The sequence below is a fragment of the Sebastes umbrosus genome, chromosome 14, assembly GCF_015220745.1.
Source record: "Sebastes umbrosus isolate fSebUmb1 chromosome 14, fSebUmb1.pri, whole genome shotgun sequence".
Taxonomy (NCBI): domain Eukaryota; kingdom Metazoa; phylum Chordata; class Actinopteri; order Perciformes; family Sebastidae; genus Sebastes; species Sebastes umbrosus.
In genome coordinates, this window is record NC_051282.1 from 12,985,943 (window position 1) to 13,113,071 (window position 127,129).

At 42.3% G+C, this 127,129-nt stretch overlaps 7 protein-coding genes across 16 annotated transcripts in view; 2 read left to right on the forward strand and 5 right to left on the reverse strand.

Moving 5' to 3' along the window:
- Positions 1–1,863: 1,863 nt before the first annotated feature.
- On the forward strand, positions 1,864–11,643 carry si:ch211-106h11.3 (CCN family member 1). The gene is made up of 5 exons (XM_037791027.1): positions 1,864–2,093; positions 3,997–4,210; positions 4,847–5,287; positions 5,766–5,944; positions 9,072–11,643. Exons 1-5 carry the CDS (start codon positions 2,043–2,045, stop codon positions 9,375–9,377), a joined length of 1,191 nt encoding a protein of 396 aa, XP_037646955.1. The 5' UTR covers positions 1,864–2,042; the 3' UTR covers positions 9,378–11,643.
- A 1,263-nt stretch (positions 11,644–12,906) lies between these two features.
- Positions 12,907–22,792, reverse strand: ddx39ab (DEAD (Asp-Glu-Ala-Asp) box polypeptide 39Ab). 3 transcript variants are annotated; one of them, XM_037791024.1, is made up of 10 exons: positions 22,637–22,792; positions 21,177–21,393; positions 19,894–20,021; positions 16,609–16,885; positions 16,372–16,490; positions 16,063–16,194; positions 14,877–14,986; positions 14,526–14,670; positions 13,914–14,061; positions 12,907–13,528 (listed from the first exon to the last, which is right to left on the reverse strand). In XM_037791024.1, the coding sequence occupies exons 2-10, from the start codon at positions 21,382–21,384 to the stop codon at positions 13,512–13,514; spliced, it is 1,284 nt and encodes a 427-aa protein (XP_037646952.1). In that variant the 5' UTR covers positions 21,385–21,393; positions 22,637–22,792; the 3' UTR covers positions 12,907–13,511. The 3 variants fall into 3 exon arrangements, with proteins under 3 accessions (XP_037646952.1, XP_037646953.1, XP_037646954.1); XM_037791025.1 differs by having other exon boundaries at positions 21,177–21,389; positions 22,637–22,763; XM_037791026.1 differs by lacking the exon at positions 22,637–22,792 and adding an exon at positions 22,418–22,436.
- A 1,432-nt stretch (positions 22,793–24,224) lies between these two features.
- On the reverse strand, positions 24,225–31,610 carry si:ch211-106h11.1 (volume-regulated anion channel subunit LRRC8D). Its single transcript, XM_037791016.1, has 6 exons — positions 31,380–31,610; positions 30,431–30,805; positions 29,043–29,627; positions 28,665–28,915; positions 26,721–27,098; positions 24,225–26,156 (listed from the first exon to the last, which is right to left on the reverse strand). Exons 2-6 carry the CDS (start codon positions 30,776–30,778, stop codon positions 25,034–25,036), a joined length of 2,685 nt encoding a protein of 894 aa, XP_037646944.1. The 5' UTR covers positions 30,779–30,805; positions 31,380–31,610; the 3' UTR covers positions 24,225–25,033.
- Positions 31,611–41,777: 10,167 nt separating this feature from the next.
- On the forward strand, positions 41,778–46,601 carry LOC119500975 (zinc finger protein Gfi-1b-like). 2 transcript variants are annotated; one of them, XM_037791028.1, is made up of 6 exons: positions 41,778–42,107; positions 42,893–43,180; positions 43,980–44,149; positions 45,806–45,949; positions 46,038–46,203; positions 46,281–46,601. In XM_037791028.1, exons 1-6 carry the CDS (start codon positions 41,951–41,953, stop codon positions 46,475–46,477), a joined length of 1,122 nt encoding a protein of 373 aa, XP_037646956.1. In that variant the 5' UTR covers positions 41,778–41,950; the 3' UTR covers positions 46,478–46,601. The 2 variants fall into 2 exon arrangements, with proteins under 2 accessions (XP_037646956.1, XP_037646957.1); XM_037791029.1 differs by lacking the exon at positions 41,778–42,107 and adding an exon at positions 42,714–42,805.
- Positions 46,602–48,942: 2,341 nt separating this feature from the next.
- On the reverse strand, positions 48,943–63,175 carry engl (endoglin, like). Of its 2 annotated transcripts, XM_037791018.1 has the most exons (17): positions 62,780–63,174; positions 61,299–61,419; positions 59,701–59,870; positions 59,158–59,295; positions 58,798–58,972; positions 57,967–58,138; positions 57,726–57,870; positions 56,602–56,794; positions 56,156–56,325; positions 55,183–55,338; positions 54,324–54,407; positions 53,965–54,219; positions 52,656–53,180; positions 52,291–52,435; positions 52,098–52,199; positions 50,419–50,533; positions 48,943–49,440 (listed from the first exon to the last, which is right to left on the reverse strand). In XM_037791018.1, the coding sequence occupies exons 2-16, from the start codon at positions 61,366–61,368 to the stop codon at positions 50,421–50,423; spliced, it is 2,613 nt and encodes an 870-aa protein (XP_037646946.1). In that variant the 5' UTR covers positions 61,369–61,419; positions 62,780–63,174; the 3' UTR covers positions 48,943–49,440; positions 50,419–50,420. The 2 variants fall into 2 exon arrangements, with proteins under 2 accessions (XP_037646946.1, XP_037646945.1); XM_037791017.1 differs by lacking the exons at positions 48,943–49,440; positions 50,419–50,533 and having other exon boundaries at positions 51,267–52,199; positions 62,780–63,175.
- Positions 63,176–66,504: 3,329 nt separating this feature from the next.
- Positions 66,505–105,177, reverse strand: pkn1b (protein kinase N1b). Of its 4 annotated transcripts, XM_037791014.1 has the most exons (23): positions 104,765–105,177; positions 104,450–104,621; positions 83,273–83,573; positions 82,705–82,850; positions 82,456–82,576; positions 80,892–81,037; positions 80,128–80,341; positions 79,751–79,945; positions 79,558–79,667; positions 79,301–79,444; positions 78,163–78,238; positions 77,350–77,479; positions 75,589–75,679; positions 72,978–73,069; positions 72,521–72,593; positions 71,106–71,197; positions 70,774–70,950; positions 70,542–70,604; positions 70,391–70,467; positions 69,984–70,126; positions 68,546–68,653; positions 68,246–68,326; positions 66,505–67,676 (listed from the first exon to the last, which is right to left on the reverse strand). In XM_037791014.1, the coding sequence occupies exons 2-23, from the start codon at positions 104,474–104,476 to the stop codon at positions 67,473–67,475; spliced, it is 2,811 nt and encodes a 936-aa protein (XP_037646942.1). In that variant the 5' UTR covers positions 104,477–104,621; positions 104,765–105,177; the 3' UTR covers positions 66,505–67,472. The 4 variants fall into 4 exon arrangements, with proteins under 4 accessions (XP_037646942.1, XP_037646943.1, XP_037646941.1 ...); XM_037791015.1 differs by having other exon boundaries at positions 104,450–105,177; XM_037791013.1 differs by lacking the exons at positions 104,450–104,621; positions 104,765–105,177 and adding an exon at positions 88,323–88,523.
- An 11,974-nt stretch (positions 105,178–117,151) lies between these two features.
- Positions 117,152–127,129, reverse strand: part of wu:fb95e10 (nucleolar protein dao-5) — a 40,166-nt gene continuing 30,188 nt past the window's right edge. For all 3 annotated transcript variants that reach the window (XM_037791005.1, XM_037791007.1, XM_037791006.1), the window contains exons 4-5: positions 121,376–121,599; positions 117,152–121,241 (exon numbers count right to left, since the gene is read on the reverse strand). In XM_037791005.1, coding sequence (XP_037646933.1) covers positions 118,243–121,241; positions 121,376–121,599 — 3,223 coding nt within the window. In that variant the 3' untranslated portion in view covers positions 117,152–118,242. The remainder of the gene's footprint in view (positions 121,242–121,375; positions 121,600–127,129) is intronic.

Below are 127,129 nucleotides of genomic sequence, written 5' to 3' on the forward strand. Positions count from 1 at the left end.
TGTCTACCTGAGCAGAGAATGAAGTCTCTCTCCCTCTGTGTGTGTTGTAATCTGAGCATCTCCGTGCTTTGTTGACATATTCGGACCGGCCGTGTGTGCTTTTAGTGCCCACCGGCCGGCTCACGGCCGCCGCTCTGCACTGCTCTCATATGGCATTTACAAATGATAACGCCGTCCCGACTGACGGCACTGCCGCGGAAGCGTAACACCCACCCTCCGGTTCCCCCCCAGGTTAACACTGTTAGCTCTGTCATCACGGTTGCCATTGTTTTCACTGTTAGCACTGTTAGCTCCGTTAGCTCCGTTAGCTTCGAGCCGCCGGCTCAGCTGTCGCCATGTTGAGAGCCGTGCAGAGGCAATAGAAATGCTCCCAATCTCGCATTTAGCACCTTTAAATGTCTCAACAACTACTCAATGGAATATTAAATATTAATAAATTTGGCACAGAATCACTTTGCAGACTTTTCCTCTAGCGCCACCATCAGGTCACAATTTGTATTTTATCTTTGGTTTATGACCAAAAAGCTTAGTTTAAAGTTACGTTTAAAGTTAAATCTGATGCTTAGGCCTGTGATTCAGATGTAATGGTAATACATGAGAGGCACACAATGGAGCTAGGTGTGTGTGTGTGTGTGTGTGTGCGTGTGTGTGCTTTTGCATGTCTGTGTAAAGTGCTTTTGGAGTGAGTTGATGATATGCAAATGTGAGTACGCTTGCAAGAGGTGATTATGCAGGTGTATATGTGCATGTCTGTGCAGCACAAGCCTACTGAATGCCCCACTCTACATGTGACCAATTTGTTAAGAGCAAGGGGTGATTTATAGAGGATGAAGGGGGATGATATCTTCCCTGTTGGCACAAATAACTGGAGGCATCCCCCTGCTTAATGATACATTTCAGGGAAACTGCAGGGGAAAACAACAATTTAATCGCTCACAATCCCTCTCACTGAATTTCAACAAGCAGCCCACTGCGTGTTAATGTAATGTTTGAGAGTGCATGGATGTGGAATATGTATTTAACCCTCTCACACAGAGTATCAGTGTGTGTTAGCCACCAGCTCAGGTGCTGCAGATGGCTGGTTTCCTGTGTGCGTGTCTGTGGGGATGACAGGAAGATTATCCAGGCGGTGCTCTGCACTCTTCAATGAAAACCAAACTGAACTAAATTCATGTCTGTTTACATGGGTAGCTGTTTGTGTGTGTGTGTAGAGAGAGGTGGCCTGGGAACCTTTGAGTAGGTAAAGGGGATGTGGGGGCTAAAGACAGGATATGGAGGGAGGAAAAGAGAGTGATGAATTGCATGGGGAGATTATCATAATCATTTTCAACATCCCTATCACTCAATCACGCTGTTATAACTGCAGCTCCAAGGAACACTCGGCTCACCTTGTATATATGTACTTTTATCTGTCCCGCTCTTGTCTAAAAGTATTTTTATAAAGTAGGGGGAAGGAAATTCCTCTCTGTTTTCCATGGCTGGCCCTGAGTATTAACGTAGCAGCACACAGACTAGCAGCTGAGTATATTTATTTTACTTTTCACAAAAGCAGCGGCCCGGACAGAGGTATGCGTGTGAAAAGAACTTTAAAGCATCAAAAATATTATTCTCTGCTCAAACATAAATAAATAAACACCCAGAAGCCAGGTCCTCTTTGGAATGTAGTAATTCTGAATTTTTATGAATGAGTGCATTCATGCTTGGCCACGCCCCCCTCCTCTAACCTCAGCTCTGCCTGTTGGAGCTCAAAGCCCCGCCCCCTGGGATACCTGCCTGCCTCCTGATTGGCTGAAGGAGGTCCGGGGTGGGCGTGGCCTCCATAAAAAGCACAGGGCTGATATAAAAACAAGCCTCAAACTTTGATCCATGAAAAATTTACAAAAGTGATGGGAGAGATCGTCGCATGTTGGATTTTAACCTCTGTGGACAACAAAAAGCTATTGTTTCTGAGCAAGTGGAGGATTTATTTTTCTGTGAAATTAATTTTTAATTATTTTTTTTAATAAATATTTACTCTTCTTCTATGTGAATCAGCTAACAGCATGGGGATACTGCTATTATTCGCTGTCTTGGAATTGGTGACAGTCGGTTTGGTAAGTGTAGTTTCTGTCACCTGTTTTTGCTTCATGTAAACACTGAGGAATAAAGACTCACGTGCCTGTACTCTACTGGATTTGAGCTGCTGTCGTCTGGTTACATTATATAGCCAGTGCTGGAGGGTATACGCAGGTATAAGGGGGATAACCACCTCTTTTTTCTGGAGGTTTACAGTAAACTATACCCACCTATCAGCCAAAAAGCCATTGGAATATATAGGAGAGTACACCCACTCCATCTCCTCGCATGTACAGTAGTGCTTGTCAATATAATGGTCCAATGAAATCCCTACCCACCGTTTCAGCTGCACACATGTGATAAATAAGACCTGCTATACGCTTAATTTCTGCTCAACATGACTGATTGTAATGTTTGTGAGAATCTGTAGTTATATTTGCTGGTTTCCAAAACTGGGGTTCGTGGACCACCACAGGTCCTTGAGGGATGTCTCATGGGGGTCCTCAGCAAAATGACAGGGTAGTAGTAGTAATAGTAGTAAATGATAAGAGTACTCAGAACTGTCAGAAAATATTCTGCGTGTATGCGCATATTTAATATTTATTATTGTTTATTTATATATTTTATTTTGTTTTTGGCTCTCATGTGTGTGGAGAATCTGTTCTGTGTTGAGGGTAAGTTGGAAAAGAGGGTACATATTTGTATTATGCACCTTAATCCTTGATTGTTTGACCCTTTGGAAATCAATTAATATACTCTTTTAAAAAAGAAAAAGAAAAGAAAAACATTCTGCAATATAAAAAAATACTCCAATACAAGTCCTTCATTGAAAATGTCACTATAATATTATTATTACCGATGCATTAATGTCTAAGTTGCAGTTTACTGTTGGTCAATGTGGAGCCTATTTTAACTACTATATTTACAGTTGGGTAGTTTAATCTGTAATGTTACATCATATCTGATAAGATCATCATATGTTTCGTATGTAAGATCTGTAAAGTATCCAGTAAACAAAGCTGCCAAGTGGAGTAAAAAGTACAATATTGCCCTCTGAAATGTAGTGAAGTAGCATGTACTTGAGTAAATCCATATCCATATCCGTACGGATATGTCCGCATCCACAGTTTAGACATTTAAATCTAAATAAACTGATGAAACCTGGTCAATCAAGGGTGTTTGTGAGTGTTTAAAGGGTTTCACCCATTCACCCCTTTACAAAGTATATGTATATATGCTTCCATCTCTCACTAGGGACAAAATTACAGTACTGTAATATTATCCAACGAATGGAGATAAAAATACATGAACTCACTGCACACTATAAATATTATGTGACTTTAGGTTCGGGGATGTTTCAAGTACCAGGTTAAACCCAACGACGATGCTAAAAATGGAACTCTATTGTCACTCCGTTGTGTAATGTCATATCCTGTTGAACCGATGACAGCGGCGCACTGGGACCTGGCCCGGGTTTAGACGGTGGCAGTGATTCAGGAAGGGATCCCTTTAGCTGATCTGACTGTGGACAGTCAGACTGGCAGCTATTCTGTGATCTCCATGCCTCCTGGGAGTTGTTGGAGTGGCTTTTGGTTGTGAGTGTGTATGGCGAGAGAGGAGGGTGGGAAACAAAGTGGGGTGGGGTTGCGGGGGGGGATCTTGGGTCAGAGAACGCACCTTTCATCCCCGCTCGCCCCGGCGAATGCCAAGCGGAAGGCGACAGAGGGTTACAGATATCCCTGTGGGGCTTGGGGACAGTGCTGGGCATTCAGCGAATGTTTAAGCCTCACACACTTTGAGGAATTTCTGTGATCTGTGTAACATGAGTCAAACTATTGTCCCGCTTGGTTCCAGTGTGGCTCCTCCTCATGTGGAAAATGTACAGTATGAAGTCGCCAATATTCAGGTTAACTAAAGTGCATACTATGTCCCCTCCTTTAGGTGACCGCTGGCTGCCCAGTGGTGTGCGAGTGTCCCGCAGGGCCTCCGTCCTGCCCCCCAGGGGTCAGCTCGGTCCCGGACGGTTGCGGTTGCTGCAAGGTGTGTGCCGCCCAGCTCAACCAGGACTGCCACGAAGGACGGCCCTGTGACCACCATAAAGGCCTGGAGTGCAACTACGGCAACGATGTGGGCCGTACCCACGGCATCTGCAGGGGTAGGTACCAGGGCGGCTGAAAGAGAGAGAGGGGGGTCAGGGAGCTTTTGGGTTTAGATTGGGCATTGAGTTTGGGGTTTAGCTCGGGGTTGAGTGAGGGGAATGTGTAACTTCAGGGTGGGGAATCTGGCTTCCGAGCCAAAGCGGCTGGAGTTTCCCTTTGATAGGGGCTTCGGGTTTGAAGCCCGTGCCACGTTTCAAAAACAGAGCACCTTCATGAGCTGCGACTGAAACCCGGCCAACTCCGGGATTTATATAAGTAGTTCAGTGTGTACACAAACAGCCCCGTGAAACTCACAAACACGCACACATGCACCCACAGTGGTATTTTTATATGCGTGTTTATTTTGGGGTGTTTCTATATAAAGGGGGGGGTATCCGGGGTGTTGCATGGGGAGTCCCACTCTGGGAGCGGAGGGAAAGGACATTGTAAACAAGTCAAAATTCCTTTCTGATCTAAGAATAGAGCTTGCTTCATAAATCTGGAGATAGTGTGTCTCTCCCTCTCTCCTCTGAACTCCACATGTGAGCCACTTCCTGTTTCTTCCTGTCACATTTGACATCTGAAAACTATGTTTTTCGGTCGGCTTTCGAAGTATTTTGACCAAACTGTCTGTCTGCTTCCTTTCCCCCCAGCAAAGGCAGAAGGCCGCTCGTGCGAATACAACGGGCGGATCTATCAAAACGGCGAGAACTTCCGCGCCGGTTGCAAGCACCAGTGCACCTGCATCGACGGAGCGGTGGGCTGCGTGCCCCTTTGCCCCAGCCACGTGCCCCTGGCGTCCTCTTCCTGTCCTGCTCCGCAATTGGTCAAAGTGCCCGGCCAGTGCTGCCTCACCATCGACTGCCACAAGGGAACCATCGTCGTGCCCCCGGTGCACCGTCGACCCCAGCCTCCGGCTTACCCACCTTACCCATTCATCCCCTACCCGGCCTACCCTTTCCCAAAGCCCTATCCGAAACCTTACCGGAAGCTGTACCCCTACAAGCCCAAAAAGGACAAGGACACCCTGGGCAACGAGCTGGTGGAGGTGGGGCGCAAGTGGGACAAGCCACGTGGAAACAAGCACCTGGCGGGTAAGTGAGGGTGCCGCCGCGTCGCCTTCAGAGTGCCGTCTGTTTCCTCTACGCAGTAAAGCATCATGTTTATGTTTTAGCCATTTTAGCCCTCCTGACGCACAAACGGCCTCACTGTGAGCCTTTTCCTCTGCATCTACGTCTGTGTGTGTGTGTCAGCATTTATGTGAGGCTTGTTTTCCACTGGCTCCTTGCACACCAGAGGTGCTCTCTCTCTCACACACTGCTCTCACACAGCACATACCTCTGTCACCCAGCTTTCCCCTCTCTGTAATCGCCCTCTCTATGCGTCAGTGTTGCCTGTACACTGAATGAGACTAGTGTGCTTTGCATCTCTGGACCTCTCCTTTCCCCTCTCTCTCCCGTTGGCCCTTTCCCCCCCCCAGCTTTACTTCTGCTGATCTTGCTCCTCTTTCTCTGTCATATTTGTTGCATCGTCCATTGTCCTGTCTCACGCCCTCTGTTTCATCTCTCCTAGCCTGGAGGCAGGTGGGAGATCAGTGCGTGGTTCAGACTACTTCCTGGTCCCAGTGTTCCCGGAGCTGCGGGATGGGCGTCTCCTCTCGTGTTACCAACGACAACGCCCGGTGTAAGCTGATCAAGGAGACACGTCTGTGCAACATTCGTCCCTGCAGCTCCATGTCTCTCCCTGTCAAGGTGAGAAATGTTTTTGGCGCTTTTTAAGATTCTCATAAAGGGATAGATTGCAGTTCTTCATCCTCTAATGGACCACAACCATGCAGTCCAGCCGCCACGCTAAATAGATTCAGGAAAGGGGTCAGATTGGTATTAATATCATGGCATGTATACGGACCCCCCACCCCTGAATCCCTCAGTTGCTGGAGCCGTTTCTGGTCCATTCGGTCTATTCGCGGTTCTGTTGCTGTGTGGGAAACTTCTCTCGCATGATGACGACAGAGCCGATTCAGGCCACGTTTCCTCTGTGTGGCCTCATGGTCAGGTCATGGTTGTCCCACTTTCAATGAAAGTGTTTCAAAGCTTAAACGATTAGTTCAACATTTTGGGAAATACTGTTATTCACTTTCTGGTGCAGAGTTAGACGAGAAGATTGATACCACCATAGAAATACAACGGCCATTCCCATTCAAATCAGCATAGCAGGATGGTCAGAGCGGCGGCCATTTTTATGTGTAGCTTACTGTTGCCATTGCGACCAACGACTAAAATGAGCAGTGGATTTGTAATGTTACGAAGCATAGAAAGCCATAGTAAATCAGCTGGTGGCCAACAGCAGCGATGTGTCAAACGGTCCCTCCGCCTCACACGCCGCCGCTTCGGAGAAGGACAAGCTAGTAGGGGAGACTGGGGGCAATTGTAACGAGGGGCAATTGAAACATCTCAAACTGCACCAATCAGAAACGAGACAGAAATATGAAACTCATTACGCACATGGTCTGTGATGATCCCTCTCTGCCTGCCAAAGGACAAAATGATGTCTCATACTTATCAAAGTTTTTCTGCAAAGACTCTTTTTGAGGTATGAAATTAATTTATTGTTCAATGGATATCAAATTGTTTCAACTATGTATATATTCTTGGTGGTTTATTGTGGTCCTTGGTATTTATTTGAAGATATTACATGTGTTGTTACAATCGCCCCTGCATATTTGACTTATAGTGTTTCAATCAATATTGTGACTCTAACATTGCTTGTAAAAACATTTGATGACTGTTAACAAGTAGAACACAAACACAAGTTACCTTCCATATATATATAGATGTTATCTAAATAGTTCAAGAGGTTTTTGAGTAATGACAAAAAAAACTAAAAATTGTTACAATTGCTCCCGGTCTCCCCTAGTTCGGCACATACCATACTTTTAAATTTTTACAATCTGTGGTAGCTTTAAAAATGCAATAAATTTGCCAAAATTGTTATTGTCAACTTGTTTCCAAGTTTTCATTTTAGACAGCGGAAAATCACTGCAGCTCTTCTTTATAAATAACACAACAAAAATGTGTTTTGCATAAATCCCAGAACTTTTCAGCGACGTGATAAACTGTGGGGGTTTGGAGCTCTCCCACACTGAACCCGCGACACTGTGGCTGTCAGCTGCACTCAGTGGTTCTTCACTGTGTGATTTTAAAGAGCACTTGATTCGCCCACTCTGTTTTTCTCTCACATTTCATACCGAACACCCTCAAAAACATTCTGCCTCTCGCCACTCATGGGGCTGATGGGTTTGTTATGCACCTGTTTTCTCTGTGCTCTCCCAATGTTTGCAGAACTGCTGTGGGTGTTAATGTGCATCAGTGTCAATCCTGAACTATTGCTGGCATGCTCCTCTCTCTGAGGCACTCATCGGTTGTTCTGACCTTTATTTTGTTTTTCTCTGTCTCTGTACTTAACTGCATTAACTTTGTTTTTCATGTCTTGCGAGGGCTTGAGTAATGAGTTATTTAATTTGCTGTGCGGTATGGCAGTTTGGATTCTAAGCAAATGGTAATGTGATCCTATAAAGCTTTCACTAAGTGTGTAGCATCACAGCTGCACCAAAGAAAAGATTATGAGCGGCAATACTGGTTACTTAGTCCCCCACTTTGGTCCAGACCATAGACTGTATACAAGAGGTGGACGTAGTCACTGTGACATCACCCATTGTTTTGTGGACTGCCATTTTGGAGCCTCAGGTTCTTTTTGGCCGTCGCTATCTTGGTTTTTTGCAACCAGAAGTGACACACGAGGGTGGAGCTAAGTTCCACCCGATTCGACTGTTATCAGGCCATTAAGTTGGCGTCATCAGTCGCTATAAGCACTATACTGTATATGTAGGACATTAGGGGCCTACTACGCTTACTACGTTATAAAAGTGAAAGTGAAACTTAAAAGCAACACGCTCTAACATGTAAAACTGAATGAAATGTCACGTTTTGAACACAAACAAAAAGGTTTCTTTAGGTTTAGGCAACAAAACTACAACTTCATTAGGGTTAGGCAAAAAAAATAAAAAACTCAAAGTTTAGGGAAAACATTGTGTTTTGGGTTAAAATAACAACGAACACCAAGACGACTTTGTCTGCTCCTGTCATAATCACTGCGGTTGCTAGAGGTCGCTGTCGCGTCCTTTTATACCTTCTTTTGGTGATCTACCATGTGACTAGATGATAAAACCTACTAGTGGGTGTAGTAGGCCCCTATTGACCCACATCTATGGGGCTTATAGCGACTGATAACACCTATTTAATAGCCTGACAACAGTCTAATCGTCTGTAGGTACAACTGAACACTGAATAAAACATTTTTAAGCGAGCAAAAATGTTACAATTAACTTAATATGAACTGAAAACACGTGAAAGGGTTAAAGTTGTAAGACGAAAACATGGACAAGTACCAGACCGCACAACGCTGTGAATCCCAAGGTAGCTACGCCCTAAAGCATACCCTGCTTTATGGTCTATTTGACTCTAAATGGGACCATAATTTACTAAATGAACATCATGCTGTTTTGAAGAAGACTTGAAACTAGCGATTGAGACCATAAACTCATGTTTACAATGTTTACTGAGGTAATAAATCAAGTGAGAAGTAGGGTCATTTTCTCATAGACTTCTATACAATCAGATTTCTTTTTACAAACAGAGGCGTTGCCACCTGCTGGCTATTAGAAAAAATGCAAGTTTAAGGCACTTCAACACTGGCTTCACTTCTCAGACCGGAAGTTGCCCACTGGTACAGACTGAAATATCTCAACAACTATGAGATGCCTTGAAACTTTGTAAATACACACAAAGCTGAATCCACTCTTTCTCTCTCCCTCCACAGAAAGGAAGGAAGTGCTCTCGTACCCACAAGGCCCCTGAACCCCACCGCCTATCCTACGCCGGCTGCAGGAGCACTCGCCTGTACAGGCCCAACTACTGCGGCGTGTGCAGAGACGGCCGCTGCTGCTCGCCCCGTCGCACACGCACTGCCAGCGTGTCCTTCGCCTGCCCCGACGGCGAACGCTTCAACAGGTCCGTGATGTTCATCCAGTCCTGCAAGTGCAGCGACGAGTGCAACCACCTCAACGAGGCCGCCATGCCTCCTCAACGATGGCTCTACGGAGACACGCACAAGTTCATCGACTAGTGGCGTCATCCCCCCCAACATACATTCCCGCACAAAAAAAGACATTAACTCCCCCCATAGTGATCCCCATTATAGAATAGCTGTCCTTAGTGTATCTATGAGTAGACGCGAGCGAGGTGAGCACGTCTTTTCTGAAAGATTATTTGGGGAAGAATGGGGAGAAGAAGAATGGGAGCATCTCCGTCTTGGAAAGAGCAAAGTGACCAGCCCCTGCTTTAGTGTAGATAAAAAGTTGTTTCTGGCCCGGCCAGACTTCCACAGACTGTGACAAAACCTTTACGGTAAACATGGATGCAACCAGCCACCATGTTGCTGGCGTGCACCAAAAGTCCCCAGAACTCTTGAGACTTTTTTTCGGGGACGATGGAGCAAGAGCTGACACACACAAGCATCAACTGCATGTGTTTCTTTTGTTGATAGATTCACATCACAGTTACTGAGCAACAGGTCCGACCAGCCAATAGAAAGCTGGTCTGACGTTGCTTTGGAGCCAAATATGCACTCTGCTGGAATCAAGTATCTGTGCACTCCAATAACTTAGTATTGATGAACCAAATGAAGACTCGTAGAGAAGACTTGACGGCAGAAACTGGGATCGTGACAGCAGAAGATGGAGGGGCATCTCAGATGTTCTTACAGGAGCGTGGCTTGTGTCTTTTGATGGTATTTATTCACTGGTATTTATTGTTGAGACAGACGTGATGACACAGTGGCCGGCCACCAGGGAAGGCGGAGCTGCTATGTTTGGAGCGTTGAATGGGGGGATCTGAGAGGGACAAAACAGCTGAGAGCTGTCAGCCGGGAGAGGAGGACTCGCACAGATCCGGGGCTTGACCCCCGGGGGTCACGATTGGAGGTCACGGCGGTCAGAAAGCCATATCTAATGATGGATGATGAAGGCTACAGGAGAAGAGGCGGCATGTACTAGAAAAAAAAGACCCGATGGGTCGGGGCTTTGTACGCATTAGCGGGGAATATGTCAAAGGTTGTTTACACAGCTGGACTCGTCCCCATGCCTCGCCTCCACAAGAAACTGAGACATTTAGCAAGCACCACAAGAACAAGCCTGGGATTCTGGCGCCGAGACGTCAACCGCCTAATTCCACGCAAATTACAATCTTGACTCTGAGAGAAAATCAGCCACTCTCTGGTTTGCTATAAAAATAAAATTTGCGTGTACTGAGTTAAACATGTAATTTGGGACTCGCGGGCGGAACCGCTCTGGTGCCCGATCGGGGCCTGTAATCGAGCAGCATGCCAGCTCGCTGACACAAAACAATAACTCATGCCTCTTCATGTTTAAGTGGCGTCTGAAAAATGCTGTTGAAGGCTGTGTTGTCAGTTGACGTCACTGTCAGGGGTGGAGAGGAGCTTTGCGGCCCTGCAGAGGACGGGGCCAGACGTCAATAAGAACCTATTCCTGAGGACATTTTGGAGGAGGGGAATTCTGTATTATTCTATCATTTCTGTGGCCAAAATCATTTACTATGTCTGAACACAAGCATCTCACTTAAAACTGGGACTTGGGTTCAAGTTCACGCACCTTACGACAGCCTTGATTCAAGACCTTTTATCTCACGCAAAGGTAACACAGAGGGACTTTTATCGTTACTGAATACACATTTTAAATGGGTGATTTGAAGCACCATTTTATTATTTGAAAGATGTGTTTTTTCTTGTGCCATAAGATAGTGGCTTTTTTTTCAGTTGTCTGTGAAACTGGAAATTATTTGCATTTTCTACCATCTATGGCTACAGTAGGCTTTCTCTACTGCCTCGGAGCCCGACAACCTTATTAGGGAGTTTTAAACTTTACAGGTCATTTAAAAACATTGTGTTGCCATTGCTATTTGCCGATGTAGATGCTGTGGTTTTGGTACTGTATGTCTAGTTTTTGTTAAAGGACACTATAGAGCAGCTATGTACAGATGCATCGTTACCTTCTTTGTAGTTCTATCTGCTGTATAAGGGCCAATCCTTTTACCGAGTTATACTGAAGTAGTCCATGTATAGTTTAGCACTGAACAAAGCAGGGTTCAGATCCTTTATGAGCATTACGTGCCAATTTGAAAGCATGATGATTGTATGTCTACCAGTGTACATTAACACCATCTGTAATAATAAAGTCATGCTTTTTAAGATTACATATAAAAAAAAAAAAAAAGACTTGTTCCTCACGACAAACTGGTTGCTGAACACACGTTGGATTTTAGAGTTGGAATGAGTTCATCATTTTGCATTTTTAATAAAGACATTTTCACCCCTAGACTTGGTGTTGAACATTTACCAAAGTGGTCATTTTTTCTATCATGTAGATGAACTGACTGAATGTTGATTTCGTACATTGGAGTGTTTTGAGCTAATATCTGCATGCTACTGTAAAATGCTCACGATAGAGTGCTACAGGAATGAGTCCTAAAACCGAATAGGAGTTAGTATTTCAGTAATTCTGGTTCCCTCGTCTGGAAGTCTACGGGTTTTTTGAATGGATTTTTAGTTAGATGCCTGAAATAAGGTCTGTGGTTCACACAAGCTTAAGAGATTTTAACATTTTGTTCTATAATATAAAATACATCAGTAATTATCCCACTCATGAATTTTGAAGCTTTTTTTTTGCATGTATTAAAAAAGGCGTTTGCTAACAAGCGGCTAAATGAGACTACTAGACATCATCACGCGGACTTTTCCGCCTTTACAGCCTCGTTGTGTGTACACTCGTTACACTGCGTTTTGTACTAATTAGCAAATGTTGGCATGCTAAACTCACTATGATGATCATGGTAAACAGCATTTAGCTCACAGCACGGTCCACACAGAGTTCTACAGGAATGAGTCCTACAACCCGGAAATGAGTTAGCAGTTTAGCATTACCGGTTCCCTTGAATGGAAGTCAATGGGCTTTTAGTTAGATGCCTGAAATAAGGTCTGTGGTTAACACAAGCTTAAGAGATTTTAATGTTTTGTTCTACGACATAAAAGACATCAGTAAATATCCCAATTGTGAATTTTGAAGCCTCTATGTTACTTAAAAAAGGCGGTTGCTAACAAATGGCTAAATGAGACTAAACGTCATCACGCCGACTCGTCCGCCTTTACGCCGACTCGTCCGCCTTTGCAGCCTCGTATATATATATATTCACACTGATGTGACCATGGTGTAGTTTGTTTATAGCCTAACGTTAGCTTTTTACTTCTGGCGATTGCATTCACACTTCAAAAATCAAGTGTTTTTCATTTGTGGAGATTATTTTATGGAACAAAAGTAGTATCATAAATGTGTGTTTGCCACAGAGCTTATTTTCTGAAATAATCCAAAACCCAATGGAAAAATGTCATGTTTTTTTGTCGAGGGAACCAGGGCGATGCTAACTTCCTGGTTGGACTACGAAATGCATCATCCCTGCACCACTCTATGACGATGCTAATACCACATTACCATGCTTACATTTGCTAATTAACACTAAACATTTTGTGATTGTAGGTGTGGTTGAACTATTTTTAAAACCCTCAAAATACCAACAGATACACATTAAGCATCAATTATTTATTTACATGGCTTGCTAATGACATAATCAGAATGGGCAAATTCACCACTAGGACTCCCACTTGGTGACTTCATTTATTTGGAGGCATTCAATTGGAAATTCAAAGAAAGAGCTGCCATGTGAGCCAAAATGTACTTAATTATCACTACATAATTTTAAAGACCGACTGTTGCATTGGAGGGAAAAAAACACAAAACTTTCTATACAAACTAGTTTGAACATTAAAAAAGGGCTAAAAATCACTTGTTCCTCAGAACTACTTTTCTATACGTTTCCCTGAAGCTCTGCTTGAGATAGAAATTAATGATAAATGGGGTTGAGACAAGAATAGCCTCACAAGAGACCACAACAGTAAAAATGGCATTTTATAAAAAGTTTTAATTTCATTAAGCAAAGAAAAAAATAACAGTAAAAGACAAATTAAAAATCGACCATACCCCCTCCCCGTCCCCAAAAGCTGACAATAAAAATAAATGTTCGGTAAATATAGAGAACGAGCAGAGCTTTCAAATCAACAGTGAAATACGTCTACTTCCAAATACAAGACACAGGATCCATGAAGAGGAGGCTTTCTGCTTGGCTGGATGACTCATCTGGACTGCTCGACTAAAGAAGGGACAAGAGGAGGAGAGACGTGTAAAAAGACCGGCACCATGAGCAACAGCTGAGCATACCAACTTTTCAGCGCCAGGTTAAACATGTGAAGGCCAGTTTCCATTTGATGAGAGCCCCACAGTTACGTGGCAGCACCAACTGCCGTCTCTAAAGGTTTATCATACCAGTTTATCATCTGTTGGCTGATCTTTAGCTGACAAGATCTCACTGGATTAAACAGCCCGGCGAAACACAGATCATCAACAATTAGCAGAGATATGATGTTTAGATAGTAAAGTGCTTTGAACCCATTTACCCACAAATAACTATCATTCCAGCAGGCCAGCTTTTTTAAAGACATCAAGCATGGCAGGCATTCGGAAACAGAAAGGCTTACTGTAAGAGGAGATGTCGATCTCGTCTGGCAGCTCGGCCACGTTGACCTCGAAGCGGTCCTGCACGTCGTTCAGGGTCTTGGCGTCGGTTTCGTCCGACACAAAGGTTATAGCCAGGCCTTTGGTTCCAAACCTGCCAGCACGGGCAACCTGACGGATGCAGAGAAGGCCCGAGGGAGTTAAAACCACAAACACATGTACCAAATATATAATATAGTGCTACAGGAATGACGTATTTTTGTAGGCCAACCAGGAAGTTAGCATTTTATATTGTACGTTTTATAACAAAACGTTAAAATCTCTTCAACTTGTGTTAACGAAAGACCTTATTTCAGGCATCTAATTAAAAACCCATTCAAAAAACCCTATTGACTTCCAGACGAGGGAACCGGAAGTGCTAAAATACTAACTCATTTCCAGGTTTTAGGACTCATTCCTGCAGAACTCTATTCTTAACACAACGAGCGACTCATACGGAGGTTATGGCCCGCCACTTAGGCATTAAAAAACAAAATTCTTTAAAACCAACTTCCCGGAATGCAACGATTCTACAAAGAACAAACATTAAAAAAAGAGAAAAACAGTTGGAGGTATTTCCCCTCTGCAGTTCTCACCCTGTGCAAATAGGTGTCAGAATCTTCTGGCATGTCGTAGTTGAAGACGATGTTGACCCGCTCGATGTCCATCCCTCGGCCAAACAGGTTAGTGGCCACCAGGATCCGCCTTTGGAAGTCCTTGAACTGCTGATAGCGAGACAGCCTGTGGAGTAAGAAGAGACAGGACAGAGCCCGGAGAGGGAATTATCAACACAGCTGCTGAAGCCATTACTGGACCGTATCCCTCTTTGAAGGCAATGATGTGTTGAGTTAACTGACGAGGCCTCATGCTCCATAAACATACTCGGCATTCGGAGCTCAATAGAGCATATGTTTATGAGAGCAGGTATGTCAGATGAAGAGTCTCACCTCTCCTCCTGAGCCATTCCCCTGTGGATGGCAATGGCAGGGAAATTCTGTTCCACCAGGAGCTGGGCCAGAGCGACGCAGCGCTGCACTGACTTGACGAAGATCACCACCTAGAGGCAAAGCAACGGCATTGAAATACAGCTGCTGAGGCAGCATGGGCCAGCAACATAAAGCATTTGATGGACTTTAAGTCCATCAAAAAGTCAACAGTATGTCACATAGAAGTGGTGAACATCATCTGAAAGCTGGGAACCTGGAGATGAATTTGAGATGCAGCTCAGCACTGAGTGACAAGCTGTTCTAGTCAGTAATAAGAAATGAATAGTAACTAATTCACCGATTAAAATAAATTGTGAAAGTGCGTAAGGGTTTAGAACATTATGAAAGAATGTATGATGGCCATCCCTAGTTTCATATGATACCAGTGTCTTCACTCTAGCTCTAAGACCATCATTTTGAATATCATGCATTCTATGCTAACTTTTTCAAACTCCCCCTAGAGGGTTTACTGGATTTATTTCAAATTTGGTTGGTATAACCCCCTGGCTAAAATGACGCGAAATTACGAAGGAATAGTTGATACCTCGAACAATGATCTCATAGATTATGTGATAATACGCCATTTTGGGAACTTTACAGGTATGGAGCTTTTCGAAACTCCCCCTAGAGGGTTCAACAGATCGATCTCAAATTTTGTCAGCAGAATGCCAAGACCTTCACAGTGGTAAATTGCCAAGCTTTGGGGTTTTCGTGAACAGTGTTGGCGTGGCGACGGCGTTTCGCCATGACAAAGGAAGCTGTTGCAAACGGACTTTACGTTGTCCAAACCACCCCCCATTTGCACATGCTGGATAAGAGTCCAGGCTTGAATCGAACCGGTGATGTTGCGGTTACATGACATGGTGCGTTGTAACCATTCGGCTACCAAGGTGCTCCACATTCGTTTTTGTAAGAAATAAACAAGATAAAAAGTGTTAACTAGTGTGCTTCAGGAGATGCTGGTGGTTTATTTCCTTCAGAAACCCAGGCAATAGATTTTAAGGTCACATTAAGCAATACAATTACTGATTTAAAAAAAAATATATTTGCTCCTATACTTGACAACAATAAGGAAACATTTAATTAGTACAATATGCCAAATGTTACTGGGACAGTTGTGCACCGTGCAACAGCGCCATCACTTTACCTGGTTGAACTCCAACACGTCAAGCAGGTCAAAGAGCTTGCGGTTCTTCTCGCTGTCCTTCAGCTTGCAGTAGTACTGTTGCAGGCCGTGGAGTGTAAGTTTGGTCTCGTCGTCCACAAATACTTCCATGGGCTGTACAGGAGGAGATGACAGAGGGCCCACTTGAGTATACTTGGTAAGTATATAGTTACAGTAACCAAGTGTGTAACATGTAAATCTAAAATGTGCAGTGGCTATGATGAACAAGCACTTTTCTTACTGATAAAACTGTGATAATTCGGAAGTATCAATGCTTCATCGATCACTTACATCCTGCATGAACTTGCGGCAGACGGGTCGGATCTCCTTACTCAGTGTGGCGCTGAACATCATGACCTGCTTCTCATGAGGTGTAATCTTGAAGATCTCCTGTACGTCACGCCTCATGTCTGTTACACAAAGAGAGGTCAGAGACATACAAACACATATAGAATTAAATGTTGTTTGGAGGGAGGGTGTCCGCACCGGCCAATATTCAACAACAACAACAACAACAAAAACACACACCTAGCTGCTCCAACATTTTATCACACTCGTCCAGGACAAAGTGCTTGACGTTCTTCAGGGTGAGGGTCTTGTTGCGGATGAGAGCGAGGATGCGGCCCGGCGTTCCGACCACGATGTGAGGGCAGTTCTTCTTCAAGACGTCTTCGTCCTTCTTGATGGCCATGCCACCAAAGAATACCGCTGCCTTTACCGAGGACATGTACTTGGAGAAACGCTCATACTCTTTACTGATCTGGAAGGCCAGCTCTCGTGTGTGACACATGACTAATACAGACACCTGAGGAGTAGACACATAGAAACAGATTCAGACACTTTGCATGTTGACAATTTAATGCATCCGGATATATTTTTAAGCAGCAGTAAGGGTAACATTTTCATCCAACCCTTGCAACAGGACATGTGAGCTTTACTTAATACAAGACTCTACTTTAAAGTAATTCGCTGAAATGTAAACATCAACACCCTTATGAAATTGCAGGTTTTTTAAAATGCAAAGACAGATGTAACAATGTAAATGTTACACTTTTTCCATCTTTAAATGTGATCTTCCAACAAACAAAAAGAGAAAAAACAAACTACTTTATTATTAGGAACATTTAAATAACTAGAATTACCGCCTCGCAGTTGTATGCCTCCGCAAACCAGTGAAGTTGCCGTTTACATCCATGTCTGTCCAAAATGTCATGATTTTATCCTATTAGACATTTGTGTGGAATTGTAATAATTGGGATATAAAGTTATGGCCAAAAAAGAAGGTTTTTTTGAGGTCACAGTGACCTTTGACCTCCAAAATCGTTCATCTTGGAGTCCAAGTGGGGGTTTAAGCCAATTTCAAAAAATTCCCTCAAGGTTTTCCTGAGGTTCACGAGAATGGTATGGACAGACAACCCGAACACATAATGCCTCCGTCCACAGCTGTCGCGGATGCATAAAATAAAAATGCCAACATCCTGATTGCATAAGTCTGCACACCCAGCCCAACTAATATTTTGTGGAAGCACATTTTGCATTTGTTACAGCAGCAAGTTGTTGGAGAAAATATCTAATAAACAGTTTTGGTCATTCAGTTTAAGAAGCACTACTCAATTTATTCATCAAATGCATTCGGGTCAATACAGCAGACATCATAGTCAGTGAAAGCTGCTTCACTACAGTAATCTTTATACCTCATTGCTTGTGTGTGGGAAAGCATTGTCTATTCATCTCACATGCAAAATGAGGACCAGTGAGTTACTTTGTGATTAGCAAGTTTTAGCAGAGTACCGGTGCAAGGGAGAGATAAGAAACGAAACTACAGATTTACTAAAAGTACAATCTGTGCTCCTCTCTGGACATTCAGATTATCTGAATACACAAGTGACAACTTTGTTATATTGCGAGGGACAACATATTTTCTCTCACAAAGTCTTTGCGAATAAGTCTCTATTAACTTTGCACATTTAGATTTTTGCCTAGGCAAATTTGGTAAAGTATACTTAAATATATAAATGTAAATAATTACAAAATACTTAACAAATTTACACAATAAATAAAACCTAACCCGATTTCAATAATTTAACACTACACAGCAGAGTACTAATAACAGATAAATCAATTTTGAGTTGGTATTCTTGGAACTCTACAAACTTAAGCTTCAAACTTCAGTAATTCTTTTACAGAAATATTATTATATTTGCTTACTCAGCAAAATCAGACCTCTCTCCTGATTAATTGCATGTCCTGCACAGAAGAAAACCCTCTCAACCCCTTTGTGTGCAGCGAGTGGGAGAGCAAACTGTTTCTTGACTGCAGTGAAATATTTTTTTAAAAAGCAAAATGGCAACAAATATGGATTGAAACAGAATATTTTGTTAGATAAAAACATGTTGTGAATTTTGGAAATTACTACATCCATCTTTTCTCAACATATTCCGACTCTTGGACTGAGCATTTGCAGTTACAGAGCCGAGGAGTGCCGACGCGCTCTTGTGTGAGAGTGAGTTATTAATAATAATAATAATAATAATAATTAGAATGTCAACATTATGAATGAAGCTCCGAACTGTTTGGTACAGTCCTCGTGCTTTATAAATGGAAGACTTACAATCCACGTTACATTACTAACATGAGGAAAGGCTGCTGTTGTGCCGGGTGTTTGTATCCTTTCAAGTGAAATACAGCCACACTGTGCTGTATCGTACCAAAGGAAGAGACAGCTTGTAGCAGACTGGGCATTGTTTCCCAAATCCCTATTGGGAGCATCCCTGATAAGTTTTCTCCAAGTCCTCTCATTAACTTTGGAGGGTCGCACTGCTCTTTGCAATGTCTGTGGTGCCACATTTTCCCCACTTCTTAGATCCTGCAGTTTCTTTGGTAACTATTTGTGGACCATGGCTCTCCGAGTAGGATGCAAGCCCAAACATTCAAGCAAATCCCATAGCAACATTAATCTAGTTTTAAATCAGAATCACTGGTGGCAGGTGTATGCCATTTACCTACATGTATGATTTTGAATGCGATTGGTTAACTTTGAACACCGCTAGAGCCCCCATTATGAAAGGGTGTGCAGACTTATGCAATAATGGTAGTTTTTTTATTTATCTAAAATTTCCCCAATAAATAACATGTTTTTTTCTCTGGATTTTTGTTTGTTGGAAGTTGTTATTTTGGTTTCTCTCTTTACGTTTCAAAAATCTGCATTTTCATAAGGCTGTGTAGACCTTTTTATATCCACTGTATGCATGGAGAATTTAATTATTAGAATCTGAGCAGAAACTTAAAAACAGTCTTGAAAAGGTTCTTGTGACACTATATATATATATATAATGTAGTGATGTGTAGTTATAATTAACAGCCATTCTGTCATGATCATGATTTGGGCAGTCTTCATTGTGAGACATATCCGCACATCATGTTTGTGCTATGCCAGCACAGGAGAAAAGTTGAGTAAAACCCATGTACATTATAAGACCATTCATAAGATCTAGGTGCTTTAACTAAACATGTGGTTAATTATCTGCCGTAACTAGCTTTGGGCCATTGCTTTCCATCCCCAACTTTCATCAGCTGAGGCTGGAAGGAATGCATTAATTTGAGGTGTACCGTTGTGTGTACTAGATCAAATGTCAGGATGAGACTTTTGTATTGGAGATGTAAACAAATCAGTTTTTTTTAAAACGCAAACAAAAGCCTGTTTCTGATCGTGTGCCAATTTCTACGTTCCATTTTTGTTGAAGACAATCCACGACCATGCTTCCTTTACTTGATTCAATACATAGACCTAAAGTGTGGAAAATGCGTACTAACCTGTCCATCAACAGGTTCAATCTGCTGCAGTGTGGCCAGCACAAACACGGCCGTCTTGCCCATACCAGATTTCGCTTGGCACAGGATGTCCATACCCAGGATAGCTTGTGGGATGCACTCATGCTGGACTAAATAAAAAAACACAAAACAGATTTAAGCCAGTGCATTCACGTTATGGTTAGAAAAACAAGTATTTCAAGCTACTGTACAAAGCGTGTGGACATGTGGCAGCCCCACTAGGAGGGCTGCACATTTAATTGAAAAAGCAATGTGGCCTACTGCAAATTTTCAAATTGCAGGGGGTGCAATATTTGTTAAAAGGCAAACATTGTGATGCTGCAGAGATGTCCTGTCCTATACATCTTATATTCTTCAGACTTAAAAAGGGACTGTTTGTAAGAATCAGAAATTGCTTGTTAACAGCAACACATGTGGCCGTTAAGCCAACGAAAGTCAGCGTCGTGTTGCTCGCACTCGCTCTACATAGACATGAACGAGCATCGGCCAAAACTAGTGGGGCGACACACCTCAGCTAAAACCACAATATCACTCTATATTTCACCTGCTTGGCAGTAAAGTTAGCTGAGCAGACGAAGGTGGAGCGAGAGAGCGAGTGAGAGAGAATGAGCGCGCTGTGTGAGTGAGGGTAAGCAGGCAGGCAGAGGACCAGAGTACAGAATCGACTCAGGCCCTGGAGACCAGAGCCACTGTCTCCCCTATGTCTGGCCGCGGTCGGGGGGGGCTGGAGCAGGAAGAGTTGACACTGTTTTGCAAGACTGGCTTCACTAGATATAACTTTGCGGTTTTGGTGCTTCTGTGTAGTTTGTTTTGGAGTCTGAACAGTGTAGCCACACACGAGCGCGCATGGGACACCGACCCGCAATGATTTATACGCGTAAGACGTTACAAAGAGCACCTTTAAGAAAACATCTTTGTTTGGTACAGATTAATGCAAAAATCACACCATAAACATTTTAATGCTTTTCAATGAAAATGAGAACAAAAAGATCATTCCGCTAATATAAGATCATTCCCACTAATATCGCAATATCACTGAAAATAATCGCAATTAGACATTTTTTCGTTCAGCACTACTTGCTATTATTGTAACATTTTGCATTTATGGACACGTAAATACATATAGTTCATGTAACTTGTGTACAGTAAGGGCATGGTGTTAAAAACTTCTTAAGATGATAAATTAACTCCACTGAAAATACCGCACTTGGACAAGCCTGTTTGCCATATTTAACAAATGGTGAACACAACCATGTGTCCCTCACCTTCAGACGGATGCTCAAAACCACAGTCGATGATGGCCCGGAGAAGCTCTGGTTTGAGCAGAAAATCTCTGAAGCCAGAGCTGTGGATGGAAACGTAGGAACCCTTCACCTCCTTCTTGCTGGCAGGGGCTGCGCTCTCAGGTGCTCCTTGAGGCTCCTCGTCCTCTTCATAATCGAGCAGCTCGTTATCAACATCATTCTCTGCCATTGTGTCTGTCTGAAAAAAGAGGGAAAAATGTGGTCTTTAATCTGTTCATTCATCATCTGCCATGACTCTCTCTCACTGGGTGTAGCATGGGGAGGCTGTTAAATGAGCCCAGCTGTCTTTTACCAGCTGTTGTTGCCATTCTTTGTTCCAGATTTCACCACAAGTACATTTCCATAGCATGTTTGTTGAAATATGTGTTTGTCTCAATTTGTTACAATAGGAGTTTGGTTTGTGTAAATAGTGGCACTAATGCTCTCTAGATATGCCTATGTCTCTAGCTATGCCTATGTCTCTAGCTATGCCTATGTCTCTAGCTATGCCTATATCTCTAGCTATGCCTATGTCCCTAGCTATGAAATGACATGAGAATGTATGGAATAATGGTAAATGTAACTACTCCAGACATGAGTCCTGTATGTATTGTTCCCTTTGTTTGTGGGTCTGACTGTGTACATGCCCAGATGTTGTTGATTTGTGTATAACCTTGAAAAACACCAATAAAAACTAAAGTGAAAAATAAATGAGCCCAGCTGTTTTCACCAGGTGTTGCCATTCTTTGTGCCAGATTTCACCACACGTTTTTAAGTACATTTAGACAGCATGTTTGTGTAAATGTGTTTTTGTCTCAATAGGAGTTTGGTTTGTGTAAATAGTGGCACTAGTGCTGATGTAGACGCTTCACTGAACACTAATGTGAGCATTGTCTCTGTGCCACTAGTTTAGCACCATATTAAATCATCTACACTACAACCAGTGTGCTGTATGTAAACAAACCCTCTTATAACGTTACACACTCATAACATACAGATCTAGTCAATCAGAGTTACCATTAGCCTGGTTAGCTTCTTTAGCCGTCTACAACACTGGAGAGCTATTGTGTTGCATAACCGATGCTAACGTGGCGAGCTAACATGCTACACATCACAACTATACTGCTAATGGACCGACTGAACTTACACATTATATACAGAGACTACATATAGGTGATTATAGAGAACACGTGAAGCGGATTGTAAACATGCTGCGCACTTACTGAACATTAATTAATGTGAAGAAGAAGAATGGTGGGCTGGCTAATGCTACACTAGCTAGCTCTGTAACAAGACAACAATCAATGAAGGAAGATAACTCATTCCAGAGATGTTTACTTTGTGGTTTCCAGCTAAATGAACTACTTGGAGACTTCCTGGATGTGAGTGTAAGTTGTGAAACCTCTGTAGTTCTCACAATGAGGTGGATGTTGTGCTCTTACCGTGTCGGTGTGTAGCTGAGCGTCCTCCTACAGATCAGAACCGCATGGGAAGGCCTCAGTTGGTTTATACCAGGGACCGGAAGTCCCGCCTCCGAGACTGCGCGCTGACGTGATTGGTGGATTTGGATGACCGTCGGCAAAGGCGGCCAGCGATTGGACAAGAAGTTGTGCCGCAGTCCACCGCAGTATAAAGAAGCGGGATACGGCGATGTGTATGGTAGCCCACGAGGGACATGGAAGTAAAATAAGTAGTAAATAAATAAATGCGCACAATAAAATAAATGCATTAGCATTGTGCTAAAAAACATTAAAGGTCACATATTGTGCTCATTTTCAGTTACATACTGTAATATATATATACTGTATATTTGTATTCTGGGGTATCGTTCCTATGCAGAGGGTAGTTTAGTTTATTTATTGACTTCACTGAGGGCGTTTTATTTTTTAATAATTTATTTATTTATTGTGTATAGCTTAATGTGCTACTTATTTTGTACTGTAATTACCTTGTGCCTTTTCTACCTTTTTTCTTTTCTTAAAGCTGACTCGGTGTAAACTGCTCAGAATTACAATGTACTTAGGTGCAAATGGCAAATAAAACTCTTGAATCTTGAATCTTGATCTTGAATTTTAATGTTAAAAAAAAAGAAGTATTTTCCTCATACTGTCTGCCCGAATATACTTGTATTTACCCTCATTCTGCATTATGAGTAATTTTGCTTTTTGCTGATAACGCTTCTGTACTTTAAAGGTCCCATATTGTGCTCATTTTCAGGTACATACTTGTATTTTGTGTTTCTACTAGAACATGTTTACATGCTGTAATGTTAAAAAAAAACTTTATTTTCCTCGTACTGTCTGCCTGAATATGCTTGTATTCACCCTCTGTCTGAAACGCTCCGTTTTAGTGCCTTCCAATGGAATTGCAATGGAATTGCGTTGCTAGGCAACAGTTTGGGTCTATGTTTACTTCCTGTCAGTTGATGTTATTTACATACACTGCAACCAGGAATAAACTGGGACACATTTAGAATGTTTACGTTCAAAACCGTGTAATGGTCTAAATATTGTATATTTGTGACATCACAAATGGACAGAAATCCTAACGGCTTGTTTCAAACGCACAATTTCTGAATACGGGCTGTGTGTATTTCTCTGTATATTGAGCGTTTTGATAGTTTAACAGTATTTATATAGCACTTAAACCTGCTTTATAATATAAAGAACATGAAAATCTCACTTTTTACAATATGGGACCTTTAACTCGGTAACAGTTAAGTCTAAATAAGAGCATTATTCCATTCGAGGCTTTCCCTTCAGCTCTGAAGGACAAACTGGGACCTGTAGTTGGACTTGGGCATGGATTTCGATGATATGCAACTTGAATGTGACTGTTATTAGTAGTACAGATAACAAGAAGCCCCCTCCCTTCTGTTAAATTTAGTGTTGTTATAGTTTTTGTTTTAAACATATGTAATTTATTTCTTCTTTTTAATTTATTTATTTATGGGTTCATTATTTTCTTCCCCCCCCCTCTGTTGTGCCAAAAAGTTAAATTCAAATGTTATTGAAAAAAAGTGCCCTCCAGTGGTCACAGTAAGAAACTGTAACACAAAATGAAACACACAGTGCTAATATCAGTAAAATTATTGGTAATACGCACAACTCATTATAAGAGTGATGATTGCAAACAACAACGGAAACAGCAATATTGATAATAGTTTTGTTAATAATGAGCCGTTTTATTTTAGCATTTTTTGTTTTGGTGTGGACACCAGCATCAGTTCGGACTTGATAGCATTCGGTGAGAACTTTTCATAATAAAGTGTCCAAACAGGAGCTATCTCAAGAAACAGATCAACAGAAATTATGAAGAAATATTCATGTTAACTGTTCGCTAGTGGTCACAGTAAGAGACGACAACAGCACGCTCTTCAGAGGGAATAATACAGATATTTATACAGATTATTATTATTATCATTTAGAAGTATCAATTAGGGTATTCATTATCACGTTAATACTAATTGTAATAGTTTCTGTATTAATAATAGACGCTTTGTTATCAAACAACATGAAACTGTGCTCCATGTTATATATTCAGAGAGAGCCCTGCAAGAAATACTACCTTTTGAATGTTTTTTTCGCCACTTCCATTTAAAGTAGGTAGGTAAAAATCAATATGTAGCAGTATGTGTAGCCTACTATGTGGGCTAATATGTAAATGCAACAATAATGGTTGTTAAAACCTCACATTAAAAGAACCAACAAAAATTCTAAAAGACCCGCTGATAAACATCTTGCCAAAAGCATTGCAAAAGCAAATCCCATTAAAGGTCATACAAATATATCAGTGTACAAAAAGGCCTAACTAACAGAATACTATCAGTGTTAGGATGCTTATATCTGTGATTCCAGAGCTGAAGAGAAGCTCCACTGTGTAGGACAGAAGTATGGGAAACTGTCGGACTCCGGCCGGGAATGACCCTCTGAGTGTGTACCAGAGGGGGGGCAAGAACGGCTCAGGAAGTCCCTGACCTGAGGAGGCAAAGAAAGAAACAACCAGTCCTCCACCAGGAGACCACCTCCATTCAGCCCTGAACAGCAGCCCAGTTCAGCTGGCAGTTCCTCCAGACTGTTACTGCGCAAGTCCAACCTGCACAACTGACTCAGAGCTGCAATCCCTTTGGGCAATGAGCTAAGAGAGTTGTGAGCCACATTAAGGATGTGCAGCTCCAAACAGCTACTGAAGAGCTGAGGGGGGAGGCTCTCTAACCTGTTCCCACTGAGGTCCAGCTCCGTAAGCAGCTGCAGCGCCTTCACCTCTGCAGGCAGCACCTCTAGCAGGTTACCAGCCAGCAGGAGCCGACGAAGGCGGCGAAGGGTGAAGAGTGCCGGGGGGAGGCTCTGAAGCTGGTTGTTGGATAGATCTAGGAGCTCCAGGCCTCGCAGCACGCCAACACTGGCCGGCAGGGCCAGAACACGGTTATAGGCAAGCCTGAGGCAAGAAAGACGTCGCAGATGAGCCAGGCTAAGCAGCTCCTCCAGAGTTCTCAAGTTATTATGCTGCAGGTCGAGTGTCCGCAGGTTGGTGAGAGCCAGCAGGGCAGAGGGCAAACGCTCTAGCCGGCAGTCCTGCAGCAGCAGCTCGGTCAGATCGACCATACGCTTCAAGCCCGTCAGCACGAGCAGCCTGGTGCCCTCATTGTAGACCTCCAGCCTCACCAAGCTGCCTGCCACCTCACACAGCTCCCCGGGGATCCGCTGTAACATGCCTCGAATCACCAGCACACGGAGGTGACGTAAATGGCGGAGGCTCCCCAGTGCCCAGCTGCGGCCCACCCCGCCGTCGCTACTCAGGCGGCCAGATAGGTGGAGCTCATGCAGGCTGCGGAGGGAGAGGGCCCAGCTGGGGATCTCTGATGCGTGAGAAAAGGTGAGGTGGAGGACCTCCAGACGTTCCTGGAGGACTCCATGTGCACTGGGATCCACCGCTGAGGTGCAGTGACAGAGGTGAAGCTCCCTGTTGTATGAATAAAAATAAAATACTTAATTAAATGTGTAAAAAAACAATGTGTACGTACATCACAGCATTCAGAGTAAACCTACTTTATTTTTAACAAAATATTTTTGGTGCATTTTTTAAAGAGGACCTATTGTGCTTTTGTGCTTTTTCCCTTTCCTTTAGTGTGTTATGTTGTTTTTTGTGCATGCAAAGGTCTGTAAAGTTACAAAGTCCACACCAAAGGGAGTTAACTGCCTGAAACACTTCCCTCAAAGTCCCGTCTTTTCTTCTGTAACATGGTGATGTCACCAAGTAACACATTTGCCTAGAGCATCTAGGCAGGTATTATGCAAATGTGTTACTTGGTGACATCACCACGTTTGGCACACCCTCAAACAATGCTAGTTAGAGCGGAGCTGGAGCGGAGACCAAAGAGTTTGGTCGGTTGAGCAATCACAACAGAGTGGGCCAGCTGACCAATCCGAGCAGACCATGCTTTTCAGGGGAGGTATGAACCTGAAAATGAGCATAATAGGTCCTCTTTAAATGTGTAAAACATGACTGCACCCCTGTAAAACTCACCTGAGTGAGGTCATGTTGGCCACCTGTGCAGTAAACCTGGCGTCTGTGATGAGCTCCAGTTTGAGGACCTGAAGCTGGCTGAGGGTGAAGAGGGCTGGAGGGAGGCGAGGAAGGGCCACCAGCTGCAGTCTGGAGCAGCCCTTTGCATCCACGCTAGTCATGGCACGCAGCTTCTCCTCCCCCCAGCGCCTCTCCAAGCTTTCCTCCAGCAGCCTGCTCTCGCTTACGGGGGACAAAAAAACAGACAGACGCTGGGCCAGCAGAGGATCATACTGGTCCAACATGTGTAAAAGAAAGGCCAGGTCATTTCTCAGGTCAGGAACATCTCTCAGGGAGCACAACTCCTTCAGTGAGTGGAAGGAATACTGCCGTAGAGAGCTAAGTAGGGCACAGACAAAACAAAAAACAAAAACAGAATGGGAAATGTATCACACAAATGATACTGTCGCTCAAAACAGAATTACACTGTATTCAGTGGGCAACCTCTGGGTCTGAGAAGTAAAGCCAATGCTGACGTGCCTTAAATTTGCATTCTGTCCAATAGCCAGCAGAGGGCGACTCTGAAGAAATCTGATTGTATAGAAGTCTATGAGAAAATGACCCTACTTCTCACTTGATTGAGTTTATGGTCTCAATTGCTAGCTTCAAGTCTTCTTCAATACAGCATGATGTTCATTTAGTAAAGTATGGTCCCATTTAGAGTCAAATAGACCATAAAGCAGGGTATGCTTTAGGGCGTGGCTACCTTGTGATTGACAGATCGCTACCACGGTGTTGTCCGGTCTGGGAGTTGTCCGTGTTTCAGTTTTAGACCTTTAAAACCTTTTCACAGTGTGTTTTCAGTTCATGAAAGATAATTTATAACCCTTTTTGGTCACCTAAAAATGTCTTATTCAGTGTTCGGTTGTACTTAGCTCCAACCTCTTGTGTCGAACTCAAGGCTTCAAAACAGCAGTCCACAAACCAATGGATGACGTCACGGTGACTATGTCCACTTATACTGTATACAGTCTATGACGCTAATCCTATTATCAGGCGTCTGGTATGCTCAACCTTATGGGCATTATTCTGTTTAAAGGCCCTTTGAACAATCACCAAACCTGTGTAGTCTACTCAACAAATTATTAATAAACAATTTTACATGTTTATCTTGTTCAGACAAATTAAAGTCCTATAAAAGTGCTAAATCTGATATTGGGAGCATTTCTCTTGCCTCCGCACGCCTCTCAACATGGTGATGGCTGAGCCGGCGGCTCGCAGCTAACGGTGTTAACAGTGAAAACAACAGCACTGTGCTTCTGCAACGAGGCCGTCTGTCGAGACGGCATTATCAGCTGTAACCGGCCGTGAGCTAGCCAGTGGGGCATGCTCACATGCACAAATATGCACTAAAAGGCAAACACAACTTCATTCTCTGCTCAGGTAGACATTACTCCGTTATATCTTTACATAGAAAATACTGTGGTTGTTTGCTGCTAGATTAATGCTCTGGATATCGTGCATATTTGGTCTCCTCCAACTCCATCAGAGAAATATCTGTCTCTTTAGCAGCTAAATGCTAATGACCACCAGCTAGTCGCTAACTTTGTCTGTGTGACATTTCGTGCTGGGAAGGTATTGTGGGTATATCAGAGCTTTATTTCCTGATAACAGCTGAAACAAAGTTGATGAGAGCGGTAAGAGTGAACCAAAACAGTAAAGTTGCGGGTCGTTAAACCAAAACAATGAGCTGAAAGACACTAAAACACTCTGTAGAGCTGAGGGAAATTGCAGAGTTGAGTGATAATTCTCTGTGGTTTCGTCAACCCCTTCCACATTACATGTATTCATTTTATCATTTGTTATTGTATGAATATTGGTTAGTGCAGCTTTAAAGTTTTAATAAAAGTTTTAGGTATTGTTACACCACCAACACCACCCTATACTGTACACGAATGCACTAACCTGTGTAAAATCCAGCTGAGGGTGTAAAGGTTCAGCAGGCCGTACAGCCCCAGTAGGGTCAGGTAAGCCACCAGCAGTTTGCGTAGAAGGGAGGAGAGCACATGGATGCACTCAAAGGCGGCGTAGCCCACCAAGGCCCACTCCTCAGGGTGACAGGTGTGGGTGAAGGAGAGGGAGCTGAGAAGAGGGATGGTGTAACTCAAGATCAACGTCACCATCAGCAATTTGAATATTGTCTGCGCCAAGTAGACCTGAATAGATGAAAGGGGGTATAATGAATGAATTTACATTGTTCATTGTGATCAAACATTAACTTGTTTTGAGATTAAACTCCTGGACTTTTAAGATATTAGATTACTAGCCTAGAGGATCTCTCACCTTATAGATGACATCTGAGCTTTCACAATGGGACCGGAACTTCCTGACCCTTTCGAACAGCGCCCTGGCCTGTTCCCCATCACTTTTATTCAGACTGATTACCTGCCTGGGACTGTCAATCATGAGTGAGGGCTTAGAAGAAGGAAAGTGCACCTGGGACCCGAGGGATATAGACGACACGGTGGAGTTACAGGAGAGTGAGGAGGGGCACGGGGAGGGAGGGGCGGCGAATGACGCACTGTCTGACCTCTTCAAAAGCGGGCTGTCTGTGCCCGAGTCTATGCTTGTTCGCCTTGTGCGTGTTACCGGGGGTGAAGATGAAGAGAGAGGAGGTTGGGTTGGTCGCCTCTCCTCCACCACCTCCTTCTCTTGGATGCTCTCCTGCTGGGCGGCGTGAGACAGGGCCTGAGATGTCCAGGGTGACTCGCAGCACTTTGCCAAGATGGCCAGGAAGTGCTCTATGCGGGCGGAGGTGCGGGGGAAGTGGAGCCAGAAGGAGCCGCTGGCTACCAGCACTAGAGACTGCAGCATGGCAATATACGGGAAGAAGCGGGAGCACAAAGGCAAAGCCTCATGGTAGCACACCTAGACAGACAAATAGACAGATAGACACTTAAACCTGCAATAACTGATTTTTAAGTTATGAACACAACATTTGTATATTATATATCATCACCCTTTAAGCAAACTTGTTAGCCAAATGCTAACTTTATCTGTCTGGCTGTTTAGTGCACGGCTAGTGGCATTCAGTAGGTTATTTTTTTTTTGCTGTAAACGAAACTATGAGAGCCGTGAGACTGAACCAAAAACAGTAAAGTTGCGGGCTGCAAAACCAAAGCAATGAGCTGAAAGTCGCTCTGTAGAGATGAGGGTAATTGCATAGTCAGGTGATAATTCTCTGTGGGTTCATTGTTGATATAAAAATACTGATTATAGCTGTTTTAAACGCACAAATGTGTAACATTTAGGGGGATCTGCTGGCAGAAATGTAATATAATATTAATAAGTATGTTTTCTTTAGTGTATAATCACCTGAAAATAAGAATGGTTGTGTTTTCGTTACCTTAGAATGAGCCGTTTATATCTACATACGCTGCGGTTCCTCTTCACGGAGCCGGCCGCCTGCATGTTTGTACAGTAGCCCAGAACAGACAAACCAAACACTGGCTCAAGAGAGGGACATTTGCGTTTTCGACACCATTGTTCTCATACACACTTGGCGCACGGAAGAAGTTTCAGTTGGTTGCAATCTGCAACCTCACCACTAGATGCCGCCAAAATCTACACACTGCACCTTTAAGGACTAATAGTCAATATTTTAATTGGTTTCACCTGTTTTGTTGCATTATTTTCAAAGACAAAAACAACTCAGGTGAGTATTACTGTACCTGGCTAATGTAAACATACTGCTGGTAGACCAGATGTGTGCGTCTACCCCGGGGTGTAGAGTGAAGATTTGGGCTGATGTTGTGTTGAACATGGGTTGGGGGCTTTGAAGATGGAGTCAATGCATCCCCGCCGGTTGAGGGTACGTGATGACTGGTATTTGAAGTGACAAGTGGATCCAAGGGAATGCACACCACTCGGTCCCTGGATAACTGCTCAGTACAAGCCAGGACAGAAGTCATCAGCATCAGGACCACCAGGTAATCCATGAAGACCTCCCACCAGGGCTTCAACAGTTTACACCTACTCTGATGCTGGTTCAGAGGCGCCAGCTCAGACAGGGAAAACATGGCCACCTCCGGGTCCTTCAAGGATGACTGTAAAAATAATTGTGAACTGGTGATGAAAGGTCGGGGCTACGCACATAAACTGATGTAGTGATGTATAAGTCTGGCTTTCACTGACTGTGTCGGCGGGTTTAACCAAAATCTGTGACTCTGTGACGTGTTTTTTCTTGCATCAGTCAGGATTTAGCAATATTTGAGTCAAAATGTGATGACAGTTGTTCAAACCACACCCACACAGCCCTGATAAAACAGTTTTGACTGTTAAACTCTTAATAAATAACAGTAAGGAAGTTTATTTTCCAAAGAAAAAACGTTTTTTTGCATATTAAGTGATGAATATTTAATGTTACATTGAAATACTTCCAATTTTAAACTAAATTTTCAAGAGTTTCAAGTGGACATGTTTCAATAACGAGATCTTTTAGCTTTCATATTCACAATTGGACCTTTTCATCAGTGGTTGCAAATTAAGAGTAAATAAAATAGTTCAACATCACAATTTCCATTGTAGGGACAACATCTCTAAGTCTACTTGTTGGCAAAAAACAAATCACAATTGAACAATTCATGTTATTTTTACAGCCCAGGATTAACTTTCACCAACCTGGAAAAATAACTTGTTCTTGTTCTCCTCTGATCAGCTCACAGCCGCCTCACAGAAACTTCATTCCGGCGCTGTCTGGTTCTGCCGTGAAAAACTCCTGAAACTTACAACAAACTCCTCCTCAGTTGGCCAACACACAGCTTTTCAACGGTTGTCATGGCAGCGGAGGATGTGTGGCTGAAAAATCTAATTCAGCAACTAGAAGCCGGTTCAAGACCCGCCGGGGGGATGCCTTTACCCTTTAACTCCTTCAGAACTGACTGAAGAAAACATCAGAGCAATATTAGAAAAAAAACAAAGTCACAAGAAAATATTAATTATCTGATAAATGTATTATATATACACCAAAAGTCCCCGTTTTTTTTTGCTAACATTTTTACATATTTTATAAACCCACTAACTGTGGATTACCACTGCTCTGACCTCTTGTCATGCTCCTTACAGAAAATGTTTTACAACACTGTATCCAGCATTATCCAGCAGGGGCTGCTGTAGTTACTGTACTGTGAGTTACACATAACAGCAGCATTTGACTCCACAGTTGTAATACAGCTGATGTGGCAGCTTTCAGTGTTGTGCCACTCTTACGTCTTTATGGATAATTGTGTGCTTCTGTGGCCTAGAGAAACCAGGTTTGTGTTCTGAGAGGTCAAAGGTTAAAGAGGTCTGATGACCGGGGCACATTATGAAATTGAAGTTCTTGCGTGTGTGTGTTTGTGTGTAAAGAGGGTCATATGTAACTCAGGGTGCAGCTTCCTTTGTATTTGGGCCAAGAAGAATTTGGAGCAAAGACTCAAACTGACAATGAACCACAACATGATCTACTCTACACAGCTGGTGTGTGAGTTTTCTGTGTGTTGTGGAGTGTGGAGTAAGGGGTTTTATAGAGCAAAGGCAGAAAAATGGTGTGGTAGTTGCAGCAGTGGTGGCAAACGGTAATGTGTGAGTGAGATTGGCATTTACTGTTTTCACAGAGAAGAGGAAGTGTGAAGACGTAAGTTTGAGGGACAGGGACAATCCCTTTGATAACTATTATCACCATCTACTGCTGCAAACAAATTCAAGCCCACTCTTTACTCTACCAGGACTACTATGATTAGGTGTTTTTGAGACTTGCTAAAGCTAAAATTAGCAAAACAGGAAACCTGCTGTAACTAAGTGCATTCTTCAGTATGTGATAAACAGATCTGAAAGTGTGTGTGTGAAATAATTTGTTAAATCCAAGTCATTTACTGTTTATAAGAAGTGGACGTAGTCACGGTGACATCACCCATTGGTTTGTGGACTGACGTTTTGAAGCCTTGAGTTCGGCATTTTAGCTGTTGCCATCTTGGTTTTTGCCCGTCGCCATCTTGGTTATTTGCAACCAGAAGTGATACGAGAGAGTGGAGCTAAGTACAACCGAAGGCTGAATAAGACATTTTCAGGCAACCAAAAAGGTTAAAATTAACTTTTATAAACTGAAAACACACCGTGAAAGGGTTAAAGTTCTGAGATGAAAAACACGGACAACTCCCAGACCGGACAACGTTGTGGCAGCGACCTGTCAATCACAAGATAGCCACGCCCTAAAGCATCCCCTGCTTTATGGTCTATTTGACTCTAAATGGGACCATAATTGACTAAATGAACATCATGCCGTGTTGAATACTTCAACACGGCATGATGTTGACGTGGCTACCTTGTGATTGACAGGTCGCTACCATGGCGTTGTCCAGTCTGGGAGTTGTCTGTGTTTTCTTCTTAGAACTTCAATCCACAGTGTGTTTTAGTTCATGAAAGTTAATTGTGTCATTTGGGTTGCTTAAAAAGCCTTCAGTTGTACTTAGCTCCACCCTCTCGCAAAAAACCAAGAGGGCGACGAGAAAAAAAAACAAGATGGTGATGGCCAAAATACTGAACCCGAGGCTTCAAAACAGCAGTCCACAAACCAATGGATGACGTCACGTTGACTACGTCCTCTTCTTACAGTACACAGTCTATTACTATTAACACATCCAGCAGATATGAAGCATACAGACCACTGACATTCCGAGAGCCATGCTGCTAACTTGGCAAAAAATATGGCAATCAACATCCAGAAAACTAAGTAATATATCTCATTTGTTTAATTGGTAAAAATGTTGTGGTTTCATGGGTTGTGAGTTACATGCTAATCTAAGCTAATCGCCACATTGCACGATATTTCCACACTTAGACATGAAAAGTATCAATATTCTCATCAAAGTCTCTGCGAGAAAGTGAACACATGTATTTCCAAAAATGTCTAAGCATAGTAAACAAGATGATATTTTTTCAAGACGGCATGGAGGTTCGAAGAACCCACTGCAACTGATGGAGCTTTTTTGTATCTCTTTCAGGGAAATAAGGGTTTAAAATTAGACAGCAGGGCTGTGGTGTAGCAAGCTCAACACGGGCGATGTCCTATCAACACCATTGGTTTCAGAGTTCTGCTGTGAAAAAGGCCTGTGGCTTCACACCTCCTCATTTGCAATAAACACACACAAAACACAGGCCCTGACACACTGATATAACTGGGCCCGTGGGCAGGGATGTGTTGGGTGGGGTCGTGTTATGTTACAGGATTCACACGTCCATATCATGAAGAAACATCACAAGCTTGCCACAGACCTTTGCACATGAAAAGGCTATTTAAATATGAGCAACATTACACACACATAATGTTGTTGCAACTGGTTTATGCTAAACAATCTGAAACATCTAGAGGAAATGTTGACTGAGACCCTGACTGAAAAGACTAATAAATGTTAGTAGAAGCAAATGTTTGGCACCATCATCATATCAAATTGAATTTATTCTGATACAATACAGCTGTACTTTGTGTTTTGTGTTAATTAGCAAATGTTAGCATGCTAAACTAATTATGATGATCATGGTAAACAAACTGTACCTGCATACCTGGCAAACATATGTTAGCAATGTCATTGTTTGTTTGTTGTTTCAAAGCGCAACCAATGAGATAACAGCTGCAACTGTTGATGGAAAGTTCCTAGCTACACTTTTTGATGGCATAGTATACCTGTGCTGTGCTTTGCCTCTGCAAGGCTCTGTGCCCTACAGCACCTTGCGGTGAGTGAAGAGCAGATTTCCTTTCATTTGAAGGCAGCTTTACAGAGCTGCTAGCCTGGCTGTGGACTCTCTTTTTTTTGCAAACGTAGGCAGTGGCTGCCTTGGGTACCATGACACTTTGGTGTTCTCACACCCTCTTACCTCTCCGTAACCTTGCATTGTGATACAAATCTCAGAGAGTTGGCTGTGTGTGTGGGAGTGGGGATGCCCATCGGTTGACTGAATTTGAGAAGATGTTGTCATCCTCATTATCACCTCCATGACCGCCATATTCTTTCCTTACATGTTGTTGACAGATGTTTAGCAAGAATGGAACATATTAATGCCACGGATTTATTTTCATAGACCCCACTAGGTGACCACAAAAGGATTTTCCTCAGTAACTTCTTTGATGGAAAACACTACAATTGGTTTTAATCTGAATCTGAACTGATAGCAATTGATTGAAAAGAGTAGGAGGATGTTACAAGCCATAGAAAGAAAAAAATACCTCAGCAAATACTTGTTTCCTGTTCAGTGGGAGGCACAGTTCACAGTGTTGTGGCTTTTCTCTTGAACATGACCCTGTCATATGGTGTGATATTGAGAGTAGGCACAGTCCACAGTTCCCATGGCTATAGTAGATATAGATTTGTTTTTCATACATCATGTACTGCAAAGCAATTCCTCTTTTTTTTCTGTTATCCCTGCATCTCTATTATATTATATATGATTTACGTTTGTGAAGTCTTATTCCGAGTAAATTCTTACTTAACACATTTAACACATCTAGACCAGCATTAAAATCTCACTAAGCTCTCAGACTCCTTTCCTTCGCGTGACAAGGAAAAGAAAGACCTGCACCGTCTGTAACCTTTGCTCTTTTGCCGACCAAAGTGAGAGAAAGTTGAAAAGTTGTGAGGAAATGAGTGTAAAAATGGGTGGGTGGGGGCAAACTGGTGACAGCAAGATAGAGAAGCAGTTGGCCGTGAGAAAGTGGCACTGCACTTCTTTCGTCCTCAGACTGAAACCTCTGTAAACCACCAGCCACAGCAGCAACACAGATAAACACCAAAGAGCAGAGACTGCGGCCTGACAATCTGACGCTTTTCTTTCTGTGATCATTTGCTATAATGATGTCATTTAATGTACAACCAAACACCTACACTGTTTTCATGAGTGGCATATTGAGAAAATACACAAATGGGTACACAAATATCAGTCACCTAGATGTTGCTCACTTGGCATCAATAATATTTGATAAAAATCACTTCAAATGAATTCATTATCTTTTCATTTATCCCTTCAATTTCTACTGATTACATTTGCAGTGCAATGTGTATGTGTCATTACTGCAAGATGTTTGTTACATGTATTAATATTTGTTATTGTTTGGACTATCGGTTAACTGTAAACCTGTCTGAATGTAAATATATGATACAGCAATTTATCATGCAATAAACAACTACTATGCTTCTATGCTGTGATGGTATCTGTATACACGTGTGCATATTGTTTTTCTCAGTAGTTGCCATGTTAAACCTACTTTGGTCAGTATTATTGGGCTTCGCCCTGTCCAGCAAAACTCTTCCCAGCATGCATCATGCATGCATGTTCTGCAGTCATGTTTATATTTTAAATCATGTTCTACTTTGCAATTATGCCTTGTAATAAGATCTCGTGTCATTGGGGGGCACGCCCTCAACCAAAGCTAGTTAGAGCGGAGCTGAAGCGGAGTCCGAAAAGTTAGGTTCGGTTGACCAATCACAACACTGGGCCAGCTGACCAATCAGAGCAGACTGGGCTTTAATTTTGTTAAAACGCAGTAGAACAAGTAACAGAAGAGTCACATGACTCAGTAATTCTATCTATCTAAAGTTCACTAACATTAGCTAACTTTAGCCACCCTAAGCTACTGGTCATACCAGACCAAACAAGGTTGTAGCAGCAAAACCCCAGCGTGTATTTAATTGAGCAAGGTTCCATTTTATTAAACTTTTATTTTTTTAAGATGAATAATGTTTTCTCTCTTCTTTCAAAAGTGACAAAGTCTCACTTTCATGTGTAAAATTGACCTCTTTAAAGAGATAGGGTTGTAAGACACCAGTTTAATGTTGTTTGGATTACTGATTTAAAAAGTTAAATGGAACATGCCAGTATTTGTTTATGTGGTGTTGGAACTAAAAATAAACCTTGCACCCTATAGTTAATATAGTTAGTGTTGGAAATAATTGAAAATTATTTTATGGGAGGATTTCTTAAATGTTACAGAAAGGAAATATAGTAAATTATAATTTATTTATTTATTTATGTATATATTCAACAAATCAGGTAAGTCATATCACACATATATCACATTCCTCCCACGTAGGCTAATTACCATACATAGTCAGATTTTAAAACCTCCTAACATGGTAAGTGAACATCAGAAACAAAGCAATAGGAAAATGAACTTTAGACTTCAGTCGCACTCCCTTCTCCCCCTCCTCCTCCTCCCCGAGTTTCAGGTTCCTAGAAAGGCAGTTTTCTGTCACCACCAGGGGAACAAGAAGCCCCCGAACTCCCTAAAACAAATGAGGCAGAAACCCACCGAACCCACCAGCCCGTCTCGGCTCCCTGCGCTACTCTCGTCTGCTCTCCCTGACAGCCCCTGGGAGAAGGTTGCCAGCCCCCCACCACATCAACCGCAGTGCTCTGACATGCCTCTCTTCATGCACATCAAGGCAAACTCAGCTCCATTTTGCGCTGCTGACACCAGGAGTCAAATGAGATGTTTGCAAAAATACAGCCACATTGAGAAATGTTTTGGTTTCAGTTCATATGTGTGGCCCTGGATGATTTGATTTCAATCTGAGGTCAGACTCAGACCTCATACTTAACATTGCTTGACAACAGATACGTATTTGCAAAATACTTTTTTTCACGAGTAAAGAAAACGGCTTTTTTTAGTGGTTGTTGAAGCAAGGTACAACCTGATCTCACGAGAAGGCATATAAATAACATTACAAGGACATTCCGCATGCCATGAGAACGCATTTTAGCCTTTTCATGAGTCATTCATACGCCTCTTTTCGCATATAATTTTTACGCTACGGAACAAAAATATGGTAACGTTTGCAGATAGGTTTAAGCAATAATATCACTCACTTAAGTTTAGGCAACAAAACCACTCACTTAAAGTGGCAGTAGGCAGTATATTTTCAGCATATTGTAATTCAAGTGTTCTGAGAGAAAACTAGACTTCTGCTCCTCCTCCGCCTGTTTTCAGGCTTTAAAAAATCTAGCCCGTGACAAGAGACTTTGACCAATCACAGGTCATTTCATTGAGAGAACATTCCTATTGGCTGTGCTCCGGTCATGTGACCGCAACTTGGCGTTCCTCCACCAGATTTCACAATGGCGGCAGCGTCACAAACTTTCTCATTTTACAGCTAAACAGTGCACTACAAGATGATTCTGAAAACATTTGAGGAGAGAAATAGGCATTAACATAACAAAATATTGATTCATATTTGATCAGCGTGGCCTAATTTGACCGTTTGACTGGAGTTCGCGAGTGATTGACAGCTGGCTCTAATAGACAGCAGAGGGACAGCAGACCTCAGATCAGGTCTTACTGCTACTTTTCCTCCGGTCTGTGAAATCTTGCAGATGCCATTAGGAGCACCGGAGGACACAGAGGCACATGATATTTTTCAGGTTACCTGTTTCATGTACTGCTGTCACGATATAGTGAACGTTTTGTAAAAATAACTTTTTTTTAATGATATTTGCTCCAATCTTGCCTACTTCAGCTTTAAGTTTAGGAAAAACATGATTGTTGGGCTTAAAATAAGTATGTAAACTAAGTAAAATACATACGGCAAACACGTCACAAACGTCACTAATGTATAACTTCAAAATAACTCAACAACACTTTGGGACACAAACGCCAGTCTTGAACACCGGTCTCTTGATTGAAATTCCTGTGTTTGTTGGACCCATCCATCTCACGTCCCACCCGCCATAAGCTGTCTTTCTCACTTTTTATTTTTTAACATCACTAACTCTGAGTGTAGCATATTTACGTGGTTGTGTTTACATTGCAGTCAATACAGACAACATGACATACAAACGTCACGCCAAAAGCAAGAACAGCGTTTTTATTGCACACAAAATAACTTGCGAATTACCGTGTCGTTCATACGCCATTTAGTGTGACCGGGCCGGTTTTGTTATTGTCTTATCAAGGAATAGTATCTTTATTGGTCAGAATTGTTTTATCAGGGATTTGTGTATTTGATGATATTATGCTACTGCAGTCCAGTGTCTGTAATTGGTTAGAATATTTATGTAGAAATTCTCTCAAAGGATTGTATTATTCAGTGTTGTTTATTTGGTTTATTCTTTTATTAGAATATTGTAACAAACACTAATAATTTGTTGAAATATTCACACACTCAAACAGTGACGTGACCAGTTTCATATTAAATCATATTTTTATGTAGTGGGCTGTATTTATTTTTATGGCTGCAAAATCTTCCAATCAGGAAAATGTTGGGTCGTCTTATATGACTTTCAGTAATAGTGTGAAATTGAAAGAAAGGTCATCTATGCCATGTGGAATCCTTGGTACTTTTTGTGAGTAAACTTGAAAGGAATAGCCTGCATTTTACCATCCCAATAAGACACATATGGTGATAAACGGGTAGTATTTCAGATTTTGAACAATCAAGAGCAACCAGAGATACAGCCAAAGCTACATACCGCATTAGATCATGGCCCTGACCCCGGAGGCTTTGTTAAGTAAAAGAGTATGTCATCTGCATATGGATTGATTTTGTGTTCTTTCCTTTAAAACAGACATGCTTGCCTGTGGATGATTGGTCCTGCAAGTGGCCCTGGGATCTAATTTGCATGAAGAGATTTTCTTGGTTCTTTCTTTTTGCATTATGTTCAGGTGTGTATGACTCAGAGCGAGCTGAGAAGTTTGTTGATTTCTGATCTGTCTGTATTTTGGTCCGTGTCTTCAATATGAGTGGTTATGGTATTTCCCTGCTCTGGTTTGGGTAATTATCCATTGTTTTTTCTACCAATTAAGCCCCATTTGAGTTGTGTTTTATGGTTATGTAGTGGTCGGGGTAATCACAATATAATTTATATTAAGTACTGAGTAACTTTTTATGGTTGATTTCTGAGAGTATGGTACAGCGAAACTTAATTTCTTTCTCCAATGTTTCTATTTTTTTATTTTCCTTTTTCTGTTTGGGAGGAATTCTTCTAGTGTTAGATGCAATATCATCTTAAGACTAAATGATTTCATTATTAACCATAACTAATTATGGTTAATAATAATATTATTAGGGTCTGGAAAAAGTGTTATGATTAATTAATAAATTATTAATTCATACATTTCCTGATGACTTGTAACTGGTGAGGAATTTTGAAGATGGTACATCACACATTTGTAAATGTTTTTGAAATGATAAAGGTATTTGTAATGAATATTTATCAAATCATTTACAAATAATGTTGGTAGAATCTAATAAATCACCCAGAGATTATTTGTAAAGGTTTTAAAAGCACACTGTGATGAGTGGTCTTCCTTTGAACACAGTTATTTGAATCTGTCATTACTTATGGGCCCATTGGTAGACTGTATTAGTGTATGTTTGCTTTCTGGCTGTATTGTCTGTTTCTGATCGTTGTTGGCAAAATCACACAGCTTGTTGGCTTGTTTTCTGTTGGGCGGGTAGGTGCTGTCCCAGGAAGTTAGCTGCTGCTAATGCTTTGTTCTGGTAAATGTGCTCAGGGGGTGATGCGCATATCTTGTTAGGAGGAAAAAGGAGGAACTTTGCATATTGTATTGACAGGCCACACAGCACGATGACTCAGTATGTCTTTTTGGCTCTTCTTTCTTTTGAGTGTTTAACTTTACACATTGTTCTTAAAGTGGCAGTAGACCTAAAGTTTTTGGCATCATTGGGCAAAGATTCCATGATAACCTTTCAACATATTGTAATTCAAGTGTTCTGAGAGAAAACTAGACTTCTGCACCTTCTCATGGCTCTGTTTTCAGGCTTTAAAAAAGGCCAATCACAGGTCATTTCAGAGAGAGAGCGTTCCTATTGGTTCAACGGAGGCAGCTGTCAATCACTTGTGAACTCTTAGTGTTAGTGTACTGTTTAGCTGTAAAATGAGAACCTTTGTTCCGGCTGGTGGGCGGTGCTTGGTATTTCTTCAACTGATCTCAACATGGCTGCCGGGTCACAAACTTTTGCCTTTTACAGCTAAACAGTACACTACAAGATGTTTCTGAAAACATTTGAGGAGAGAAATAGACATTACAGTAACAGAATATTGATTCATATTTGATCAGCGTTGCCTAGTTTGACTGTTTGGTTGGAATTCGCGAGTGATTGACAGCTGCTCAGAGACGGCAAGGCTCCAGCTCAGTGAAATCCTGCAGACGTCATTAGGAGCACCGGAGGACACAGAGGCACATGATTTTTTTCCGATTACCTGTCTCAAGCACTACTGTCAGGATATAGTAACCGTTTTATAAAAATAACTTTTTTAATCATATTTGCTCCAATTCTACCCCCTGTAGCTTTAAATGATCATAGCACAGTAAGCCCTTTTCATGCATTCTTTAAATATTAACAGATATTTTACTAATCATTAGTAAGTTCATATAACGTTAATATTTGCAATTACAGCTTTTTAAATGTTTTCATCACATAATTAATTAATGATTCATAATTTGTAAATTATTCATCATTCATTTACTAATGTCTATGAATGATTTGACAATGGTTAGTTAATCTTGATGAAGAGCTTATAAGTTACTTATAAATGTTCATTATTGTGAAGTGTTACCCTGAAATCTAACTCCAGATCTGACTTCTTTCCAAGCTGTCACTTTAAATAAGATTTCTGTAATGCAATTAAGTTCAGTGTCAAAAAGATTAGTCAGGCTATAGTTCAGGGCTCTAGACAAAGTTGGTGAAGAAAAAAATCTCCCTCCGCTCACATAAGGAACTGCGTGGGATGGCTGGGTACCACACACACATTCACACACACACACACACACATTCACAAACAAACAGACAGATAAAAAAAGAGTATAATGTGTAATTGGCACCTCAGTAGTAAAGGTCCACATGTTCACATGAGAGTGATGAGATATTCAAACTTTCCAAAGGATGCTCAGTGTATTTATGAGTCCACCCACATGATCAGTCATTGTAGTGTTAAATCCAGCAGTGACACGAGCATATTGGTCACACAGTAAATAAAGTTTCATCTTGACTTCGCTATCACGACACCTTTATTCACAGTGGGTCCCATACCTAAAGGGTACGGTCTACCAAAACTTTAGAGAAGACAGAAATGTTTTGACATTGCTTGTCAGAATAAGGGTAGCAACAGAGGTTAAAACCCAAAAAGTTATTGAAATGAGGAGTATATTTTAAAAGCAAATCGTTTTCAAATAACGTTTTTTAGGGCATTTTTCCCCTCCGATGCCTAAAGCCCCACAATCCTCAGCAGCTTTTCAAAATCAAATCAAATCTCTTTGTGTCATGTCATCAGTTGATGGGTGTGAGAAAGAGAAAAGAGGACGTTGCCAGCAACGAAGACACAAGAAACGCTCTCAACATTCAGCTGCGCAATACAGAGGTAAGATCAGCGATTCAGCTGGAATCTCACTGTTATAGGATTATTTTCAATTTATTACATTTTTTTAGACATGGCAAATTCAATGTACTGGCACACTATAATTTCTTCTGTGCAACTTCAAGGTTGTGATTATTTATGATATTATTTTATAGAATTATATGATAAGGTTACTAAATAAATTGTCTTTATTACAGTGGCTCATACAAAATCTCCATGAACATTTACTGGCAAAAAAAAGTTTGGGAAAATTAGTTTGCTAGTCTACGGTGTGGTTCTCTTGAGTTAGTTTTTCTTACAGGCTTTCCTCTTTCATTTTTTACCGTATGATCTCATATAACGTTAAAATCAACTAATACCAAAGCAGTTTTAAGAATTTATTTGCCATTTATTTGTTGATTTGTTATCATTATAAATTAATCAACTTGGAACTTGGAAAATATTCTTCATTGATTTGTTTAATTTTGGTAATAAAATTCCCAAATTTAGAATCATTCTGTTGTTCTAAATGTCTAAAAGCAGCTCAAATTGAAGTATAAAAATTGTACCACAGTTTCAGTTTAGAAGTTGGCAGACAACACCACAGTCAGGTTATTCTCAAGACCTGAAACCTTTGTGCAGGTGGTGGGCTGTATTTGCTAAGGAAACCTCAAGCCTTGGCATTGTAACTGAACATGCACCAGCAGGTGTGCGACATCTGAGTATGTGACATGAAAGAGCAGATTTTTCAGACACTTGCAGGTTTATTCTGCAGGATTTTTAACCTCGTCTCCCATCGACTCCCTCAGTCACCACCACTCAGTCTGCCATGCCGCGGTCGTTCCTCGTCAGGAGTAAAAGGACTCATCTACCTGGCCCATCTAAGGACTCCTACAGACAACACTCCCAGCCCCAAACAGACGCCCACCAACCTGTGCAGCATGCGCTGGGACAGAGCAGGAGGTCTCCTGAAAATGCTGTGCAGCCTTTGTCCCCCACGTTAGGGGTCAAAGACCTTCTGTCTAAAGCCTGCTCACCATGGGACGGGATGGCAGTCCGGTCTCACAGCGCCCCCACGGATGATCCTTGGCCTTCAGGTACCCAACACTTTCTCTGGCAGTGAAATTTGACTCTGTGAAATTATTATAAGACTACAGTGAGTAGAGATGTTCCGATATCGATTCAGATACCTGAACTTGCAGGTACCGATCCGATACCAGTGTGATAGATATAATATCTTCGTTGCTTTTGGGCAATCTTTGTGGAATTTATCTGGTCGTTGGAATTCGGTTTCCAACGTTTGCTTCTGCAGTTCGTCCTTTTTTTCCCCCTTTGCCGTGGTGAAGTTGTGTTCTTTTGCACGATGCGTCTTTAAATGTTTTATAAGATTGCTGGTGTTAAAAAATGGCAATAATAGTGCCACTCCTCGAAACGGAAGCATTACATACTGTACAAATCGATGGATTTTCCACTGAAATATTGCCAAATGGCTGACGTTTTCCTCGCTCTGACCACCGTTGCATTCTCCACTAGCACTGCACAGTTGTTGTTTGCTATCATCACATGACAAACTACCTGCAGAATTGATTTCCAATTAAACAAGTTGATTTTTTTCTGGGTTAATGAATTTATGGTATTGGATTGATGCATGGACTGGTGTACTTGCTGATACCCGATACCGTGTTCTTTGGATGGCATGTGGAAGTTATTGATCTCAGTCACAATTTAAAAAAATGACAAAAAAGACATTAGTTTTATAAAAGAAAGTGCAACTCAATATTCAGGTTTCATCTTTGTACACTCAAAGCCACAAAATGCAAAGCAAAGACCCTAAAAAAAGCTATAAATGATTCTAACTAAAGACATCATCATCATTCTTTCATATTCTATCAAAAGCCCCTGTGGAGAACAGAGACGCTCCTCTGCCGGTTTCGCCTTGGACGGTGGACAGACACCAGACATCTGACAGAGAGAGACAACTAGAGGGACTGGTCTTCATGTTACTCAACCACACGTCGCACACTGACCTCAAATCCCCTGTCAGCGAGTGTCCACTCTGTGAAAAGGTAGGAGGCCTCTGCATTGTGTGAATTTTCACGTCCTTATTATCTCCGTCCTCATCTGCTGTTATAATGAAAAAGAGGAAACCAGAGTGAATAACGATAAAAGTAACTGTCATGACACAGAACCTGGCAACATGTCAGAGGGTGACAGTCTGCACAGTATGACTGCAGTTCTTGTTGTTGTGGAGAGATTTTGTGAACAAAGTGGTCATTTCAAAATATATAATTGCCAGAGGAATGCACTGATCATAAATAGTGCACATGGAATTTGTATCTATGATTATATTTATGCCCAAAAAATAAATTGAATAGCCTACAGGTCACTGCACCTATTTGTAAACCTAATCTACAGAAGTTGAGGGATAGTTGTTTGCAAGTAAAAAAAATATTTGTAATGTGTCTTTACAGATCATTCAAACAAATCTCTTCCCACTGACATGACATCTCACCCCCTTTCTATAGCATCAAATAACTGATTAAAACCAAACTTAATAGAAACATCCATCAGCGTGGTAAGAACTACCTAAAATGAAAGAAACCAATTTTGGGGAAAATATATTTGATGTGTACTTTGACTTTTTAATTTGGCCCATGTCCCATCCACTAACATGGAGATTTATAACCTATACTGCAGCCAGCCACCAGGGGGCAATCGAGATGTTTTGGCTTCACTTTTGGGGAGCTGTCATGTCGTTAATCTTTATATACAATGCAGTCCATGATCCCAGCCTAGAAATAGTAATTAGTGAGCTTTAGGAGTTCTGGTAGGCAGATTTTGTCACTGTTGGAGAGAGCCATGCAAGCTGTTTTAGTGGAGCGGATAGTGGAAAAATCATGCAAATAGTGATACAAGCACCAAATTTGGCATGATGATTCCAGAGGGGACACTGAGCAAATATGAACGATTGGCCACTTGAAAATCCAAGATGGTGGCCATTTTTCACGATGGCCGCCAAATTGAGCTAATGGTTTCTCTCATAAAAATTCATCTACTTGGTCGATTTGAGTGATCTTGGTGTCAAATTATATGTTTTCTAGCACGCTGGATCTAATTTTGATAGTTTTAACAATTTTGAACTGCACTATGGCGGCCATTTTGTGTCTGTTTAGTGTCTGCTTCCTCATGAGAGCATTGGGTCACAGCATCCAGGGACTTCCTATTGTTGCTGATGGCTTTATCTCCTTGTGTCGCAATGACCGTGCAAGATAGTTCAACTTCACACACATTTTCTCGGCGGGAAAATTAAACAGCTGGGTCTCGATGCTTGATTCCCTTGCCGCCATATTGCAGTTAAAAATTGTCAAAACTATCAAAATTAGATCCAGCATGCTAGAAAACATATAATTTGACACCAAGATCACTCAAATCGACCAACTGGATGCATTTCTATGAGAGAAATCATTATCAGCAAGTCAATTTGGTGGCCATCTTTAAAAATGGCCACCATCTTGGATTTTCAAGTGGCCAATCGTTTATATTTGCTTAGTGACCCCTCGGCAATCATCATGCTTGTATCACTATTTGCACGATTTGACCGAAAAATTGACGTTATCCGCTCCACTATTTCACCATTTCCAGTCTTTATGCTAAGCTAAGCTGAGCAGCTGGAGACAGATTTGACAGTGGTATCATCCTTTCATTCTCTCTGTTTCCCTCAGTCTCTTTCAGAAGTCTTAATATCAGGAGGTGGCCTGCATCTTCACAACACCCTCTCTGTCCCATTGACAAGATCACCCACTGCCACCGACATGCCCCATATGCCCTTTGGCTTCAGAGCGATAAGCAGCTATGGTAGAACCAAGGTAAAGCACACAGTTAGAATAGAAACGCTTGACTCATCATGAGTTCTGAAGGAAACTTGGATTGTTTAACACGTGTTTGTGTATCCAGGAGCGTAGCTTTGGCTGCAAGGTGTGTGGAAAGGTGTTCAAGCGCTCGTCCACCCTGTCCACGCACCTCCTCATCCACTCCGACACGCGGCCCTACCCCTGCCAGTACTGCGGCAAGAGGTTCCACCAGAAGTCAGACATGAAGAAGCACACCTTCATACACACAGGTGTGTGAACACAACAGTACATTAACTATTCTGTGCTCAAACTCCCACTCTTAAACATCGTGTTCTTCCACCCGCAGGCGAGAAACCACACGTGTGCAAGGTGTGCGGTAAAGGATTCAGCCAAAGCTCCAACCTCATCACCCACAGCCGAAAGCACAGCAGCTACCGGCCGTTCAGCTGCCCCCGCTGTCAGCACAGCTTCCAGCGCAGGGTCGACCTGCAGCGCCACCGAGAGACACAGTGTGGCTATGGAGACATGTACACTCCAAACTGACTGGATCAAATGGCATTTGTAAATAATTTTCAATCATTCATATTTGTAAAAGTCAGAAGAATCGTTATGCCTTGCATGAGTAGAAATGGAATGAGAATATCAATAAAACTTGATTGATTAAGAACGTTATTGGTTTGTGTTTTTTAATTTAAAAACTCCATTGTTTGTGTTGTAGATTTGTGTGTTAAGCACAAAAACATGACGACGCATCCTTCAGGAAAACACGTTGCTAAAGGTCATTCATAAATGATAATTTGGGCTATTTTTCCCAGGATTTGCCAGGCAAGAGTGCTCTTAGAGGACCATCATCCAATCACGCTGTGTAATTTTCAGGAACTATCTTCCTCAGAAAGTTGTGTGGATGTGATTGTAGCCTAGTTTGTGTGCATGTGTGGGATTTTCCCATTACTGAATGAAGCATCCTTAATAACCCTGCAGCTGGGCTCCCAACAGAGATGATTGATGATGATACATGCATGTGCCTCGACTACTGAATCAACAGGCGGTCCATTTTGAAATTACTTTCTAAAAATGAAAGTTAAAAAAAAAAAAAAACTCAAAAACTCTCAGTACCATTTCTACAGCACATCCAGTAAATGTTACATTGAAATACTCCGATTTAAAGCTGCACTAATCAACATTTTCCTGTTAACATTGGATTGAAAGACTCAGGTTGTTCTTGTAGTTATACCTATGAAAAATAATACACTGTAATTCGTATAGCCCACAAAATCAATTTGTATGTAATCCACGTAATCAACTTCCGAAGTCATTTTAACCCAAACCTTAATCTTTTCCTAAACCTAACCAAGTTGTTTCCTGTGAAAATGGAAGTTTATTTTGAAAAGACTGTATGCGTGTAAGGAGCAGAAATTGACACGTGTTGCTGGATATTCATTGGAAGACGCACAAAACAATGAGGAATAACTCATCAATATATTTTTTAGAACTGTTGTTTTTGTCATGAGTACTTCCACACAGTACGCAAATATTACGCTGTGAAAAAGCGTTAATTTTTTTCTGGAATGATTTTCTAAGCTTTCGCACCGCGAGACATCAACCATCAAGTTGTACAGAACCGTTTGAGTTGCACCTATATTTATGCAACCACAAGGAGGCTCCGTAGTCTGAAGCAGGACAGCAAACTTTATTACTCCTTTTAGCCTTGACAAAGGCAGCTCAGACTTGATCCACTCCTTCTGTTCTTACCTTTCACAATAAAAGCCCAAAACATGTAATATTCACAGGCGAGTATGTGTTTTTATTCGTCATGCCCCCGGTGTGTAAAGGCCTTAATGTGAAAGGGGTTGCTCATATAGGGACAAACCCACAGAGAATTAGCACCCAACTCCATTCCCAGGGACGGAGCCTTATGGAGCATTTTACCATGTTTCAACTAATTGTTGTGGTTTTATGGATGCAACTTTAATGTTTTGGGTCAATCTCGCTGCTCTAATTATGTTTTTTCTCCTGCAAATACAGACAGATGTTTTTTTTTTTGCAAAAAAAACTAAAAAATCCACTGTATACGCTATCTGCTCAACATCAAGCGGCAGACAGACACTATAGTGACTAGCTGGTGAACATAGTGGAGCATTTAGCAGCTAGAGAGTGTTTTCCTCAGGAGTTAGTAGAGACCAACGCGGAGCTAAAAGGAGAGTGAATGATGAATTTATTCCCATCAGGCGGACAGCAACATGACTCCAAATCACTGTTGCTGTTTCTGCTGTAAATATCCAATTGTTTGTTAAAACATATCAACATTATACCATAAGGGAAAATACATGCGTTGTGTGTAATATATTTTTACAGTATCGTATACTTATTCACAACACATTAAAGCAGCAGTGGGTAGAATTGGAGCAAATATGATAAAGAAAACGGTCACTATATCCTGACAGTAGTACATGAGACATGTAATCTGAAAAAAAATCATGTGCCTCTGTGTCCTCCGGTGCTCCTAATGGCATCTGCGAGATTTCACAGACCGGAGGAAAACAACCAATCAGAGCCGAGCTGGAGTCTGCCGTCTCTGAGCAGCTGTCAATCACTCTTGAACTCCGATCAAACGGTCAAACTAGGCAGCGCTGATCAAATAAGCATCACAGTAACAGAATATTGATTCATATTTGATCAACGCTGCCTAGTTTGACCGTTTGGTCGGAGTTCGTGAGTGATTGACAGCTGCCTCCATTGAATGAACAGCCAATAGGAACGCTCTCTCTCTGAAATGACCTGTGATTGGCCAAAGTCTCCCGTCACAGGCTAGATTTTTTTAAAACCTGAAAACAGAGCCATGAGGAGGGGCAGAAGTTTTCTCTCAGAACACTTGAATTACAATATGATGAAAGGTTATTATGGAATTTTTGCCCAATGATGCCAAAAATATTCTGCCTACTGCCGCTTTAACTTTCTTTGTAATATTGGGGTTGCTTGTAATTTGAGAGTGAAACAGCAAGTCAACATGGATCTCAGCTCATTTATTCAATACATCTTTTTTGCCACATAAACACAAAATAATTCACATACAGATAATATGCAGCTTCCGGCTGATTCACAGTTACAACACATATAGTGAAAATGATTCTGTAAAACATTGACTCGTCAAACAGGCACACACAGTAACCTCTCAATACATCTTTGACCTCGTGTTCCATCTCTAGAGGCGGCGTCGATGACGTAGTTTCAGTTTTAGTCACTCCAACCAGGTTTAGATCCTATCGGATCTAGATAAACGTCTCGCCATGTGACGACTCCCTGCCACTTTTGAAATGACTTGATGCAGAATGGCACGCAACACCAAACAAACAATGTTTCGCGTTTCACAATGCGGCGATGAGCAAGTGCACAAACATGGCTCTACACACACACACACACACACACACAAGCAGCTGTGCTCGCTCACACACACAAGCTGTTAGAACCTCTGTCCCAGTTCTTTTTTCTCAGATTTGCAGGAAATCCTGAGAAAGAGATAAAAAGAATAAAACTGTTCAGACCTATCTGGCATATCGGAGTTGAAATCTGCAGGTGCTCGCCTAATGCTGATGGCGCTGATGGCGCTGGCGGTGCTTCTAACCTCTACAGTTTATTTTAAATACACCGCTTTGACATTAGGTTCACTCTGGGCCGCCCAGCTGGAGTGAGTTGGACAGTTTCACTCGATAAATTGTGAAAATGTGTTTAATTTGAACAAAGGGGATTGTGGTAGGTCAACGTATTCTCATACAACGGTTCGTATGATATCTCCCAAAAAGTTATTCCTCATTTTTCGTGCATTTTCCTACAAATGTCCAGCGTCAATTTCTGCGCCAGTCTTTTCAAAATAAACTTTAGTCTTCACAGGATACAACTTCGAGCACCGGAGGACACAGAGGCACATGATGTACTACAGTCACGGTATAGCGACTGCTTTATAAAAATAACTTTTTTAATCATATTTGCTCCAGTCTCGCCTACTTCAGCTTTAACCACAGACCTCATTTCAGGCATCTAACTAAAAACATTCAGAAAAATCTATTGACTTCCAGACGAGGGAACTAGGACTCATTCCTGCACTACTCTATACTCTATGTTTTTTGTTTTAAGTATCAAATTCGATGCAGTGGAAATATCTTTTTTATTCCACGCATTCTTCTTCATGTCAAAACCTGGCGCCTACATTACCCATAATGCATCTCGATTGCCAAAAGTTGGAAATTCAGGTGTGTTATGTTAGTAGCGGTTCATGTAGCCTCAAGAATAGATCGGGGGCGTGCTACAGAGGTGAGGTACCTCACTGCTTTCTAACTCCACATCCCCAGATTTTTTTTTTTTCACTTTCAGAGTCTTCAGCCTCAACCGATGCCGACTGAAGTGACATCACTTGAGGCAATTTATCAATTTATCAGTGTAAAATTGGTGGAGTTGCCCTTTAAACGACCTTCCTCATCAGATCTTACCTCTACACCGAGCTGGAGGACTGTTTAGACAGTGGCGGTGGATTCCAGATGATGTAGCCTTCCTGAGTGTTGTCTGTTAACTGACTTTCTCCTCCAAGTGATGCTGGACGTGCCCCTTAAAAAGATATAATTATACAATACCTTTATAATGTCTCCACACGACCACAGGTAGAAAAAAACACAGTTAATAATGTTTAATATGGTAACCTGCAAGATACTCTTTTATTTTATTTTTACTAACTGGTAGTTGCTATGATGTAGGCAGTGCTGCCACATACTTTGCCTGTGGACTGTGGATAGTCAAAAATCCCTAAATTCCCTCAAACCCAAATTATCCTGATAAAATAGCAAATGTAAAACATTTGAGGACTGGCTTCAAGTTGAATTACAATTATGTTACATTAATCAGTGATCAACAATATCAAAACAGATTTAAATGGATAAGATAACAAAGTTAATGCGATAATAACGCACAGATTCTTTTTAACACCACTGATTTCTTCGTATGAAACTACAAAATGTATTACATGAAATCCATTGGTACCAACCATGTCATACTAGCTTGTCGCGAAGGAGGTTAAATAACACTCCAAACTTACGCTAAATTTTGACGAGGAAAAACTGTCATGGCCATTTTCAAAGGGGTCCCTTGACCTCTGACCTCAAGATATGTGAATGAAAATGGGTTCTATGGGTACCCACGAGTCTCCCCTTTACAGACATGCCCACTTTATGATAATCACACGCAGTTTGGGGCAAGTCATAGTCAAGTCAGCACACTGACACACTGACAGCTGTTGTTGCCTGTTGGGCTTCAATTTGCCATGTTATGTTGTATAGCATATTTGTTATGCTAAATGTAGTACCTGTGAGGGTTTCTGGACAATATTTGTCATTTTGTGCTGTTAATTAATTTCCAATAATAAATATATACATACATTTGCATGAAACAGGCTTATTTGCCCATTCTCATGTGATAAGAGTGTCAAATACTTGACAAATCTCCCTTCGAGGTACATTTTGAACAGATAAATATGTACGATTACGCGATTAATTGAGATTAACTATGGACAATCATGCGATTAATCACGATTAAATATTCTAATCGATTGACAGCCCGAATACTCACTATTCTGTGATTCGTTCATTGGGTAGGTAATCAATTTTCAATTTTGGTATTTGGTTATTTGTTTTTTTAATCCCTTAGGATTACAAACATGCATAAAACACACCAAACCTTTTGGAAAATGCTTGTTTTTTTCAATAACAAATAACAATACTGTAGAATAACAGAATCCTTAAAAATGAAAGCCTTTGATTAAACCGAAAGACATGTGTTGCAGCGCTATGTTGTCCATCTCAGCCGACAAACGAGAAATGTCTGGCTGAGTCCTTCCCGAGTCATGGAGACAAGCTAAGAGCCCTCGTCGCCGTTGCTCATGTCGGAGCGGAACCCATGTGAGGCTCGGGCCCCGAGGAAGCCTCCGCAGGCTGCATTACGTACGGGCTTGCCGGCACCGTTTAGGGGGAGAGGGCCCACAAGACGCTGAGTGCGAACAAAAGGCGTAAAAACAGCTCTCGTGGACTCATCGTGACACATTTCTGATCAAAAAAGCATGTGTGGGTAAAGCCTCTGATTGTGTGACCTATAGGTGACAGAGGGAAGCTGATCTCATTACCTGTGTAATAATAAATGCACCACAGTCCCCCCATCAGACCGACACCCATCACAAAGGCAGCGAAAACGATTCCCATCACTGGTCCTGTCTGCACCACAGAGTCTATAGAGACACAATGTTAATGATAGAGTGTGACGGTAGGTTAAACAGACTCACAGTATCATTGAAAAATGACCAAATAAATAATCCTCACTGCTGTGCTCTGGGTCTGGACTGGCCAGCGGGGAGACACTCAGTCTCTTGGTTCTTTGGCCAGCAGGAGGCCTCGGCAGTTTGGGTGCCAGTGAACTAATAGGCTGGGTGACCACCATGGGCCTGGAGAGGTTTCTGATCTCACACTGAGATGGGAACACAGGAGAAGGCAGGTATGTTAGTTTCGCTGTTATCACCTTGCAGTGCTATGATACCCGGTGTTGTCACAAAGCACAAATTATGATTCAACACCAAGTGAACAGGATAAATAAGTATCTACAATCCTACAACTTTCTCGTACTGCTATACATTTGTTTTAGTTCTTATATTTAAAATAAAGTAAATATGCTTGTGTTGTTTCTGTACCTGATGTCTGGTTGATCTAGATACAAGTGGAGGGATACGTAGCCCACCCTGACAGTCATTCTTTACTGTTTCCTTCTTGGGTTCCCCTCTTTTCAAGTCAGAGATACACAGGCGAAGGCTGCAGTGGAGGAACTGCATAGAGTCATTATAAACTGGTCGCAGGATGAAACTAAACCTCAAAGGCTGTATCTCCACCTCTGCTCCCACATCTGTGGTATTCTTTTCCATAATTTCTGGTGCTCTCAAACTCCCTCTTCTCTCGACTTTGTGTCGGAGTGGGACATCTCCATCTCTGTCTTTTTCCGGTCCGTCTATCTCTTCCTTTTCCTCTTCCAGTTCGTCGTCATCACCTTCGTCCTCTTCTTCCTCTTCATCTTGTGTCTTTGCACCGAGGGTCAGCGAGGGGTCCGAGGAACAGCCGTCGCTTATGACAGTCCAGAAACGAGACTTTTTGGGGTCCGACAGAGGAGAGATCACACATGACTTCACCTCCACGACATCTATGAAGGGCCCTTTGGCTGAAATCTGCAGTAGGACAGATAACAAAGAGGAAGACGACAAATTGCAGTTGAATGTTTGGACAAGATGTTTGATATGAACATTCAAAGGAATGTGATGCACATTGATTTTACTGTTTCACTGGTTACAGAATGAGTGCTGAGAGGATCTCATACACATCATTTGCAGTGATCACGATGTTTATTAGAGTTTAGAATAATAAAAAATGTACACCAATGAAGTTCTTGACTTCGAAGGATTTGGTGTTGACCACAGAGTGTATATAAAGATAGACGACATGACAGCTCCCTAAAAATGAAACCAAAACATCTCCACCGCCCCCTGGTGGCTGGCTGCAGTATAGGTCATGAATCCCACCTCATGAGACAAACTAAAAAAGTCAAAGTACACGTCAAATAATCTTTTCCCAAAGATGGTTTCTGTCATTTTAGGTAGTTCTTATCACACTGATGAATGTCCAAGTGTTCATTTTTCTGACAAGTCATGATTGGTAGCTGGCAGCCTCTCTTGCTGAGAAGCTGCGGCCGTGCTCGACTGGTTCGGGCAGGTGACCTCGATACCGCGGCTCCACCGCCCGATCACTACTGTGCAGACTCTGGCTCCAAATGATGTAAAAATCTCAAAATGGCAGTTCACGTATCTGGGATATTTTGGCTTCACTTCTGTACAGTGGGAGGAAGTGGAGACGCATCTTCCATCTTTATATACAGACTATGGCGTTGACAGTGTGCATCAAATAAACACAGAAAATATACGACACACACACACACACACACACACACACACAGACCTCAACATAGACACGGTGGTCTGCAGTGATGACGCAGGGGCCAATCCGTCTCTGCTCGTAGCTCTCAGTGACAAAGAGCTTCAAGATAAGCACAGGCCCAGATCTGCGTCTGGGTGTCGGTAGGTGGCTCAGTCCTGGATCAGGTCCCGGACCCTCGGGGGCCCAGGGGACCAGGCCTGCCGGAGGAGTGTTTACATCAACATCATCACCATCGTCAGATCCGGGGAGAGTGGGGACTGCAGCCAAACAGCTGAACTGAGAGGACGAACAGGAGATTACAGGTTTAAAATATTTTATGAGTAAGGGAGAAGATGTATTGTACCAAAATGAAGGTGTATATAGGTATACAGATATCTCACATGTATGCCGAGTGGACTTTTGGACTTCATTTCTGTCTCATTGAGTGCCAGAATGGTCTGAGGATCGTCTTTCCATAGTAACACCTGGCCAGAGAAGAGGGAACAGAATGGCATACTGTATGGGATAATTCATTGCAACTGTGTAAGTCCTAGGGATGTAAGAAAATATTGACACACTTGAGTATCGCAATATGTTTTGTGATACTGTATTAATTCTCAACTAATGATTTTTAATTAATAGTTTACATGCAAAGATTCATGGTATTCTAAAGAAAAAGATTCTGCCTCTGTTGTTTATCTCTTTACTTTTCTGTAATCACTCTGTATCTTCTTTCCTTCCAATTTCCGGCCTCTTAACCAAGATTTTCTGTCACTTAATTTACCTCTGTGCTACATCCTATTTTTAGGCTTCAACGCCACCATGTACTGGTCATGATGACCTGGGTCACAAGTCTCTCAGGGGACAACTTCCACTTACCACAATTTCAAGTGTCCATTATGTGCCTTGTGTTTTTGTTTTCACCACTGTCTGATAGACTTTGACCGGATTACAAATTCAGATGTTTCCCCCTCTGTGCTCTTAAAGCTTCACTCATTCTGTTTGTACTGTTTTCTCCTTCTCAAACCCCATTTTCGCTGCCCCTGTTGGTTTATGAAAATGATTTGAACAATGATAACTTCAACTTTAAAATCTCCCAGAATTCTATAAAGGTTGAGTGAAAAAAAAAATCATATTTTATTGTGTAAAATAAACAAATTGAATTTGGTAAAAATATATAATATAGGGTTTAATAGACAACAAAGAATTAAATAATTTTCTATATCTCTAAACCCTTTCTGCCAAAATGTCTTATCTCACCATGTTTTTGTACTGCACTCTTCTAGGCTGTCCCAGGAGCAGAACCTCAGTCCCACAGGAAATGACAGGGAACACCAACAGGAAATGACTCCCATTGGACTGAGCCTGGCACGTCGAGTCTCGTAGGGTCACGGCAGCCACTGGGACAGATAAGCTCTGCGGGGGACAACTGATGTGAGACGACGCAACTTTCAAATTGAATCATTTTTCTGTACAACTGGAAAGATGTACACATAGTTGGTTTGACATTAACTACTGAAGTGATCATTTTAACAAGACTAAGAGTCTACTTTGTCTGTGAGGCTGTACTCTGACACAGTGGTGGAGCTAAATGCATGGCAACATCCTCAAAATGACAATGCTATCATGTTTAGTAGGGATGATGTTCACCATCTTTTGCTAGGTAGCACTAAACCCAAAATATATCTGAGGCTAATGGGAATGTCATTAGGTATGCAGGTATTTTGCTCATAAAACAAAGTTGGAAAATTACAATTTTGACCTGATGATGGCGCTAAAAGTCTGAAGATCACCATAATTAATACAAATCCAACCGCCCAAATGAACCGCACCAGAGTTCAATCAAAACGGACTCAATGTTGGCTTGTGAAAGTGCCATAAAACCCTCCATAGAGATGAGGAGCTGTGGAGTTAAGTGTTAATTCTCTGTGGGTTTTATCACTTTCATATTACAAGTAGGCATGTGGTCAAATTTAGTAAAATTAAATATTGATTAGAGCAGCTTTAAATATGATACATGTACATGTCCACAAGATATTCCTAGCAAAGGTCAGTATATTTTATTGATGGTAATAGTTCAGTTTGTTGCAAGTTTAACACATCTTTTTGATGTAGTCGCTACTACCAGCGGCTGCTAGGCATTATGGACTTTGTGAAACCCCTGGATATATTAAGTTGTGGTAGCTAGCTTCTCTCTATGAATTGTTTACATCTAATACAGAGGTATGAAGACCTGCAGGATGTGTTGGTCGACGGTCACGCTGAGGCGTCCGTCCTCACACTGCACCGTGAAACTCTCGCGGCCTATTCCCGCTCTGCCTCCACCGTTCAGCCACTGCCTCAGTCTGCGCTCCTCGGCCCAGGGAGGCCTCACAACCAGAGGATTCATCACCGGAGCCACGTCTGTGGTACAGACAGAGAGGAGACACAGAGACAGCCGTGCCGAGAAATTAAACACTCGCACGTACACTTCAATACCCTTCATTCGACATTTACGATGGAAATATTCTGCTTTCATTTCTCCTCCTCCATCTTCAAAAGGGACACAGAAGACCAAGCAAATACTTCTCCTATACATGAAGGAAATGAGAAAAGAACTAGGGTGGATTTCAAAATGAAAGTGAAATGTTCAGGTCACTCACACAGCGATGGAAACAAGAGACACACAGGAGTCCTGACCTGTGCCGCCCCCAGCCAGCTGGATCACAAAGCGATTGGCCAGGTCAGCCTCAGTGTATGAGGTCAGCTTGCTGTAGCCGCTCTCACGGGCCCACACAAGAAGGTCGGGTATGGTGGACAGGTCAGAGTTAAGTGAACTGGACAGGGTCAGGTCAGGTTCAGGTGGGTAAGGTGGGGACACACTGTTAGACGACTACGGAGAGAGAGAGAGAGAAGACAGATACACAGACATCAGGACAAGTATGTAATCAAAGTACAATCAAGTAAAAGACAAGACCATGATAATGCAACATGTGGAAAACCCAGTTGCCCAGTTGGTAATCCATCCATTATCTGTTTATGGCTTAACCTTGTAGAGATGTTGTAAAGGTAAGTTTGGTCTCAATCTCAAACTCAATCATTTGTCGGTCACAGCATACTGCAGCCTCAAAGGGACAGTGTGTAGGATTTGCCGGCATCTAGTGATGTGGTTGCAGATTGCAAACAACCTGAGAACCCCTCCGCTCACTCCTCCCTTTACAAGACTGTGGTAACGTGAGCCGCCGGGTGCAAAACTGTGGTAATGCCATTTGCCTTGCTCAGAGACCATACTTACCATAATAACACTACTATAGGGGCAACGGATGTTAGACGGCGGCTGGCGGTACCACGGTTTTGCACTCTATGACTCACGTTACCGCAGTTTCACAAGCGTGTTAGAGAACTACGGTGGCCTTCAGGTAAAGTAAAAACCTGAAAAGCTCTCTCTAGAGCCAGTGTTTTGGTTTGTCCGTTCTAGGCTACTGTAGAAACATGGCAGAGCAACATGGCGGGTGTCTAGAAGGTAACCCACAAATTGCGAAATCTGGCAAGACTCGGTGCCTGATGACCTATCCTAACCCTAACTATTCCAGGTCAATGCCTAACCTCTATCATCTGGCGGGAGTTTTTCCAAATTGTAGGTTATCTCTAGACACGACCCCTGTGAAGAGGACCCGCTCCCTATGTAGATATGAAGGGCTCATTCTAAGCTAATGAAAACACAACGATTCTCAGTTTCCCGTGATTATACACCTAAATGTTACACACTGTTCCTTTAATTTAAGAGGACAAATTCAGATACGAAGAAGAGACGGGTCCCTTACATGAACAGATATATGACCCCGGACACCATGAGCAACAATGGCCCAGTTGACTGGCACAGAGCTGCTGAGAATCAGCACAACCGCCTGGGTCTTTGAGTTGGCCACCAGGGGCACAAGAGAGACGATCACCTCCACCTGGAGAGAGCTGAAAGAGACGGAGAGAGACAATATTAAACATTGCATGGCTGTACAACAGCAATATATGCTCCCGCCAGGACTTTCCGAGGCTGCATGTTCTCACCCACAGAGTCCTGAGCCCACTGAATGGAGCTTGATCACATGGACTTCGGGGCTGATCCCACCTGCTGGCGAGTCAACGCAGCCCTGCACATCCTGTGGCTGCAGCTCAGAGGTCATGTAGTTGTGAGAGAGGAACATGGACTGCAACTGGCACACAGCTGGCAGGGTAAGATCTGTTATATGGAGACAAAGCAAGAGGCAAAAGGCAAGAGGGAAGTAGGTTACACAAGATCTTTCTTCATAATCTGTCCGACCTGAGCCTCGCGTTCTGTCTGGTGAGAAGAGAGATAAGATAGTAGGCTATGACCTGACTTTTAACCTACAGAGTATCAAACCACTGCACAGATGTTTAGGTTGAAGCAATAATTTGAAATTCTGGGAAATGTGTTTGTTTGCTTTCTGCGAGTTAGACGAGAAGATTGATTCACTCGTATCTGTCTGTTGTTGTTGTTGTTGTTGTTTTTTACTTCTGACAGAGCCAGTCTAGCTGCTTCCGCCTGTTTCCTGTAATAATGCTTAGATAAGCTAACCGGCTGCATGCTGCTGGCTGTAGCTACATATTTACCATACAGATGTGGTCTTGATCTTCTTATCAAACTCTTCACACAAGAAAGCAAATAAAAGTATTTCCCAAAATGTCAAAGTGTTACTTAAAGTGTTTGTAAAAGCAAGTAAAAATAGTATCCTCCATTTTCACTTTTATTTTTTTGTAAATATGCGGTAAACCTGTCTGAAGCATGATACATTGTGAAAAGGCTTTCAACTTTTGTAAATGGGCAGCATGATGGTTGAATTAATCATCATAATGATATCTGGTTTCTTGTTGGCTCACCCTCTCCCAGTGGGACGTAGACTCGATTGCCGTGTGCTGTGTGTGTCAAAGAGGACATGTTGCCATGGTGTTTCAGAGCCCAGCGGTGCAGCGCACGTGGATGAAAAGGCAGCGAATGCACCATTTGGACATTCAAAAACAGGGTGTGGGACTGCACGCTGGAGTTTGAGGATATCTACAGATACGGGCAAAGAAGAACATTTCAGGGGAAAGACATTGATGGAAAGTAAAAACAACATACGGATTATACAGCATATCATTTAAATGTGCACTCAATCAAATGAGATTTGGTAGTGAATGACATTGAGGGTGTTATATAACACAGATGTGATGGGCAGGTTGTGACACACTGTGATTGACCTGCACCAGCACTGGGAGGTTGGGAGGCAGCCTCTCAGCCTCCAGCCACCAGGTGACGGGGAGCCTGGAGCTGAGCAGCAGGTGGAGAGCTCTGAGAGGTGAGGGGGACAGAGACAAAGGCTTCAGCAACACCGTCACCTGCAGACAGAAGAGGAGAGGGGTGTACATACATATATATATATATATATATTGTATAGAGTTGTTTTTGCCAGTCATTAGGGAGTTAAATAATAAATAATAAAAACAAATATCTTTCTGGAGCCGCAAAACATTTGAGCATTGTGATGAAGGAAACACAGTTTATAGTCTTAGTATATCTAAGGAGCCACTGGAGAAGGGCTCAAGAGCATAATGTGGCTCCGGAGCCGCAGGTTGCTGACCTTGCTGACCCCTGGTCTAGCATTACCGGGCTAGCTAACTTTGTTAGTGTGTCAGCTTGCCGGCTAAACGCTTGGGGAAATTTATGTGTGTTAATGTAATAACATTATACTCCTTTTTTTTTGGATTCCATACTCTTGCACACGCTTCGAGTTAGCTCATCACCTTGTTTTCGGGGCTGTGTGTCACTCTCCCCACTGCAACCACATGAGTTTCCTTGTCCCCGCGTTCTCTAGCTTCACAGCCCGGACCAGCCTCAAACCTCTCCAGCAGACCCTGGACCGGGTGCAGCGCCCCCACCGGTCCCACAGAGCACCGCACCTCCACACTCTGAGCTGAGGAGGAACAGCAGATGTGTAACTATCAATGGAGGAGGTTGCTCCTTCTCTATTTTTGAGAGGCAAGAAGGAGAACAAAATATTAAAAAGAGTAAATGGTTGAAATGAACCATCACCAAATCTCAGTATCATTTATAAAATATTTTTCTCTCTTTGGAAAAAATCTATTATTTAAAGGTCCCATATCATGCTCATTTTCAGGTTCATACTTATATTTTGTGTTTCTACTAGAACATGTTTACATGCTGTAATGTTCAATAAAACCTTTATTTTCCTCGTACTGTCTGTCTGAATATGTCTGTATTTACCATCTGTCTGACACGCTCCGTTTTAGCGCATTTCAATGGAATTGCAACAGAATTGCATTGCTAGGCAACAGTTTGGGTCCATGTTTACTTCCTGTCAGCTGATGTTATTTACATACACTGCAACCAGGAATAAACTGGGAAACATTTAGTATGTTAACATTTAAAATTGTGTCAAGGGCCTAAATATTGTATTTGTGACATCACAAATGGACAGAAATCCTGATGGCTCGTTTCAAACGCACAATTTCTGAATACGGGCCGTGTGTATTTCTCTGTATATTGAGCGTTTTTGATAGTTTAACAGTATTTATAAAGCACTTAAACCTGCTTTATAATATAAAAGACCTGAAAATTTCACTTTTTACAATATGGGACCTTTAATAAATTCTGATTAAAAGGCTTCAACAGCGAAAATGTGGTGTTTGGTTTCTTCAAAAACTCCAAAACAATATTTTCTTATCATAAATTTTATATGTTTTCTTTTAATCTTTTATTCATAAATATAAATTTAACAATAAATATCTTATTTGTTGTTTTCTTGAAGGATGTTGAGCAATATGTGAAACTACTTTCTAATTTGACTAAGAAAAAGGTGATTAAGACACTCACAATAGGCCTATATGTAGGTTTTAATATTTTTGTTTAGTGTGATATACCGCTGGCTCTTTTGTTATTGTTATACTGAATGTGAATTATGTTCTTTTGTTTAATTAATAAAGAAAGAAAGTAGAGATTAGTAGCCAAGTAGTGTAAAATATATGATGCCATGGGTTGGTTTTCCTCCTGTCCTCCCCAATTTTTGGAGTCCCAGCCGCCACTGGTATGAAAAAATGTAACTGCTGTGGGGAGTACACTTATATTCCTCTAGGACCAAAAACAAATAACATGAGTTCTGCTTCTTCTACATGCAGGCACACTGGTCCAAAACCTGCATGACTGCTGTTTGCTGAGCCAGGTCTTGTATCTTCCTCTGTGATCTGTCAGACAGACGGTATCATTTGTGCATGCCGAGTTTAAATCCCTGCCTGGAGGTCACTGGTGGAACAATGCATTTGTTAATGTCTTCGCCACACAGGTACATGGGTGTAAAGTTGACATGTCCTCCTGATGTTCTTACCTGCTGTTGTCTTCCAGAGCAGAAGGAGACAGAAATCAGTCCATCCAATCCTCGACAGTGAAGGCATCATGAATATTTCACTACTACGCTGACTTAATGTGACGACTCCTCTCGCAACATCCTAGTGAACAGAAACAGGAAATAAGACATATGGTACATACCATGTTATATAATACATTAGCTATAGTCTTCAGTGCTTTCTACTGTTGTAAATTGGCTCAGTCACTTATATAATTGAGTTATCACAATATGCAGGTCTGTGAGAGCTGCAGTATTCCACCTACAGCAAGTACTTATCTAGAGAGGTGCAACAATTAGTCTATTAATCGATTTGTTGATCGACAGAAATTATAATGAGCATTAAGATATTTTTCTGACATTTCATAGACAAACTGATTAGTCAATTAATTAAGAAAAATAATTGGCAGATTAGTTGGTAATGAAAATAATTGTTAGTTACAGCCTCATTCATCATGTTTTCTTCAGCCAACCATCCTGGTTGCTATGGAAGCCCATTTACACCAGCAAAAAAAAAAAAGATTTATAGTTTGTCATGATAAAAAAAAAGTGGTATTTATAACATAGCAAGACAGAATAATTAGATAGAAAGTCAAATATTTATTTAATTATGATATAATAAAAAAATGTTTTGACTCACTAAGTCAAAGTTATGAGACATTGAGACTAACGTGAAAATAAAATTCTGCAATAGTAAGTCAACATTATGAGGTAAAAAGTAAAAAAAAAAAAAAAAATGAGATCATAAATCAGAACTATTAAATGAAAACTAAAAATGATGATAGACAAAATAAATCAAAATTATGTGATGAAAGTACAACTATTGATTTACTATCTCATATTTTTGACTCACGACGATCATTTTCATTTTTATCATGACTAACTTTTCAGTTTTTTTAATTAACTGGCAGAAATGGGCTTCCATAGATGGCAAGGAATGTACATGAACTTTATGTTTTTACATTTTTTTTTCAAAATATACATGAATATCAGAGTATGAATATCAAAAAGAAAAAAAAATAATAGGCACAAAGTTGTGACCCTTCTGAGAATCCAAGGAAACTCAAATTTGAGCAACAAGCAATAAATTAAAGATCAAAGAATTAATATATATTCAAACAGCAGGAAAATCAAGCAATGCAGGACTGAATGATATAACTGAAATTAATATTTAAAAGTGTAGATCAAACCCACTAAAAACAAATCTCACAACAAAATATAAATACGGTTATAATACATCATTTTCAAACTAATAAAAATAAAATTTCTATGCTGATTTTGATTTCTGTGCTGGTTATATTATCGTGATATTTATTCCCAGAAGGACTAAAAAAGCCAGCTTGTGTTAGCTTCTACTTGTTGTGTCTAAAGTTCACCTCAGGATTGCTAAAACTTTTGTTCCCATCATAATCCAACATGTGCAGCAGCAGCAGACTAAACATGAGGAGAGGAGCTGAACTCACCTGCTGGTCGGACTGCTGATCATCCAGATGTTGCTCCAGCTGTTGCTGTAGGATTCACTGATCCAGCTGTTGCTCCAGGACTCACTGAGAGGGCTGGTACTCACAACTCAACACACATCACATACACACGCCCATCTCGCATAAAACTCTCAGCTGCGTGTCGCGTCAGGCTTCTTTCTCCAGCTGAGGTGCGACTTGTGAGAACTATTTCTCAGTGGAAACTCATTTTACGCACCGAGTTGGACGCACTGAAGGCCTGGTTGTAAAACACACGATTAAAGGGGCAATGGGAGGGACTGCAGGATGGTGTGACAGACTGGAGAGAGAGATGGCGAGATGGCGAGATGGAGAGGAATAAAAGGCTTTGGAAACGTCTCCAATCGTAGATGGTGGGAGGGATGGAGGAGGAGGAGGACCTCAGGAGTTTGACTGGCAGGTGAAATGTTTTTGGGGAGGAGAGTAAAGAGGGGCAAGCAACACACGCATAAACAGTCTTCTGTCTTCAAAGACCCTCTGAGACGTTAATAACATGAATCATATTTTCTGTATTTCTGCCTTTGAGTTTAGATTTTGAATTTTTCTCTCCTTACATTTCTATGAGAAATTAATAAGGCAAATAAAACCCAAAATACACTTATATTTACATATTTATATAAACTGGGGAAAAAAAGTTTGGAAACTTGTTTTTGGTGGATTATTTCTCTGTTGTTACAATGCTAATGGGCATTGTATTTTACATCATTGGAAAGCCTGTTTATTTACCTTCACAATGATGTCCAACTTGTAAGGATCATGCATTTGTGGGATGAGCAGCACAACTGATTATGTGGGTAGCGCTCAAGAAAAATTTGCCAAAATGCTCTGCCAATGGTAAACAGTGTATTCTCCTGTTGGTACTGACTCTTGGTTTGAGTTGTTTGGTGGATTGGATGATTGAACTCTCTATCAGAAACAAGGAACAAACAAGACATTCATTTTCTCGGGAGATCGTACCAGGTGGCAGACTCGAGGCTATTTCGGAACTAATCCAAACGCCGATGGGGTCATTATTCTATAGCCCTTATATTGTGCAATCAACATTTACTTCACTCTAAAGGAACAGTGTGTAACACTTTGGGGGATCTATTAGCAAAAATGGAATATAATATTCATAACTATGTTTTCATTAGTGTATAATCACCTGAAACTAACAATTGTTGTGTTTCCGTTAGCTTAGAATGAGCCCTATATAACTACATAGGGAGCGGGTCCTCTTCAAAGAGTCCGCCATGTTTCTATAATAACACAGCCAAACACTGGCTCTAACGAGAGCTTTTCACGTATTTCAATACCTGAAGGCCAACGCAGTTCTCCAACGCGCTTGTCAAACTGCGGTAACGTGAGTCACGGAGTGCAAAACCGTGGTATCGCCAGCTGCCGTCAGACTTCTGTTGCTCCTAAAGTAGCGTTATTATAATAAGGATGGCCTCTGAGCGAGGTGAACGGCGTTGCCACGGTTTTGCACTCGGCGGTTCACGTTACTGCAGTCTTGGAAAGGGAGCAGTGAGTGGAGGGGTACTCGGTTGCAATCTGCAACCACACCACTAGATGTTGCCAAATCCAACACACTGCACCTTTAAATAATAAGTTAAAGAAAAAAATGTGACATTTTAACCAACAGACATGAAGTTTAGGACATTTTGGATTCAGCGTAAATTTGTTCTTCTTGATGGAACTGATAAAAATAATCCTTAAACATATTATTTGACATACACCATTAAAAAAAACCTGCAGGTGTGGAATTTAAAAGACATTGGAACAACAGCAAAACTACAGCTCAGTTTTCTCTGTGTTTTTAGAGACATTTCCACTGCGGTCTATAAAAACACGTTACATTAAATAATGACCACTCATGTAACTAGTGTACAATTCAGCTTTCTTAATTGCTTTTGGAGACTTTTTTTGCATAGTGTGTGTGTGTGTGTGTGTGTGTGTGTCTGTGTCTGTGTGTGTTGCGCTCTTTGTCTACATGTCTATATTTTTTCTACGTGCAGTTTCATTCCCACTGATGATTCAAGAATGTTTTAATGACGTCCATTTCAGGACACCATTAACAATAACAGCTGGGACCCGGCCTGGCTCTGCATCAGTCTCCATCCAAAAGCAGTAATGTTCTCCATCCAAAACATCAACCCACTCAGAGATGGAAAATATTTTGCCAAACTGCTGCAAAGCTGGCCAGATATTATTACCGCTCGTATTACATTTTATCCACAAAATCCATCTGAGCTTTTGTGAGTTCGGAGAACTGATGTGGACATCAGCTGATTCTGCTAAAAGCTGAGTTCACTGTCCTGGTGTCAGTGTGACTCTTAGTGTTGGCACAGATCAGCGGACAGCTGTCAGCTAATATAGTCAAAGAAACTTTGGAAACATTTTTACAATGTCATCAGTCAAAACTATTGTTTTTATATGTTGGTATTTACAATCTGCATTACGTCTCTGAACGATAGGTCATGTCTGACCAGGTGACAAAGAAATATAGTATCTAAGGGAACATTTTCAGGTGTTTAACTCTGAATATCTGTCTGCTGTAAACACTCGTCACCATAATCCGATAATGTAAAACACCAAAGAGTCTTTCTGTCTGAGCATCAAAATGACTTACAGTAACACACTGTTAGCTCTGTCAGCGTACGAGGTCAGAGAGGAAAGAAAATCCATCTCCTGTTATATAAATGAAGGGATCTCAATTTAGACTTAGTTGCATATAAATCTTCTACTTCTACTCCCATTGTCTAAAACAAGATTTATATAGATGTACGCAGACTAAATCATTTTTAAAACATTGAAATCTGACTGCTGAATACATGCAAGATGTAAGAATTGCTTAAGTGTAGAATACTAGTTAACACGACTCAAGAATCTACAGCCTCTCAGTGAGGCTGTTCTTAGGCACAGCTGGGATTTGAGCTAAATGCTAACATCAGCCAGCATGCTAACATGCTCAGTGACAATGCTGACATTTAGCAGGTACAGTATAATGTTCACCAATGTTTCCATACTACTATACTATTTATGATGCCAGAAATTGGCAGATTTAGGGTGCGTTCCAAATTGCATACTTTTTATTTTTAGTACGTACTGCAGCTGTCTTTACAAAGTATGTACTGTTGCATGTAGTATGCATACAATTGGGACATACTACTTTGATCCTCTTGCTCATATACCCGCTGTGCAGACGATTGTGGGTCAGAATAGCCTAAAAAGCTGGCTTACATACTGCAAAATGCGACCGGGATGTAGCAGGACATCCTGGTATTTTTCGCGTACTGCATTTGACATACTAAATCTTTTTCTGGCATACTAAATAGTATGGTAGTATGGGTATTGGAAGGCACAGTTAGTATGTCCCAACACATAGTGTGTCTGATGCAGTATGCCAAAAATACCAGGATGACATGAATGTCTGCACCAAATTTGATGGCAATCCATCCAATAGTTAGACATTTCACTAAATACCACAAATGTCGACCTCATGGTGGCGCTAGAAGAGAAGACAGAGGATCACCAAAGTCAGCACACTTCATCCTCTGGGGATCAGGGATGTCTGTACAAGATTTCATGGTAATCCATCATGTAGTTGATGAGATATAATGAGCGTTTAGAGTTATAGTGAGCTCAAAATTACCCTTTTCCTCAAAAAGTACTGATCAACTGAAATGAAAATAAATTGATCAATGCTCCTGTGTTGGGTTCACATCTTTACTGAGTCACAGTTCCAACATATTTCACCAGCAAATGACAGAGGAGGATACACAAGATGTAGGGGGACAAAAAAAACTATAAATCACAAAAAGAACAAAATTTGTAAAAGCTTTTTGTCATTGAAAAATGATTGTAGTTAAAAATCTGTGTTGTACCGAAAGACAGTGGGAAGAGAAGACGACGAAGAGGTGTCCTATGTAAGACTGAGCACGGACGCACAAAAACAGCACATGGCTCCCCTCCCTCTCTGGTAAAACCCAACACTTGCTCTGCTTTTTTTGTGACACAATCAACAGGCAGCAGCTCTGAATGTTCTCCTTCCTCTGGCTCCCCCATGTGTTCATGTACAGGTGGTGCATGATTGCAGCTGATGTGGATACATTCATGACTGAGGCAGGGACACCGTACACAACGAAACACACACTTAGCAGCAACGAACAGCAGAGATAAAGGGACGAGAGACGAGAGCAAGTGCAGGAAAGAAAGAGACAAACTGCTTCCTGTCAGAATAATCACCTTTGACTCGGTGATTTATAGGCTCTCTGAGCATTTCAGTGATTCTTTTTTTTAGGCCCGACTGTGTTTGACCTTCCATTTGTTACATAATCTGGATTATCTTCATCACCACATCCTCCTCCTCTAAAAGCCACGCAGTGTCACGGATCTGCAGACCTCTAAGGTCAGTAGATTCGTGACACTTGCGAATGTGTGCGACGCGCGATCGGACTCCACTGGTACCCGTTCACACACGCTCGGCCCAGCCAGTGCTTCATCCCATCACAAACAGACAGACAGAGAGAAAGAGGACAGACTAAGAGGGATCCTCGCCTCTCATCACCATCAAGTTCCTCTCTCCCGTCTCGGGACAGATCAGCCTTCACGTCTCAGTCTCCTCTCAGAGTCTGTGGCTGGCAGTGGGCAGCTAATGACCCCGTGACCCCTGACCCTAGCAGAGGTCGGAGACGTAGTCAAAATCCTTGAAGTGGTCCTGTTCCTTGCGGGAGAGGGTGCGGCGCTCGCGGGGCGGCGTGAGGGCGGGAGCCTCGGCCGTGAACTCCACGTCAAAGTTGCTGACGTCTTCATTTCCTACGATGGTCGGCACGAACGGGGGCGGGGCCTTCCTCTGAAGAAGAGCCTCCCAGTCCATACCCTAAACAACATTTACATTTAGTTGATCATCGAGACGAGATCAGTAACATTATGGCTGCGGTCGAAATGTCAAAAAATGACGTCCTGATGTCTTTTCCTAACCATTTTTATTTGACCTTGGTGGAAAACGTCAAGGAAAGATGTGAAGGAGAACTCATAGGGACTTAGGAAAAGACAACCGCGGTGTTAAGAGAATCCGACTGCACTGACACTATAGGCTCTGTATGATGCGACGGCGGCGGATGTTATGACGCAGGTCTGCCTTGGTGAAACTACAATCTTCCGAAGATGAACTACAAAAGGCGCATGTTCGCCCCGCGTGCTCTTAAATAAGGAATTGTGGGTTGTTATTATCTCCTTTCCTTTCTTAAAGGATGGTCTAGTGTATTCTATGCTAAAGGGGATAGGAAAAGAAGCATTGAAGCTCCTTTCCTTAGCATTAAGGGGATTCAACCAGCTCTTATCATGGCTGCTACTCAGATACTTCCGGGTCATTTCACTCCGTTAGGAACCTTCCTCAGCAAAAAAGACTTTTCGACCGCAGCCCATGATTAAAAACCAGACACTCACCCTGAAGAACGGTTGTTTTTTGACATCTTCGGCGTCCTTTTCTCCAGAGCCAAGACGTCTTTCGGGATTCCTCCTCAACAACTAGCAACCAAGAAACAACAGACGGCAACAACACTCCATCATTTATACAGTAGTCTTTGTTGCCTAAGTGACAAGTGACTTACAATGTGCTTAAATTTGCATATTTTCAACATTACAAGCAGAACAAGAAAAAAGGTCAACTAAAATAGAGAGTTTAAGTTAATCAGGAGCAAGAAGCGACAGGAGAATTATCTGGAGTGTCAGTGAGCGGAGTCTCACCCGTCTCATGATGCCGATGGCTTCGGTGGAGAGGAAGCGAGGGTAGCGCACTTCATCGTTCACTATGCTGTCGAAAACCTCCTCTTCATCGTCACCTGGGAACGGAGACTGAAAGAAACCGACGCACATTAGTTTGGAATGCATCACACATTATACTTCCATGAAATCTGTCTCTAACAGACCGGATTTAAAATGCAAAATATCACAAGTCTTTCAAATATTTATTCCCCCCATCTGACACTCTGTCCATCCATCTGGACCTAAAGTGGTGGAATGATCTCCTCTTTGCAGCTTGAGTCCTCCACCTCAACTAGACATGCTAGCACTTACTAACTCACTTGATTAATTTCTTTAAAAGGTTCTATGTACGATATCTAGAGCATTAATATAGCATCAAACAACTATTGTCTATGTAAAGATATAGAGGAGTAATGTCTACCTGAGCAGAGAATGAAGTCGCTCTCCCTCTGTGTGTGTTGTAATCAGAGCTCCTCCGCGCTTTGTTGACATAGCCGGGCCGGCCGCACGTGCTTTTTATTGCATGTTTATGCATGTGAGCGTGCCCCACTGGCTAGCTCATGGCTGCCGCTCTGCACTGCTCTCATACAGTGGTTACAGCTGATAACTGCTGATTATAACCGATAACCGTCCCGACCGACAGCGCCGTTGCAGAAGCGCTGTATTATTAGAGCCAGTGTTTCTGTAATTAAGACAATATTTCCCATAAAGCCCTCTGCTTCCAGGTTCAAAGAGGAGGCTCTCTACCTTCCCTTACCAGATATTTTCCCACATCTTAGTTTTCTTTTTCTCTTACAGAATAAATAAACATGTTCAGAAGATTTTCCACCTAGCAGCTGTTAACTCTACTTTTCACTCTAAAGACATTGGGCCCTATGTTCCTGAATCTCTCACTGAAGATCAATAGATCAGATCCTGTTTTGAGACAGAAAGCAACTTCCCTTTCTGCCTTGAAGGAATAGTTTGATATTTTGGGAAATTCACTTTCTTGAAGAGAGTCAGTCAGATGAGAAGATCAATAACACTCTCTTATCTGTCCGGTAAATATAAAGCTACCACCAGCAGCCAGGCTAGCTGTTTCCCTGTGATTCCAGTCTTTGTGCTAAGCTAAGCTAACCACCTGCTGGCTGTAGTTTTATATTTATCGTACAGACATGAGTGGTCTCGATCTTCACATCTAATTCTTTGCAAGAAAGTGAATAAGCGTATTGCCCAACATGGCGAACTATTTCTTTACATTAATCCGGGAGAAGTCCAAAATCTAGGCATGCAGAGGTATCCAAACATCTCGTCAGTGATCTTGTTTGTTTACAGTAATTACACTCATCATGTCTGAAGACGCAGATTAAGATGATTTCAGCATCTTTGATAGATACAATAATAGTAATTTAAAAAAACTACTCCAACTCTGTATTCTTACCTCACCGACCAACATCTCATAGACGAGTACCCCGAGCCCCCACCAGTCCACTGCTCTGGTGTACGATGTGTCTGTCAGCACCTCCGGGGCCAGAAACTCAGGGGTCCCACAGAACGTACTGGTCCGATCCCCATAACCCATGCCTTGAGAGGAAGAAGGAAGTGAGAGGGTAGAGTAGATTTAACGGGTGAAGTCAGAGAAATATTGACTGTGGAAGTGATGAGGGACACATGAATGCTTGTGAAATGAATGATGTAAAGTAAGAAAGTCAATTTCCCTAAATGTATGGAACTTTTCCTCATCTGTAGGGCCCTATGATTTTGTGGAAAACACGGAATTTGGGAAAAAAGGGCCCTAGATCTGGTTTTGTAGAGACCTGGTATGATAAATAAATAATAGACACTCACCTTCTTTACAGAGCCCAAAGTCTGCTATCTTCACAAAACCCTCTGTGTCAAGCAGCAGGTTGTCCAATTTAAGATCCCTGACAAAGAAACGGAAGTGGATTTATGCCCAATATGAAGGGAGTATGTATGCCTCCAGTATCCAAGTACTCACCGGTACACAATCTTATGGTCATGAAGGAACTGCAGACCCAAGACCACACAAGCTGAGTAGAACCTGTCGGGTAAACAATGGACAGAAAGACAGAAATTAACATATATACTACTACATATTGATGCTTCATGCATTAATGGGTGCACAGACGTAGACACGTAGAATATGGAGCTTTCCCAGAAGGCACACTCATCCTGTTTCTCCTCTTTAACACACACACAGCAGAACTCACACAGCGCGTGGCTCAGTGAAGACGTCGGCATGTATGTGCATCATGAGGTCTCCTCCTGCCGTGTACTCCATGACAAAACACACATGTTCTGGCGTCTGGAAACATGCAAACAGGTTGACGAGGAAGGGGTGGTGGGAGCCGTTGACGGTCTCAAAGATCCGCTTCTCACACATCAGACTGGAAACAGACGGGAGGCGGGGGGGGGGGGCGTATGAGACATGAGATATGAGTCATTACTGTACAAGGTGTAATTATGATGTGAATGAGCTTTGTCGTGTAGCTGAGACTTTGGTTGGGGTCACCGAGTGCTGTGTCGTAAGAAATACGGTTACCTTTCCACTTCGTCCCTCGCTACGATGTCTCCCTTCTTCAGGGCTTTGATGGCGTACAGGCTGCTGGTCTTTTTGTACTCTGACAGCAACACCTGGAGAGATTTAGACTTGAGTTATTGTCAACAAATCTCAATAACACACCAAAACCATCTCTCAATACTTTGTGACTTCCCTACTCTGTCTGCGTCACTCAACCCCAGGCCTATTTGTTCCTACTGAAAATGTAAATCTTTATAAACAGGTCACAAATACATAGTTTCCACTATGTTCACCAGCTTTGTCTGCTGTTTGGTGCCGAGCAGGTGGTGTACAGTGGTTACAAGGTTGATGAGAGGGAATCAAAACCAGGGCTGTCAAAATTGGCCATAAATGACGTTCGTTCTAAAAAACACATAGTTTTGAACTATATTCAACTATCTATTTTTGCGCATTATGTCCATGACACCGTGTCCTAACTGGCCGCGAGCGACGCAGCACTGCACAGCGTGCTGTTTTGAGCTGAACCTTTGTCAAAGACCTGTTTCTATTTATTCCTGCTCGCTTTGAAAGAGCCACAATGGACGAGGAACGTCTGATTCATACAAAAACCTAAATAAGGAGGCAGCTGGCTGGAGGGAGATCACCTGAATGTTTGCTACTTGCTGTTGGCTATATTGTATAATATAGATATACAATATGACATTATTAAACCTGTGTTTTCTGTTTAAAAAATACAAACGTTGGAATATAGAAAATACTACTCACCCATCTTTCAAGAGGTTAAGGATAAGTCTTATCTCGAGTGCACAGCTGATAGGTACTTGGTTTGTTTACATGACATAACGTTAAGCGTCCTGTTAGGACTCCGTGTCAATCTGTCTGCGGCTGAGTTCTCTGCCATCATTATGGTTGTTGTTGATTTATTCCTTGTTCAGCTTGACCTAACGTTACATTTAATTTTCAATCGATAAAAGTGACGCTCTCTGGGTTTCACCGGCAGTGTCAATATATTTTTTTATAACAGTTGTTTTTGTCATGAACACTTTCACACAGAACGTGAATATTACTTGGCAAAAAAGCAACACTTTTTTTAACGGAACAAGGTCAATCTTTCTGAGCTTTCACAACGCGACTAAAGGCATCAACCAATCAAGTTGTGCGGAACGGGTTGAGTTGTGCCTATAGTTATGAAAAAACAACACAGAGGCTCCGTACTTCGAACCAAAGCGGGCAAACTGTATCACTCCTTTCTACCTGGACAAAGGCAGCGCAGACAACATCCACTCCTTCTGTCCTTGCCATTCACAAAAAAGCCCTACAAATATAATATTCGCAGGCGAGTATTTCACATTTCCGTGTCATTTATACATCATGCTCCCGGTGTGTAAAAGTCTTAAGTTTTGTTCATCCTATGAAGAAAAATAAAGTTTGACTACCTTCCCAAAGTGGCCCCTGCCGAGCACTGCTATCAGTTTGAAGTCCTGAAGGCAAAGAGGGCCTCTGCTTGGTCTGAGAGAGAGAGATTATAAAAGGATTATAAACTGCATGCAACATAACATGCTGTCATACAGTATTTAAATGTGCCTCATACGCTCAACAACACTACATGTCAAACCTCCATAGTGTCTATGTTGTGTTTTGCTATGAAAAAAGCTAATACTGTTCAGTATGTGACTCTAATATTTCATATTCTGTAATCCACATGAATGATGACTTGGCTTTACTACCACGTGTTAAAAAAAGAGGTTACAGCACAGGACCATATTGTGTGTGGGTGTGTGTTTCTGGTGTCAAGCTGTGTTGGCTGTAATGCAGAAAGATATGCTCAGGTGTGGTTTCTGTGTGTGAGTGAGTGTGTGTGTATGTGTGTGAGTGTGTGTGCTGTGTTTGCACCTGCGTAAAGAGTTCTGGGACTGAGATCTGGTTGGCTGCTTGTGAGCAGGAACATCCGGCGTGGACGGGGGCTCAATGACTGGCGTCTGTTCCTGTGAAACACCACAGAGATGAAGACGGAGGGAACAAATGAGTGTATGTAGAGGGAAAACGACAAATAGGGAGTAACGGAAAACGAGGGAGAAATGAGGACAAAATGACCGCTGACATCTGTAACGACCTTCAGTCAGACAAACAGACAGACAGACATTGAAGCTCATCATGACCGGTTGCCAGATCCCCTGCTGGCTGACAGCCTCACTCCTCCCCTCTTCCTGTCCACTCCACTCCTTGCTCACTACTAATTAGTTCTCTAAAAAAAAAAAACATCAGAGTAATTAATCCCTTAATACTTCAACCCCGTTGAACACACCATCTGCCACAGGCCCTCTACTCCTCTGACTCTCTCTGGGCTCATCTCAGTCTGTGTGTCTGCCGCTCTGGTCTCTAAAATTAAAATTTGCTTTATTGTTGTGATCATAACTATGAGCACTGTAGAGCTAAAGCATGTTGCAAAGGGGTCTACAATAAACGTGTAATAATTCAGGATGTAATAATTGGATGTAAGAAAAAAAAAATCATACATAAAAATATATATGATAAAATGAGATTTAATATCTCTTACTTTAAGTCATTTTAATATAATTATACAATATTAATTCAACATTTTTGAAGGTTACTTGTGGAGTTCCTCATGGCTCAGTGTTGGGCCCTTATTGTTTATTTTCTACATAAATTGTATGTGTAAGGTTTCCAAAACTTTATTTTGTCATCATAAACATTTGAAACAACTTTTGGATCATTTGGAAAAGTAATTCAAACTTCTTAAGTATTTAAGCAAGACTAAATGCATCATCTTTGGTAAGATAAGTGAGGTTGAAGTAAGATAAGTGAGGTTGAAAGAGGAAGAGAGTCTGAAATCTAATTCTGGGGGGTAATTATAGATAATAAATCCAATCAAAATCATGTCAAAGCAAAAATGTCAACATCTTTGTGTTAAATTTAGGACATCTTAAATCAAGCTTCATTATACACTTTGTGTTACCCACTTATTCTTCCATACATTACTTACTGTGTGGAAGTATATAGGGGTAAAGGGAAACACATATAAAAGAAATACAAATCCATTTTTTACTTTAAAGAGAGCTTTAGGGGCCGTTCACATGCCGCGTCTGAAAACGCCAGCTGTCCCCCTTTCACCCTTTTATCTAAGGTGCGTCAGAGGTTGCGCTCCTGTCGCACTACTAAGCGTTACTAAGCAACCAAAACCTACGTGCTGCGATGATGATGAAGTTTGAGTAATTTAGCAGTAAAAGCCTCACTGACTAAACGAAAGAAAGTCAAAACAAAGATTAATGGATTTCTAGCAATGTAAATCCCTCACAGTAGCTTGACTGCTCGATGTGTCAAGTTGGCTGACCTTTCAACCGGATGATGTGACGTTCTTGGACAGACACGGTGAAGGAAGTAATAGTCTGTGGGACAGATGTAAAGCTCTGAGTAGCCCTGCACTAAAATTATCAACTTGTCCTCCATATATTTACAATAGACTGATAGAATGATTGTTATTCCTCGTCACATGACATGCCGTGCACGCTGCAGCGTTCCAAAAGGTGAATTATTTTTTATCTTGGAGTGCAGCCGTGGCGCCCTGGAAAATAGGCACCTGCTGCGCTTCTACATTGACAACAATGGATGGCAAAAAATGCGGCATGTGAACAGCCCCTTAGCATTGTAAACAAAACTAAGTATCAAGAACCCTCTATTAAGTAAAAAAGGCTCTAAAATTCAGAGATACGGTAAATTATATATATCCAAAAAGTAGTTTTAAATGACAGAAATATAATAATATCATTTGAAAGGAATATGCACGTGCAAGAAACAAAGGGTCAGGACTAACATAAAGAAAAAAATAATTGTAGTGAGGAACTGAAAATGCACAAAATGTAATAAATAATCTAAATAATCTAATAGACAAATATAAAAAAGTATGATCAGAATGGCATTTTGGCATTAGTATGGTGCAGTACTGTGTAAAAGTTTGGCTGATGTTACTTTTAACGTCAAACGTGCAGCTTCTCCCAACATCTGTTAGGCTGGTAGAATAAACATTTTTTATCTAATATCCTGCTTCGTTGGGAGTAACTGTTATTTTTTTGTTGTCTTGTTTTTTCCTTTCTTAAGATTTCCCCTTCCCCTCTTCTTTCTCTCTCGCTACAGTAATTCCTCTCCGTGCCACCTCTCCAGTCCTCTCTCCAACATGATCGCTCTCTGCAGTTTGTGTTCTTCACACTGGGAAACTAACGCGGATTTGGCCTCGATCAAATTAAAGCTTCCCTCCATCCAATTATGTCTCATTAAAGCTGTCTCCCTTTTCTTTAATCATTCATCCTCCCCTCGCTACGCCGGTCTTAGATTTCACTGCAGCGCGCAGTGCAGCGGTCTATGACTAGAGCACTGTTTCCAAGCCAAAGGCAGCAGGTAGGAAGTGAGCAAAATAGTAACATGATAGTGTAAAGATGTCCATCTTTCCCCCGTCTGGAAATCCTCTGTCTGCCTCCTTCTCACTCACCAAGGGAGCAGGTGAGTCCACCACATCTCTCCTGATTTCAGCTTTGGGAGGAGAGTCGCTGCCCAGATTCAGCTTCTCCACAGAGATTTCTCTGCACACACACACACACACAAAAACAAAGCAGATTTTCTGTTACAGAGGCCCTTTGCTGAAACTATGACTCAACGCTGTGGAGGAAGACTAATGTGTGAAAAAAGGAAGTGAATTCTTCATGAACAATAAGCTCTGTTGCATGAGTACTTTGCCCAAGTTTTAAAAGCTAGAGGCAACTTGATTTGATTTCAGATATTTAGACAATTGAATCAACTTTTCAAAAAAACAGGTTGCTACTAAACTGGTTCACTCTTTAAGGTTGCGGGCTTCATTCATGAGTTACATTGATTTAATGACAAAAATGAAAGCATGTAAACCTGAAACTAACTTGTCTCTCAAAGAGGACCTATTATGCATTTGTGCATTTTCCCCTTTCCTTTAGTGTGTCCTGTAGTTTTTTGTGCATGTAAAACTCTGCAAAGTTACAAAGCCCATAGTCCACACCAAAGGGAGTTCCTCTCCCCCACAGAAACACTGCTCCCGAACTGCCTGAAACACCTTGATTGAAGTCCCGCCTTTTCTTCCGTAACGTGGTGATGTCACCAATTAAGACATTTGCATAATACCTGCCTAGCGGCCAGTTTGGCACGCCCTCAAAACAAAGCTAGTTAGCGCGGAGCTGCAGCGGAGTCCGAAGAGTTTGGTTCGGTTGACCAATCACAACAGAGCGGGTCAGCTGACCAATCAGAGCAGACTGGACTTTTCACAAGGGCGGGTGTCAAAAGCTCAAACAGAGTGTTTCAGTCGGAGGGTGAAAAGAGGTGCTGCAGCACAGCTGGTGTGAGAAAAATAAAGTGTTTTTTGAACATTAAAGCATGTAAACATGGTCTAGTAGAAACCTTAAATACAAGTATGCACCTGAAAATGAGCATAATAGGTCCTTTAATTTATCTTCAGTGAATTATGCAAATAAGTAATAGCACAGATAAAAAAAATTACACTTCATTGAAGCCAAATTACGGAAATTATTCACCAGTATTTGATCAAAACTGGTCAAAATATTGATTAATTACATTTTTATCATAAAATTGATCTTTTAGACACTAAATGGCTAAAAAAAGAGGCATTTGAAGATAACAACGTTGAGCACCAAACTTGACAGAGTGTGCTGCTGTGGTTCATTTCTGCACTCTGTGCTTTAGATGAGACTCATTTACCAACTTAATGCCTCATTTCTCACCAGAAAATTGTGCCTGAATCTATATTTTAAAATACTTCAATATATTTCAAAACTAAACTAGAATGACGGCCTCGCGGTTGTTTACCTCTGCCAACCAGTGAAGCTGCAGTTTACATCCATGTTTGTCCAAAATGTCATCACTTCATCATTTTATCCCATTAGACGTGTGTGAAATTGTCATAATTAACATATGAATTCTTGAGTTATGGCCAAAAACATGTTTTGTGAGGTCACAGTGACCTTGACCTTTGAACTCCAAAATCGAATCAGTTCATCCTTGAGTCCAAGTGAACGTTTGTGCCAGACGTAATACAATTCCCTCCAGGAGTTCCTGAGATATCGCTTTCAGGAGAGTAGGATGGACATGAGGTCACAGTGACCTTGACCTTTGACCACCAAAATCTAATCAGTTCATCCGGCTTTAAAAAATAACTGAAAGCTTTTTTAAGCTCTTTTTTTGCAGAGTAGCAGACATACTGGTTACATACCCTGTGCTGTGTGTGAGTGTGTTGCTCGTGAAACTGGGAGAGTTGCTTCCACTGGGGATGGCGTTCCTCAGCAGGCGGACCCAGGTGGCGATGTCCACATTCATCTGACGAGCACGCAGGAAAGCTTTACCTGAAACACACAGAGTGGTACATAACTCGATAAATGAATGAAACACTACGTCTCATTACTGTCTTTAATTAGGAAGAGGAAATAAAGAGTATCCGTTCATGCGAACTTCAGCGTCTGATAGACTGATGTCTCCTGTAGCTTTAATGAGATGAGACAGCTGAGCTTGCATTTCCTTTAAATGTTTATAATCCCGGTTCCAGAAAATACCACAAGCTGTATCACTTTATCTGCAGCAGTAGATAAAGTGGCTTGTAAGTCTTTAAACAAGGCAGGCACCACTTACTTGTTGGGTAAGTGGTGGGTAAACTACTCTCTTTAGGTTATTGTTCAATTATAAGAGGCCAAACAGGATGGAAATAACTCAATCTCAAACAAAAAAACAAGAACAAAAAGTAACGATGACATATATCATCATCATGAAACACATAAACATGTCTCCCGGCTGCAGAAAAATTTAATAAATAAAAAAACTAAATATAATTATTAATGCGGGGAGCTGCATTTCGCCACTGCCTGGTGTGTTTCCGGCGTCAGGGCTCTTGAAACAAATTCACCAGTGTAAAGTCAAACTTTATATTTTGAGGTTTTCATTTCTTATATGAGTGAAGGGATGTGCTATACTATACTATACTATACTATACTATATTTCAGTTCGGTGGCTGTGTGTGTACACTTGAACCTACCGTGCTGTTTAGAGAAGACTTTCTTCTGCCTCTGGAGTCTTCGGCCTCTCTCTATTACAGGGTTGAAGAAAATCACCTAAAATAAAAACAATATGTTAAAGCAACAAACTGCATCTACAGTTATGAGGGGTGGAAGTAACAGAAATGAATGGAGTTGATGAAAATGCATGTGAATTGAAAAATGGAGCAATAAATTATCAAGTGATCTGGTTAATTGAATTTTATTACTTCCAGCCCTCATCTATAGTAAGTGTATATCTGAGGTCAAAAAAGACCTATTGTCTCTCTGTAGTACCTGTGTATCATAGTAGTGTAGTGTCTCATGCAAAAACAGGCCATAAGGAGCTGTGTAGGCTAATATGTATGACAATTGACCTGTCACATGTTTATACAGTTGATGAATGCAGTTCACGTTGGGTTTAGGGATGCTAATTCAACATTTTTCTTTTACCGATAACCGACCCTTGTTAACCGATTATTAACCGTTAACCGACAAGATTAGTGCCTCGCATGCAGCGGTGCGCCTGCTGCAGTGTATTAGCACAGCAGACAACTTTGTCCCCAGTTCACCCGTCCGGGAGCGTTACTGTAGCAGCCACAGTGCTGCGTTCACTGTCGTGGACACATGCAGCCACTTTACTGCACCATTTAGTTTAGCTACAATTGTTTGCTACGGTTGTCAGCTGTGTGTCTGCCTGGCATAACGCTACTCTGCCAGCCCGGCGTAACTTTAGCGAGTGTGCGACAGACCGTGTGTGTGTGTGTGGCGGCGGTGAGTGTGGGGTTGTAGGTGGCATTATAGCTGTGAACGTAGCTGTAGCAGTGTGTGTACAGTTTATTTGTCGGTGAATAAACAACTACAACTCCTCAAGACCCGAGCCAACTTCCTGTATCGTGCAACTCCGGCTCAGACTCACTTAAGGTGGGCTGTTAAGATGGACCAGCTTCGCTCCTTTAGGTGACAAGCCGCTTCTCTCAGTTTTGCTCAGCTTTTTATTTAATCTGTAATATTTCTTTTCCCCGATAGCATTAATCGGTTAAAATTCGTAATGTCTTTTAATGGTTAATTATTAACATCCCTAGTTGGGTTATATATCCTGTGTGTGAGTGTGTGTGTGAGTGTGTGTGTGTCCTGTACCTCAGCCAGCAGCAGCCCCTGTGGCTCCAGTTCCAGCTGGACTCGGTGTCTTTGGTTGTCCAGGAACTCTTCCAGCTTCAGGTACTTGAGAGCGCACAGGGAGCGGTAATCTCTCCAGTACACTGCAATCTCCATCTCCCGGGACTAATCACACAAAAAAAAACACCAGGTATGTAACGTGAAGGTTTGATCGCCGGTCCAGCATCAAGTTTAGGTTGAATCACACTGTAACGGGCTGAGAGTGTGCTGCGTCTTACTCTCTCCAGCTCCACAGTGAAGGTCTGGTCCCAAGCCTGCTCTCCAACTGTCTTCCAGCCTGTCTGACCCACCACTGTGTTCTCCAGCTTCAGCACTGCGCTCACCTCCGCTGCACACACACACAGGAACTGTTTAACAGCATGTATGTAGCAGCTAAGTCCACATTATGATAACAAGAAATGACACACTTACTGGAGAGCTCCTCGTTCTTGCCGGGGATCTTAAGGCTCATGCTGCTGGTGCTGCGGCTGTAGAGGCCACTCAGTTTGAATGAGGGCCGTCCATCTCCCAGAGAGTAGGAGGGAAGAACCACCGGGGTCCCTCTGCTCCTCCCCGGGACGACCTCCAGCAGCCCCACACAGCCCAGAAGACGCACCTCAAAAGTACCTGGAAAGGAAAAAAGTCCCTTTAATAAAAATGTTCTTAATTTCTAAAGATCAGTGCTTGAAAAACAGCCATCTCTGCAGGTAAGGAAATGCATGACACAGCTCCTCTCCCCTTGAAAAGAAACAATGAACTAAAACTAAATATCTAATTCAATATTCCTACAGTACAGTTTGTGTGTCTACCTGTGAGTGGCGATGGTTTGCTCATGGTGCTGTACTGGTTATGGACATAGGGGTTGCTGTGGCGGGCGCTGAAAGCCGAGGAGGAGGCCAGCACCAGCTCCTCCTTGATGAGGCAGGCCTTAGGATGATCCTCTGCGAGCTCCTGCAGCCTCTGCTCCAGAGAACACCTGAGCAGGTCCAGGCGCTGTGACGACTCGCTCAGACCACACTGAGCCTGCACACATCATTACATGTTTTCTCCTGAGTGCTTTTTTTTGTTTGTTTTCTTCTTCTTTTTAATTAAAAATGTATTGATCTTAGTGGGTTAATTAGGTTGTTGCAGCAGCAGGAACATACAAGCACACAATTCAAATGTGCTAATATGAAACAAAAACAGAGGACGAGACAGCATAGTTCATAATGAAATGAATAATGTGTGGTATGTACTGTAAATGTGTACACTCAGACTGTTAAAGTGGGAATAATGTTGCTTTTACTGTAATATGCTGTATATAAGGGTATAAGTGGATAAATGTAACACATAATATATGTATATATGAGTTTATGTATTTGTTAAACTGAATAAATGCATGAAATTGTGGAATCTTTACAAAAATGTAAATATAACAACATGCGAATTTGATGAAGAAAATGTGTAAATGTAGAACAGTCTATGTGCAGTGCTTCTTTGGTGTGAATGAAGCATTTATCAGAGCATAACTGATATGACAGCAGGTTGAACTAAGTATGTTTTAAACTAAGTCATCTCCTGTCGCCTCTCTGACCTCAGCCATGGCCTTCTTATCTTGGACCTTTCCTGCGCCCAGCAGTCGCAGCATGTTCTTGGCTCCCTCGGACATGGCGTGCTCCACGCGGTAATGATGCCACAGCTCCTCCACGCGCAGCTCCACCCCAAACATGTCCGGCTTACCTGGGACACAGTAACAGGTTGGGTCAACAACGTATGAACAACAGGGTGTGCAGCAACATGCACAGATGATGTATGTTGACCACTGGCATGGTCAGAGAATTAACTTTACATTAGATTTGGAAATTGTTAGGTGTTCGGCATAAGATGTGAACACAGGGTTATGATGCAATATCTGTTTAAAATGTCTTTTTACTGGGAGGATAATTTACTGGGTAGAATATAAAACACACCCATTCGCCACTGTTCTCTCTCTGCGTTTTTACATCAGCCACCATAGTTGTCCTATAGGCTTGGCACACGGAGAGGTTTCAATTTGCAACCTCACCGCTAGATGTCGCTTAATCCTACACACTGTTCCTTTAAGTTGCTATGGTGAACTTGTTAGTAAACAGTTGCCTATTTCCACATCTAGCTCTTACGGAGAAACATGCAGCTTTCAGTTGTGTTTCTGGCCACCCAACAAATGTTAAGTCCAATACTCAATTTCCTTTTAGCTCTGTTTTGGTCTGCGCTAACTCCTGAGGGAAATATCTGGCTCCTAAATGCTCCACTACGTTCACTAGCTGGTTACTAACTGTGTCTGTCTTCTGTTTGGTGCTGAGCAGGTAGTATATAGTGGGTTTATACAGATTTTTCTTTAAAACAACTGCCTGTTGTGGCTGAAAACAACACTGATGAGAGCTGTGAGAAGGAACCAAAACATTAAAGTTATGGGCCAGAAAATCAAAATGATGAGCTTAAAAGTGCAGTAAAGCTCCATAGAATTAAGGGAATCTGCAAAGTTGGGTGATAATTCTCTGTGGGTTTGTCACTACGAGAGACACCTTTCAGTAATATGATCCCTTGTTAATATAAAATTATTAATCCTAGCAGCTTTAAAAGCACAGGGCTGAAGAGAGAGCACATTGAGAAAAACAAAGGAGTGAAAACAAACTCCCGTTAGAGACTTGCGCCTAAAATCAGTCAGGAACACTGTTGCTCTTTCTGCTGCTCTGAGCTTTGTTTCCTTCCCTGCTTATTCTCTCTTTCATCTCCGACTCCTTCCTTCACTCTGTCGTCATCTCTGACTCAGTCCTTTCAGTCTCACTCCCTTCCTGGCTCCCTGCATCTGTCCTGCCTCGTCTCTAACCTCTGTTAAATGAGGCATGGCTTTTAGTTGTTGGGCAACATCAAGGGGGGATGCAGGAACATCAATAAGGCTCTAACCCGAGAGAGCGAGAGGGCTGTAATGGACTATGTGTGTGTGTGTGTGTTTGCCTGGAAGACTGTACACTGTGAGGTTCTGAAGCAAGAATTGATCCATTACCACCCGCATCATAAAATATGCAGTGTGTATAAGCTTTATCAGAGTGACAGGTGGGATGAAAGAGGAATTGAAAGATGGGAGTAGGGATAAAAACAAAAAGCATGATAGGTACATTGGTTGTCCTCCGACTGCTCCGTGGCCTGCATGGCCTTTCGGATCTGCATGCGGATGATGTCGATCTTCGTCTTGCTGTCCTGCAGCATCTGCTGAGCCGACTGGAGAAGCTTCTTGTCCTGTGGAGGGACAGAAAACACAGGAGGAGATCAGGGACAGAGTAAAGGAGCACAGACTAAATATTAATGGATATTAAAGTGAAAGCAGTGAGTAAGAGTTATGGCTGACAGTTGAGCCAGATGAATACCTTGGTACCTCCATTGGCATAGATTGGAATCATGTTCTCTGCTCCCTGTTTGACCTTCAGCTCAATGTTTAGCTGCCGCTCCAAAGCTGCGATACGGTGCTGGTTGGCTGACGTCCGATTGAGCGAGCCCGGAGACTTGGGGGTATCTGGGCAAGAAAAGTGGTTGGATGTTAAGAGGTAAGGTTACGATTGGTTGTTAAACATCATCATTGTCTTCTGGTACTGTAGCACATAAAGTAGTAAAGACCAGTGATGTTTAAGCCCATAAACAACTACTAATGTCTACTGCCTAATGGGCAGGGGGAAATAAATTGATTCACCTTTGTATCAAGATTTTTATTTACGATTTTGTAATTGATTTTTTTAATGCCTGAATCGATATATCTGCATCATTTGAGTCTATGTGTAAGTAGAAGGAAGTTACCGCTTTTATTGTATCATATCCGTTTCAAGAAAAACAAAGCCGAAATGAGCCGAAGCGAGAAAGCAGAATGGTGAAGAATTAAGCAGACAACTGGCACATCCCACAGTGGCACAGAAGCTTATAAACCACTTCTGGATACTGTACCTTTGTTGTCATCAGGGCCCTTGACCACAATGTGTGCGTCCAGCTCCTGCAGCTGATCTTGGAGGGACTCCAGCTTGCGCTTGAAGCTGCGGATCTGCGAGTCCACCTGTTGGGCATTCCTCTTGTCGGTGGTGGCCCTGCGCAGATTCTCCGCGCCCTCCTTGATCTTCAGCTCCTTCCGGATCTCTCTGCGGATCCTCTCGCGGTGCTCGTCCAGCCGCTGCTGCACGCTGGAGTCTGAGAAGTCAGAGTTTTGGTCCAGGCCGAGCTGCTGGAGCACCGACAGCCCGCCTGGATCACTCTGAAGAAGGAGAAAAGGAAGAGGGTAAGATGGTTAAGGAGGTAGTGGCAGAATATGAGATAGAGGAGGTGTTGGGGATGTGTGCAGAAAATAGTACAAATATGAAAAAGAGAGTTAAACTATATTTAGCAAACTGCATATGAGGGGGATTATTCAATTTGAGTTGAAAGCGAAACAGACTCAAAAAGGTGACATCTCCAGCTGAGAGCTGCTGAGCCGAGGTTACGACAGACAAAGCGGGTAACAGTCACCCCGCACAGTTCTGACGGAGTGGAGCAGTGTGGGATGAAAGGAGAGAAAAACGGCAACTCCGAGTGAATCCTCGGCTCGACATGTGAAACCTGCCGAGCCGAGATGGTGAAGCAGCATCAAAGCAGAGGCAGCGCTTTAAAGAGCTGAGTGCTCACATCAGCTCTCCTACTGATCAACACTAACCAGATTACAGAAGATTAGAACAGCATTTATACAGACTAAAATCAATCAGCGTCTTGTATGCTTCTGGATGGGTCACAAATACACATACACACAGAGTGCACATGTATAAAAATGTAACATGGATGTGTAAAGACAATCACACAAACTTATGTATGCAGTGTTTGCGGTTTTTACCCAAAAACACACAGATTATTATACGGCTATCCTAGACAAAAGAAAGTCTCTCATACAATTTTGTCGATTAATTGATTAGTTGATTTAATCGACAGATCTGTGAGTTTCACCACAAAGAATCACACAAAAGCACTGTTTTAAATCTTGTGTTTACCAGAGATGTGCTCATAGGTTTCTTGGAAATTAGTCATTCAGCATGAAAATAGCATAAAAAACGACAAGTCGACAAAACCTCTTAGTCGACTAAGACCAAAACGACCGATTAGTTGACTAATCGACTAAGAGGGGGCAGTTCTTCACTGATTTTCATTTGATCTTCACCCAGATTTCATGTCTCCACTCATCAGAAAGTTGTGATTTATATGGCACTGAGCTGCCGTTGACTCAGGGTGTTGACACAACAGGAATGAAAAGTAACACTGAGTGGAAAACAGTGCTAACTTTAACAAGCTAAGCTAACTAGCTTCCACTTTCTGGGTGAAATAGAAACTTAACAGCATGAAGGGTTTTCCCAGCTGTTGAATGTTGTAAAGGGACAGATGCCTTCGGTCACGAGCTAACATATAACCAACTCTATGTGGGCTTGTTGAAAAAGTGGTAAAAACATCACATGTATCAACGTTCATAAGCGTCACAGGGATATGATGTTGTGGAGTCGGTAGCACACGGCTCGTCTCCTAGCAACGCCCTCAATGTCAGTCAATCCCATGAACAATGTCCACTCGAGGTCTGCAGCCACCACTTCCACAAATATGACCCAAAAACAGTTTCATTCTGTTTCGACATATAGAAAAGAATATGTGCCATAGCACAAAAATAACAATAATTAAAAATTATTTTTGAATTTAAAATTCAATTTTCATCCGTATTAAACAAATTAAAGAGGACCTATTATACTTTTGAGTTTTTTCCCTTTCCTTTAGTGTGTTATATAAATTTGTTTTTTTTGTGCATGTTAAAGGTCTACAAAGTTACAAAGTCCACGCCAAAGGGAGATACTCTCCCCCACAGACAACACTGATCCTGAATTGCTTGAAACGCCTTGCTTTAAATCCTGCCTTTTTTTCTGTAACGTGGTGATGTCACCAAGTAACACACTCTGCCTAGCGGCTAGTTTGGCACACCCTCAAACAAAGCTAGTTATGGCAGAGCTGAAGCGGAGTCTGGAAAGTTTGGTTTGGTTGACCAATCACAACAGCGGGACCCAAAATACAAGCATGCACCTGACAAATGAGCATAATAGGTCCTCTTTAAATCAATACAAATTAAAAAACAACAAAAGTTCCAAAAAAATCTGACCTAATATTCACATAAAAGCCCAAGACAGGGGACGAAATAATGTACCTTACAATACCAACCACCACAACAACACCACCACCGCACTAAAGGTCTAAAAATACTGCAGGTGAGTCAACACCTCTCTGACACAGTCTCAACCGGATATAATAAGTTTTACAAAAGGAATATACTGAATGTTGCAGAGCCATTGCATTTAACAGTTGTTCACGTTAATGTCCATTGCCTGCATATGTTTCAGAGAACCAAGCATATTCTTCATAAACCTATTAAAAAGGGGCTTGAAAGCCTGGAGATGTCATGCATTCATTTAATGTTGTGACATTAGATCTCCTCAGATCACACACACACACACATTGGGACACAGAGGACTGTGCCCTCCCCTTTGCCAGAGTATAATGACGGGGTGCTCGGGGCCTTTCACTGCATCGTGCAACCAGCCATCCAGCTTAGCAGATCTGATTACAACTTCTTAGGTCTCTGTGTCCATCCAGCTACATGCAGGCCGGGGCTACAGCTCTGCTCTCATTAAAGCCATAATCCATCTGCAACACAATACAGTACAACAGTCAGGCCAGCCAAACCACATGGCACAGGCCGAGTGCTTGCAGGATTTGAACTGCTGCTTTAATGCAATGTTATGTCATTGCACAACTCTGAAGCAATGTAATTGAGCATATTCCACAAACATGGTTGTGGAACCAAATCATGAAGAATAACACTGCAAAAATGTGTTATTGTCAAAGTGGTTGGTCTGGAAGATCCTCAGACACAACATCTTAACTTTTAAAGATGTAAAGCGATGCAATTAAAATAAATTCACAACAGAAGTTATCTCGAGACACTCATCATATAGAGCAGGTCTAGACCGTACTCTGTAATATATCCGATATGTCAGTATACAGACACTGGCATCACTGATGAGCACACAGACATGAACATCCACATATATCCTTCTTAATGTGCCAGGCCTGAGAGGTTCTCAGTGCGAGCAGCAGCAGGGGCCACACGGCCATTCAAGGCAGAAGAGAAAGCAGAGGCCACCATGAACGACAGGAAGGGAGAGTTTGTGCCGTGACGCACTCCTGTTCAACACAATACAACTTTATCCCTGGCGTTTTACAACAAAGACCCTCTGGACCTCTGTAAGACAGCTCGCACAGCGGGGCGAAATCACGACAACAGACAGGAATGAAAACTCACAGGTGATTCGCTGTCAGATAGGAGATGTTTTTACAGGAAGTGAACGAGGAAGCCGTCAGAAAAAGAGAAGGGCCGTAGTAATGGGTGAAAAGAAAGAAAGGCGGCCATGCTGAGGCCTGCTGCGGCCACAGTTGCCTACCGAAGACTCTGTGTCACTCTGCTCAGTGTGTACCGGGGAGTCAACCGGTTGATCCCCTGGCAGGTCCTCCAGTACGTCCTCACTGGCCATGTTTGGCCTCCTTCTGGCTTCGCTCCCAGACTGTCTCCCTGAACACACTCGGCACTGACAGCAGCGCCAATCAGGCAACACCGAGTGCTATTCCTGCCTCTGCAAAATCCAGGATGTCCTTCCCGCCAGGAATCAAAAGCCAGTCTAAAACCGGAGCGAGTGAACGAGGCGGAGGAGAGGAAGAGAGAACAGCACAGACCGAGCCCCACCTCGCTGCTTCCTGTTCTGCTCGTTGCCAGATAGAGACCGAGGCGTCATGCACTTTGTGCAGACACACGGGCACACACACACACACACACACACACACACATTCGGGGTGGTTTTGCAAGTGAGAGAGCTCGCAGCCACTCTGCTTCCTGCTACTGGGTCTCCAAAGCTGTTGTGATAAGTTGTGGTCATGATAAATGGACTATCAGACCATGTATGTCTTTGTGTGTGCGCGTGTGCACGTGGAAGCACAATGCAGTACATGTCTGCATATAAGTGCAGCACTATTTCCATTATTTACATGCAGGTGAATTAAGAAAATAAACTGCATTGGGAGAAGAGGTCAAAGGACAAAACATTCCCACTATGAAGCACTAGAAAGACCTTCTACTGAAAGGGACTTGACATCTCAATGAGCTATAAAAAAGGACAGGACTTCTCAGTGAGTTGTGTTATGAGCTAGCTGAACTCTCAACACATGAACACTGAGCCACCAACAGCTAAAATCTTCAAAAACAGATGATGGGATTCTCTGCTTTTCAACAAAAAATGCAAGTATAAATGCATCGACTTCTGTTAGGTCCTCTTGATATAACACCACACCATATGGAGTCAAACCGCACGCCATAGGGGAAGGGACGGACATTTGCACAAAATCTAAATTCAAAGGAGGAGCGGGACGAATAGCTGAGTCGTCACTTTCGAGACGTGAACGAGCAGAGATCGCACACCGGCGGCGCTGACCGATCGCAGATCCCCCGGGTTCGTTTCTGACGGTCCCATCGCTGTCTGACTTCTGTCCTCTTCCTGTCAGCGAGGAAACACACGCGGTCATGGGTTTATCTGACTCAGACGCTCAGCGGTGCGAGGTCACTGACCCTCCGAGCCCGCGCTGTGTGGCAGATGGCTCTCTTTTTTTGGTGCACTCTCTATCTGTTGTACCAAACACACACTTACACTAAAGAGTACGCGCTAATAGACGGAGAGGGCGAGGGACAAACACACACACCACGTCTAGTTCTTCTTATTCTTCCACACTGCTGCAAGGGAATAGGAAGTGAAATAACGTGAAGTCAATACATGCTAAACAAAGGCAGTTGCCCTAGCACCATTTTGATAAAAGACATAAATAGCACCATTTTCATAAAAGACATAAATGCTATGTGTCCACTGTCCAATATCTACTTTTATTACTGTATCCTTACCGAGCAGCTGTGACTCTCAGTGCCTCCTCTGTGATGTGGACAGGTGGCTGCAGAGATAGCAGGCCCCATGCATCCATACTGTCTCTCACCTTACATATAAATATGGCTGAGCTGTCCTTATTCACTCCACTGTAACCAAACTGCAAACGTCAAACCTAAAGACGAGCTGCTGTGATGCCTGTAGGACCAAACCGTCTCGCTCATTGTGTCTGTGTAGATGCAGCTACTAATACTGTGCTGACCACAGTATCAGGAACTAAGATCACATCGGTTTATAAATACAGTACAGCTCTTAAAGTTACAGTCTCACCCCGTTCACCTGGTTAGGAATGACCTGGAACACACTCACTGTGTAATTACCCTCTTCACATCCAGTTGTCTCCTTTTATTTCCCCTTAAGTAGCTTTAAGATCAGATAAATCACCTTATTTCACACTGTCTGACAGTGTCATACTGTATAATTTATATCGGAATATAATATTCATAACTATGTATTCATTAGTGTATAATCACCTAAAACTAAGAATCATTGTGTTTTTTTTAAGCTTAGAATGAGCCCTTCATAGTTCGCCATGTTGCTTCGCCATGTTTCTACAGCAGCCCAGAACGTACAAACCAAAACACTGGCTCTAGAGAGAGCCTTTCCTATTTTTACATTACCTGAAGGCCACTGTAGTTCTCCGACACGTTTGTGAAACTGCGGCAATGTGAGACGCAGAGTGCAAAACCGCGGTACCGCCAGCTGCTGCCTGACTTCCGTTGCTCCTATAGTAGTGTTATTATGGTAAGGATGGCCTCTGAGCGAGGCGAACAGCGTTACTGTAGTTTTATGCTCACGTTATGTGGTTAATGATATTGAAATGTAAAATAAAAAAAGGAATTGAACACACAAATCTTGGCCTGTCCCTAAGGCAGCCCAGGGTGCAGAAACACACACTCTGGAAACCATCGGTTTGTTTTTCACAAAGACCAGAGAGACAAGATTTAGAGCTGAAGCGGTTAGTTGAGTGAAATAAATAAAGCCTTCCTCTGTTTTATGTCATTGTAAACTGAATATCTTTGGGTTTTAGACCGTTGGTCAGACAAAACCAGATTTGAAGGCGTCACCTGTGGCTTTAGGGAATTGTATCAGGCACTCTGACATTTTATAGGCCAAACATTTAATCGATTAATCAAAAAAAATGATCGCCAGTTTAATCAATAATGAAAACAACAGTTAGTTGTAGCCCTAAAGTGATTATAAAATACATGAACAATGTGTATTATTAGCTTACAGTTAATGGCACATCCTGTCATGCTAAAAATAACAACAAAAGGTCATAGCTGTGGCTGTGTTATTCTCATCTTCATCACAGTAGACCTGTATGCAGCAGACCTCAATCCTGCGTGACAGTTGGTTTCACACAGGTTTGTGGTCTGCTGTTTACACGTCTTCAGACCAAAATGAAACTGTCTGTCTTATTGTCTAGAATGCTATTCTAATGTCTCTTTCTCTCTACAACCTCTCCCATCTTCCCATGCCTGTATTTTCTTCTCTTTCCTCTGTTTCATGTTGCTCCCTCGCTCCTATTTTTCTTCGTTTTATTGCCAATCCGTCATGCCTTGTCCTGTGTCACACATCTTGGTTAGCAGGCTTGTGCCCGGTGCTGCCAGTGGGTGACAGAAAAGCTATCTCTTTGATTAAGTTTTAATGGCCCGTCAGCTCGACTTGGCTCGTCTGGGTCTATAAATAGAGATTAAGTCCATTTTGTTGGGGTAGAGGCAGCGCGGCAATTCTCCAGTTGACGGCCATTACTCGGTCATTGTATTACTCTTTCATTCACTTACTCCCCATCACCTGCATTTCACACGCAACAATAATAATGATGGGGCTTGGGACCGGACTTTCAACCTAATTGTTATAACGTAGCGTTGCCAAAAATAATAGTAATTTAATAAATGTACCCTAAGCTAGATATTGCATGGAGAGATGTTTTTGTAGGGAGAGAGGGGGGGGGATTTGGATTATCAGGAAGTTATTGGTAATGAAAATATTGTTTATTATTGGGAGGATGTGGATTAAAACAGTTTAACACAAGGTCATGATGAGCGCTTTAGTGTGTGGATGTGGGCCTTTTTTTTCCAATGTGTGGCCTTGAAGATGCTGCAAGTGTCAGATGTTGTTGGCAGTTACAGGGACAGAGAAAGGCAGAGGGAAGGAAGACATGACTTGTGTGGTCCAAACTGAATTCTTCTTACTAGGACTGGGATGCGATTTGTTATTGCCGTTTATTGTATTAACTTTTTTAACACTAGACCATGGGAAAAAAGTTGAATCATACACTTCTAGGGTCTTTTCTTTTGGAAAATATCTAAATTGATATGTCAAAATGTTTGATTTTCAGCATGTATGTAGTCAGAGATGTCCTGAATTCAAATATATCAGTCACTGTGAGGCATTATTAATCAAATTTGTTTTCCAGCAACCCAAAAATCAAAGAATAAAGACATTTCCCTCACAAAGTAGTGGTATTTTATTTTTAATTTATAAGGGACATGTAATGTTTTATACTCCTGGTGAATATAATCCAATCAATATTATTTCTATATATGTATTTTCTATATACAGTTCCCTTATTAACACCTTATTTTGAAAAACCGGAAGTAGTCACATGTGTATACTTCTGCTAACTTCGCCAAGTCCGTCTAGCTCTCCCATCAGCTCCGTTCTCTTTATACATCCACGGTCAGCTCCATCTGGGCCGTTTGAATGCATTTAACATAAATGTCAGTATATGGGTGCTCTACAGTTGTAGCGTCCGATACGGAATGGATATGATGTCACGTTACTCTGACTACAACATTAAAAGTGGTAACTTGCTTCTACCTCCGCATAGACTCAAACGAAGAGAGAGAGAGTACAGTTAAGAGGTCAGATTTATCTTAATAGTGCCATTCATCACTTTAATGTCGTGTGTGTGTGTGTGTGTGTGTGTGTGTGTGTGTGTGTGTGTGCGCCGTGAGCCGTACATTAAAAACACTGCATGTGAAAGAGCGCGTGAGACAGGCAGAATTTGGGAGAAACAACTTTAAATTCTCCTCACATCCTGATGTCTGCACACAGCCTCATTCAGCAGACAGTGGATGGGATTTGGGTTAAGAGGGGGTGGGGGGTTTGTTTGGAGGCTGAGGTTGAGCGGGGAGGTGGGGGGTGGAGGGGTGAACAGTGAATTCCAAATAATCTCCCTAAAGACACACAAAATACAATCACGTCTTCATGCCACTGCACAGCAGATACAATAAAGCGATGGGATACCAAATGACATAAATAATACACTCTGGCAGAGGAAAAGCTTGAGCAGGAAGACACATTAACACTCATACCAACCGTACACAGACACACACACAGGACTAATGTATTGTAACCGTTTGGTAATGAATAAAACAGCGCAGTAAGGCAATGTCAGCTGGATGTTGAGAGTACTAACAGGAGGAAATGTTGCTCCTCATAATGTCAACACAGCAGATCAGAGGGAAGTGTGCGTACGACAGGCTGTTGGAGAGTTAACTCCAGGACACTGTTACACTCAGTGAGCAGTAGCCAAGCTGACTCTAATGTGGGTAAGTGGGCCAATTCGAGTGTAGAACAGCAGAGTTAAGTATGCAACACTCCTCAGCAACAACACTGTGGTGTGTCGTGGGTGGTTTGTATTTTGGGCCGAGCGAGGGGTCGGGATAGTCGACGCCAGGATATCTCGGCCCCTGCTGCATTGACTTTGAATATTCTTAGTTTCATGCAAGTTAACCAACTTTATCGAAGTGAAATACTAAATCTCTGCAAGCACTGGGTTGCACCAGCTATGCCTAAGTTCAAATGTAGACTAGTTTGAACGTAATTTTTGACTTAAATCAAAGTTTATAAGCTACTAACACTTTAGTGGTTGCACCAGCTGAAATAGTTCCAACGTCGGCAGAAGTTACAACTTAAATCTTACACCTAAGCCCCTAGTAGGTGGAAAGTCCTCCGTAAAATAGCGGTTGGCATGGCGCATTGTTTTGAACGGTGGAATTTATTACCCTTTGGCCATTCATGATGACTTATTTATACATCCCGTTTTCTTTTTCCACGAGTGGAAACAGAGGAAAACTTGGGTGGTGATTCAATTCAACATAAATTAAGCAAATTTACGCTTTTCCTATTACCTTTCCCCAGCTGATATCTAGTCTTACGATTTAAACTTTGTCCCTCTATGAATGAGTTAACAGCTTACAGAATGTACCTTGGACTGTGTGTATTTCCTGTTAATCCCTAAAATCCCTCATATTCCAGGGGAAATTCTGTTGCCAAATCTCCTTTTGCGGTTTTACAGTGCAACATGGCTGTGTGTATATCTGCTGCACTACCAGAGCTTGATGAAGACATCACGTGCATGAGGAGAGAGAGGATTCTCCCCGTCTAGGTAAACAGGAGAAATACTGTGCAGAAGGTTAGCTGAGGAAGTGTGTCTTCAGACAGTGCACATCTGTCTGTGTGTGTGTGTGTGTGTGTGTGTGTTGCAGCAGCGTCCGCTACACAGCTGGGGAGGAGCAGATCGACATGAATGGGATCTTTGTGAAAGGGTCGATCTTCTCAAGAGACTTCGGTAAATGCTTATGTGTTTATGTTCCCGGCTTTGTCCATTGTGAACTCTGCAGCAACAAACAGTCGCTCTGTTCAGGCTCCTGAGGAATAAGGCGGCATAAACCCCCCATGAGAAAAGCTCTACAGTCCTCATACTTAATCTGCTTCTGTCATGCATTTAACAGCAGCTTGAGAAAAATGAGACAGGTGGAGGACACTGAAAAATTCAAAAACACAGTTTTGCAAAAGCAAAACAATTTGTGAATAGTTATCTTCTCAAGCAAGCAATGAAGCCGGCGTACTGGATAGAAAACAGCAGTTAAGAGCAGGCACGGACCGGCTCAGGGGTAAAAAGGTCATTGAACTTGAATCCAACAGACATAGCCCACTTTTCTCTGAATGCTCCAGTGAGCACCACCTGCATATAAAAAAGGCAGCAAACAAAGTTGTTGACCTACAACAGTCAACCTGGATAAGGGTGCTACTCAGAGGAGAACTAATGAGGCACTTCATGGTTTTACTACTTTAACCACTGTCATGCTCTTTCCGGATTGGGGAAGCTGCAGAGAAAACACGTTTGTGTGAGAGCAGGGACCATACAATGAAGAGGAGAGATACATTTAAAGTGTAAGATAAAGGTGTAAGGTGAACCCTGAAAATAGGGAAGCTCACAATGGATAAAAGGAACACGTTATCGTGTAGCCATTTGAGTACTTGTGACTAGAAAGTGAACTAATCAGAATGCAACACGTAGTGGTGTAATGGACTGCTGATCGTTATCGGACGATATTCATTAAAAACATGCAATCGCAGGATCGTCATTGATGCTTTCTAGTCGCCCATCCCTGATAATGCTACATTGTGAACGCCAAATCCGTGTTGAAATCGGCAGGAGAGATAGTAACGTTGGCAGCACCAGAGCTAACATCTGCTAACGGAGGTTCCATTGAGTATTCAGTAAAGAGTAATGAGTATTGGGTGAAGGTAAATTATAACGTTATCATGATGTGTTCAAGTGTAATCTTGTAAAATGTAGTTTTTGGCAAAAAACTTGAATAAATCCAGTTGATCCAGGAGATGCTTTCACAGCAACATAAAATAGATAATAGAGAGGAAATGATGACCTGTTTAACTTCCTAACACTCGCTCTAAGCAGCTTATAATACATCATTAGAACCAATAATGCCAAGATCTTTTTTAATCAATAAAAATACAATCTTTTATTTCCTAATCATTTGAATTGTGTGTAAAAATAACCACTATAGATAACTATAACAAAGTAAAAGGATAACATTTAAATGAAAAAACAACATTTAAATTTAAAAACAACAACAAAAACGATCCGTATCGCTCATTGATGATCGACAATCTGTATCTGTGGCAAAAAACGTGATCGGTGCATCTCTAAAATGTATATTTGCTCCTTTTTTTTTCTGCTGATCCAATTTGATCCAAACCGATCCGTGACTCAAAACCGACATACAATCTGAACTGTGAATTTTGTGATCCGTTACACCCTTAGCAACACGTCTTCTGAGTTGCATGAAGACAAAAACCTAAATGGAGAGGACTAATCTGAAGAAGTTGTTAAATGTTTGATGCAGAGTGTTTCCATATTTGGTTGCTACCAGCTTAAGCGTGAGTCTTGCACAGTGCTGTGTGACGAGGCCGAGATGTCTGATGAGTGCTGGATTCAGACTGTGTTCCAAATCACATACTTTTTCTTTTTACTTTTAGTACGTACTGCAGTGCGTAGTGCACACAATGATGCCCTAAACAGATTTTCCAGTGTTGGGTTCCCTCATGGATGTTCATAATTCAGCATCTTACAGCCCTCAAATCTGACTGCAATCCAACAGCCCAAAGCATGAATGAGATAAAACCGCCACCGGATTTGATCCGTTAGCATATCCCCCACTCCCTGGGATGAATCCAACCTCAGATGTTGCTTAAATCATGCACGGATGTCCATGGGAGGTTTTAACCGGGAAAATCCAACTCGTGTTTAAATCTGCGGTTATTAAGTTTGTCTCCCACTGCGCCTATCTGTCTCCTGTATCTGGCGGTTAACAGGTCAACTGACATGCTTTATGGCAGATGCTTTACTCTGCAAGTCACCTACAGCGGTCAGGAGGGGACACAGGGAGCGGAAAGAGCCCCGCTGTGTAATGGAATGGTTGAGCAGGCATGATGGTAATGGACATGGAAAGCAGATTAAAAATGATTATGGCAGAAGGGCTGAGGAGGATAAGAGGTCCATTCTATAATGCAGATGATTATCCCTCTTTACTGATGCTGTTGATTACGATAGCATGGCACTCATAAACACAGGACAAGAGGAGGAAAAACACACAAGCGGCGTAAATGTTTATAGATGTATGTCATTTTAATAAAAGTATGATGGCTAATGAAAACAAGACCGTAGACAGTAGTGGCTCATCTGCATATACCCAGTAGTTTAATTTGTCCAGCTTCTCATTTAGGTATGTGCAGCTGTAGTACAGACTTGCGTGCATAGCAGTGTTTGAAAGGATAAGGCTGGAATTATTCTACATTTTTCATATTGTCGACAAATCCAGTAAAAAGACCAAAATCAACAACGTGTTAGGCCGTCCTAGTATTCAGTCTGAATACTCTGCAACACATTGATGTGCTCCTACTGAAGACGGAAATCTTTAAACAGGTCCCAAATACATAGTTTATGCTAAATGTGAGATTGAGAGCATTTCTATTGCCTCCGCACGGCTCTCAACATGGCGAGGGCTGAGCCGGGGGCTTGTAGCTAACGGTGCTAACAGCGCTAACAGTGAAAACAACAGCAACAGTGCTGACAGAGTTAACGGTGTTAACCTGAGCGGGGACTGGAGGGTGGATGCTACGCTTCAGCAATGGCGCTATCGGTCGGGACGGCGTTATCAGAGTGGCGGTCGTGAGCTAGCCAGTGGGGCACGCTCACATGCACGAACACGCACTCAAAGTCACGTATGTAAACGAAGCACAGAGAAGCTCGGATTACAACACACACAGAGGGAGAACGACTTCATTCTCTGTTCAGGTAAACATTACTCCACTATATCTTTACGTAGCAAATAGTTGTTTACTGCTATATTAGTACCCTGGATATCATATAGAGCACCTTTAATTTTAAAAAAATAGTCTCAATAATTTCCTATAACAGCTGTGCACTGTAGTTTACAGCAAATGTTACTCAAACAGGAGTGATTGGTGCATTTGTTGGGAACTATTTTCAACCACGTATCAATACACATGTGATGCACTAAAGCATGTGGGATCAACTCAAAATAAACTACGGTGCCCATGTTCATGGTAATCAAGAAACATGTCCCCCAGTATAACAGTGTGGCTCATTGTTGTGGTGAACGTGATTAAATATTGTAATTGTTAAACATCAGTATGTTAGCATTGTCATTGTGAGTATGTTAGGATCTAGCACTGTGGCAGCCTTGCAGAGCCACTAACATGTTGGACAACAGTGGAGGTCTATGGCACAGAGAAAGAAAGCTATATCAGGCTTTGGCTTCACTCACAGTACTTGTTAGAGGATGAGTTCACTATTAGTTTTGGTGTTTTCATGGGATTAGTTGTCATTAAGAAAAATATAGATGCCTTTTATCCATTAATAAAAAGAAAGGAGTCGATTAAGAAAGCAACACCGTGCATGACTAATGGCCGCGCCTGCAATGATGACACACTAAGTATCTAAACTGCCAGCCACACATCTCTTCATAACTTTCCCTTTTTTTGTCTCTTCTCTGGACTTCCCTATTCTTTAGAGACTATTTATACTCCTCCAGTTACAACTCTCCTAATCTCCCGCGCATTGTTGACGGTGAACAAAAAAAGCCAAACTCACAATGGCATCTGCCAGCTGTTTGTGTCCAAGTATCCCACTGTTCCAGCGATTCATCCTCAGAGACTTTAATAACAACAATGGCTCCAGTTTGGGTTACATTTTGAAGGGTAGGCTTGTTGTTGAGCTACCCTCTGTCTCTCCCTCTCAAACAGGTAATAATAGCTGTTTTTCTTCCCTGTCTGTCTCACTTTTAAGGCCTCTGGGCTGACAGAACAGACAGTCCACTGTTGAGGGCGGCATCACGGCCGAGCGCGCCGCTGCACCCATGAAGCCTCGGGTCTGTGCTCCCCTTAAACCCAACACCGCTCCTGCAGCACAACACGCAAGCTATCACATGACCCAAGCACGCTGGCGGGATAACTCATCTCATACAGTATGAATCAGGTCAGGTTTAAACACAATCAGGTCACACAGTCCAGGTTCCTCTCTTTGTCTCTACTTCAGTTTCTACTCAACCAGCATGTGTCAACCTCATCGTTTTTTAACTTTTATATGTTTTGGTACATACGATTGAAAAGCTTTGTGTCCTGCTGTCAAGTGCCTCCATCTCAGTGTAGCTGCCTTCTTGAGTTAAGGCCTGGTCACATGCACTACAAAGCATGTGTGGCCGGCCCGGCGATGTCAACAAAGCAAGGACAAGCTTAGATTACAACACACACAGAGGGACAGTGACTTCATTCTCTGCTCAGGTAGAAATTACTCCTCTATATCTTACATAGCAAATAGTTGTTTGATGCTATATTGATACTTTAAAGTTCCCCTCCAGACTCTTTTAAAGTAAAAAGAAATACTCTGCTATGATTAATATTTTGTTTAACATGCTTTTCCCATATAAAAAGTAAAAAAACAGAGGAGCTGGAAGCTGATCTACTCTTTCTCATCGAGAAATTCTAGATCTAGCCTTTTAGCTAAGTGTACAGACATCTCCCCCTTTAGCAGAGAAATATGAAAACACCTCTCTAGTGACAAACTTTGCACAGACACAAGTCAGTATAGTTAAGGTCAGGCAATTTATGAGACACCAACTTTTTTTGAAAGGACGGGATCTTTAAGGCACTAAATAAATATATAATGTTTGATTCTTTCAGTATCAGTTCTACTTTTCTTCTGTTGTGTTGATTCAATATACAACCTCTTCTTGTTTGTCCTTTTTACCTCGGAGTGTTCTTTCAGTGACAGACCAAGGCCAAACACCACAAGCTATTTCACAAGCACCGCTGAGCCCCAGTGCCCACTGGCATTACAAAACTGCTTTAGCAGCCAATCAATGCTCGGTTCTCAGGCGAACACATGGCTCCTAAATGGCTCCTTTCCTTTGTGACCTTCCTATTGCCCGAGTTATATGGAGAGAAACACCATTTCTAGATTGAATTTACGATATGTTGCTCCCACAGTGTAGCACCAATCCTCCAACTTGTCCTTCTTAGCAACACATTCTTCAATCCTGTAATACCTCAATCCCTTAAAGCCCTACATCACTCACACAACCAGTTTAGAACAAGCCAAAATGTAGCAGAACACAAGTAACCAGTATAACTAGAAAAAGACAACATTCCTACTAAGCTATTCCACTAATATTCCCGTTCACATGCAGCCGTGTATACTCCGATTAACGTAACCTCTGGTGGACTTGTTCAACCACATAAAAATAACTTCCCTCTTCCATTCCTTCAACCACCTTCACGAAAAGGTCGGCGTTGCAATATTTGCGCATATCCAAAAACCTGTTGATATCCAAGTCTTTCATAATGTTTAAAAGTAGGTGTGTTTCTCCTTCCGACCGGAAATGTGGGCTTTTCTTTTGGGCATGCATCTGTGCAAACTGTTGGCTAGATGGTTTGTGTACAACGCACAGAGCTGTCCGTAAACAGTCAAGAGGTTGTGTGTCGCATATAATATCGGCATATCCCACATGTTTTAATCGGAAAATGGTCTATTTGGAATAAGGCCTAATTCAGAACATCCACATATGCTGTCCTGTATCAAATTCAGAATGTTGTCATATTTGGAATAAAAGTGGAATATTACTGTGCATGTAAACATAGTGACTGATAACTAATCCTCTCAGGAGCCTGGTGGATGACTGGCATATAGCAACAACAGCTGGTTCAGACTGGTCAGCTGAATTGAAATGGGCTTTGTGAAGGGTCAGTAGGGGCAGCCATTAAACTGGCATGGAAAGACAGGGAGTCGTGGATGCTAGCTTGAAGGGATACTCTGAATGTTTTGGGATTTGTTTTCTATGTTGGCATTTTAAAGGTCCCATATTATGCTCATTTTCAGGTTCATACTTGTATTTTGTATTTCTACTAGAACATGTTTACATGCTGCAATTTTTTTTAAAAAAACTTTATTTTCCTCATACTGTCGGCCTGAATATGCCTGTATTTTACCCATTGTCTGAAATGCTCCATTTTAGCGCATTTTGACGGTTTTGCATCAGAATTGCGTTGCTGGGCAACAGCTTGGGTCCATGTGTACTTCCTGTCAGCTGATTCACATACACTGCAACCAGGAATAAACTGGGACCCATTTAGAATATTTACATTTAAATCTGTGTAAAGGGTCTAAATATTGTATATTTGTGACATCACGAATGGGCAGAAATCCTGACAGCTTGTTTCAAATGCAGAGTTTATGGATACAGGCTGTGTGTATTTCCCTGTGGATTGAGTGTTTCGATACTTTCACAGTATTTATATAGAACTTAAGCCTGCTTTATAATAAAAAAAACATGAAAATCTCACTTTTTTATAATATGGGACCTTTAAATCAGCATTCCTCTCTCTCTCTGGCGCTAATTGGGACTGCTTGATTGCACCCTAATGAGCGAGTTTCAGGTGCACCCATCGGGTTTATTGATGGATGCCATTAAGATGTCCCGTCAATGCATCGACGCTGGACTGCAGCAGTTATAAGCTTGTCTACTGGTGTGTCTGGGAGAGAGACAGACTTCTGCAGACACAGTGTAATCCTGGATTCAGGCAGGAGGGACTGGATGTTGGAGGGGGGGTGGGGGGGGGGGGGGGGGGGGGGGGGGGTATATGTGTGTGTGAGTCTGTGTGGGTGACTGGGGGCACTAAAGCTACCAGACACACACTGAAGTCCACTCTCCTAATCCTATTATCCATAGCAGTGGCAGCTGGAGACACACACTATGGTGAGTGTGATGCAAGATATCACCGTGTATTATGACACGTGTGAGACCTTCATCAGACCTCGGCCAGTAGTGCTTCATCACATGCTCCGAAGTCTTGAGATGCCATTAAAGAAACGGGCCGAGTTGCCTCCGCTCTCTTGGATGATCAATAAAAAAGTAATTGGGTCGGGAGTTGAAAGAGTTGCCTTCACTCCTCCTCACCGCTGAATGAAGCAGCTGCTCCTCTGACTCTTATAGATAATAACTACAGGAAACCAACAGGAATAAAGAATTCATGAGAGGGCGGCCGCAGAGTATATAGCTACCTCAAAGTGTATGCTATGTTATCAGCTCAGAGCAGAGCTCACATCCTCAGCAGGAGACTTGATTCCTTAAAGCCATCTAACGGAGAAGGGCCAACATCAACGCAAGAGAGAAAGGGCAGAAAAGCACTAATAGTTAAGCCACACTTTACATTGATGGCCTCCGTCTATATGGATAATGTGTTTTTAACAAAAGGGAGAGGGGAGGGAGGAGGAGAGCGAATGGTCATTTCAGCTGTTTTCCTCTGTGAGCCCAGCAGTCCTGACCTCCAGTAGGATGGGTGTCGGCAACAGTACAGCCTTGATGAGGTATTCAGGAGAAATAAAAGGGAAGAGAGCGATCAAGTGAGCTCAATCACCCCACCGCTGGGCCTCGGTCCACTCTGACAGATTCAGCCCATCATCATTACCAACGTGGCCCCTTGATCTCAATCAGCCGTCGCTCGCGGCCTGTCTGCCGGACTAGAGTAATGATGACTGAACCCTCGTCATCATCACAGAAGGAGGTTGGATTCATCAGACCGGGCAGGAACTGCTCAGTTGCAGCTCAGGCAATCATCAAGGTGTTCTATATTCAATCATGAGGCCATAAAGACGTTTAGATGTGTCATCAACACAGCAGGGCTGGAGAAATCTACAGTTAGGCCTAGTCCACACGTATACAGGTATTTTTGTAAACATTTTTTTTTTAGGGATGCACCGATCCAACTTTTTCAGTCCCGGTACTGATAGCGATAACTGGGCTTTGGGTATCGGCCGATAACAAACACCGATACCAGTGTTTAATTAATAAGCTGTAAGCCTCACTGTGTGGAAGTGACTGGGATCATTCTTTTATATGTAAAGCAACATCAACATCATTGACTTAAACATTGCTTTCCTAACTTTGTAAAACAAACTTTAACAAATAGATACATAGATATACGTTTACTGAACTGTTAGCTGTTATTATTAAAATAACAAACTTGGGACCAGCAACTTGGTGAAAAAAATCGTCAAAATGAACAGGAATTACAATTCAAGTGAAAACCTTTGTAATGCAGCAACAAGTTGGTCAAAACTTAAACAGGAATTGAAATTCCAGTACATAATGTATATAAGATATAATCATAGAAATGAATACATCGGCCCCATTGTCACCGATACCCAATTCAGCTATATGAGTCGTGTCGGGCCAATATCTGATATCAGTATCGGTGCATCCCTAGTGTATCCCTAGTGTAATCCTCCTCAATATAGTGGAAGAGTAACTGTACATTTATGTGTAAACATGAACAACATAGAAAGCTATGTCTACAGAAATACCCATGTATGTGTGGACACGTCCTCAATAAGTGCTGTACATGACTCATGATCTACTATAGTTCAATGTACTGGTGATGCAAAATAATGGTGAGCTTACAGACATTGGGATATAATCAGGCATTGAAAGGTGCACTCCACCACATGAAGTTTGGTTTACTTATGGTGAGGAGACTTACAGAGTCTATGACCTGAAAACCTTATGTCTTCTGTGATTCTAGTGGGAACATTTTATAATCTGAGAGTATATAACTCTGATGATGCCATCTTGGATTAGGGGTTCGGAGACTACAAATCAATAACCTGCATTACAAACTGGGGCATGTTTTTGAAACACATGAGCATTTACAAGGTAGGAAAAGTCGAACAAAAGCTGCCATTGAGTTGCAACGCTAAATCGCCGGACTACCGCTTTAAATTTGCTGCCCTTATTTACAGGAAGCTTTTCAAGGATCAATCTGCTCTGGAAAAGATGTAAAAGTGGCTATAGTGGTGCACTATGGCCCATATTAGCTATTATTGATGATCACCGTGCCCACATAGGCAGCGCAGCTTTCCAAGAAACACTGGCGGCACCTGCCCCATTCAGGGAAACTACTAAATGTCAAGACAGAAGCCTGTTTTCACAACAAATGATCCAGCAGAGTGTCGAATAGAGTGTGTAAAGGACGGTGGTGAGTAAACTGATTTCTGAGGAAATGGGAAATACTTGACCGTGCCTCACTTTTGTTCTTACATCTTCGCACTTGTTGCTCTCGGGCCGAAGGAATGACTGAAATCAAACCCACAAGCTAATGTGTGATACAGGAGATATGAGTGGGTTGTGGTTGTAATTAATTACATGCTGTCACAGATCAATTAAAAATATTTCTTGTAACATATTGTATTTATTTCAGCTGTGTAAACCACTACCGGTCTCTCTGCAGCAGTTTAACCTTGTGACAGGGGTTTCTAACTAAAAAGTGATGTGCTGGGCTGTTGGCTTGAGCTGAGCCGGCACTCAGCCTTTAATTTTTAACATTTCCCTCCACTGCATCCTGAACTAGGTTGACACCAGGGTAACTGTAACCCAACCCCTCTAAATTAGACCTGAGGCTCTGTCACCACAACGCCTTCCATGACTCACCCCGGACTACACCTGAGGGCAACTCTGGGTCACAAACACAGGCGCAGTTTGTGCTGGTTCAGGGGGCTCACTGAACCCCCTAGAAATGCATCTTATATTTTTTATAATAACGCAGAACTAATAATGTATTGTGATGATGAATAATAGACCTTGTTGTGTCTTCTTATTGACAGAATAAGAAACACCACAACAACAACAAGATAAGAACATAGATTTGTGGTCTTTTTATGTCAACACACCGTTAAATATGCACTTTCTGTTACGTCATGTACACAAACCACGTCCCTATCAGCTGTGCGATCAAGATCAGACTAGAGATGTAACCACTTAAAAGATGGGTGAGTAGTACTTGCTCTCCTCCGACGTTTGTGTTTTTTAAACATAGATGACAAGTTTTATACTGGGATATTTACTGAAAATGACATACAGTCAAGAGTAGCCTAAGTAAGCTTTTAGGTCTCCAGCCAGCTGTCACCTTATTTAGGCGTTTGTAGTGAAATGAGGAGGTATCGTATCAGATAACTCCTCATTTGAACTTCACTAATCAGCCGCTCCTCCAAAAAAATGAAGTTGTTAGCAGTTCCACCAAAGAGAGTTTTTTCCTTCTTGGACTGTTTACTCAAAAGATACCTTTCCAAAATGTCACAAAAAAACAGTAAAGATTAGAGAAAAGACCACAAATGAGGAGTCTGCTAGGGCTGCAACTCTTAAGTACTGTAAGTGGTAAATGTGAGTATTCTTCCCATATCTGCCTTCAATTAAATTATTACAAGAGTCAGGCTGTCTTGGCCTCTGCAGCTTCAATTTAGACCATTCTTTTTTTAAAGCTGTCTTTGGCAAAATGCCCCAGACCTTATGGAAGTGCAATACTAAATCACAGGAATAGCCTTTTAGAGAACACTATCCCTCATCAGACTATTTCCATCACAGACCTCCTCCCAACACTACAACCATCAACAAGAGAGTCAATTAAAAACATCTCCTCTCCAGATGCTTCACCACATTTTGGACCTTTACACGCACAAGTGTATGCACATTCAGACTCGCAAACAGTTTCTTTCCCTGGGCCATACAGGACACTGAACAAACAATACATCTGTGCAATATTAATACACTGAATGTGAAATACATTTGTCTGTGCAATATATCCTTGATGCAATATACACCTCAAGTGCAACTACCTTTGTTTACATCTTATTTAAAACATCTACCCTACCTATTTTACAAGTGCAATTACCTCTGTTTACATTACATCTATTTTTATATTTTATACTTCTAGTGCAACACTTCTGTTTATATTTATTTATTACATCCACTTTATCTATTTTACAAGTGCAATTACCTCTGTTTACATTACATCTATTTTTATATTTTATACTTTTAGTGCAACACTTCTGTTTATATTTATTTATTACATCCACTTTACCTATTTTACAAGTGCAATTACCTCTGTTTACATTACATCTATTTTTATATTTTATACTTTTAGTGCAACACTTCTGTTTATATTTATTTATTGCATCTACTTTACCTGTTTTATTGGCTTTATAACTGTGTGTGTTTTACCTGTTATATGTTTTATCTGCCTCGTTTAGTCTTGTCAAGTATTTGTTTTAAAAGCACTGACCAGAAGTGGCAACTGTTAATCTTGCTGTAGTTAATACAATGACAATAAAGCTTTTTATTCTATTCTATTATATTAACACAGCTGCGTTAACACGATAAGTAACGGGGGGGAAAAAAGCAAAAGTTGTGAAACTCACTTGTAGCTCGTTGTTATTGGCCATCATGTGCAGCTGCAGACAGCCAATTAGATGGCGACGCCAGGTGACTTCTCCTAATGTTTGTCTCACTTTACAGCCGTCAGATCATTGTAGATAATACAGTTGAAACTCCTCCGGGGGATTAAATACAAACAGTCCAGCGTTAGATGTCCTGTGGATTAAAAACAAAACACGCAACAGTCCCGGTGAATGCGCAGTTTGATTGCACAAATGAATCAATTGTTAACATGGTGACGTTTTGGAGGCGCTACAGAGGAGCAGGTGAGCAGAGAAGGAGGAGACCATCATCATCACCTCCTGGCAGCAGGATGTCAACTCTTGGACTCTGATCTGCATCACGCAGTGCAGTCTGTCCTGTAGTAGTGTGAGAGAGACCGCTGCTGCTGCTGCAGGCTGTCTTCTCATGTCTCAGGGAGGACAACACCGGGAGGAAACCCGAAACCCCGCCAGGATTCACCACCTCTCTCTGCTCTGGTTATCAGAGGAAGCTGAGGCCATCTCCCCCCGCGGCGGTGCACTCCTCCTCGGCTCTGCGGAGAGCTGGAGCCGGTGTGTTTGATGCTGTGAGCCGGTGTGTGTGTGTGTGAGTGATGCTGGGAGGGGACAGATGTGAAGTCAGTCTAGAAATAAAGAATGCTACTTCCGGTTACAATCTTCAAAATAAAATGTTGCATTGTATGTGTCAATGTACTAATGCATGTTTTACAACTGATACTGGATAGAAGATAATAATAATAAAAATGATATGATTACTGTGGTGTGAATTAAAAAGAAACTGTGGGTTAGTTAGAAAGCTAACTAATGTTACACAGAGAATCCTTATGACTAAATACCTCACTAACCGAAACAAACTGACATTAGCTAACTAACTGACATTGGCTAACTAACTGACATTAGTTAACTAACTGACATTAGCTAACTGACATTATCTAACTAACTGACATTAGTTAACTAACTGACATTAGCTAACTGACATTATCTAACTAACTGACATTAGCTAACTGACATTATCTAACTAACTGACATTAGTTAACTAACTGACATTAGCTAACTAACTGACATTAGCTAACTAACTGACATTAGCTAACTGACATTAGCTAACTAATGTCAGTTGGCTAACTAACTGACATTAGTTAGCTAATGTCAGTTGGCTAACTAACTGACATTAGCTAACTAACTGACATTAGCTAACTAATGTCAGTTGGCTAACTAACTGACATTAGCTAACTAACTGACATTAGTTAGCTAATGTCAGTTGGCTAACTAACTGACATTAGCTAACTAACTGACATTAGCTAACTAATGTCAGTTGGCTAACTAACTGACATTAGCTAACTGACATTAGCTAACTAATGTCAGTTGGCTAACTAACTGACATTAGCTAACTAACTGACATTGGCTAACTAACTGACATTAGTTAGCTAATGTCAGTTGGCTAACTAACTGACATTAGCTAACTAACTGACATTAGCTAACTGACATTAGCTAACTAATGTCAGTTGGCTAACTAACGGACATTAGCCAGCTAACTGACATTAGCTAACTGACATTAGCTAACTAACTAATGTTAGCTATCTTGTGCTTAACAAATTAACAACACATTACTCACAGCCAACATTGTCACAGCAGAAGCATTTGCTGTGGTAACGTTACCTGGAAATCCCCTTTAACGTACAACATACATAAAACACATTTTACCAACAAAAACTAATTATTTCAGTATTTTAAAGGGACTGTTTGTTAGAATAAAAAATGCTTGTTAACAGCGACACCTGTGGCCGTTAACTCAACGGAAGTCAGCGTCGGGCTTGCTTTAACAAAACATACCACACCTTGTCTTATGTGGAATGAATATGATAATTGTTGCACTCATAAACTGCCTGAACTGTTTGCCTCAAGTGTTCATTTCTATGTTTACTATACAGCCAGCAATGAACTGGTTTCCTGTTAACAGAAAGATGAACACACTGGCTAGAGAGATGTATATCGGATAGTCTTTGTGTTATTCACTGAGATGAAATTGCATTTCATCTCAGGGAATTACTAGTCTTTATGTGTCTTAAAAAAAAGGCAGTTGCTCACAAGTGGCTAAATGAGACTACTAAATATCATCACACCGACTCGTCCGCCTTCACAGCCTCGTTGTGTTTATACTCTCATGCCACCGTGGTGTAGTTTGTTTATAGCCTAACGTTAGCTTTTTACTACTGGCGATTGCATTCACACTTCAAAAATCATAAAAGTGGTGTTCATTTGTGAAGATTATCTTGCTGAATAAAATGTGTTAAGTATCATAAACATGTGTTTGCCACAGAGCTTATTTTCTGTAATATTCTGAAACCCAATGGAACAAACCCATTGGCTTTTAGTGGAGGGAACCGGGGCGATGCTTACTTCCTGGTTGGACTACAAAAATACGTCATCCTTGCAGCACCCTGTTAGGGTTAGAGATAAGAGTTGCAATGATATAAAACAGGGGAGGTTCAGGTTTAGGGGAAAACAATACTACATGTAGTTATTAACAATAAGTGACATTTATCACTTGTGTGTGAATAGGTGAATGGGAGTCAAATTGTAAAGCCCTTTGGATAAATGCACTATACAGATGCACTCTCACTATCTTTGTATCTGAAAGTTAAATTTGTCTTTTCCGAATTTCTAGGCTACAGACCACTACAGCCCTACACATTTAAACAGCACTAAAAGTCAATATTTTTGTACTTACACATCCTCTCTGGACGTTTTACAGACATTTGATCATCATTTGCACTGTAACAACTGATAAAAAAAACATTCTTTATTTTGAAATCAACATATTTCTTCCTGTGCTGTTATTGTGGCTTTCTGTATCCGGCTTGACGCAGCTGTAAATTAGGTGCAGATGTCTGCAGCAGCAGAGCGCCCTCCTACTTCAACCTGAGACCTGTTGATCACATCTAACATGACACTATACTGGCAGCTAACAAATGTGTTAGCTCCACTGCTACTGATGTAAGGTCAATCTAAGTATTCCCATCTTCTATAGAGGCATCTGCTGCATTGTACAGTTTATTCATTATGCCTTTGAATCACAGAATGTAAGCTCAAAGTGTATTCTAGGAACAATTTGTTTTTTCTCTTTCTTTTTTTTTTTTAGAGAATATGCAGATACTACAGAGCATGGCCAGATAAACCTGCCTGGGGGACTAAAAGTGTGCTAAAATCAGCTGTGGGCCCTTCTTTTCATGTGTAAAACTGGAGGAGTGCCCCTTAAAGCTGCAGTGGGTAGAATTGGAGCAAATGTGATTAAAAAAAAAGTTATTTTTATAAAACGGACACTTTATCCTGACAGTAGTGCATGAGACAGGTAATCGGAAAAAAATCCTGTGCCTCTGTGTCCTCCGGTGTTCCTAATGGCATCTGTAAGATTTCACAGACCGGAGGAAAACAACCAATCAGAGCCGAGCTGGAGCCTTGCCGTCTCTGAGCAGCTGTCAATCACTCTCGATCAAACGGTCAAACTAGGCAGTGCTGATCAAATATGAATCAATATTCTGTTTTTAAAGCCTCAAAACAGAGCCATGAGGAGGTGCAGAAGTCTAGTTTTCTCTCAGAACAATTGAATTACAACATGCTGAAAGGTTTCATAAGGTGAGGTGTTGCATTCCAAAACACTTCCTCTCTCAGGAGATTCCTATTAAGTAACAATAGCAGAGAAATCATTCTTTTCACCACACCGCTGTCACAACATTTATATATCAAACTCTCACGTTTGTTCTCTCTTCCACAGTGTCTGATGGTGCTCATCTGCTGTCATCAGCAACTCAGCACAGAGAGGAAACCCGACCAGCCTGCGCTGCACATTACTACAGTAGATGGATGAATGAAGGCCTTATGGCCACCAGAGGAATTTGCCATGCATAAGACGGCTGCAGCAACAATATGACCACTGTATCACTGGATTCTCTCACAGACGTACGCCCCGAACATTACGCAGGGAGAACAAATTTACTAACTCACTCACTCATGTATTCATTACACTGTCAACAGTGCTTGAAGTGGAAAAAAAATAAGTGCCAGTACTCTTTTTCACATGATGACGTGTGTATCAGCCGCTATCAGCAATCTCCTGCGACTCCTTCATATTTATTCATTATGTCTTTAAGCAAATTAAACTGCGTCAGTCATAATCAGCGCTTAATCGCGATTAAATATTTTAATCGATTAACAGCCCTAATATTTTCTTATACTCTTTCTATTTCAACGTTATCTATTATGAGTTTTACTGGATTATAGATTTTTTGATATCCAAATATTATAAAGTTGATTTTATTTAAACTTATAGACAACTTGTTAAAATCAAACCACCTACGTCATTTTAGACCTATTATTATCACCAGTTAAATTATTATTTTATTATTCACACATATTTACACATCCTTCGTCTGAACGTTTAATTCTTATGGAAATGTTTGCCCAATTTTTTCAATTTTTGGACTTTTCTCTAATCTTTGCTATTTTGGTGAACTATTTGTTAACTTAAACAGTTATTTAAAGTGATATTAAGTAACTTTTAAAATAATAAATAATACATTATTTCTCTAACAAACAAAAACAATGAACTCACGAGCAATAAAACGCACCGTCACTCAACTTCATCCACTAAGGGGTTTTGCAGCTATATGGCCTTATTTGGTCTGGTATGACCAGGAGCTTGTTGTTGATAATATTAGCAAACTTGACACAGATATTGCTGTTTAACTGACATTACTGAGTTAGTTTGCTGACTTTATGACTCTTCTCTAATTGTGCTACTGTTACACTAGGTTTTAGCATTTACTATCATCCCTTAATTGTCACTTGAGGCCATAGTGGTTGTTATAGGGAATGGGAATGTGACATCACCAACAGCAAGTCCTCCATTTTTGGAGGATAAAGGGTGAGAGTGCCATCCGCTGGCTGTTTACTGCAAGTGTCAAAAGCTAACACAAAATGGCTAACGTTATGGGTTTCATTTTGCAAGATACCGGTAGATTAATTACGCAGTATTAGCCAAAATTTTCTTAGCATTCATTTAGCATATAGCTTATAGCTTATCTTTGTCCGGATGTTTGTGTAGTTGGCATTTGGCTTGTAGATCTTAATGTCATATACCTACCTGTTTGTAAATTGAACATCGGCCTCCAAAGATTTACATATTTTGAACTGCTGACAGGTGTTCACTAATGCCAAAACACTTCAGTGTGTATTTTGTTTATGCAACAAAACTACAACTTCTTTAGGTTTACACTACAAAACTACAATTTCTTTAGGTTTAGGCAACAAAACTACAACTTCTTTAGGTTTACGCTACAAAACTACAACTTCTTTAGGTTTACACTACAAAACTACAACTTCTTTAGGTTTAGGCAACAAAACTACAACTTCTTTAGGTTTACGCTACAAAACTACAACTTCTTTAGGTTTAGGCAACAAAACTACAACTTCTTTAGGTTTACGCTACAAAACTACAACTTCTTTAGGTTTAGGCAACAAAATGACAACGTCTTTAGGTTTCTTTTATTCCTTTTTTCGGTGATCAACCATGTGAATTAGTACCTTCCACCACTGACCACTGTTGTCATTATGGAACAGCTAAAGTATCTGGAAAGACAGATGTAAGTCACCTTTTCCTTGCTTTAGGTCCTGTGAAGAAACACATAAATATACATGCAGTTGCCTCCTGTTATGTCACTAAATTATTCTTAATCTTTTCAATATTATTGTCTGTAACCATGGCAATAGTCCTGACAGCAGAGGGACTACTCTATTCTTCCTGTAAAGTGTTTTATAAGCACTATACAAATATAACTTACTCACTCGCTCTGCCTCCAATTTATTCTCTTCCATATAAAGTGAACATTAAAGGACATAAGTACTACAACACAAGCATGGACGACAGATTTCAAATAACTTTATTTCATATTGGGAGCAGTGATCTTTCACATGTCATGCTGAAATTGATTTGGCCACTGGCACAACAACAACACAAAAAATGTCTGCAATACAAAAGAAGACATTCACAAAACATATAATAAACTATTAAAAATGTAAACACTTAAATTGTATTATATGGAACTTAATGACAAAGAAACACAAAAATATCAATGTAAAGGAATTTGAGGCACTGTAGACTATTATCAAAACAATATAGGTGCACATATAGGTTGAATCTTATAAATGCATGCACTGTTATTGTACTGTTATGTTTGCTCATATATATATTTATATATATTTATAAGGTTATAAGTTGTGATAAACTAGTAGAAACTCTTGGATATGATAATATATATAGCAGCATTCAGCAGCAATGGCTAATTTGACAAAACATGCATAGTGTGACTGCAGTATAAATTGTTATATAATTTAGAAAACTATATTCTGTACATGCTGCTTTCAAATGTCATAAATATTAATTTGGGATCCATATAACTCCTCAGCTTCATATAAAATTGTGCATTTTACTTATAGTACTTATAGTAGCAGTGCATAACAGTGAAGGGTTATTAAGGTAATAGATCTGAATAGAAAACACAGATTTACTGTAAGTCACTGAACATTGAGTGTCTCACTCGTGCAGCCAACAGGTGGCGGTGTTGTTTTTCATTTCTGTGGTCTCCGACTGGCCTCACCTACCTTGTTCAGACACAAAGAGACAGACACAGGTGCTTTTTCTCTGCACGCCAGACATTTAAAATCACAGTTATTGATACAACATATCCTGATAGGTTCGGATGACCTGATATTTCCTGTCATAAGTACCAAGCATGTTTCTGATATATTGCATAAATCACAAAACAGAGCAAAAATATACAGAGATTGTGTAGAAAAAAAAACAGACTTATGTTATATTGAACACAAATAATGAGTACAGAGCACGGGCTGTTTGTACTCGACTACCCCCCCACCATCCTCCCCACTGGTTGCCTTGCCAGAGTGGTGCATTGTCTCATCCCAGACATCCTCCTTTCTCTCCCACCATGACATCATCGGTAACCTCGGAGACTCCCTGGATACTGGTGGACCCAGGAAATGAGGTTATAACTTCGGAATGTGAGAGCGAAGACAACAACCATACCCTCATCCCTCCCTCCCACCACCACCAGCACCCTCACTCCCCCCCCAACCCGAGTGCAGCACCCTCCTAACCTTCCCTCTCTCACCCACGCAGCACAACAAGGAGGGCCTTCTTCTCTCTCACGCCCCCTCTTCCTCCATGAGTGACGACTCCATTAAGTCCATGGTTGTCCAGTGAAGTCACGGTAACATTTACTGACCAGAGAGACTGTTGGTTATATCACAGCAATCGCTCCTATTTGACGCACACAACAGGTCGTTTCACATATTTTGTTCACACTTCACTATGAGGATTTTGGGGTTCATAAGTCCACAAACATGTAACTCTTATTAACAGTACTGCCACTTACCTGTATAAATACTTTGGCCTACACAATAAATAGAAGAAAAAACAAGTGCAATTTGTCATAGCTCATAGTCTCTCGTTCGAGAGAAAGTGACCGATATTTGGTCTCAGTATCTCAGGGTGTGACACATGTAAAAGGGACAACACAGTGGAGCGCTGCTGCTCCACAAACAACATGACAACTAAAACAGTTACAGTGCATTTCAGTAAGTAAGACAGCTGAGGACTGATATTAAGTGCTTCTGGTAAGGAAACATGCTCTAAAGCGAGAGGTTAGTGTGTGATATGCATGTCTGGGTAACAGGAATCAATGACACGGTGCATCTACAGTGTATTGGTTCTTCTAAGAATAAGGATGTTGACCTGAAATCAATTTTATGTGGTCATATGATGGTCTGGGTGGGATTAAAAACATTATGAGGTGCTCACTACTACTACAGCTACTACTATCATTGAAATCCCTGTATGGCTTTAGATATGACTGCATTGTATGATATGTTATTTCTTTTTACAATATAAATACAAATCTGTCACTAAATTTCAGGCTTATGATGTAATGCATAGGCGTGGTTAAAGGAACAGTTTGACATTTTGGGAAATACGCTTATTTGCTTTCTTGCCGAGAGTTAGATGAAAAGAGTGATACCACTCTCATGTGCGGTTAGCTTAGCTTAGCATAAAAACTGTAAACAGGGGGAAACAGCTAGCCTGGCTCCGTCCAATGGTAACAAAATCTACTACACCAGCACCTCTAAAGGTCACTGATTAACACCCAAAGTGTGAAAATGTCAAAAGTGTTTTTACGAGTTATAGGCTGGACTTTTTCTTGTCTGAGAGAGCAGTAACTTCCTGGAGTCCATACTTGTTGCCTGACAACTCCATAACCTGTAAAACTGTGATTTGTTGTTACTACACTTCGGTTTTTGAAAGGATTAAAGGTACGTTGTGTAGGATGTGGCGACATCTAGTGGTGTGGTTGCAGATTGCAACCGAGTACCCCTCCGCTAACTCCTCCCTTTCCAAGACAGCGGTAGCATGAGCCGCAGAGTGCAAAACTGCGGTAATGTCGTTCGCCTCGCTCAGAGTCCATCCACACCATAATAATACTACTTTAGGAGCAATGGAAGTCAGATGGCGGCTGGCGGTACCACGATTTTGCACTCTGCGGCTCACATTACCTCAGTTTCACAAGCGTGTCAGAGAACGGTGGCCTTTGTCCATTCTGGGCTACTGTACAAACATGGCAGAGCAACATGGCAGACTCCGTGAAGAGGACCCGCTCCCTATGTAGATATGAAGGGCTCATTCTAAGCCAGCGATAACACAACGATTCCTAGTTTCAGGTGATTATACACTAATGAAAACATAGTTGTGAATATATTTAACTTCTGCTAATTGATGCCCTGAAGTGTTACCCACCGTTCCTTTAAACAAACAAGGTACATCATGTTAATTAGTGAGCTTTAGAGGTGCTGGTAGGTAGATTCTGTTACCTTCAGACTGAGCCAGGCTAGCTGTTTCATTTTACCAGTCTTTATGCTAAGCTAAGCTATCTGACTGCTAGCTGTAGCTTCATACCTCCACACTAACTCTGCCAGAAAGCAACTAAGCGCATTTCCCAAAAATATTCAACTCTTCCTTTAATTAATCTCTTGATTTGTTCATTGGTTGATCTACTTGTTGATTAGTTGTCTTCAGTGCTGGGTCTCCACCTCCACCACAGTCCAGTCCCCAGGTGGGGAGCTGCCCCGGCTGTCCGGGGAGTAGCTGCTGACGGATGTGACCGTAGCGGCGGGAGGGCTGAGCTGTGGGAGCAGATCGGGCCACATGCTGCTCTCCAAGGGGCTTAAGGTACCCCCTGTCCCCACGGGGAGGAGGAGGAGAGGAGGGCAGCCTCCGTCTCCAGACAGCATCAAGGTCTGGTTGATCAGCTGCTGGACCATGTCCACCTTCTTGTTCCATTCCAGTTCCTGTGGAGGCACTGGACGCAGCTGCCTCTGGAAGTTCTGCGTGACGCTCTGGGAGGACGGCACCCTCTTCCCTACCACCTGGTTGTTCCTGTTCTGCCCTCCTCTGGCCTCGTCCTCCTCGTCGCTGGTTTCCATGGCTTCGTAGATGGTGCACAGCCCCGAGGACGGGGACAGCATGACTCCGGTGGGACTCCTCCTCAGCTGCTGCTGTTGCTGGATCTGTTTCTGCTGCATGCGGTACTGCTGCTCCAGCTCCAGCTGCCACTGCAGAACCTGCCGGCGGTGTCGGTGCTCCTGCTGCTGCTGTTGCAACTGCAGCTGGAGGAGCTCCCTGCGCTGCTTCTCCAGCTGCTTCTGCTGCTCCAGCCTCAGCCGTTCCTCCTCCAGCCACTGCTTCTTCTGCCTCTCCTGTTCTTGACGGTGCTGCATCTCTTTCAGCTTCTCTTGGTGCTGCTCCAGCCTCCTTAACTGTTCTCCACCGGCGCGAGGGTCAACGCTGGTCTCTATCAAAGGAGGAGGGGGTGTGATCTTGGCGAAATGCGCCGCGACAGACGGATCAATGGGCCTCCTGTTGCCCGGGACCAATGCCAAGTAGTGGCCATTGGCTATAGGAACAGCGGTCGTGTGGTTCTGGTTGCGGTTGTCTTCCTGCGAGTGCGTTTGCAGCAAGTGATCTTCATCCGTCTTCACGTCTCCTGTGAGACAGTCAAGATCACTTGGAGCATCCATTAGAGATGCATGCATCAAACAGAACGGGTGGTGCAACCATAGACATATATACATAGACGCCGCATTGGACGCTTCAGCCCCTTGCGGCAATACGTCAACGTGGGCGCCATATTGGACCTGGCAAGGCTGGGCTATACGTTTTTCTGGATAAAAAGCACTATAATGTCTATATTTGTCAACCGATTTCAATGAGTCATTATTATATTAAAGGGTTTATGATCTACATGGTGTAGAAAAATAAAGTTTTGTCTCCAGTTACTTAGAATCTTGATAGTTAAGCTATAATCGGTGCTAGAAGCTCAGGAGGAAGCAGTGATGTTGGCGTATTTAACAATTTTTCACCAATATCTTTGGGAAAATAAAAATAAAAACAACGCTATCTTAACGTTACTCCTCGTAGATCATAAACGTTTGAATATAAAACGACTCGTTTTGCTTTTTATCCAGAAAACGTCAACTTCCCCGTTCACTTTTATTCGTTTACGGGCAAGTCTTGCCTTATCCAATATGGCGCCCACGTTGACGTACGCTCCAGGAGTCAATGCGGCTGCTATGTATATATGTCTATGGGTACAACAACAGGGACCAGGAAGTAGAGGGTTCAGGAGAGATTTGACAAGAGGGCGAAGGTGTAACGAAAAAAAAGAACGGGTCTCTCAAAACAAAGTGACACAGGAATAAATATTCTGTATCTACAAAGCAGGAAACAGAAACCAAATCATAAGGTAGTTACTGCATGATGTTTTCTCTCTAAAGTTGCATTTTCTTTAATATAACCATAGATTTCCTTTGATTTGCTTTAATAATATAAAATGTACTACACTCATATCTGCTGCTTTGTCCTCGTTGAATGCGTCGGTTATCATGCAAGACAGCAGTCAGATGTACACAGTACAATACAGACAACAGGTATTTGAAGAGACAAATGAAAACATGGAGGACTAGACCGACAGAAACATCACAGAAATAGACTACACTAAAGTAATGTATGGTATAAAATGTACTTGTCTTGTGCCGTGCATAATCACCAAGTAATGAAAATGATGCTAGAGGCAGCTGATTCACCTTATCTCAGGTGCCCCTATGGAACTGTATGTTTTCGAAAGGAAAGCAGTGGTGTCCCAAAACACACAAACCTCAAACAGGACTCATGAATATATTAACAATTTAGAAATCTATCAAAGGGGTTCTGTGAGGTTTTGAAACAGGGGTCTGGAGAGTTTTTTTTTTTCCATATCAGGGTTTTGATGAGGAGGAGCAAGCAGGTCAGAGGAAGAAGGCACGAAAGGGAGAAATTGTTGTCTTCATGAGCTTCAACATTCAGATACATTCAAGTGGCTGTTTCAGTACATCTGTATGTTTGTCTATGTGTTGAATGTGTGAGTGGATGCAGACGGATCTGAGTCGCTTTCACCCTTGCATGTAGGTGTATGGTGTATATCCTGCCTCATTGTTGTTAAAGGGATAGTTTGGGTGTTTTGAAGTGGGCTTGTATGAGGTACTTATCCATAGTCAGTGTATTCCCTACAGTAGATGACGGTCAGCACGCTCCCAGTTTGGAGAAACAGACAGAAGTTACCACACCGAAGCAAAGCATTGTAGTGGATGGGGCCGGCAGCAAAACATATTTAAGCCACCTAAAAGAAAAGTCCACCTAAAAAAATTAATAATCTGGTTGCTTTGGAGAGAGCATAGATGGATAGAATGGCGTACATTTAAAATTATATAGATTTTTTTAGGTGGCTAAAATACGTTTTGCTGCTGGCCCCATCCACAACAGTACATCGCTTTGCTTCAGTGCGGTAACTCCTGTTTGCTTCTCCAAACTGGGTGTGTGCCAACCGCTATCTACTGTATGTAATACACTGACTATGGATAAGTACCTCATACAACCCCACTTCAAAACACCTGAACTATCCCTTTAAAGGTACCCTGTGAAGTTTTTGACCAGTATTAGTGCTATGGAGAAATGTTTTTACTAGTGGGTCCCTTGTTTGTTTGCGGAAGTATGTGGCTTTCTTGTTTTATGTGATTCCTCTGGTTGACAGTTAGTGGCTGTGGATAAAGCAACAACAAACGTAGCATTCAAAATATTCCGCTTTTTAAGTGTTTTATGAGAAGGGGAATACATTCAACACGTTTGTTGGAGCTCAAGGGTACACGCAATGCGTTTTGGTGAAACCTCCACAGGGTACCTTTAAGTGAGCGCCACCTGCCGAGGATGTGGTCTGAATGTGATGTTGGTCACCTTGTGTAGAATCTGTAAATGTCATGAAGGCATATAAACATGCTGGAGAACAGGGAGGCACGGGGTCACCATTCGGATTACCTCTTTGATTCGACCAAAATTCCATTTTTAGATACAACACCATTGTACAACGCTGCATCACTTCCTGTTTACCCGTTATTCCCATGGTGAAGAGTAGGAGACGCCATGGGAAATTAGTCGTGTAAACACACAAATACACAGCGACTCGGGACACGAGGACAGTAAGTTCAGGCATGCTGGATCCATAGGGAAAATAAGAAACAGGAACAAAATGCCTTGCAATGATGTTTTAATGGAATTTTGAAAGATAACCTAGTGTGAACCATTCATCGATGAACATGTCTAGTGTGTTTCAAATTCAACGTAGTACACAGTCTTTTATGTTAGTTAAACATGCAATATACTGTTGAAATAGTAAACCAAACGCTCACTATGAAAACGTTTCAGTGAGTGTAAATCTCAACTGTGACAGCGATGTAGAGCGATGCAGGGTCTCATCACAAATAATAGGCTAGTTGTTAGTCACTTCTGGAACATAAATGATCAGCTAACTGAGGCCTGAAGCTTATAGCCACTTAAAACCAAATGCCTGAAACACATACTGTACGTGACTGCACGTTATATACCTTAACAACCTATGCAAAGAGTGTAGAGCCTCTTGAAGCACACATTAAAAACTTCACCAACTGCAATCTAATACTCCCACACCTACCTCGACATATCTGCTGTGTTAATATCTAGCCTTTATTTTGATAGCTAAAAAGCCTTGAAACAAACTTCTAAAAAGGAGCATGTGACTATCGCTATGGTGCTGTTGAACATGAAGCGTGTGTACACGGGGTAGGGAGGACCAGGTTTCAACAGAAAACGAACAACAAATAAGCAAATACAAAACAAAAAAAAAAATCATTGACATTTTGTTCGGTAAAAACAGTAGGATAAATACACAATGAGTCCATTTCATTCCATCTGATTTTTTTTCTTCTTTTTTTCAGTTTAAAAGCTCAGTCACAGTGGACCAATCAGTCAATACCCCATCAGGGGCTACAGAATATGCAGTGTTACTTAAAAAGAACATTCTACTAGAAAATGGTAGTAGCTATTGTACATAAAGGAGTTTAAGCCATACACTCATAACCACCATGATCATAACAGTATGAAAGAGGGAGGCTTCATTTAAAAATTGCTACAGTCGGTTTTTTCTCCATCTCCTTTGTTTATTTTTTTTAAATCTTTTCCTACAATCTGGCTCTCCTTTTTTTTTCTTTTCTAAGCCGTCTAACCCAACTGGAGAGAAAACAAACAACAGGTAACGGGGGAGGGTTGCGGGGAAAAGGTGCATTCCAGGGGTAATAGGAGGGACTTATACATTACCTGCCAGAAAACTATCAGTCTTATCACATATGGTAGAGTAGTAGGGTGGCTGGCTGTCGCCGGTGTCTTCGGATTCCATGGCCCCGAGGTGGCGGCTGGGCTCCAACGGGTCGACCTCCTCCAGGTGGTCTGCTGCGATCTTTCCTCCCAGCATGTAGTGGTGCTCATCTAGACTGCTAGGCTGGTTGTCTCCGTGGTGGCCCAAGGGCATCAGGTCCACGGGTCTGCCGAACAGGTCCTCCGTCTGGGCGGCGGCAGCGGCTGATGGCAGGGTCAGCTCCTTGATGAAGGAGGGGTCCTTGGCCTCCTCCGGCAGCTGTTCCTCGTTCTCCAGGGAGAAGATCCCCGGGCTCTTTCCGCAGCTCTCGGCCATGGAGTGGGCGTTTGAGTTGGACGTGGTGCAGTCGAAGCCGTAAGATGCCACCGAGTTGGCTGACTGAGGGGTGGTCCCGCCTCCGTCCTCTTCACCCTCTCCGGCTGGGGCATCCCCCGCCTCCTCGTCCTCGTCGAGAGCGGGCAGGCTGCAGGTGGGAGGAGGGCTTTCGAATCCGGCGCTCTCATCCATCATCGGCGGTGCGTCGGGATCGTTTATTTGCATCTCGCCCTCTGTGTCGCTGGCCTCGTCTCCTGAGGTGGAGGGGGAAGACGGGGCGGACGCCGGGGCGGTCGGAGGTCCAGTTCCTAGGACCTCGTCGGCAGGGAGCGTCTCAGCCTCCTCCTCTTCTCCGTCACCTTTCTCCAAGTGGATACCCAGGTCCTGCTCCATGTCGGGCTGGACTGAAGAAGGCACCGGGGTGTGCTGTTTGTCAGAACGGGACTCCACGCCAGAGCTGCTGTCGTAGTCACGGAGTTCCTCTGGCGTGCTTGTCTCGCTGCTGCTGTGGGCGGCCAGAGCTGCGCCGGGCTGGGACACGCCTGCAGCTGGAGCAGCGAATAGGACATGAGCCTCCTCATCTGCTGAGCTCTTCATCTCCTCGTGGGCCGACTGATGCTGCTCTGACTTAGGAGTAAAGGAAGGGGCACTGGGGTCCAAACACGTCTTGGCAGGAGACAGGATGGGCGTTTCGGATTCAGCCGCATCGTGGTCAGAAATGGGGCTTGGGGAGGAGACGGCGAGCAGCGAGCCTGGTTGAGCCCAGGTATCACAGAAGGGGTTGGTCTGTCCCCAGGAGGAGGTAGGGGGGACGCAAGGCGGAGGACCAGAGCGATTCAGGTTGTCCAAACGCTCCTCCTCATTAAAGTCATCTTCGTCCACATTCCCACAGCTCTCCGTCACACCTTCACTGTGCATCTCTACGTCCTCGTCCTCCTCGTCCTCCTCGTGCTCCCGCTGCTGGAACGCTTTCTGATGCTCCTCTACTCTCTCTGAACTCAGGTCCATATCGTCCACCCGCTCGTCCTCCTCGTCCTCGTCTTCCTCTTCCTCATTGGCCAGAGTTTCCACGTTGGGGGAACCCATGAGATTGCCGTCTCCCTCGGAGCCGCGGAGGCTCGAGTCGACCAGGGCGTCGGAGCTCTGGGTGCCCTCCAGTATCGCGGTGTGCTGGGCGCTGCTGAGGTCAGACACGCCCTGCTGCCGACTGCTGGTGCAGCTGCTCAGGTCCTCGGAGTCCATCCCGTCGTCGGCGTGCCACCCTGCGGAACCACCGAAGGCCGAGGACCTCACTTGGAACTCCTCGGAGGGCTGAGACGTGCTCATTTCGGTGACCAAGGATGAAGGCTGGTGGCCTAGTCTCCTCTGTTCCTCATCTTCGTCATCCTCCTCCTCATCATCATCCTCATTGATCTCCTCGTCAGCCTTTTCCACTGCCACCTCCTTCTCATGAGGGGAGATCAGGTCCCTGGGGGCGAAATCATCCATGGGCGAGGTGCCCAACAAGTGGGGTTGTGCCATCATGCTGAAGGCCGCTGCAGATGGAGATGTGGAGGTAAACAGGTTCTCCTTCTCTTCTTCTTCTTCTTCTTCTTCCTCCTCCTCCTCTTCTTCCTCCCTTGTCTTCTGTGCCTCAAACTGATCTTTATTCTCCTTCTCCTCTTCTGTGTGGAAGTTCATCATGTTGACGAGGCTCTGGGGAGCAAAGTCAGACGGAGCTTGGGCCGGGTTCCTGTCCCAGGGATCAGACTGGACATGCATGTCCAGCAGAGGAGAGGCATCGTGTGGCTCTCTGATGGGGGACACGGGGCCCGGTGGGGAACAGGGAGGAGACATGACAGTAGTTCCCAGGGAAGGAACTGAGTCGTTGGCAGACTCCTCGAATTTGAAGAGGTCCAGCTGAGCTGACAGCTGAACACCGGAGGCTGCTTCGTGGACTGGTTCAGCTCCTAGATCTGCCTCTGCTGATGACTGAGACAGTGGTTCTGGGAGGGGTTCGGGAGATGGTTCTCGTACTTGTATAGGTTCCGGTGTCAGTTCTCGTATTGGCTCTGGTGTTGGATCCCGTACTGGCTCTGGTGTTGGTTCCCGTACTGACTCTGGTGTTAATTCTAACACTGGTGGTGAAGAGGGTTTGGGTTCTGAAGTTTTTTCATTCTGGCTGGACATCAGTTCTGGTGCTACTGCAGCAGCTGGCTCCGCAGCTGGTTCTGGTTCCACCGGCCCTGCAATGGCAGCTGCCGCAGTAGCGATAGCTGCGGCGGCAGCCACAGCAGCAGCGACTTCCTTTCCAGATTCTCCAATAGTTGCAACTTTGGGGCCTCGTTTCACTGGAGTCGGGGTGCTGCTGCCCACCGCTTTCTTAGGGGTGGAGGTCTTGGCTGCAGCTGTTTTGGAGCCAGGGGTCTTGGAAGGAGTGGGCTTACTGTCTGTTTTGGAGCGGGTGGGTGTCTTTGTGTCGGCAGCCTTACTAGCAGCGGGTTTTTTGGCGGTGACGTCTGATTTTGAGGCTGATTTGGGGGTGTCGGGTTTTGCTGACTTCGTTGTAGAGGAAGGGCGGGTGAGGGGGGACTCTGCAGGCTTTTTGGATGCTGGAGTGGCTGGTTTGGTAACATCTGGGGGGAAAAACACAGCATAAGGAATGGTTAAATAATTATATAATTAAACTAAACTACTAAAGTAAAAAAGCCTTATATATGCTTGCTTGTGCATCCTTGCTCACAACAATATCCGTTTTTGGTTTTTTTACCTTTTTTCACAGGGGTTATATTCCTGGCTGTTTGTGATGCTGGAGCTTTGCCACCAGAGGGGGTAGTGGAGGTTAGTCTGGAGGCAGGAGGCTTGGCGGTGGTGGTGGAGGAGGTTTTAGGGGTGGCAGTTTTGGCTGTAGCTGGGGAGCTCTTGGGTGTGGTAGTGGGTGGCCGGGTTGAGCCTGTGGCAGGACGAGGTGATGCTACTGTGCCGGGTGTAGGCCTGGAGAAATAACACAAAGAAGAAGGTTGAGAAATACTGAGAAGTACAACAGCATAGAGATCTGGGACATAGAAACAATGTCAGCTAAGTGTGCGTACGTTTTTCAAATCATGAATATCTCTCCGCTGGTCTACTCTAGGTGCACTCATTCAATATCCCCATGAGACAGACATATTTAAGTGAGCTCAACAGGATGGTTATTTCCTTATTTCAATAAAAAAAAGACATGAAGATTAATTGAAGGTGACATTTGAGTTGTCAGGCCACAGCTAGGGGCCAACATGTGGTGGTCAGCCCTGTACTATAAGTGTCTCAGAATGGTTCTGACAGGGCGCAAGACTTTGTCGTGTCACTCGTTATTCACTTCTACTGCCAGAGGATACCCACAGAAACAGCACAGACATGAGCAAAATTGCTCGCATAGATTTCAAGACTAAAAACCAATACATGCAGCGATAAGGAGAGGATAGGCTGTTCTTAATGACAGCCAAGGCCCCGACCTAGATAGCCTTTCACAGATGTGGCATCAGCCCAAATCCAATACTAGTGTACTTGTAAACATGTTCACACAAGGAACCCAACACTGAAGTATACCCTTTCAAAGATAAGAGGGTAGACTGACAGCCCTCATTATTATTGATTCAAAACTCTGCTAGGACCAGAAGGAGAAAACACATTACAGCTATTTTAAAGGGGACATATTATGCTCATTTCCAGGTTTATACTTGTATTTTGGGTTTTTACGAGAACGAATGTTGACATGCTTTAATGTTCATAAAACCCAAAGCCCAGTCTGCTGTGATTGATCAGCTGGCCCACCGTTGTGATTGGTTAACCAAACTCTTCGGACTCCGCTCCAGCTCCGCTCTAACTAGCTTTGTTTGAGGGTGTGCCAAACTAACTGCTAGGCAGGTATTATGCAAATGTGTTACTTGTTGACATCACCACGTTACAGAAGAAAAGGCGAGACTCCGAGCAAGGCGTTTCAGGCAGTTCAGGAGCAGTGTTTCTGTGGGGGAAAGTAACTCCCTTTGGCGTGGACTTTTTAACTTTGCAGACATTTTACATGCACAAAAAAACTATATAACACACTAAAGGAAAGGGAAAAAGCATAATAGCTCCTCTTTAATGGTCTTATTATTTCATTTTTCTTTCTCGTGTGCAGTCTCAAATCGGTTCTTTATTTGTTGTTGTCTTATTAATGGCTTCTTCAGTCATCTGTAAAGCATATTGAATTGCACTAACCTGTATGAAAGGTGCTAAAAAATAAAGTTTGACAGATTGATTGATTATAACGACTATGAGCAAATAGGATGTGGTGAGGAACTTGCATTTACTAAATAATAAATTCATTCTGCCTTCAGTTTGGCAGCATCTGAGGCCCAGGCCCATGACAAACTCCCCTGAGGGAATAAGAAGTGAAGCAGTCATGACGGACCCCAGAGAGGCATCCCAACCCCAGTCAACCCCGTCCCTGATGTCCTGTCTATACCCACTCCCCACAAGGGAATGACACTTTGGGGCATTATGCATCAGCCTGCCTGTTCTGGCGGCCTGCCTGCCTGGCCCAGAAACTGGCTTCTATGTCACATCTGAGCAAAGTAACCTACATCTAGTAGTCCTGACAAGGCTGTGGTATGCAATCTCCTTGGCCCACACTACACTAACTGCCTGTTTCTAAATAAAGAATTGAGCTAGTACTGGCAGAAAGAGAACATGGGAGGTAGCGGGAAGATGGCTGGGACCATGTTAATCTTTAATACTGAAAGGAGAACAAAAATAACTTCTCCAAATCCCCCGGTTGGAGCCTTGGGCTGTGTTAAAAGCACACTCATGCTGTAAGGGCAATGACGAAGTGCGTGCTATTCACAACCTGGCCAATGTAACGGAATAAGGTTTGGTAACATGAAATGAGATTAAAGCCAGAGGGCGACGGATGGCAACACAATCGGGGTGTGGTCATGTCAGAAGTTCAAACAAGCTTTTATGGCGGATCAGCACCATTTAGACTTGGCTTTGGGGTAGTGAAAGGTGTGTTACTCATACTGAGGTTGTTGGATCATGTCGATGCAGTTTTTACTAATCTAAAACCCATAAAAATCCGGCTATGGAAAACCACTAACAGACTCATCGGTGACACATTGATTTACTGTGCATTTACTGGAAAGTCTGAAGGGCTGATGATGAAGAAATTTGCTAGTAAATGTGCTAGTGTTCTTGAAGCGAAACAATGCCCTCTCATTACTTTGTAATAGAGACAATAAAAACGATTATCATCTGGAACAGTGGTGAAATGCAATAGGCCAAAATTGCACCAAATCTTGGCAGAACTGTAGTGCTGGCTAAGGGAAAACTTTTTTAGGGAAAAAAAATAAAATCACTTTCTTCAATCAGACAGTTTAGTTTGAGCAGCGCTCGAAATTAAGGCTGTCACGTTGTCCTGAGAACAATAAAAAGCACCTGGGAAACAAAGATACAGTGTCTGGGACAATTCTGGGACAGTAGAGAAACATATCATTACAAAATAAATGATTACATCCAGGCTTTGACACACCTTGAACACTTGAAGTCCCGCCTTTTCTTCTGTAACGTGGTGATGTCACCATATAACATATTTTGCCTAGTGGATAGCTTGGCACGCCCTCAAAAAAAGCTAGTTATAGCTTAGCTGAAGCGGAGTCCAAAGAGTTTGATGACCAATCACAACAGTGGACCAGTTGACCAATCAGAGCAGACTTTTTTGGAGGGGGGGTGGGGGCAGGAGCTCAAACACAGCGTTTCAGACAAAGGGTGAAAAGAGGTAGCCGGAATGAGAAAAATAAAGCGTTTTGTTCTTTTTGCAGTGAAATCTCAGTCATCATTATTAAATGTCAGAAGGATGATCAGTGATTAATTTATAGCGCTCATATTTAAAGAGTCTTTACAAATGGCCAGAGTAAGTCAATGAAGTGACGCAAATTAACTCGCACAGTTTCTAATGCATAGATTATAATGAAACTAAACTATATTTATTATGTAGAATAAAAACAAACAAACTTCAATTTGGGACATTGGTTCGTAAGTCTGGGACAGTTGGAAGTAGAATTTAATTTCGAGCCTTGAGTTGGAGCAAATACATTTCATCTAAAATGTCTCCTCTATAACATTCTGGACTGCAAAGCTCTGAGTCCTAAACTTAAATTTGGAAACGTTGAATGAGATGTTTTTAAGCCTAAAATTGGTCGCCGATGAACAAGATGTTAAAAGGTGAAATGAGAATAAGCTCTTGAAAAAAAAAAACGTTTGAGTCTGTGGTGCCTGAATTAGAGAGTAAAAGATAAGATTACAGGGAGAGGAGAATGGGGAGACTTAATAGATTCAGAACCTGGTATTAGAGATGAAGTATGCTGAGGGGATCTTCAGAGAGAGCATTCGCAATAATCTGTCTGATAAATGGAATACGGATAATCCAAGAAGACAGCATTACTTCAGAGAGCGCTGGAAATTAACCAGGCCACTGGGAAAGAAAGAGGGAAGAAGGAGATAGAGAGAAAGAGATAATATTCATCCGATTACACATTATCTTATATCAATGTCTTCTTCTTCCCCATCAGAGAAGGCAGTCCGCACAGACGAAAACCTATTACAGTGTTTAAGTGACCAGTCCACAGTAAAATAAGCTCTTGTGTTGTGAGATCAGTAGTAGTTTATGGTGACAATGCCTCAATACAGTGATGCATTGATGGATTATTTGAAGCGTCCATTCATTCTGTAATTGAGCTCAGCTGAATGACAGAGAGGCCTGTAGGAGCCATTGTAGTCTTTAAACGATGCTACTTTAACTCAACGGGCAGCTTGTAGACAGCTGTGCTCACTGTTCATATTTCACCCCAGGCCTTGCTGAGAGAAACAACACTATAAATCGGGGTTAAAGCAAATGTTGGACAGAAAGCCCAGAAATGCACTGGAGCTAAAAAATCTCATGGCTGTTAGTTGCTACAGGCGCACTGAGGCACAACGCAAAATACTTAAAGTTCGCCTGAGGAGCATTAACAACAATCTAGCAACAACAATCTCCACATTTCCTCAATCATCGGTGCCGACAACTGGATTGCTGTGTGTAAAAATGAAAAAACATGGTCGCCTGCTGGTGCGGCTTTGATTCGATACAACAAGAGTCAGGCTATGATTTAAATAATGAGATGCACCATGAAAGGGGCAAATGAGTGAGTAAGCAAGCATGCAGGCAGACATCTTCCCTGCAGCAAAGGCGACAAACGGTGGTGGATGGTGGAAGGCCCTCCCTCCTCTCAAGATGAGCAGCAAATTAAAGATGATGCTGTGTTAATTAAGCACCAGAAACATGGAGGCAGGGTCTTCACACTGGTTTAAGTGGCCTCTCAGGAAGGATACAGTCATGTGACAAAGGACGCTTAGGAAATGTTATTGTTGAATTGTTGAATCTGATAAGAGATCTCCTCTCTAAATGTGATCATCCCTTTCCTAATGTTTCTTTATGGGACAATAGGAGCTCACTGTGTTAGGCCTGAGGCACAGGGGTGTCTGCTTGCTCCACAGCAGCAGCAAAGCTGAAAGTGCAGCCCCCAGCGCCATGGATGTGTAAAGAGAACTGGATACAGCGCTGGAGGCGGGGCACCGTTCATTCCTTGCTTAGTGGCGCACAAAGCCAAAATGGTTCGACTGCCGAGTGATAAAATACCCGGATCATCCGGGGATCTTCCGCATCCATTGGGCCCATAGAGCAGGCGCAGTGGCGTTTCCTTTAACGCCGCCTCCCAGCCCTCGGTCCAGCCTCGGTCTGGGTCTCATTCACATTTACAGAGGAAGGAAATAACTCTGGATTCGAATATAAGTGCATTTTACATCTTTTAGCACCTAATAATTTAAAGGGCTATTCAAGTGTTCGCACTGGGAAGTTGATTTACCGCCCGGTGGACGGTGAAACATTTTAAGTGACAAATAGGTGATGCCACTGCTGAATCTCGTTTCATTTCAGAACTATTTGCCTAGTTTGACAGCTTGGTCTGAGTTTCGTGAGCTGGACGCTTTGCGCTGGACGGGCTCATTTGCATAAAGGACTGTTTTCCACGTTTTCATTTTGAAAGAGCAACGGCCAATGAGGAAACTCCAACACTTGGCGGACCAATCATGTAACTTCATCACTCAGTGACAGACTTTTGCCTTTGTAGGGCTGGCCCTCTGTGGTCCAGCCAAAAATGTCGATCAGTGTTTCCCAAAGCTCAAGATGACAAATGTCTTGTTTTGTCCACAGCTCAAAGATATTCAGTTTACTGTCATAGAGAAGTAAAGAAACCAGAAAATATTCACATTTAAGAAGCTGGAATCAGAGTATTTTTACTTATTTTTTTATTTTTTAAATACTCAAACTGATTAATTGATTATCAAAATAGCTGGCAATTGATTTATTAGTTAACAACTAATCGATTAACTGTTGCAGCAGAGCATCTATATAGTCTGTACAAAATATTAAATAATGCAGTTGTAGCCAACATCTATTAAAATGTTTCAT

Excerpts from the sequence above, each read along its gene's own strand:
- si:ch211-106h11.3 (XM_037791027.1), top strand. The coding sequence starts at position 2,043 with ATGGGGATACTGCTATTATTCGCTGTCTTGGAATTGGTGACAGTCGGT. Across the intron at positions 2,094-3,996 it reads AATTGGTGACAGTCGGTTTG|GTGACCGCTGGCTGCCCAGT; the intron begins GTAAGTGTAGTT and ends CCCCTCCTTTAG. Across the intron at positions 5,945-9,071 it reads CCATGTCTCTCCCTGTCAAG|AAAGGAAGGAAGTGCTCTCG; the intron begins GTGAGAAATGTT and ends CTCCCTCCACAG.
- ddx39ab (XM_037791024.1), bottom strand. The coding sequence starts at position 21,384 with ATGGCAGAGAATGATGTTGATAACGAGCTGCTCGATTATGAAGAGGAC. Across the intron at positions 20,022-21,176 it reads TTTTGAGCATCCGTCTGAAG|TCCAGCATGAGTGCATCCCA; the intron begins GTGAGGGACACA and ends TTTTTTATTTAG. Across the intron at positions 14,671-14,876 it reads GGAATGGCTCAGGAGGAGAG|GCTGTCTCGCTATCAGCAGT; the intron begins GTGAGACTCTTC and ends CTTACTCCACAG.
- si:ch211-106h11.1 (XM_037791016.1), bottom strand. The coding sequence starts at position 30,778 with ATGTTTTCCCTGTCTGAGCTGGCGCCTCTGAACCAGCATCAGAGTAGG. Across the intron at positions 27,099-28,664 it reads CTCAGCTGGATTTTACACAG|CTCTCTACGGCAGTATTCCT; the intron begins GTTAGTGCATTC and ends TGCCCTACTTAG. Across the intron at positions 26,157-26,720 it reads GCCAACATGACCTCACTCAG|GGAGCTTCACCTCTGTCACT; the intron begins GTGAGTTTTACA and ends TTCATACAACAG.
- LOC119500975 (XM_037791028.1), top strand. The coding sequence starts at position 41,951 with ATGCCTAAAGCCCCACAATCCTCAGCAGCTTTTCAAAATCAAATCAAA. Across the intron at positions 42,108-42,892 it reads TTCAGCTGCGCAATACAGAG|TCACCACCACTCAGTCTGCC; the intron begins GTAAGATCAGCG and ends CGACTCCCTCAG. Across the intron at positions 45,950-46,037 it reads GCAGCTATGGTAGAACCAAG|GAGCGTAGCTTTGGCTGCAA; the intron begins GTAAAGCACACA and ends TTGTGTATCCAG.
- engl (XM_037791017.1), bottom strand. The coding sequence starts at position 61,368 with ATGATGCCTTCACTGTCGAGGATTGGATGGACTGATTTCTGTCTCCTT. Across the intron at positions 55,339-56,155 it reads TCGACCAACACATCCTGCAG|AGCTTATCTGTCCCAGTGGC; the intron begins GTCTTCATACCT and ends TGTCCCCCGCAG. Across the intron at positions 54,220-54,323 it reads AAAGTCCACTCGGCATACAT|TTCAGCTGTTTGGCTGCAGT; the intron begins GTGAGATATCTG and ends TCGTCCTCTCAG.
- pkn1b (XM_037791012.1), bottom strand. The coding sequence starts at position 86,910 with ATGGCCAGTGAGGACGTACTGGAGGACCTGCCAGGGGATCAACCGGTT. Across the intron at positions 79,445-79,557 it reads TCACTGTGGAGCTGGAGAGA|TCCCGGGAGATGGAGATTGC; the intron begins GTAAGACGCAGC and ends TTGTGTGATTAG. Across the intron at positions 72,594-72,977 it reads TCCCAGAACTCTTTACGCAG|ACCAAGCAGAGGCCCTCTTT; the intron begins GTGCAAACACAG and ends TCTCTCTCTCAG.